General features: G+C 46.4%; 2 protein-coding genes and 1 long non-coding RNA gene across 5 annotated transcripts in view; 2 read left to right on the top strand and 1 right to left on the bottom strand.

Moving 5' to 3' along the window:
- The window catches only part of MAP3K3 (mitogen-activated protein kinase kinase kinase 3), a 71,953-nt gene extending 63,274 nt beyond the window's left edge, over positions 1-8,679 (top strand). Inside the window, exons 14-16 of the mRNA XM_068262133.1 lie at positions 645-774; positions 5,074-5,251; positions 7,853-8,679. Of these exons, the coding sequence (XP_068118234.1) occupies positions 645-774; positions 5,074-5,251; positions 7,853-8,081 (537 nt within the window). The 3' untranslated portion in view covers positions 8,082-8,679. The remainder of the gene's footprint in view (positions 1-644; positions 775-5,073; positions 5,252-7,852) is intronic.
- A 22,601-nt stretch (positions 8,680-31,280) lies between these two features.
- On the bottom strand, positions 31,281-92,241 carry LIMD2 (LIM domain containing 2). 3 transcript variants are annotated; one of them, XM_068264343.1, is made up of 5 exons: positions 92,136-92,241; positions 58,617-58,708; positions 48,972-49,016; positions 45,779-45,918; positions 31,281-32,398 (listed from the first exon to the last, which is right to left on the bottom strand). In XM_068264343.1, the coding sequence occupies exons 2-5, from the start codon at positions 58,656-58,658 to the stop codon at positions 32,236-32,238; spliced, it is 390 nt and encodes a 129-aa protein (XP_068120444.1). In that variant the 5' UTR covers positions 58,659-58,708; positions 92,136-92,241; the 3' UTR covers positions 31,281-32,235. The 3 variants fall into 3 exon arrangements, with proteins under 3 accessions (XP_068120444.1, XP_068120446.1, XP_068120445.1); XM_068264345.1 differs by lacking the exon at positions 92,136-92,241 and adding an exon at positions 91,929-92,031; XM_068264344.1 differs by lacking the exon at positions 92,136-92,241 and adding an exon at positions 64,780-64,875.
- A 27,027-nt stretch (positions 92,242-119,268) lies between these two features.
- Positions 119,269-143,885, top strand: LOC137541954 (uncharacterized). Its single transcript, XR_011025313.1, has 3 exons — positions 119,269-119,415; positions 119,799-119,842; positions 143,835-143,885. It is a non-coding gene; the product is annotated as an uncharacterized lncRNA (long non-coding RNA).
- The last annotated feature ends 294 nt before the right edge of the window (positions 143,886-144,179 follow it).

Below are 144,179 nucleotides of genomic sequence, written 5' to 3'. Positions count from 1 at the left end.
TTTATTTTCGCCTCGGGTGTTCTTTAAAATTAAGCTTGAATGAATGTCTGCTATCCCGACTCATTATTAAAATGCTGCTTTCCTGGCTGTAGTGCATATTCCCTGCCTCTCCTATTTTCTGACCTAAAACAGGTATGCAGCATGTTGTGTTCTGATCCCACTGACTGCATGCTTGTTCCAGGTGTTACTCCGATGTAACTGTAGCTAAACGGGCCCCGCCTGCAGAGATCTGTTGCTGGGTGGGGCGCGGGCCAGGAGATAGGGGGGCCAGGTCTTGTGCTTAATGTAATAATGCAAAAAGTGCACCAGAAGCCTTATACATTACTTGCTCCAGAAAACATATCTCCTCCACTTTCTGGATAGTTAGCAAGTGTAGTGCAGCCAGCCAATCACGATGCTGGGACTGAAACCGCATGGCGATTAGCTGGCTGCACGGCACTTGCTAACTATCCAGGAAGTGGAGGAAATGCGATCACTGGAGCAGGAATTGGATAAAGCCTACACTGCGCTTTCTGCATTATTAGGTTAGGTACAAACCTGTCCTCAGGCCCTTGCTACTACCTGAAACCCCCATCCCCAGGAAATAAAGATGGCAACCCCCATATTTCTCTCAGTAATCTGTAAGCTTCTGTGCCATTTTTTAGGGATCCGTGAAAGATCAGCTGAAAGCCTATGGGGCCTTAACGGAGAATGTTACCCGAAGATACACCCGGCAGATCCTCGAGGGCGTGTCTTACCTGCACAGTAACATGATTGTACACAGAGACATCAAAGGTATTTTGGCTGGCAATTTTATTAATTGTATTACTGACTGATAAGGCAAGTGAGGTATAGTTCGGTGTTAGTTGTGGAGCAAATATACCAACATCAAACGCTGATTCAGGTAATGTACGTGGTTAATTGCAAGCTTACAGAACTGGATCAGAACCGTACCAAAGTGAATATGTATCTTATATATTTAGAATTGTTCCATAGCATTTTTTATATTTGTTTATAAAATTCACCTTAGTGTCCTTTAAACTGGACCTATAATCAAAATTACATCCCTGCTCTAAGAAATTACCTACAAGAACCAATTTCTGCATCAAAAGTTACTGAGAATGTGAGTTAACAGTGTGTTGTTGTTGCCCTGCACATGCCCCCTCCTGCCCCGCACTGATTAGCTGCAGCATTCTGTCTGTCCGCCCTGCACATGGTCCCTCCTGCCCCGTTCTGATTAGCTGCAGCACCGTGTCTGTCTGCACGCACATGCCCCCTCCTGCCCAGCTCTGATTAGCTACAGCACTGTCTGTCCACCCTGCACACGCCCCATCCTGCCCTGCTCTGAATAGCTGAAGCACTGTGTCTGTCCACCCTGCATACGCCCCACTCTGATTAGCTGCAGCACTATGTCTGTCTGCCCTGCACACGCCCCCTCCTGCCCCGCCCTGATTAGCTGCAGCACTGTGTCTGTCTGCCCTGCACACGACCCCTCCTGCCCCGCCCTGATTAGCTGCAGCACTGTGTCTGTCTGCCCTGCACATGCCCCCTCCCACCACGCCCTGATTAGCTGCAGCACTGTCTGTCTGCCCCGCACATGCCCCCTCCTGCCCCACCTTGCTCTGATTAGCTGCAGCACTGTGTCTGTCCTCCCTGCACATGCCCCCTCCTGCCCCGTTCTGAATAGCTGAAGCACTGTTTGTCCGCCCCGCACTCGCCTCCTCCTGCCCCACCTTGCTCTGATTAGCTGAAACACCTTGTCTGTCTGCCCTGCACACGCCCTTTCCTGCTATGCTCTGAATAGCTGTAGTATTGTGTTTGTCCGCCCCCTGCACATGCCCTCTCCTTCCCCGGCTCACTCTGATTGGCCACAATGCTTCTCTGTCTGCCCTGAAAACACCCCCTGCTGCTTTGCTCTGCTGTGATTGGCTGCATTGCTGATCTGATGCGGTGTGCACTCCTGCCTTGTGCAACTTAGCATGCACCACCCACTAGTTAAAAAGTTACTGCAAATTATTTGAATTATACACTAGTTCCATGCAGTGACAGATCCTAGCACTGCTGTTCTGTGAGCTGGGCACTAGGTCAAGGGGAAAATTAGAACCTTGGGTCAATTTGAATTTTCCATAGGGAAGATAATCATTTGCTTCCTGTTGTTCTCATAGGTTTTCAAGAAGACTCCCACAAATACTTTGCAGGAGGGGTGCAATCTCTGGGCCCAACCTATACAGCAATACCAGACATCAGAAATATACATGCTAGATGAAACGCAGCTGCAAATTACCACCTCTGTTGAGGATCTAGCGCAGCCATTCTCAACCCGCATTGGGTATGTGTCGCCGCCCTGCTTCTCCCGTCTCCGCTATAACTGTAATTAGAGCAGGGCTACAAGAAAATGGCTGCTGATGTCCACAAATGTGGACATCGGCAGCCATTTTCTTGTAGTTCGGCTCTTACAGTCAGAGCGGAGGCCGGGAGAGAAGAGTGACGTCAGCACTGGAATGAGTGGAGCTGGTGAGTCAGCGGCCGCCACATGCAGCTGATAGCTTGGAAGAATACAAAGAATTGAAACCGAGAGCCCAATATAGTGTAGTATGTCACGATAAATGGAGTGAGACGTAACAACAACGAGTAATATACTCACAAGTCTGGGTTACCACAAAGGCAACCACTGGATGTGCGGGTGGGGAGAATTATAACCTGACCCCACTCAGGTATTAAGAAGTCGCTCTCTGTAGACAGGAAGAATGGGGATATACCCCTCCACCGAGGGTGGACTAGATCAGTGAAGAATGAGTAATAAACAAAGCTGTATCATTGATACAGCTTTGTGTATCTCCAACACTGATTGCCTGATGAAGCGGGCTCTTGACCCGTGAAACGCGTTGCTTGCGTGGAGATTTTATAATAAATTATATTGTTTATATATAACGATACATTGGCTGGTCATTATATACCTGAGGGTGGTAACCACCAACCCCCCTCCTTTTAAACTGTTAATAAACATTTTTACTCTAATTTGGCGCCTCTGTTATTACTCATTCTTCACATGCAGCTGATGGCTCATACAGCTGGCTACCTATACTTGAGGCACATATGCCTGGCTACCTATACAGGGTCATCCTCCTACACCTGACTTCCTATCCTGGGAGCACTTACGCTTGGCTACCTATACACACCTACACCTGACTTCCTATACTGAGGGCACCTATGCTCTGCTACCTACACTGATGCCCCTACACCTGACTTCCTATACTGGGATCACATAAGCTTGGCTACCTACCTATACTAATGCACCTACACCTGACTTCCTATTCTTGGGGGCACCTATGCTCTGCTACCTACACTGATGCCCCTACACCTGACTTCCTATACTGGGGGCACCTATGCTTAACTACCTATACTGAGGGCACCTACACCTAACTTATACTGGGGGCACCTATGCTTAACTACCTATACTGAGGGCACCTACACCTAACTTCCTATACTGGGGGTACCCATGCCGGGCTGCCTATACTGAGGGCACCTACTCCTGACTTCCTATACTGAGGGCACCTATAGCTGGCTGCCTACACTGAGGGCACCTACACCTCATGTGTCAGGGAGATTTGAGCATTCAGCGTGATATGGCACAACTTCAAAAAGGTTGGGAACAACTGATCTACCAGGTGTACTGAGGTCCCCCAATGCCTCACCCAGAGATCAACATGGCAGATTGGGAATGAAGGCACAGAAAATATCCACAACAAAGGCACTGGCTGCACTTACTGAAAAATTGCAATAAAACATTAGTGGCCACTTCTTTCATTAGCCTTTCCACATGCAGACCCCCATTATGCCATACCTTGCACTGAGGATATGCAGTTCACCTGTAAGTGAGTGTGTAGACCAGTCTTGTCATTTAGGGTGATAAGTATGCTATAAACCAGTGGCTCTGTATACCGGAGCAGTGCTTTTCAGCGCAGGTAGATTTGGGCGCAGCCGGCGCCACTATAGACTGTAATAGGAATTACTTGTATAGCGGCGCTCAGTGAGTAACTTCTGCTCCGTCAGAAGACAGAGCCGAAGTTGCTTTTAAAACCCAATAATTCAGCCTCCAGCAATCGCTGTAAGCCGAATTATATCATTCCCCCACTATCCATGGCGGCCTGGAGGGGGAATAGTAATTAACACGACCCGGACTTCTGCAGAAGCAGGATCAGCCATATACTGGCTGTATCCTGCGCCCAAGTCTACCGGCGCCGATTACATGTGTATGCCTGTATGCTTGCCTGGCTCAGTTCATGATTAGCATGGTCCTGGGCTCTCTTGTGAATTGATGCATTTGAGGCCTTGGTTTTCAGACAAAACTCTTTCCAATCCTTTTCTTGCAATCTCCCACATCCCCCCCAGCATTTTCTTTTTTTCGGCTGTGGAGGGGGAGGTGAGTGATCGTGGTGTGCGGAGCGGAAGGGATTCAATAAAGGCTACGTTGATTCAAATAGCCTCACACTGGACTCCAACCGGTGGAAGTGGTGGCAGGCAGGGAGCACAAATGCGCATGTAGTATTTACATTACATGGTGCAGCAGCAGATATTGGGCCAGAGGTGATCAACGTGTTAGACGGTTTCAACTGAAGGAGCCAACGCTGTGCCTGTTTAGATCCTTAAATGGCGCCCCCCCTAGCGGACATTGGAGCTGAACTGGAAAATGCCAATGTCGGACGCAGGACTGGAAAGGGTTAAGGAGGAAATGCTGCTCTTTATGTCCTATTGGGAACACACTGGACAAGCTTGTGTTTGTATAGGAAGCCCAAAAGCATGTTAGACATGGTCAGTGAGATGCTGATAATTCTGGCTTGCACGAAAATACAATGCAATGCAAGTCAGGCCAATCAGATGCACTTCCTGCCAATATTGATTGGTCCATTTCCAAGCCTTATTAACTTTGCAAGGAAGCTGAAATTGTTGGCATCTCAATATCCATCTCTGCTTGCCGTCGCCCCCATTTGGTGCTGCAGTGCAGTATCGGCCCCGCCCCCTTCTATGTGTCCCTGTATTCCTCCTCCTGTGCTTGCCATGTTCTGCTGATGTGTGACCTTCTCTCCCACACAGGGGCCAACATCCTGCGGGATTCTGCAGGCAACGTCAAGCTAGGAGACTTTGGAGCAAGCAAACGCCTTCAGACCATCTGCATGTCCGGCACGGGAATCCGCTCTATGACCGGCACGCCGTACTGGATGAGCCCCGAAGTCATCAGCGGGGACGGCTATGGCAGGAAAGCGGATGTCTGGTAAATACATGTGCCTGACTGCAGAATATTCATTAGCTCCAATCACACTCACTTCTGCTTCACTAATATACAGATAGTCAATGAGATGCACATGATTCCATTGTGAGAGGAGTTTGCTTGAGATTTGAATGCATCTTGGAATTGGGCCAATCCCAGTTATCAGCACCTTTTTCTGATTGGTCCAGTTTTACTGTATATACTCATGTATAAGCCTAATTTTTCAGCATAAAAAAAGTGCTGAAAAGTTACCCCCTTGGCTTATATGCGAGTCAGTGGAGCAAAACAGATGGTAAAGTAGGTTTTGTTAATGGCAGAGGAGCGTAAGGATTGTGCTTTAGTGATCCTCCTCTTGCCAGTTGGCTTCTTGCTGTTTCCGTTTCCCCTATCGTCTGTAACACGGGGTGCAGAGTGCTCTGCTCAAGACTACCTGTGTCCCTTGGCTTGTGGAGCGGAGTGTGCCAGCAACATGTCAGCGGTGCAATGATCTGGGATTCTTCCTGTGTGGCAATTGCTGTGTCTCATATCTATGACACCATCTAGTGGCATCTTGAGACACAGCTGTATCATGCTTGGGGCACATCTGGCTACTGTGGAGGGGGCTTATACGCGAGTCAATCACTTTTCCCTAGTCTCTGAGGTAAAAGTGGGTACCTCGGCTTATACACGGGTCGGCTTATATGTGAGTATATACGGGTAATTTGCTTACGAGTTGCGATAAAATGTTTATCTTTAAAACACTTGTAAGCTTTTTTATGAACCCCTTGCAGTATGCAGTGGACAAAAATATCCATTGCCAGCACTCTATAAAGGTGGCCACAGATGATACAATTTTTTTACATTTCTTTTCAATTCAAGGATTACAATATGTTTTTTTCTAATTGTTTGCAACATTTAAAAATCTGACCAGTGTACCAGAATAATTTTAAATTTTTCCCTATTTAATGATAAAAATGATTGAAGACTCTGAGAAAATTGCTTGGGTGTATGTATAAAGAAATTGACTATCTTTTCTACACCAATCAATTTTCATAACAATTGATCCTATTGAGGGCCCTTTTCCACTTTTGATGTGCGTTTTTGAAGTGTTTTTCGTTTTTCTGATTGGGAGGTGGTAAGTGTTGTCTTGAAAATAGATACTGGTGGTTAAATCAATACAAAACACAAAACGCATTTCTATGCGTTTTTCATGCGTCACTATACTTGAAACGCAAATGCATCATAATCGCACAGACATGCGTTTGCGTTTTTTTTTAAATCAGAACGCAGCAGTGGAAAAGGCCACCCAAGATTCTTCTTTTAAACAGGCTGCACTTCATAATCAGCAAATGCATGCGTTTTTTGCAAAAACGCAGCTAGTGGAAAAGGGCCCTAAGTCTGTACTGTGTTTAATTTTTTAGACCACAGATGAAATTTGAGTTTGATACCACTTTAACCATGAAGGGAGTTCAAACAAGTTGCACCTAACTTATAAGGGAGCTATAAACTGTCCAGCACTTACCGTATATACTCGCGTATAAGCAGAGGTACCCACTTTTCCCTCAGAAACCAGGAAAAGTGATTGACTTGCGTATAAGCCCCCTCCACAGTAGCCAGATGTGCCCCTAGTACAAGTCAGCCTCCCTCCCCATAGCCAGATGTGCCCCAAGGATGATACAGCTGTGTCTCAAGGTCCCACTAAATGGCATCATAGATATGAGACACAGAGATTGCCACACAGGAAGTATCCCGATCATTGCACTGCGGACACATTTCTTGCACGCTCTGCTCCACAAGCCAGGAGACACAGGCAGTCCTGAGCAACGCACTCTGCACACGATGTAGCAGGGGGTGGCAGGGGGGCACAGACACAGCAGGGAGCCAGTAACAAAACCTGCCAGTAACAAAACCTGCTCCACCATCTGTTCTGCTCCACTGACTGATAAGCCGAGGGGGAAGCTTTTTAGCATATTTTTTTGTGCTGAAAAATTAGGCTTATATGTGAGTATATACAGTATTTTTCTAATAAAAAAATAAAATCCCAGTGGAACAGGGGTACAATGTATTTTCACAAAATTGTGCTTTATTTGACCAGTACACTGCTTCTCATTTAGGTGGAGACCAAAACACATTTTCGTACCATGACAAGGGCAAGTAATTCAAAATAATTGAACAGGGTTGTCCTGTTGAAACAGACAAAAATGCTGCAGTGAAGTTCCACTGTTCCATACTCAAAATGTAGTATGATGGTCTCCCAGTTTATAAAGAAAGCTATAATTATCCAACTTCATAAATATATATTTTTTATGGTAATTTTGACTAAGGTTAACAAACAAAACAAAAACAGTTCTAGTATCTCCAGTATGGTTATTGTGGTTGTAGAGATTACTAGAATTCCTTTATTCTGATGTAGAACTTGAAGCTGGTTTTAGTGCCGTAGAAATAATGTGACTGCAAGTCCTACAGCACAATAAAGGTACTATGGGTTGTTGTTTTTTCAAGGTAAAATGCAGTAGGGATGGGGGTTTGACGCTTGGCTTGTGATATGCTACTGCTTACAACATGGCTTTGCTTACAACTCGCTGGCATTGGTAACTCAACTTCCTGTGCATTCCTGCATTTCAGGAGTTTGGGCTGCACCGTGGTGGAAATGCTGACCGAGAAGCCCCCCTGGGCAGAGTATGAAGCCATGGCCGCCATTTTTAAAATCGCCACCCAGCCCACCAACCCTCAGCTCCCTCCCAACACATCCGAGCAGTGCCGGGACTTTGTGAAGCGGATACTGGTGGAGGCACGGCAAAGGCCGTCCGCCGAGGAGCTGCTCCGTCATCCGTTCGCCCAACTCACTTATTGACTTATGCCAAGTGTTCCCTTTCCTTTCATCAGCTTGGGAACTCTCCAGGTAAACCTTTTGATGCTAAGGGAAGGACGTCCAATCAGGAATGAAGACAATCATCGCCCCACCTGGAGCTGGATCTGGAGCGGGTTCTGGGTCCAGCAGCTGGGTGGATCCTCATCAGTGTTAACAGTATTGGAACAATGTATTGACGGTGAAGAGACCTTGTAGCCGGAGATGCGAGAATGGAATGGCGCATATTGACTCCAACAGGAAGTAGAGCTGTGTCATATCCTCTTCCATGACAGGTGCCTTAATACCTCCTGAGCCAGGGAGCATAAAGACTGTGGCATTGGCCTGATGTTTGGGCTGTCCAGCTGTTCTTCTGATGGCTGGAGATCAGGACTGTAAGTCCCAAGGCTGCACTTCTGTACCAGCGCTCTGCACTACTTTCTGAGTGTTTGTTCAGCACATAAGGGAGATTAGGGCAAACCGTGCCTTATTCAGGAGTGTGCAATCAGCTGTATTTAGTTACAGACCATGCAAAGGCAAGCTTAAAGAGGAGCTGTTAGGTATAGGGTCTCAGAGAAAATAAACACATATATCAGTAGCTAAAGATTGGCTGTACTTACATTACATATGCATTTCACTGTCCACGTTTGGATTTCACAGAATTTGTATATAGTATATGCAGAGATAGATGCTCCTGACAGCTCATGGCAGGCTCCATGTTTGTGAAGCCAAATGTGTCGTCATGTCCTGCCTGCTTCTGATCACAGATAAGCTCGTTCTTGAACAACACGGTGTGCAGTGAATATTAATGAGCCATGTGGCTAGGAACAATAGCTGACTCCTGCAGTGTAGTCTGCCCGGAGATTTATCAGTGCTACGCTCTGGACTGATTACACAAGCTGCTGTACCGTCTCGTTAGCAGCCGAGGGGAGGGCCCCAGAATGCTTTGCAGTTTAGCTGCGGCTTGCGTCTTTATGGGTCTATAACAGACTTTAAGATAAGCACACATCAAAGGTAACTGAAATGTTTATCTTCACTAATGGCTTTTGAGCTTCCTTCTAAACTGTTTAACACAGGAGAATAGAGGTTTAAATTAGCTTCTGCAGCCTGACAGTTACTCTTTAAGGTGTACATGTAGGGGAAAAAGTGCAACATTTAGATACTTATCTCAGTAGAGTGAAGCCTCTGGATGATGCAGAGGCTTCCCCGTCCCCCTCACTAGAGGGAGCAGTCTCTGTGACTGCAGGGGGCCCAGAGTTGGAAGGGGGGGGCGCAACTACTACTTCTGATGAATTGGTACATCCTTCTGATCAGGTGTTTTGTGGCTATACTTGTTATAGGTGTGAAAATCATGATTGCCACATTTGTTTTATGGCCCTTGCAAGATTGGCACCGAGGCTGTGAGGGTCACAAGGGCTTGGCAAGTGAAAGGGTGTAAATACTGGAGAGCCCCCATCAAAGTTTTGCTGGAGGCCCTATGATTTTATAGTTTTGGCCTTGCTTTCACTTCCAGTGATTCATCGCTGGGACCTACCGAACCCCGTTTTCCAGGTCTTGTCGAGTGGTAGGTGCACTTGCACTCCTGTCCATGAGCATGCGCGGTCGCGCTGTGCAAGACACCTTGTGTAGCACGGAGCCGGGACTGCTCGTTCCTGGAAGGGAACGTTGCCGCGCACTTCCAGAGTGTCCCAGCACTGCATCTGTGGTTTGGACAAGATCGTGAAAAGCCTATGAATGAGCCAGAGGCTTTACTCTACCAAGGTAGGTATCTGACTTTTGCTTACAGCAGTTCAGGTTCACTTTACAGGATAAGTGCAATAAAAATAAAGGGAAAAGTTATTAGGAACCCCACCTATGATGTTTTACAAGGCAATGCTTGCTTTTATCTGAGCGGCATCTGATACTGTGACTAGTAAACAGCATCAAAGCATTTCCATTTGTGATATTCAGTATTTTCATGATTTCAAAAAATACTTTAGTACATTTCCTTTTTACTGCTAAACGTAATTAATATAACATTAGTGAACAAAATGCTTTACTTTCTCTTTAAAGAACAAGCGACACCCATGCTAACCTAGAAATAAAAAACACATATATAAGTAGATAAATACTATTTCTACTTACATAACAGATGTATTGTGCTATCCACGTAATGATTCCTGTGAATTTTATAAAGGAAAAGCAGAAAATCCTATTCTAGGCAGTGGCCATCTTGCCAAGCTAATGCTGACATCATATCCTCACTTCTCTCCTCCCTTCTCTTGCTCATTGAGTATTCATTAGCTGCCCTCCTCCCAGAGTCTTCAGACACTCCCACTGAGGTGTATACTAACAACTGCACTGTCTATTTTATTTACACCTCCAATCGCTGAGTCACCTCAGCCTTGCTTGTAAACACAAGTAATCAGAGGGTGTTTCTGATAAGCAGCTAGATGGGGAAATAAATGGAAGAGGAGGAATATATTATAGATAAAAAGAACTCCCAGCATTCAACTCTTTGGCACTGTTTGGCACTAGGGCCAGTGCTCCTAAAGTATGTGATAACTGCAAACCATAACAGCAGAAAAAGTTTTGCAAGTTTTGAATGCAGGATTAGCATCTTTATCACTTAAAGGGGAACTGAAGAGAGAGCTATATGGAGGCTGTTATGTTTATTTCCTTTTAATCAATACCAGTTGCCTGGCAGCCCTGCTGGTCTATTTCTCTGCAGTAGTATCTGAATAAAACCAGAAACAAGCATGCAGCTAGTCTTGTCAGATCAGACTTTAAAGTCTGAACCACTGAAACATCTGATCTGCTGAATGCTTGTTCAGGGGCTATGGTTAATAGTATTAGAGGCAGAGGATCAGCAGGGCTGCCAGGTAACTGGTATTGCTTAAAAGGAAATAAACAGGACAGCCTCCATATCCCTCTCTCTTCAGTTCCCCTTTAATCCACTTAGATTAGTTGCTGTTGAAATTTGATGAAACTCCATTTACCCACTGCTCTGTGCTTAATATGCAGCCTGTAGTCTTATGCTTCATACACACTTGAGATAAAAGTCTTTGGAAAAGGCAAGATCACAGACCAATCTTACCACCCTCTATGTAGTATGAGAGCCATACTCTACACAGTCTATTCTATGGAGCTGCACTCCCCATCAGAAAAAATCTTTGCAAGATGCTGCACACACAGATGCTGTACAGACACAAAAGATCAGTATCTGCAAAAGATCTGTTCCTGCCAAAGATCCATTCCTGCAAAATGCATTCATAGTCTATGAGATCTGCAGATCATCATACACACTTGGTTTAACAGACAATCATCTGCAGATCATCTGCAGATCAGATTCAACAGGGTGGATTTTCACATCTGCAGACGATTGCTTGATCTGCAGATGAATGTCAGTTAAATCATGTGTGTATGATGATCTGCAGATCTCATAGACTATCATTGCAATTTGCAGGAATGGATTTTTGGCAGGAACAGATCTTTTGCAGATACTGATCTTTTGTGTCTGTACAGCATCTGTGTGTGCAGCATCCTGCAAAGATTTTTTTCTGATGTGGAGTTCAGCTCCATAGAAAAGACTGTGTAGAGTATGGCTCTTATACTACATGAAGGGTGGTAAGATTGGTCTGTGATCTTTCATTTTCCAAAGACTGTTATCTCAAGTGTGTATGAAGCATTACCCTGCATTACAAGCACTCCAATCTATTCAGAAATGTTGCTGCTGTAATAAATCTTATCTCATTCAACCTGACTCTATTTTTGCCATCGCCAGCGAGACGGAAGCTTGTGCTCACCCTTCCCACATTCCTGCTCCTCACTGATTGGCTAAGGGCAGTTCAGTGAGCTGCTGAAATCTGATCTTTGCTGTGCTCACTTATTTTTACAAAACAATCTAGTTATGACCGTACAGTTTGTAGGAGAAAAAAAAGTAACAGAGGAAATGACATCAGGATTGGCTTCAGTCAGAGGGAACCTCCTGTGCCAGGAACAGAATTCGTATTATTTACTATACAAAATTCACTTAAATCAAAACATGGCCAGTACAATACATCTGTTATGTTAGTAGAACAAGTATTTATCTACTTATCCGGTATATGTGTGTTGTTTTCCTGGGATAGTATGGCTGACCCTGCTGCTGTAAAGCAAACTTGCCATATGCTGGGATGAGCATCCAGGAGGAATAACATTTGCAAATGATACCCATTTGAAAATGTAGCATCTTTCAGAAGTTATCGGCAACAGAAATTTGAAATGTCCTCTTTATCCAGCTGGCCAGCATGCTTTATGAAAATAAGTCACGAGAGAAGCAGAGACACAGATTATTTTCGAACAAGAGTGTCGTCTTCTAAGTGACTGGACTGTGCCTAACAGAGGCTACATAGCAGGGAATGTAATAACACCTTCAGGCTGGGTGCACACTTAGCAGTGCGGGAAACGTCACGTTTTTATGCATGTGCGTTTGTATTGTGTTTTCCATGCTTTGACGTTTTGCATTTATTTCCGCACATGTGTTTTTGTGGGTTTTGCATTCATTTTTTATGCGTTTTCCATGCATTTTTATGTTTTCTATGCATTTTTCTATTGCGTTTTATGCAAATCACTAGGAAGACAACAGGAAGCGGAAATCTATCAGAAAACATGTCTTTTTTGTTTTTTAAAACAAAGCATACAAAACGCATTACATTGTGTCACCATTGACTTTCATTATGTGTGTTTTTGATGCGTTTTTGTAAAATATGCAACTAAACCAACAATTTTAAAAACTCATACAAAACGCATATGCGTTTTTATGTGGCCCTTTGACTAACATTACAGACAAAAACGCTGCGGTTCCTTAAAGAGAATCTGTATTGTTAAAATCGCACAAAAGTAAACATACCAGTGCGTTAGGGGACATCTCCTATTCCCCTCTGTCACAATTTCGCCGCTCCTCGCCGCATTAAAAGTGGTTAAAAACAGTTTTTTAAAAAGTTTGTTTATAAACAAACAAAATGGCCACCAAAACAGGAAGTAGGTTGATGTACAGTATGTCCACACATAGAAAATACATCCATACACAAGCAGGCTGTATACAGCTTTCTTTTTGAATCTCAAGAGATCATTTGTGTGTTTCTTTCCCCCTGCATCTCTCATGCACTGAAGTTTCAGGCTGCTCTTTTCTTCCTGCAAACAGCTTTGCCCTTGTCTGAATTTCCTCAGTATGTGAAAGCCCAGCCAGCTCAGAGGACGATTTATCCAGCTTGTAAAAGATAAGAGAGAAGAGAGAAGCTGCTCTAATCCTAAATAACACACAGGCAGTGTGCATAGAGGGGCCTGGAAGGGGGAGTTCATAGCAGAACCACAACACTGAAGAACTTGGCAGCCTTCCAGACACAGGCTGACAAGTCTGACAAGGGAAAGATACATTGATTTATTACAGAGACAGTGATAGTATAAAGTGCTGCAGTAAGCCAGAACACATTAGAATAGCTTTTGGAACTTGTAGGATGATAAAAAACAGGATGCAATTTTTGTTACGGAGTCTCTTTAACGCTAGTGTCTCTGCTAAGTGTGTTCCTAGCCTCAGTGTCTATTTCCACTATGGCAGTGGTCGGTGAGGAGGACCCTCCATTGTGTGATGTTGGTGAGGGCTGTTGTTTTCAGAGCAGAGAGACATATAAGGGCAGCCATCTTTATTTCCCTTTGAAAGCTGCCAGTTGCCTGTTTTGTCATGCTGATCCCCCGACTTCAGTAGCGTCAGTCACCCAGCTGGACAAGCATGCAGCCAATGGCGTCAGAGGACTTGGTGTACTGGGTCAGTGATGCAGAATAGTTCAGTATTCCTTGAAAGTATTAACTATTAGTACATGATTGCTTTCCATGTGACCAGACCAAAATCTAAATGATCATTATACATTGTTTTCCCTATATTCTGAACTTTAAACCTCACACTGATGTATGTGTCTCCTCTATGCTTCGTTCTGAAGCCAGTTGCTGCTTTTTGTGCCTTTAAAAAGGCTCAGGTCAGTTCAGGTCAGCATTGCCAATCTCAGCCTCTGATTGTTCTCTTCAGCCTAAATAAACATACTGTCATTAAGTTACATTAGTTATGTTAATTAATAGATAGGTAATATAATCTCTTTCCACCCTGTTTTAAAAGAACAGGCAAATGTTTTTGATTTCATATGGGGAAGCCATCTTTTTAATGGGGGCAGCCATCTTTTTGGATGAAAGGAGGTGACAGGGAGCATGAGACACAGTCCCAACTGTCCTGTGTCCTGATCACACCTCCCAGCTGCACGCGTTAGGCTTCAAATCTCTAATTCAAAATTTTAAAAAACAAATTTGCACCAAAACAGCAGAACATCATCAGAAATCCCATCATGCATCCCATCATGCTTTGCACAGCATCAGGGGAAAAATGCCCGGGCAGTTTTCTTCTGTGCAGCTAAAAATGAGGCTTGGGTAAGAAAACCAAAGTTCTGATGCTGTGAAACTATTAAAGAAACACCAAGCCTTTTCAGTGCTGCTGAGTATATTTTTAGTCTAGAGGTTCATTTTAACCTCTGACGTGCCTGTGACAATCCTTTGAGAAGAAGAGGAGCACACTCCCAACAAAGAGATTGTCTGAGCTCTGCTGAGGTTGTTTAGTTGTATTTTCGGGGGAACATTTTGAAGCTCCAAAACTAAAATAAACTTTTTTTTTTTTTGTACATCTTACATGTACTTTATTTGCATTAAGCAGTGGGTGGAAAGAAATCCAAATGCTTTAATATGGGCCCCTGATCTGCTGCATGCTTGTTCAGAGGCTATGGCTAAACATATTGGAGGCAGAGGATCAGCAGGACAGCCAGGCAACTGGTATTGTTTAAAAGGAATATCCCTCTAGTTACATTTAAACAGCCCAGTAAGTGGCAGTATGTTGGTGCAGGGAGAGGTGAAGGCTTCCTCTGGTTTTGCCGGTTGCAGTCAGTGCAGTGCACTGTTTTTTATATTATCACCGACATGAATCTTTGCACACTTTGGAAATCTGCTATTTGGCGCACTCACTAAACAGCTTCTGGATTCAGTGTTAGCATGCAGCCTCCTGCAGGCCAAGCGGGTTTATTAATGACTTCCTGCAGCTGTTAGGAAAGTAGTGTTACGTTTTCAGCTTCCTGTTTCACAACTCTGTTAGCACAGCATAAGGAGAAGTATAGTATTGCCTATGCCAGTATGTAAACCTGTCCCCGTGACTCCCCAGTGGTGCATGGTTTGCAGGCAGCCTCACCTATGCACAGGTGGGGTAATTAGTGCCTCAGCCAGGTGGATTCCATGTAGCTGAGACACTAATTACCCCACCTGTGCATAGGTGAGGCTGCCTGCAAAACATGCAGCATTGGGGAGGCACAAGGACAGGTTCGAGAAACACTGGACTATGCTTTAGAGGAGTCTAACAGCCACAATCATGATTCATAAAGGCAAATGCATTGTGGGACTTGTAGTTCCTTAAAGGGACTCTGAGCGTAACGGAAACAAACAGCTCAGATGTAAATTTTGTCATGGAGAATCTTTGCACAAGTGCTTTCAGGGCGATTTTGAAAATCGCCAGCGCTTAAAAAAAAAATCTCAAACGCCCCTAGTGTGAACGAGCTCTAAAAGTTTGCCAGCAAACCCGTTGTTTAATAGGTCATTCACTTACTAATAGTGAAGCTCAAGAACTGTGTACAAGTAACAACCTGATATATAAGCTCAGATGTCTGCAGTTTTCATAGTATGTAACCTCAGATTATCTAGTTTTTTTTTAATTTATTTAGGTTTATTTAGGCTTGTTTCAGCTCTGCTTTAAGGCTGCTTACACACAGGGACGTTACAGGCACACGTTAGTGCAGCCTGTAACGCTCCCCCAACGCACAGCAATGTAACACAAGTGGGCTGTTAACACAGCCCACGTTGCGTTACATGTAACGCTGCACGTTCTGCCGAAAGTGCAGCATACCATAGCGTTACAGTGGCTTAAGCCGCGTTAGACTGTTTGCACATGCTCAGTCATGTTGGGGAGGAGCGGAGAGCGGCCAGGCACATGGCTAATTAATATTTACTGCACATTGTGACGTGCAGTGTTTACTTCCTGGTGTGGCCGCTCTGTGCGGCGATTGGCCGGCGGGACCACGTGATGCCGCATGCGTCCAAGAGTACGCATCACGGCATCACGGACGCCAGAGTGAGCTGCACAACGCGGCTTACTCTGACGTCCACATCGAAGAGCACCAGGCCTTGCGTTAGGTGCACGTTATGCGACCTTAACGTAGCACCTAACGCAACGTCTTGGTGTGTAACTAGCCTAAAGCAGACTTTCTCAGAACTTTATCCCTGCTCTAAGGCCTCTTTCACAGTGCGACGTTAAAGTCGCTTGTTAGAAAAAGTTTTAACGTGGACTAACGCACAGCAATACCAAAGCTACGTACACACATACGACAACGATCGTTCGTTGTGAACGACGAACGATCTTTTAATTGATGAAAGAACGACTTAAGCAAAAGTCCTTTTTAAAAGTAACGATCTGATCGTTTGTTAACGAACGATCCGGAACAACGTCACAGTAGAATACAGGAAAATGCGTGTTTTCTGCGACAGGCTCACGTCTAGCCATTATTATATCTTCTGTACAGTGAAGATGTCACATACTGTTCCTGGAAGTGACATCATAGGACGTTCCGCCTGCACGTAACGAACGGTTCAAAACGTATGTTACACTATAAAATTAACGTTACGTATATGACATTACAGTACGAGAACTCATACTGTAGGTATGTAGGTAGAGCATTTAGATAATACAGCGTTGAAAACACATAAAAACAAACAAACACTCTGTCCTCTTTTAGTGTCCATTAAAATTACAATTATGGTATAGTCATGGAGCAATTAACGTTAAATAACGAAAACCACGTGTTGCGCTTACGCATTAAAATGAAAAGTTCAATGGAGATATAATGAAATGCGCATGTGAAGCCTACTACGAACGACCGTTTTCTAACGATGTACTACTTTTGCTAACGATCGTCGTTTAAAAAAATCCACCAAGGCAGATCTTTCGTTTTTAACAATCTAGCTCGTCCATCGTTTGACTTAATGATCGTTGAAGGTTTTTTTTAAACGATCGTCGTTTGAAATGATCGGGGAACGATCGTTTCAAATGACTATAGTCGCATGTGTGTATGCACCTCAAGTCTGTACAACATTCACAGTGCACACGTTGTGTTTGTGTGTAACATGTAGCATTATTAGAAAGTGCTGCATGCTGTGCGTTATACACGTTAATAACTGCGGTGGACTGTTTGCACATGTTGAGTAATGACCTGGAAGCATACTTTTCATTGCCTGTATGCTTACTATATGTGACGATAATGGCGTAGGATTGCGTTGTGACATTTTTGGGACGTTGCGTAGTTAGTTTGAGTTGCGACTTTAACGTCGCATCAAAACACAACGTCCCACTGTGCAAGTAGCCTAAAAGATAAGCAACAGCATAATAACCTTTAAAGAAAAACAATTTGCAGCTTACAGAACTCCTGCAATAAATCTGCAGTGTGCCCATTTCCTGCTTTCATGCAAGCAGAAGGTTAATGTCCTATGTTTACATATAACCCCTGTACAACTGTATCCTACCTTTAACCTGTACATAGGTATATGTACTGTTCATAACTACTAGGCTTGCCTTACACCTAGAGGGGCATCTGCAGGTCCCATCCCACCCCCTCCTTGAGGCCTCATTTGCACGGACCGCTGATAGGCAGTGAAATGCCTCTCAAACTCTCTCAACTGCTCACTGCTGCCTAGTAACTGCTTGTTGCTGCATGATAACTGCCTACTTCTGCCTGATAACTGCTTGCTGAGCACACAGCTCAACAGTTCATGGAAAGGAGGCCTTATTTACCTGGGGCTAAGTACATCTGCATTAGCTTAATTTTCCTGATGTTTCATTTGAGCACAAACGGTCATGCTTTGTTAAACCAGGCATACATGTTTTAATTGCAAATAAAATCCCTAAAATTGCACTTTGTCACTAGCACAGGTCAGAATGGAGGCATATGTTTGCATTATAGGGAGGACTTCACAGGTGTCTTACTGCTCCTGTGATCTAACTGAATCAAACCCTTTCACTTGATGCACATGGGCCAGTATTCACTACCAATTGTTTAACAAATGGTCCAATTGGAATAATTCAGTTGCATGTTGATTGAAAGTTAGTTTTTCTGCAAAACAGTTGGAAACAACTGATGGACAATCATTGTATTGCTCACTAACCAATAGGGATGATCAAAGATAAACAAGTTCTTCTGAGTTGATGCAAATTTATGCAAATGTTTGAAAATTTCAATTTCAAACTGCATACATTTACATAAAAATGTGCATAATTTCAGAAGCATTTGCATCTCATTGATCATCCCTACTAAGCAACAGGGTGACTGTTCCACTCTGCGTTCTAATGGTGTCAATAAGTTTATCATTTACCCTTCACTAGCATTATGGCCTAGTGCACACCAGAGCGGTTCTGCTGCGGTTTGCGATCTGCTTGCGGGTGCGGATACGCTTGGGTAATGTATTTCAATGGGCTGGTGCACACCAGAGCGGGAGGCGTTTTGCAGAAACACATAGGCCTAGTGCACACCAGAGCTGTTCGGCTGTGGTTTGCGATCCGCTTGCAGGTGCGGATCCGCTTGGGTAATGTATTTCAATGGGCTGGTGCACACCAGAGCGGGAGGCGTTTTGCAGAACCGCATACTCCCGGGCTTCTGCAGATTTTGGATTGCGGAGGCATTTCTGCCTCAATGTTAAGTATAGGAAAAACGCAAACCGCTCTGAAAAACTGCACTTCAGAGTGGTTTGCAGGCGTTTTTGTTACAGTAGCTGTTCAGTAACAGCTTTACTGTAACAATATATGAAATCTACCACAACAAAAACGCTTCACAAAACCGCAAAATGCTAGCTGAAACGCTACAGAAAAAGAAGAAAAAGCGTTTCAAAATCTGCTAGCATTTTGCGGATCTGCTATCGGTTTTTGGTGTGCACTAGGCCTATGTGACTTGCCTTTGGCCTAGGCCAGTGATCTGCAAACTTGGCTCTCCAGCTGTCCCACAATGTATTTGCCTTTATGAATCATGACTGTGGCTTTCAGACTCCTGCAATGCATTGTGGGACTTGTAGTTTCTTAACAGCTGGAGAGTAAAGTTTGCAGATCACGGGCCTAGGCTGAATTAAAAAAAAAAGTCAAAATCCAGCCACCAATCGTACTCTTACTAATTTGTCTAGAGGCTAGAGAGTGCTCGATTAAGGTCACTATTTAATTTGCACTTTGTATTGGGGGATGCACTGGGCACACAGGAATGGATTTGGAGTATACTTCTAGGCACCTTGTTGTACTATGTCAGTTGCATACTTTGTCCCAGTCATGGTGAACAGCCGCCATAATGGAAAAGCACCATGTTTCTGGTGTTTGGGAAGCCATAGACCCACGTAGTCATTCACTTCTGCCCTCTATCTCTCCAAATACTACAGAAACCAGCGCTAATTCCAGTTACCTGGCTCATCCACACCTCCAGCTGGTGTGTAAAGCAGGATGGGAATTTATTTTAGATTGGTTGCAGGATATCACAGATAGCACAATTCAAAAATTGTACTGGGTTTTCAAAGAGGGCCAGTCACAAAGAACCCAGCGAGATGAAAGCCCAGTTGTAGACTCTCCAACCTGACGTTCCTCCTAGTTCATCAGTAAATGGGAGCTGAGAGACTGCTTAGACAAATAATTCTGCAATCGCAGGAAAAAGGTGTGCAGGCGAAACTACCGTATTTTTCTTTTGCTATCCCATAACCTGATGTGAGAGAACCTGTACAGAAATAACCTCTGAAGAGAAGTTTTGGAGCGATATAACACAGCGAAGAAAATGGGTAGAACCTGGATGAATTTTGTCTTACCCCAAATGAATGGAACTGACTTTGTTGCCTTTAGCATTCAGAAACCAGCAATCCTATTCCTAGCGCTTGTCTTAAGAAGAAAGCCTCACGTTGCTAGGGGCAACATAGCTAGCTTCCGTACAGGGTTTTGTATGATAGGGGATTGCGAGAGCTTCCAGCGTGGTACAGAGGTCCAGCCTTGCGTGGGACAGAGTTACTGCCACAATGCCACTCCCTGGCAGGGAATGGGGGTTACAAGCTGGTGCAACTGTTAAATGAATATATATTATGTTCCTTCGTGTGGAGGGAACCTGTGCCAAAGGGAATATCCTATTTACTGTATAAATCTCTATAAATATATATATATATATATACTGACTCGGGGCTTGCAGTGCAGAGCCCTCACATTGTATCCAGTTTTTATTTGTTTTTATTTACAATAAATGGTCATTTATATTAATATAAACTTGTTTTGCAATTGTGTGCTTTTCTTTTATGGATTTGTGTTTTTTCTAGCTCTCTCTTGGTCAAAGCAAAGATGTTGGAACTGCAAGTAGGTAGGGAGTGCTTTATTCCATTCCAGCCAATCAGAAAGGCTTTGCAGTTTTCTGAAAGCTTATGGTGTGGTTAGCTGTATGCTGGAATGCAGCAGTTTATACTTTGAGTGCACCATTTCCTCACAAAAAATGATCTCTTGCAAATATTCTGGCGTATAAGACTATTTTTTAAAAGTCAGGGGTCGTCTTATAGGCCGGGTGTCATTGATGGTGGGTGATACGCCCTATCCTGTTACTGCCTCTCAGATCTCGCTGCCGAAGACTGTAGTGAAGCGGCGCAGGCGCACACGTGCGAGATCTGAGAGAGAAGCAGAGAAGGAGGTAAATAGGATACAAGGGTGGGCCAGAAGGGTGAAAGAGGCGTGTTTTATGGGCACAGCGTGATCTATTCTTCCATACCGCTCTGATAAACAGGTAGACAAGGAGAGCTGACCTATCCACTTAGGGAGAGTTGACCAATCCAACCAGTCAATCGCCTATATACTGTTACATATACTGGGTACCACATACAGTACAGCACCAGTATCTGTTCATACATAGCACCAGTATATGATGTTTTTTTTTTATTATTTTTATTTGATGTACGTTGGAAGAGGGGTAGTCTTATACGGCGAGTATATCCCAAACTCTATATTTTAACTGTCAAATTTGGGGGTCGTCTTATACGCCAGAATATACGGTACTTCAAATGACATTCCAAGCTGGCAGTCACATGACCTTTACGTCCACACAAGGAGGCGGGGACATGTATTTAGCAGGAAGTAGGTGGTGAGCAACTGTAAGACTGCAATCTGAAAAAGAGGAAATAGTCTTAAAGTAAACCAGAGACAAACGCTTATAAAAGATTTATACATACCTGGGGCTTCCTCCAGCCCCCTCGATCGCTCCCACAATGTCTTCCTCCACCTCCCAGTCCCGGTAGAAGCCCCGTAAGTTTGGCGAGTCGGGGCGCACTGTGCATGCGAGGCCTGGCCGTGGAGGGGAGACTGGGGGGGGAGGTCGGGGCAGCTGCACTGTACATGTGGCAACTGACCCAGACTGGTTAAACTTGTGGGGCCTCTACCGGGACCAGGAGAAGGTGGAGGAAGACGTTGTGGGAACGATCGATGTGGAGGGGGCTGGAGGAAGCCTCAGGTTATGTATGAATCTTTTATAAGTGTTAGTCTCTGGTACACTTTAAACCTGTATGAATAGTTGCACAGCTACACAATGGTGTTTACATTTAAAGTCCATCTCCAAAGGTATTTCTTATCCACACCAATGAACATTAATGTGGCAACCAAGAAATGGCAAAAAGACTGCACCTTCTGTTATACAGTAATCATATTTAATAATCACTTTATTATCTACAATTCATGAAGTAGAAAGGCATTTAAAAACAAATAGGAGACCTCCTTTGTGTGATAAATACTGTAAATCACAACGAATTGATCACATAAAGCGGTTCTTTACTAATCGGTTTTGTGGTAATGTGCAGAAAATTGTGCATTCTTTTTGCTATTTCTTGCTTGGTACAAGGCCTTGGGCCCACTACACATCGCCAATCGCTGTAGCAAACTCTCAGCCTTTTTGCTCACTTCCTACAGAGATTTGTATGGCCATTGGAAGTGATGTACAATCTGCTGCTGGCGCTTGCAAAGCGCTTCCGATTAGCTTTTTTTTGTGTCCTTCAAAAATAGAGTTCTTCAGTTTAATGGTTAAGCGCTCTTCTCTGCCTGTTCCTTCTTAAACACAGCGAATATGTCATATAATGAAAAAGCCCCCCCTTCGGGGAAAGACTCACCAGACTTCTAGGCCTCCAAGGCCAATGCTCGCATTCGGGGTATTGGCCACCCCGCAGCCTCTCTGGCAGTCCTCTCTCGGCTATTCCCATTCTGTGTAATCAAAAAAACGAATTCCACATCGCGTAAAAGCGTACCAGTTTATTTAAAAAAATGGTTAAAAACAGATCAGTGGTGTATAACCACTCATTGGGTCAAAAAACTTCATAAAAAAAATGAAACATAGCCAGCCCCTTGTTTGACAAGCTACCTGATTCCAGGTACAGGGGTATGCAGAGGTGAGATGCACTAAGCTTGTGACAAGGCGCACGCCTCTGTCATCTAGCGTCCCTCTCCGCAATATCTTACTGGCTAGTGCTCTAAAAGATACCGAGCCTACTGCACACAGACAATCCCGCCGCGTCCAGCGAGCGTCGTGCGCTATGACGTCACTCCGTGGCTCCGCCCAACGTTTCGTTGCCCTAGCAACTCCTCAGGGGCTACGGAGGCACGGAGAATGACGTCCTTTATCCTCTATTGTGCAGGCATTCACCTGCGTTCTATAATCAAGGAGCTTGAGAAAATAATGGATAGAACCTGCGCCGCGGCAAAAAAATGGGCGTGGCAATGACCGGATGAGGGCGGAGCTAACTAACTTAAAGCGAACCCGGGGTGAGGGTTTATTTCCTTTTAAACAATACTAGTTGCCTGGCGGCCCTGCTGATCTATTTGGCTGCAGTAATAAACTGAATTACACCAGCAACAAGCATACAGCTAATCTTCTCAGTTCTGACAATATTGTCAGAAACCCCTGACCTGCTGCATGCTTGTTCAGGGTCTATGGTTGAAAGAATAAGAGGCAGAGGACCAGCACGGCAGCCAGGCAACTGGTATTGCTTAAAAGGAGAGAAATATGGCAGCCTCAATATTATTCTCACCTCAGGTTCCCTTGAAAAGTGCAGCGCAAAGACAGTGGGCCCAAGTTTTGGTGACCCTTTCCCCAGAAAATTTACATAATTGTGCAGGTTTTCTCAAGAAAATACACATATATGCCCATAAAATACGTGCAATCATGTCGGCAGATATGCCCAGAAAATACGTGCAATCAAGTCGGCAGATATGCCCAGAAAATACGTGCAATCAAGTCGGCAGATATGCCCAGAAAATACGTGCAATCAAGTCGGCAGATATGCCCAGAAAATACGTGCAAACAAGTCGGCAGATATGCCCAGAAAATACGTGCAATCATGTCGGCAGATATGCCCAGAAAATACGTGCAATCATGTCGGCAGATTTGCGAAGAAAATACATGCAATCATGTGGCAGACCTGCCCAGAACATACACCTGCTAATATAAATAAAACAAAAACATTTACTCACCTGCAGCAGCAGACCTCCTGTCCCAGCCTCCATCCGGCGCGCAGCTCCCATGGGTGGTTGGGTGGATAGGTAGCCTAGTGGGTGGGTAAGTGGGTGGGTGGGTTGGTAGCCGGGTGGGTAGGTAGCCTGGTGGGTGGGTGGGTAGGTAGCCTGGTGGGTGGGTAACTAGCCCGGTAGGTAGGTAGCCCGGTGGGTGGGTAGGTAGGTAGCCTGGTGGGTGGGTGGGTAGGTAGGTAGCCTGGTGGGTGGGTTGGTAACTAGCCCGGTAGGTAGCCGGGTGGGTGGTTAGGTAGGTAGCCTGGTGGGTGGGTAGGTAGGTAGCCTGGTGGGTGGGTTGGTAGGTAGCCCGGTAGGTAGCCGGGTGGGTGTTTGGGTAGGTAGCCGGGTGGGTGGTTAGGTAGGTAGCCGGGTGGGTAGGTAGGTAGGTAGCCTGGTGGGTGCGTGGGTAGCCGGGTGGGTGGGTAGGTAGCCTGGTGGGTGGGTTGGTAACTAGCCCGGTAGGTAGCCGGGTGGGTAGGTAGGTAGGAAGCCTGGTGGGTGGGTAGCCGGGTGGGTGGGTAGGTAGGTAGCCGGGTGGGTGGTTAGGTAGGTAGCCGGGTGGGTAGGTAGAAAGCCTGGTGGGTGGGTAGGTAGAAAGCCTGGTGGGTGGGTAGGTAGGTAGCCTGGTGGGTGGGTAGGTAGCCTGGTGGGTGGGTTGGTAACTAGCCCGGTAGGTAGCCGGGTGGGTGGTTAGGTAGGTAGCCGGGTGGGTAGGTAGGTAGGTAGCCTGGTGGGTGGGTGGGTAGCCGGGTGGGTGGGTAGGTAGCCTGGTGGGTGGGTTGGTAACTAGCCCGGTAGGTAGCCGGGTGGGTGGGTAGGTAGGTAGGTAGCCGGGTGGGTAGGTAGCCGGGTGGGTGGTTAGGTAGTTGGGTGGGTGGTTAGGTAGGAAGCCTGGTGGGTGGGTAGGTAGCCGGGTGGGTAGGTAGCCGGGTGGGTGGTTAGGTAGTTGGGTGGGTGGTTAGGTAGGAAGCCTGGTGGGTAGGTAGCCGGGTGGGTAGGTAGGTAGGAAGCCTGGTGGGTGGTTAGGTAGTTGGGTGGGTAGGTAGGAAGCCTGGTGGGTGGGTAGGTAGGTAGCCGGGTGGGTAGGTGGTTAGGTAGCCGGGTGGGTAGCTATCCGGGTGGGGGGCCCGACTCCTATCCTCCCTCCCTCACCTCGGGGGGCCCCCTCCCGATATGCGCGGCGGGAGAGCGAGCGGCAAATGCAGGAAGTCTTCAGGGCTCTCCAGGCATCCGCTAGAGGCCCAGCCGCTTAGTCTCCAATATGTCTCCAACTGGAGACATATTGGAGACTAAGCGGCTGGGCCTCTAGCGGATGCCTGGAGAGCCCTGAAGACTTCCTGCATTTGCCGCTCGCTCTCCCGCCGCGCATATCGGGAGGGGGGCCCCCCGAGGTGAGGGAGGGAGGATAGGAGTCGGGGGGCCCCCCGGGGGAATAAAATAATAAAAAAAAAAAAAAATAAAAAAAAAAAAAATACTTAATGGGCCCCTGAAGAAAACGGAACTTCAGGGGCCCTCGTGCGGCTGCACGGCCGTATGTCCGCCACTGCTGCAAACACAATTGCTGTACACATTCAACATATCAGTATCTGCAAAATGCATTCATAGTCTATGATATCTGCAGATCATCATACACACCTTGTTTAACAGACATTCATCTGCAGATCAGATCCACCAGCATGGATCTGCAGATGATTGTCAGATTTGCAGATGAATGTCCGTAAAACAAGGTGTGTATGATGATCTGCAGATATCATAGACTATGAATGCATTTTGCAGGAACGGATCTTTTGCAGGAACAGATCTTTTGCAGACACTGATCTTTTGAAAGTCTACAGTATCTGTGTGCAGCATCTTGCAAAGATTTCTGTCTGATGGGGAGTTCAGCTCAATAGAATAGACTGTGTAGAGTATGTTCTCATACTACACGGAAGGGGGTAAAATTGGTCTGATATCTTTCGTTAACCTTTCAAGTGTGTATGTAGCATTAGTCTGGAGGGCACTTTAACTACCTAACGACCGCATCATGCCAACGGGCGTGACCGCGGCGGCAGCCCCAGGACCGCCTAACACCAATTGGCGTCAAGTCATAGGGCTCTAATTTGCATGTGCGATCGCGCGTACATCTCATGCTGGGGGGGGGGAGGGGCGGAGTTCCGCCCCCTCTTCAGTCTCCGAGTGGCTACTGCCGCTCGGGAGACTGTTAGACGGCGAGATTGCAGTCTATTTGTGCACCGCTGCGATCAGCAGCAGCGCTGCACTGGGGACAGCCGTGTGACACGGCTGTCCCACTGGGGGACAAGAGAGCGATCGGCAGTGATAGGCTGTCTGGGGGAGGGAGGCTGGCAGGGGGAGGCAGAGGAAAAGTTTTGTTTTTTTAAAAAGTGAACAAATATTTATTTAAAAAAAAATAAAAATAAACAACTGGGGGGCGATCAGACCCCATCAACAGAGAGCTCTGTTGGTGGGGGGAAAAGGGGGGGGGGATCACTTATGTGCTGTGTTGTGCGGCCCTGCAGTTGTGCCTTAAAGCTGCAGTGGCCATTTTAGCTAAAATGTGCCTGGTCTTTACGGGGGTTTACCACTGTGGTCCTCAAGTGGTTAAAGGAGGTTCCCTTTTGGAGAGGAGGAATCTTAATCTGTGGAATAAATGTCCTAAGTTAGACACTCCATTGCCCGAAATGGTTTAAAGCAGGGGTCCCCAAACTTTTTCGGTCAAGGGCCGGGTCAACATACTTCAGACTGCTGGGACGCCAGAGTATACATGAAATGATTTAGAAAACAGCACATTGAGTCTAGGTAGTATACACTATAACCTGTTGACAGTGTTGCTTGCAAATTTCAGTCAGTCATTTTCACATCGAAAATGCTACTTTTTATTTCAAGAAATTTTCACGAAAAAAGGGCTTGTATTTTTGCGGTTTTACCGCAAAAATGCCCCAACAATCGATATTTCTACTTACACACAAAAATATTTTTATCGCAACAATTTTCACAGCAAAAACATCGATATTTTTGCTGTGAAAATTTACAATACATATTTTTCCTGAAATTTTCACTCAGAAATTGAATTTAACATTTTTCGCAAAAATTCAAGAAAAAAAGAATATTGGCATTTTCACACAATACCAGGGCATACCATCTGCACTTTCTGTGTGGATGGGTGTTGCCAGCACTGCTATTCTATATGCAGGCTGCAAATACGTATAGATGCGGTCCACTCCATCTTTAAATAATACATTTTGAGAGAGGAAGGGCCAGTGAAAAAGCCTCAGGGGGGCCGCATTCGGCCCGCGGCCCTTAGTTTGAGGACCACTGGTTTCAAGTGTACCCAAGGTGACATGATGATAAACGTGTATGTACAATGCAAAACATTAATAACCAGGCTGTTTCACTTGTTTTATTTTGCTGCCTGAAAGAGTTAATTTCTAGGCATGAAAGTGGCAACCATAAACCTTTTCCTGGCAGAATACAACTTCTGTGGGCAGGGAGAGATAAAATACATGAATTATTGACCCTTTCCTAATTCTGGGACACTTAATAGGCTGCCACTGATTACAGACCGGAAAACTTTCAACCTACTTTGTAAATGTTTATACATACAATACAAATGCTACTGAGCATGTGCAAAGTCATGCAGGTCATAAACACCTGCATTGATGAGGGGGCAGAAAAAGAACTACTTTGGAGTGTTTTACTGATTCTGTGCAAAGGGGCAGCTTACTTAGCAGACGTGTCAGCAGAAGCTATGCACATTATAGCCAAGGGCTCAGCTAATAGGCATTATGGCCCAAGATGTGGGAGGGAAACTTGGCTTCCTTCCTGGCGGTAACCCCGATCGGAGTAAGCTGCGCAGGAGGATTTCTCAGGCCCTGCTGGGCCGATTTGCATAATTTTTTTCTTGCTACACGCAGCTCGCTGCCGCTCCGCGCCGATTCGACGCTACCCGCGGTGCGGCCCCCCCCCCCCAAGACCCCTTGCGCAGCCTGGCCTACCAGCGTCACGCAGCGCTGAGGGGTGGATCAGGACTCCCGATGATGTCATCCCGCCCATCGCCATGGTGACGGGGGAAGCCCTCCAGGAAATTCCGTTCTTTGAACGGGATTTCCTGATCGCAGATCGCCGGAGGCGATCAAAGCGGGTGGGGGGATGCCGCTGCATTTATTTATTGTATTTATAAAGCGCCAACATATTACGCAGCGCTGGACAATAAATAAATGATTAAAAAAATTTTTTTTTTTTTTTAAACTGCTGCGCTGCCCCCTGGCAGTTTTTAATAGATCGCCAGGAGGGTTAAAAACATTGATGTGCCATTACCTTGATGCTCCTCTAGAAAGAACTGACAGTAAGAAAGTTAATCGGGGGAAAAAAAAAATCCTAATATGAAGCATCAGCAGCAAGGTTGCTAACAACCTAAAATAATCAAAAGGTTGTCCTTTCAATAAAGACAACAAAGGAGGTATTCCTGCTCAAAGTAAAAGATAATTCATGAAAGACCCAATGATGGGTCGTGGGAGGGAGACAGAGAAGGTTCTGTTAGCAGTGGGTCCAATCAGTTTTCCCTTCAATTCTGTCTTTTGTCAGACATTGTTATCGCATAGATTTCATTGACACTGGAGGTGATGGATCTATTTAATTTAATGGTAAAAAAAATAAAAAACACATTTAGGCGTTAGTGAATCTTTCCTGTAGGCACCCTTTTTCCAAGATGACAATATTTTTCCACAAACTGACCTGGGATTTTTGCCAAAGGTCACGTCACAATTTAGTTGGGTTCAGTTTATTGTTCTACCCTCTTTGCTAAGTAACATGGGATGGATTTTTCTAGACGTCAGGGTAAGTCTCCTCTGATATCTAGAGGTCACAGCAGAGTATGGGAATGTAGAGACTCAAATAATATAGGTTGCTAAGCTTTGAAGTATGATTGCTCATTAAATCAAGAAAGCTATTATATTATCATATTCAGATTTAGGAATGGCTCTTCCGGATTCCTTTACGACCTGGACTTGTAATGTTGGGCTACTCCAGAGCACATCTGCCGGGCTGCCACATGGCCTAGCTCAACACGTTTATAAAACATAAGCCGAACGTGTTATCGGATGAAAAGCAGGCTTCGTAAGGAAAGTGTTGAAGGCTTCTATCCACCCCAAGGTTTGAGGTTTCTTGCTTTTTATCTCAGTGTTTGTCGCAGAGGTTTACTAGAAAAAAACCTTGAGTAATCCTCTAGCGCAACGATCCCACCTTGGTTATGTTATGCATAGTCAGTGGTGGTGATTTTTTTTTTTTAACCTTTATATGGTTAAAGTTTTTGTGATCACTCTGTTACTCGTTTAGTACTGGGGAGAAGTTCACACGCTAATTCTTTTATAGAAAGGAGGCTTGAGGTTTCCTACATTTAGCAGGAATATGCCCCAAAATATGTAGCCCTCTTTTTTTTTCAAAAATAGATCCCTAGATGTCCCACAATGTTTTATTTTTATTTACGTAGTCTGAGTGCCTTTGGAACTGTACAGTGCCAGTGCGATTGCACAAAGTTTTTTTTTTTCTTGGCTACAGTAACCAGCTCATCTCAGCATACAAATAACAGAAAGCTTCCTAAGGACATTGTCTAGACCACAGGTGTCAAACTCGGGGCAAATGCTGCCCTCCTTGCCATTTTATGTGGGCCCTTGAGAGCTTCCAATGGCCATCATTGTAAGCAGTAAAAGAAAGGCCGCACACTGCCTTGCCAACTAGAGGAACACACTGGGGATGGTATTTCTGATTGAAACATTGTCTGTTTGAGCAGAAATGCAGCAATAAACAATCCATGGCGCACCCCACGGCAAAATCATCATGGGGACCCTTCCTTTGATTCCCCTCCCATCTGGTGAATTGTACACACACCCCTTCCCCTCGTAGCAGACTAATGCAGCAGAGCAGTGTAATACTTACCTGTTCTTGCGCTGAATCGTGTCTCTTCTGTTCTTCTTGGCAGTTGCATGCTCTGTGCTTCCATACCTTCTCCCGATCACATGACATGCCTCAGTAGCCAGAGGTTTGTAGCATAGAATGTGTGGCTGTCAGGAACAGCAGAGGAGACCCGAAGCAGCACTGGGGCAGGTAAATATTAAACTGCTCCACTGTGCTACTCTGCAGAAGAGGGAGGAGCAGCCTCCCCATGGTCGCTATAGTTACGCCACTTAGTTTGAAACAATTTGGCCCATGACTTAAGATAGCCATACAACTAGCCATTCTTATTCAATCGACAAAGCAATCCACTTTATTAGACGATCGACTTCAGTGTGGTTGATTGAAAGTTGGATCGACTAGTGACCCACACACTACTAGCGATATCCTATGTGATTCACCTTCTAATTGATCTGACTGATGTTGTGCCTCCATGCTCTGTATGCAAAAATAATAGAGTCGATTGAACGACATGTGAACAGTGGCCAATTCCTGTGCGATTAGCTGATATCTTCCATCTGGCTTGAATGACTGAGCTGATCAATTCTACATAATATCTGCCACTTTTCAATGATGGGCCATACTGAAACACATCGATTCTCTCTCAATTCGATAAAATAATTGAATGGTCAATCGTAAAGCCAAATCGCTTGATGTATGGCCTCCTTAAGAATAGATTTAGATGTTGGCCCTTTATGTGATTGCGTTTGACACCCCTGCTCTAGACATAGACTAGGAGGTAACTGAATCCCTCCTCCCTTTGAAGAGTATTTACAGTGATGTAAGCCTATTGTCTAGGATGTTTGCGGTGAGATGGACAGTAAGCTGTAGCAGTAGGAAGGGAAAATGAACACCGAGCTGCGTTGAAATAAATAACATACAAATAGGGCAGAGGTGATGTCACTTTTGGCATCACAGACAGGGCCGGATTTGTACTCTTTACCGCCCAAGGCCACTGTCACCAGCCGCCCCCCTTCAGTATAGGTAGTGAGATGACCCCTCCTCCCTTCCCTCCAGCATAGGTAGCCAGATGATCTCTCCCCCTTCCCTCCAGTATAGGTGCCAGATGACTCCTCCTCCTTCCCTCCAGTATAGGTGCCAGATGACTCCTCCTCCTTCCCTCCAGTATAGGTAGCCAGATGACTTCCCCCCCCTTCCCTCCAGTATAGGTAGCCAGATGATTCCTCCCCCCCTTCCCTCTAGTGTTGATAGCAAGACAATCCCTCCTCCCTTTCCCTCCAGTATAGTAGCCAGGTGACTCCCATAATCCCTCCTCCTCCTCTTCCAGTACAGGTAGCCAGCACGCCCTCACACAGCAGCAGCCATCTGTGTCACTCATTTCTCTGCTCGTCTCCAGTGCAGAAGCATAATCTTCCTCACAGTTTCCAATGCTGCCCAAGTCCTGCTGCTTTGGTGCCCTTGGTCCTGTGGTGCCCTAGGCCATGGCCTAAATCCGGCCCTGATCACAGAGGAACAGTAAAGATGGAAACCAACAGAAAGATTTTCTTTTTCCGTATCACATTTCTCCTAAATCTGACAGTGATCACTTAAAAACAACAGGTTAGGTAAGCTCAATAAGTCATTCCTTATTAGGTAAATAATGACCAGTCAACAGGAACATGTGGTCCTAGATAGGCTTTTATTTTACAATCAAGGCTCACAGAGATAAGTCATAGGTTTAAAAACATTTTGTAAACAACGCCCAAAAACCAGTGCAGAGTATTGATGTCCCTGTTGATCAGCAGAGAAGGTGTGCCATCCCCCCGAGCTGACAACGGGATCAGGAATGTTGCGGTTTCCCTTTCTGGTGAAAAGGCAGGAAGTGGTGAGGGTGTCTTTCTATCTTTTTGGATATATGCTGGAGGGAGGTGAACAACATGGGATGCCAATTTCCGAAATGGTGGTGTGATTCTTATCTGAAGTCATAGAAGAGATGAGTATGTCCCCTGAGGTCATAGAGCGGAGAGGAGCAGGATATGGCCGTCTAGTTCAGTTTGTCTTTTCCCTGTAAGAACAAGATGGCCGTCACCACGCTCCCTTCCATTACTGCACCTTTTGGTCTTTTCTGAGGAATGAAATCAGACTTGCGATATATGTGCACAGCTTTACATGTCTGCTAGGCCTGCCCTCCTTGGATCTCGCATAAACCCAAGGCAACAGAACTTGCAACCCATTGTTCAAATGCCCCCAAAACGATAACAGAACTCAGCAGCTGTGGTTAATGGCCATTGCCCCACCTCCCCCCGTCACACTCAGATGCCACATGGGTCTCAAATTTAATAGGCCAGCTTTGCCATTAAAATGTGAGCCTCACAGTTCTGCACACAATCGGCAGAAACGGCCCGTATCAAAGAACAAGTGTGCCCCGCTAAATGAATTCAAGGCCTGGGTGGCGTCTGATTTCTGCAGTTAAACACTCCCACCACTAGGAAGGTCTAACTGTACAAGCTACATGCTATAAAAAAGTGCCAGTATCTGCATTTAAACCCACGCTGAGGCACATGAGGACCTCACCCCAGGTGCATTGTGGGTGAGATACGAATAGCCAGGTGAGCTGCGGGTGGATAAAGCTGCTCAAGGTGCTTTGTCACCGGGAGCGTCCTGTTCCTTGTGGGTCCACAGGTCTTTGTGCGGTCGGCGTCCAAATCCCTCATCGTAGTTCCCTTTGCTCTTGAAGAGCTGCTGGAAGTGAGGCTTACAATAGAACTCGCCGTGGAGGGCAGCATAGGTGCCTAGGCTGCAAGAGAGAAGCACCAATAAGTAACATAGGAATTGTGCTGTAGGACACATTCACAGATTCATATACCGTATAATCTTATTAGAATAAACTCTGGTATAGTATACATTTGGGTATAGTAAACTACCTCTCCTGGTCGCAGCCAATCTCCATTATAAGTCTATGGGAGCAAAGCCTGGTATAGTAAACTCTGATAGAATAAAACTTGTGCTATAGAAAACATGTTTTTTGGCCCCTACAGGATGCTGACTCTGGCTATAGAAAAGAGTAATATGAACAAAACAGGATGCAGTGTTACCACTTCCACTTTGTAATCACCGATAAAAGTATCTTCACAGTCCTCCCATGGGATTGTACGTACTACCGGGTATCTCTTCCCTTGTTAGTGATGATGCTCCTGGTAGTGTGAGGAGCACAGTACAGGCTACCTTCACTTACGGTACAGATCACAGCGTGCCTACTCGCTGCAAAACTAAGGAGAGTGGAGAGGAGAGTGCCAAGTCCCGCCGCGGAAGTATTGGAGCCACTTGCATTACAGATGGGAGCGGCTTATGATTGGCTGCATTTTGAAGAGAGGCTTCACGATTGGTTCGAGTGTGAGCTGAACGTTTTGCAGGACACATGCTGCAAGTCACACCCACGGAGATATCGGAGCCACTCACAGGGAGTGGCTGCCTCTATACAGTGTTGGCTTCAATTTTTAAGGAGCCCTGGATACTGTACTAGCAATTTATCCAGCCTGGCTATGCAGCCCTAAGGTATACTTAAGCTTGTAGTCCACCAAATGTGCAACTGCTTGTACTGCACATCCAATAGGAGGACATTGTCAGTTCTGACAAAATTAGCTGCATGTTTGTTTCTGATGTTATTCAAACACTACTGCAGCCACATAGATCAGAAGGGCTGCCAGGCAACTGGTATAGTTTAAAAGGAAATAAATATAGCCTCCATATTCTTGGCACTTCAGTTGTCCTTTAACCTCTTGCCGACGATCGCCGCTAGGAGACTATGAAGACAGCGAAACCGCCGTCTAAGTACTCCGTACAGCACTGCGATCTGTGTGACACGGCTGTCCCCTCTGTAGCTGCTAAAGCCTATGACAGCCGATCACGCTGATTGGCTGGCGGGGGGAGTAAAAAAAAAAATAGTAACATTTATAAAATAATAAGACATTTTTGCAAAAAATAAAACATCTGGGGGGCGGTCAGACCCCACCAACAGAAAAATGTTGGTGGGGAGAAAAGGGGGGGGGGGGGGGGGGGGGTTAGGAATCACTTGTGTGCCAAGTTGGACGGCCCTGCAGCGAGGCCTAAAGCAGCAGTGGCCTATTTATTAAAAAATGGCCTGGTCTTTAGGGGGGGTTTAACACTGCAGTCCTTAAGTGGTTAAAGCTCCACAGAACTATAGCAGGAGATTCACTTTTAAAGGACCAGATTGCTGCCGCTGAAAGATTAAAAAAGGGTTAGTTTTTTATGGTGTGTTTACCCTCATTGGAGTGGTTACCCTCCTTTTCTGTACCTTTTACCTATTTACAGTAAATATGATTTTATTAGCGTGTTGGTTTTTTTTTTTTCCTCAGGGAAAGCCTGAGATACATTAATATAAGCCAATGGACCTTCAAGCTGCCACTGGTGATGCAACTGGTAAGAAACCCATTATTATTATTATAGTATTAGAGAGAACAGAGTCTCCTATTTTTATTTTCAGTTCTATAGCTTTCTTTTTATAACATTGCATAATTCTCTAATATTTGCAATTTACAAATTTAAAACTATGAAACAGAGCAGAGCTAATGACGCTTTGAATTTCCCTGCAGTAAAATCTTATCTAAAGTTGTCTTTCACTGTTCCTTTGATGTATAAGCACTTCAGAAAACAGCACTGTAGCCAACTTGGAGAGTTCAGAGAAGCTCTTTTGCATAGATAAGTTTCTTAACTCTTCCTGTACTGGAAACAATAGGAGACTCATAACTTTGCAACTAATGTTCTATTTCTTAGCTGTACTACACATACAACCTAACCGTCGCTGCGTCCAGCAGCCAGCTGTCCCTGTTTCCCAGGTTTTTTGTTACTGCGCATGTGTGCAGTAACAGACAGCTGCCTGGGACCAGGTTGCTGGGCGGACGAGCGAGGTGGGCGGGTGCGGGCGCGCGCATGCGCACTGGCGGCTGCGGCCGCCGGAAAAGACCTAGAGCCCGTTTTTAAACGGGCTTGGGTCTACTAGTAGCTTATACTGTGGGTAAATAGACTGCCACTAAAGGGTGATCCTATAAGCCTAGGTCCGTGACAGATCGGATCCATTCGAAATGGATCCGGTTTGTTTTGTTATTTCCCCTCCGTTTTTATGTTTTTTAATAGGTTTTGAGCATACGTTTCCAATCCGTGGAAACCTATGCCTAGGGAGGGGGGCCGCCAAACTGGAGGGTGAAGCAGCCAGGACAGAGGTGACAGCGGTCGGCTGGGACGCCGCCCCCTCCCTCCCTCACCTGGGTCTCCCGTCCCCACTACATGCGCAAAAGTAATTAAAATGTATGTAGGGAACGGGAGCTTACCTTCTTTACTTCCTCCGGTCACTGCATCACTACCTGCAATGCTGCCCTCTATAGTCCGGAGGGCGGCATTGCAGGAAGTGACACAGCGAGCAGAGGAAGTAAAGAAGGTAAGGTATTACTCTTGCGCATGTAGCTGGAGGGGTAGCCCGGACGGTGGACCACTGCCACCCCGTCCTTGCTGCTTCACCTTCCAGCATGGCACCTACCCCCGACCCCCCCACCCCCCCCCCCCCCGGGACACAAAACAAATCCGTCTCGGTGTCCAAAACTGCCTGTATAGAGGGGGATCTGTTATCCTATTGCCTGCCACTACCCCTCCGTGTATCCGCATGCGGTGCGGGAAAATGCAGCACGGATCCATTTTTTGTTTAGGTAAAGACAGCTGCTATTTTTAACATTGCTATCCGTGGCTCCGGTTTTTATCAGGTAAAAACAAAACAGAGCCACGGATACGTTCCCGGACCTAGTGTGAACCTACTCTTAATCTCTATGTAATCTACACAGATCAGACAAACCAGAACTGGCCTAATATTGTGTCGGTCACCTTTTCTGCTAAGAAATTGTCTCTGAGGGCTGGTGCACACCAAAACCCGCTAGCAGATCCGCAAAATGCTAGCAGATTTTGAAACGCTTTTTTTAATTTTTCTATGGCGTTTTGCTAGCGTTTTGCGGATTGCTGCTGCGGTTTTCAGTATAGTAGATTTCATATATTGTTACAGTAAAGCTGTTACTGAACAGCTTCTGTAACAAAAACGCCTGCAAAACCGCTCTGAAGTGCCGTTTTTCAGAGCGGTTTGCGTTTTTCCTATACTTAACATTGAGGCAGAAACGCATCCGCAATCCAAAAAATGCCTCACCCCGGGAGGATTCGTTTCTGCAAAACGCCCCCCGCTCTGGTGTGCACCACCCCATTGAGATACATTGACCAAGCGGATCCGCAGCCGCAAGCGGCTGCAGAAACGCTAAAAAAGCCGCTCGGTGTGCACCAGCCCTGACTCACTGAGGCATGAACTCTACAGAACTCAGAAGCAGAGATGGTCAGTGAGATGCAAATCATTGATCCCTGCCACATAGCCTGTAATTAGTTATCAGACCCTTTAACCACTTCACCACTGAGGGGTTTTACCCCTTGAACACCAGAGCAATTTTCACCTTTCAGCGCTCCTTCCATTAATTCGTCTATAACTTTATTATTACTTATCCCAATGAAATGAACTATATCTTGTTTTTTTCGCCACCAATTAGGCTTTCTTTAGGTGGGACATTATGCCAAGAATTATTTTATTCTAAATGTGTTTTAATGGGAAAATAGGAAAAAAATGTGGGAAAAAATTACTACTTTTCAGTTTTCGGCCATTATAGTTTTTAAATAAAGCATGCTACTGTAATTAAAACCCATGAAATGTATTTAACCATTTGTCCCGGTTATAAAACCATTTAAATTATGTCCCTATCACAATGTTTGGCGACAATATTTTATTTGGAAATAAAGGTGCATTTTTTTCAGTTTTGCATCCATCCCTAATTACAAGCCCGTAGTTTATAAAGTAACAGTGTTATACCCTCTTGACATAAATATTTAAAAAGTTCAGTCCCTAAGGTAACTATTTATGTTTTTTTTTTATTGTATTTTTTTTTTAATTACAAAAACAAAAAAAAAAAAAATTGGGGAGTGTGGGAGGTAATGAGTTATAATGTTTGTTTATGTAAAATGCTTTTAGGGTGTAGTTTACTATTTGGCCACAAGATGGCCACAGTGTTTGTTTACATGCGACCTGTAAGCGTCCTTCCGGACGCTTACAGGAAGCAGTAGGAGGCTGGGAGAATCACTATGATCGCGCTGTTTCTAATAGAAGCAGCGCGATCATTGCGGGGGCTTAGATCAACGAACGGGAATGGATTTTCCCGTTCATTGATCTCCGTGTGAGCAGGCGGCGGCGTGCACGAGCGGCGGGTGCGCGCACGAGCGGCGGGAGCGCAGACAGCGACGGCAACGCGGAAGGTACGGATTTCTCCGTCCCTGGTTTTTTAGGGGGGAAAAAAGGGACGGAGAAATTCGTACCGCGGGGGTTTAAGTGGTTAAAGAGACTCTGTAACAAAAATGTCAGCGTTATTCTTCTATCTTCTATCCTATAAGTTCCTATACCTGTTCTAATGTGGTCTGTCTTACTGCAGCCTTTCCAAGTGGGACAGTGGCTGTATTATCTCTGTTATATAATCTAATCTTCTTTCCTCTGACAGCTTTGTCGGGCTCAGGCAAGAATGTGCAGCTCTGCTTATTATAGGCAGAAGCTATACACACCCTCTCCACTCCTCCTGCAGGCTCTGTATGAGTCACAGACTGAGCTCCTCTCAGCCTATCACATGCCATGTCTTGTTTGTAAACACTGCCTAAAACTGGCAATTACAAGCCAGGATTGCAGCAGGGAGTGGCAAAAACAGCACAGAGGGGCCCAGGAGAACATAATGAATAAAATGGTATGCTTTTTATCGTAAGAATTTTAGAGTACAGATTCTCTTTAACCACTTAAGGACTGCAGTCATAAAACCCCTTAAGGACCAGAGCCTTTTTTTCCATTCAGACCACTGCAGCTTTAACGGTTTATTGCTCGGTCATACAACCTACCACCTAAATAAATTTTACCACCTTTTCCTGTCACTAATACAGCTTCTTTTGGTGCTATTTAATTGCTGCTGCGATTTTTAGTTTTTATTATATTCATCAAAAAAGACATGAATTTTCAAAAAAAAATGATTTTTTTAACTTTCTGTGATAAAATTTGTCAAATAAAGTAAAATTTCTGTATACATTTTTGTCCAAATTTATTGTGCTAGATGTCTTTGATTAAAAAAAAACCATTCAGTGTATATTTATTGGTTTGGGTAAAAGTTATAGCGTTTACAAACTATGGTGCAAAAAGTGAATTTTCCCATTTTGAAGCATCTCCGTCTTTTCTGACCACCTGTCATGTTTCACGAGGTGCTAAAATTCCAGGATAGTATAAATACCCCCCAAATGACCCCATTTTGTAACGAAGACATCCCAAAGTATTTACCGAGAGGCATGGCGAGTTCATAGAAGATTTTATTTTTTGTCACAAGTTAGCGGAAAATGACACTTTGAGACAAAAAAAAAAAAAAAAACAGTTTCCATTTCTGCTAACTTGTGCCAAAAAAAAAAAAAAAATGAAATCTGCCACGGACTCACCATGCCCCTCTCTGAATACCTTGAAGTGTCTACTTTCCAAAATGGGGTCATTTGTGGGGTGTGTTTACTGTCCTGGCATTTTGGCGGGTGCTAAATTGTAAGCACCCCTGTAAAGCCTAAAGGTGCTCATTGGACTTTGGGCCCCTTAGCGCAGTTAGGCTTCTAAAAAGTGCCACACATGTGGTATTGCCGTACTCAGGAGAAGTATTATAATGTGTTTTGGGGTGTATATTTACACATACCCATGCTGGGTGGGAGAAATATCTCTGTAAATGACAATTTTTTGATTTTTTTTTTTACACACAATTGTCCATTTACAGAGAGATTTCTCCCACCCAGCATGGGTATGTGTAAAAATACACCACAAAACACATTATACTACTTCTCCTGAGTATGGCGATACCACATGTGTGGCACTTTTTTGCACCCTAGCTGCGCTAAGGGGCCCAACATCCTATGAGTACCTTTAGGATTTCACAGGTCATTTTGAGGCATTTGGTTTCTAGACTACTAGTCCTCACGGTTTAGGGCCCCTAAAATGCCAGGGCAGTATAGGAACCCCACAAGTGACCCCATTTTAGAAAGAAGACACCCCAAGGTATTCCATAAGTAGTATGGTGAGTTTATAGAAGATTTTATTTTTTGTCACAAGTTAGCGGAAATTTTTTTTTTTTTTCACAAAGTGTCATTTTCCACTAACTTGTGACAAAAAAATAAAAACTTCTATGAACTCACCATACTACTAACTGAATACCTTGGGGTGTCTTCTTTCTAAAATGGGGTCACTCGTGGGGTTCCAACACTGCCCTGGCATTTTAGGGGCCCTAAACGTGAGGAGTAGTCTGGAAATCAAATGCCTCAAAATGACCTGTGAATAGGACGTTGGGCCCCTTAGCGCACCTAGACTGCAAGAAAGTGTCACACATGTGGTATCGCCGTACTCAGGAGAAGTAGTATAATGTGTTTTGGGGTGCATTTTTACACATACCCATGCTGGGTGGGAGAAATATCTCTGTAAATAGACAATTGTGTGTAAAAAAATCAAAAAATTGTCATTTACAGAGATATTTCTCCCACCCAGCATGGGTATGTGTAAAAATACACCACAAAACACATTATACTACTTCTCCTGAGTACGGCGATACCACATGTGACACTTTTTTGCAGCCTAGGTGCGCTAAGGGGCCCATTCACAGGTCATTTTGAAGCATTTGGTTTGTAGACTACTCCTGACGGTTTAGGGCCCCTAAAATGCCAGGGCAGTAGAGGAACCCCACAAGTGACCCCATTTTAGAAAGAAGACACCCCAAGGTATTCCGTTAGGAGTATGGTGAGTTCATAGAAGATTTTATTTTTGTCACAAGTTAGTGGAAAATGACACTTTGTGAAAAAAACAAATCAATTTTCCGCTAACTTTTGACAAAAAATAAAATCTTCTATGAACTAGTCATACACCTAACGGAATACCTTGGGGTGTCTTTTCTAAAATGGGGTCACTTGTGGGGTTCCTATACTGCACTGACATTTTAGGGGCCCAAAACCGTGAGGAGTAGTCTGGAAACCAAATGCCTCAAGATGACTGTTCAGGGGTATAAGCATCTGCAAATTTTGATGACAGGTAGTCTATGAGGGGGCGAATTTTGTGGAACCGTTCATATGCAGGGTGGCCTCTTAGAAGACAGGTTGTATTGGGCCTGATCTGATGGATAGGAGTGCTGGGGGGGGGGTGACAGGAGGTGATTGATGGGTGTCTCAAGGTGTGATTAGAGGGGGGAATAGATGCAAGCAATGCACTGGCGAGGTGATCAGGGCTGGGGTCTGAGAGCGTTCTGAGGGTGTGGGCGGGTGATTGGGTGCCCTAGGGGCAGATAGGGGTCTGATCTGATGGGTAGCAGTGACAGGGGGTGATTGATGGGTAGAACAGATGTAAACAATGCACTTGGGAGGTGATCTGACGGCGGGTTTGCGGGCGATCTGATTGTGTGGGTGGGTGATCAGATTGCCCATAAGGGGCAGGTTAGGGGGTGATTGATAGGTGATCAGTGGGTTATTACAGTGAAGAACAGATGTAAATAATGCACTGGCGAATTGATAAGGGGGGGTCTGAGGGCAATCTGAGCGTGTGGGCGGTTGATTGGGTGCCCGCAAGGGGCAGATTAGGGTCTAATCTGATGGGTAACAGTGACAGGTGGTGATAGGGGGTGATTGATGGGTAATTAGTGGGTGTTTAGAGGAGAGAACAGATGTAAACAATGCACTTGGGAGATGATCTGATGGCGGGTTTGCGGGTGATCTGATGGTGTGGGTGGGTGATCAGATTGCCCGCAAGGGGCAGGTTAGGGGCTGATTGATGGGTGGCAGTGACAGGGGGTGATTGATGGGTGATTGACAGGTGATCATACAGTACACAGGGGGGGGGGGGGGGATCAGGAGCCCCCAGGGTGCAGTTAGGGACCTAATAAAAAAAAATAGCGTTGACAGATAGTGACAGGGAGTGATTGATGGGTGATTAGGGGAGCGATTGGGTGCAAACAGTGGTCTGGGGGGTGGGCAGGGGGGTGGTCTCAGGGGTGCTGTGGGCGATCAGAGGGAAGGGGGGGCAGGATCAGTGTGCTTGGGTGCAGACTAGGGTGGCTGCAGCCTGCCCTGGTGGTCCCTCGGACACTAGGACGACCAGGGAAGGAGGCAGCCTGTATAATACACTTTGTATACATTACAAAGTGTATTATACACTTTGTATGCGGCGATCGTGGGGTTAACAACCCGCCGGCGCTTCCGAACGGCCGGCGGGTTGTCGTCGCAGGTGGGCGGAGCCTATTGCCGGCGGATGTGCGCGCATCAGTGCGCGCGATCCCCGGCCAGGAAGAGACCCAGGATCCGACGCCAATGTGCGTTACGTGGTCCTGGGGCTGCCACTTTGCCGCCGCCATTCTATAGTGGGCGGTCGGCAAGTGGTTAAGTCTGAATGGAGTGAAACGGTCATTCTGAGCCCTGAAACCCTTATGCTGGGAATACACTGTTCGTTTTTGAGCCAGATAGATGGCTCGATAGATAATTTCCGACATGTCTGATCTCCCGTTCAACTGCTCGATTTGTGATAGAAATGATTGGAAAAAGATTTTAAAAACCGAGCGGAATGTAAGAGAATCGACTGCAGAATCGAGTGGTGAAACGATCGAACAGGGGAATCGAGCAGCAGAAACGAATCGTGTATTCCCAGCATTAGAGTGATAGAAATAATAGGAGGAACACAGCCCCTGGTCATCTCTCTGCTGGGCATTGTACATACAACTTCATCTCAGGTCACATGTCAGTTCAGGTACCCTTCCAGATTTTCAGCCATTTGTGGTAAAGCAGCTGTTATGTGTGATTGGACCAAGTAGGATAGCCTTCACTCCCCATGCACATCAATAAGCCTCGGGTACCCATGACCCCTGCTGCCATTTTGTTGGTTATCCTTCCTTGGGCTACAATAAGTAGGCACTAACCACTGCAAACTCGGAAGATCCCACAAGACCCACAGTGTTGGAGAAGGTGTGAAACAGTCTTCTAACCATCACAAATTAGCCCATGTGGGTGTTTTTAAGAAGAGTCCATACATTTGCCATTTTTTCCTGCTTCTAATGCATCAACTTTAAAAGGAAAACTAAAGTGACATGTGACATGATGAGATAGACGTGCGTATGTACAGTGCCAAGGTCACAAATAAATATATTGTGATGCTTTTTTCCTTTCTCTGCCTGAAAGGGTTAATAGTCTACTAGGCAACTGACTAAGAAACAAAAAGTGCCTCGGGAGTACTTACCTCGGGAGGGGGAAACCTCTGGATCAAATCGAGGCTTCCCCCTCCGGAGGCAAGTACCCCCCAGGGGCAGTTTTTTGTGCTACAGGCTTTCTTTAAACATAACATAACTATGGGATATCTAAAAGTCATTTTTTTTTTTTTTTTGGGAGTAGGAGGATAGATACAATTGTTTATCACTTCACTTTGTTTTCACTTAAATATCACTTTAAGAGCTGCTCACTTGCTGCCTTAGGGCTGGTTCAGACGGACGCTTGCAGAGCGTTTACCGCCAGCGTTCAGGGCTTGGCGTTAAACGCTTCCATTCAAGTGAATGGGAGCGTTTGTACCAAGCTTTTACGCGCGTTTACACAAACGCGGCGTTCGGGTCCCGATTTTCACTGGCATTCAAGGAGCCCTGGAAGCTACATGTAGCTTCCAGGGGCGGTTAACCGCGATGGCTAATGACCCCCTAGGGGAAGAAAAAACGCGACGCAACGCAAACGCTGCTGAAAGCCCGAACGCATTGCCACCGCAACGCCAATGAACGCGACGCCTCCAAACGTCCGTGTGAACCAGCCCTTATGTATCCCACTCATGTCAGGTGCATAAGTACTGAGATAATCAGAGATATTCACCTATCAGTGGTCTTAGACTAAGTTCATACCATGTCTGGTTCCAAATGTGGACAGTTATCTTGGATCTGATATTGTGGTGTCCATTGTACCGGACAGGTCATAGATACTATACTATCTATGACATGTTTGTGTGGTGTTTGGAAAAGTTATGCAAGATGGTATTTCGGGTACCACTACCACAATAAACAGACTCGGGTAACATAGGATCCATCGACATGTCAGACTATCGTGGAAACCAGTCCGCTTTAAGCACTAATCTAAACCAATCCCTAAAAGGACCCCAAGGTAAGAGACATATGGAGGCTGCCATATTCATTTCCTTTTCAAAAATGCCAGTTGCCTGGCCAGCCTGCTGATCTTTCTATTTAGTAGTGTATGAATCACACACCTGAAACAAGCATGCAGCTAATCTTGTCAAAAACATCTGATCTGCATGCTTGTTCAGGGTCTATGGCTGAAAGTATTACAGACAGTGGATCAGCAGGTCAGCCAGGCAATGTGCATTGTCTAAAAAGAAATAAACATGTAATTCTCCATATGTCTCTCTTTAAAGAGAGTCTGAAGAGAGAATAAATCTCACTCCAGACCTCATAGATAGCAGGGGCACGTGTGCCCCTGCTAAACCGCCGCTATCCCGCGGCTTAACGGGGTCCCTGATCCCCCAAATCCCCTCCGTAATGCGGGGGAGCGCTTCCTGGTTGGGGCAGGGCTAACCGCCGCAGCCCTGCCCCACGCGCTTCTGTCAGCGCGTATCTCCGCCTCTCCCCCGCCCCTCTCAGTCTTCCTTCACTGAGAGGGGCGGGGGAGAGGCGGAGATCCGCCGCTGATAGACGCGACTGAAGGCAGGGCTGCAGCCGTTAGCCCTGCCTCCAGGAGCGACCAAGTCTGCGACCAAGTGTCGCAGTGGGGGGTTTGGGGGTGAAGGGACGACCGTTTAGCGGCGCTATTGCGGCGGTTTAGCAGGGGCACACGTGCCCCTGCTAACTATGAGCTCTGAAGCGAGATTTATTCTCGCTTCAGAGTCTCTTTAACCTCCTTAGCGGTAACCCCGTGCTGGACACGGGGTAAGCCGCCGGAGGGTGCCGCTCAGGCCCTGCTGGGCCGATTTACATAATTTTCTTTTTTGCTACACGCAGCTAGCACTTTGCTAGCTGCGTGTGCATGACGATCGCCGCAGCTACCCGCCGATTCGCCGCTATCCGCGCCGCACCCCCCCCCCCCCCCGACCCCTTTCGCCGCCTGGCCAATCTGTGCCAGGCAGCGCCGAGGGGTGGATCGGAATGCCCGCTGACGTCACGACGTCGGTTACGTCATCGTGATCGTCGCCATGGCGACGGGGAAGCCCATACAGGGAATCCCGTTTAGAACGGGATTCCCTGCAGGGTAAAAGCGCCGGCGGCGATCGGAGGGGTGGGAGGGATAGCGGAGGGAGGGGGGGAGCACGTAGCTAGCGCTAGGCTAGCTACATGCTTTAAAAAAAAAAAAAAAAAAAATTTAAAAAGTGCTGCGCTGCCCCCTGGCGGATTTATTGTACCGCCAGGGAGGTTAATGTTATACCTGATATGGTTCTGAAAATTACATGAAGCAATCTAATTTGACTATGAAGTGTCACATTATTTCAGATAAAAATTATAATAGCACCAACCTCCTCATTACTGAAAATATGACACATTTTCTTAAAAGGAAAAAACATTTTGTCCACATCAAAGCTTGAGGTGGCACCAACCCGAGGAAGTCATTTTAACACCACAAAATGCATTGTTGCACGCTCTCAAGCAATTTTGTGTCTAACCAGCCGCTGTTCTCTCTGAGGTAAGCTACTCCTTACACACTTTTTATAGTTTTGATAATTTGATCCTTTGTGGGTGCATTTAGCAGATCCAATTTATTTTTTAAAGGGAATCTAAAGTGAAAAGGAAATGTTGTCAACCATATTTATTTTCTTTTAAATAATTCCAGTTGCCTGGCAGCCCTGCTGATCTCTGGCTGCAGTAGTGTATGGATCACACACAGTCACACTTCAGTCAGAAATATTTATCTGCATGCTTGTTGTTCTGGTATTGTTTAAAGGGACACCGCCCACCTCTCATGAGCATGCCTTTAAGCCAGATGACTTCCAACAAAGTCGTGCTATGACCCCTCTGGAGGAGCCTCTTGCAATGGCCATGCGTGTCACTTCCTCTTCCTGCTTCATTCAGTGATGCACTTCTCTAACAGAGAAGACATGGGTGACCCGGAAGTCATAACATAGCCAAGGTGGCAGCCGCGATTTTTAAATTGAAATCGAATGAAAACTATTTAGTATAGAATGGTGATTAAGGCATCAAACGAAAGAGTAGAGCACAAGCTACAGAAAGGTATGTATCTTTAAAGCGGATCCGAGATGAAAAACTAACTATAACAAGTAACTTGTCTGTATATCTTATCTAAAGTTTACACAGCAAATCTAGCTGCAAACAGCTTCAAAAGAATGATTATTTATTCCTGTGATACAATGGTAGCAGCCATGTTGTTTGTAAACATTACACACAGGCAAGCTTATCAGCATCTCCAGCACTCAGCCTGTGAAAAAAACCTAATCCCCCTCCTCCTTTGCCTCTGAAATCTTTGGCTAGTAATACCTCCCCCTCCTCCTGCCCAGACTGAGCTCCCATGAGCACTTGCTACTGTCTGAAAATGCCAAGGCTCTCTGAAAAGCTGTGGGCGAGGCTTGTTTAGTTTATAGGGAATTAAAGAGTATTAAAACAAGTATTTGGCTTGAGGAATGCCCTATAAACAATAGGAAAGGAACACAATTATGCAATGAGTAAAAGTTCATCTCGGATCCACTTTAAGTACTTTGCAGTACTGGTCGGAGACTTAAAGGCATACCCATGAGAGGTACTCGGAGTCCCTTTAAAAGGAAAAAAAAATGTCAGCCTCCATATCTCTATCACCGCACGTGTAAAACCAAGCAAGCACATGCATCTTTAGGAGAACTTTACACACTATCCAGTTTCCACTTTTATTCATATATTGTAAAGAAATGATTGCACAGAAAGAATTACAGCCATTCCTTCTCCTCTCTTCATAACATGTATATGCCTATTTCTGACAGCAGGGGGTGCTGCTGAGGTGGTAAAATTGTGTAGTAAAGAAACCGGTGGACCTCAGTCGCTTTAGGCCTATTGCAATCAATGATACTGATGCTGCTGATACTCACCTCAGCTTGGTACTGCAGTGCTTGCAGCAGAAGCATCTGTTGTGGAAGATATGTTTGTCTGCGACCAGTCTCTCCATAGGGTACACAGTCGTCTGACAGGAGGAGCAGAGCTCCTTCACCGGAGGCTTCACGCTGAAGGACTGTGGAGAAATAACGGTTGTGTTACTGTGATATAGATGTGTGAATCCACATATACAAAGCAGAGATCACTACTGAACTATCTCCAGTCTTTTCACTGTGGTTTACGCCACATTTGTTAAAGGACAACTGAACTGAAACTGAGAGGGATATGGAGGCTGCCATATTTATTTTACATAATACATTGAAATTAATGCTTAGGTTGCACTTTCTGATAGCTATAAGTATAAATTATTGCAAATGGTTGCAAAATATTATAAAGTTGCAAAAAATGTCACCACACCAGATGCAGGAGGTCACCATGGGCCTGTGGGGTACATATTTTACATGTAGGGGTACCGGGCGGGGATCTGTCAGTCATCCTTAAATCAAATGCCGATCAAGCCAATTCGAGCAAATTCTGTCCAGCATGCAGGGTCGATGTCGGCTGAAAATATATCGAAATGGTGATTGGGTGCCCACAGTATGCTATCGATCTCTGCCAGATTTGATCATTATGATGGAATCGGCCAGATATGGATTCCTCAAGTGGAGTAATGTAATCAGTGTGAAGGATTTCTCCTTAGAGCAGTGCTCACAGTTTTCAATGTTTCTCTGTCTAGCTGCTTTTCTCCTGGCCATTGCACAATGCTAGAAATGCTGATAGAAAATGGATGGAATTCTACAAATCTCATCGGTGGCCGCACCTGCTGTGTACACAGGAGGAGGAGACAAGTGCAGCAAATTTAGAAGCAGGAAACATAATGCAAAGGTAAGAAAGATAATGCTGTGGTTTCTGTAGACAAGCAAGGCAAAAGTACTTTATTGATGCTGTATATGTATTTCCAAATGTATTAAAGCCTTGTTGTAGGGCCTTAGTAGTCACAAGGTAGGGGAAGGGGCCTTGGAATAGGGAGGAGGGCTGATGATGCTCCTGAGAACTGCTGATCATTTTCCCATACAGTTTGCATTGAAGTTAATCTTTGATTATGTACAGTTGTGTTTAAAATTATTCAACCCCCACTGAAATTGAGTGTTTTGGCCAGTTTGACATTGATTTTGATCATTTCAGTCATCTTGTTTACAATTAAATCAAAGAGGCACTTGTAAGTCAGTCAAACTGGCCAAAACACTAAATTTCAGTGGGGATTGAATAATTTTGAACACAACTGTATATTATTTCACTATGAGGGTTGCTTAGGAAATGTCCATTGAGCGCTACTGGAATGGAGCAAATTTAACTAGATGCCACGTCAGTGAATACATCACAACAGTAACATGAGCATAGCTCAATTCTGGAGTAGAATAAAAAAAAAAAAATAACGTAATGTTTATAACAGAGATAGTGGTCATTAGTGTGGTTGGTGGAATCCGGGTTTCCGATAATGCCGCGCACAGCAGTTTAGCACCAAGCGGAGGCAGTCATGAAGCCGAGTTCCACGGCGCGTCACATTACGCCGATGTTTCCTCCTAAGCTGGAAGGAGGAAGCATCGAAGTCACATGAAGTGCGATGTGCAATGCAATTCTGTGACTCTCGCTGCTCGTGATGGTACGGAGCTGCTGTGCACGGCAATATCAGAATCCCAGATTCCACCAACACCACTAGTGGTTACATTATCTCTTTGCTTCAATGTCCAGCTCCTAAACCTCCACCTCACCCAATATTTAGGTATAGTTGGTAAAGGGGCACAATGCCAGTATCCCATGACACAGAGCCATCAATCCCCTCCTTGTGACCCTGTGGAAGAGATTAGAGGGGCGCCAATGTAAATTCATGAATTACAAAGGTATTTGGGAAGGTTTGGGTTGTATTGTGTAAGTGCAGTTCACACAGTACATGCAATCAAGACAAGACAAATAACATATCATGCTTTTCTCCTGGCGGACTCAAAGTGCCAGAGCTGCAGCCACTAGGGTGTGCTCTATAGGCAGTAGCAGTGTTAGGGAAACTTGCCTAAGGTCTCCTACTGAATAGGTGCTGGCTTACTGAACAGGCAGAGCCGAGAGTCGAACCCAGGTCTCCTGTGTACTAGAGCCCTTAACCATTACACCATCCAGCCACCAATCAAGATGGCCAGTGATCTGCTAATACTTCTGACGTGCATGCAAATAGAATGCAAGGTGCATGCAGTTAGGTTCAGAAATCAGCAGGTAGTACAAGTCTACTTATGGCTAGCTGCATCCATGTGTATCAGTTTGCATTTAATTTATTTAGATTAGGATTTAGTGCATAGTTTTGCCTCTGATTTGTATTCACAGGTATGCATTTAAGTTTCTGGGGGTGTTGCACACCTCTTCAGTTTCAGCCTGATTAGAAGCGCTGCCAATCCTTTCCTTGTTCTTCACAAAATGTGTAGACCATTTATGGCTAGCAGCCTCATGTTCATACTATGTTTTAACGGTTAGCTAGTGGTCAGGTAACTAGCGGTTAGGTCTCTGCTGTGAGGGCACGGAAGAGTATCTAGTACCTAACAATCTGTGCGCAAACTGTTTTGGAAGCCAACAACCTTCTTGCTGCATCTGTTTTGAATGCAAGTTGTGTAATATGCCCGTGTACTGTGCACTGCGCATCTATGCATCTGGTCAGCTCAGGTGCAGCCTGTATTTGGAAGCGCTACCAATGTCTCCTGTAGTACATTTGATTGGCCCAGTGATAAGCTGCGTACAATTGGCATAACATTTGTACACAAGCTGAAATCCTTAGTATATCACTGGCCATCTGTACTGTGCCGTGAGTGGGGTATGTCTCCAGGCCATTATTGTTTCTGTAGTCACGATTCAAACCTTGAAAGCCACCTAAAGTAGACCTGAAAGTCCAAACTATGCTGCTGCCACATAAGAAGCTCGGGAGATGCAAATACCAGCCTCCATAACATGGTGGAGTTAGTTAGGTTGAAAAAGACAAACATTCAATGAGTTCCACCAGAAAATATGGTACAACACTAGACTGCACCCTCACAAATCTCAGCTGATCACCTCAGAGGAAGGTGATTAATATAATGCATACATGGTCTGCTTATTGTTGCAAGCAGCCACACAAGGCAGATGGAGTACAATAGGGGCATCCGGACTCACCTTTGACCTTTGAACCACACTTGCTCCGGGGTTACAGGCAGAATCCTGCAAGATGAACAGAACACACAGCAGTTATTAGATAATGGGTACACTACGTCCTTCCTGTTTCCTGTGCACTTCCCCCCAGTGAGGAGCCTCTCGGCCTTGTCTGCCTTTTCTTCCTTAAAGCGGAGTTCAACCAACTAAATTCCAGCCACAACATTCTGCATGTCAGCTGGAGCAGTATTTATCAAAGATCCCCTTTACTTTGCCGGTATTTTATCACATGACCTCAGACTTCCTCTTCAAAAGCCTCTGACTCTCTCTAGGCATATATAGGCTTTTAACTAGGAATCAAAACTTTAACTTTCACTTGAAACCTTTGTTACAATCACAAACTATTCTGTTTGTCATTAGAAATTTTCCTTGGTAAATTCTGGGATGTGATTGAAATGTTCTCTATACCGCACGGGTTCGGCCACAATTGATGCACATTCAGGTTTTATTGCGTAAATGCGTTTGTGATTTCTGACAGTTAAAAGCTTACAGTGGGAGATAGCTAGAAACTTGAATGGCATCATGATTGCTATGAAAATTTCTTGCAAACACAGGAAAAATTCTGCATGCATGGCATGTGCTGAAGGAAAATCAGAATATACCAGTGGGTCAGTAAATGACAGGGCATCACATTTTAAACATGGAAGACATTACTTGCTATAATGGAGGTCAGTGATGTTTGAATAAAGCATCTATCTGCCACTTTATCTACCCAATTCACTTTAAGAAGTAGCAGCTGGCAACTGTTGCACAAGTCAGAGGGCTGAATTAATCTGCTTTCTCTTCGGTAAAGTGACAGTATGGGCTGGTGCACACCGAGCGGCTTTTTCAGCGTTTCTGCAGCCGCTTGCGGCTGCGGATACGCTTGGTCAATGTATCTCAATGGGGTGTTTCACACCAGAGCGGGAGGCGTTTTGCAGAAACGCATACTCCCGGCAGGGCCGGATTTAAGGCAAGGCCACATAGGCCATGGCCTAGGGCACCACAAGATCAAGGGCGGATGGGCAGGAAGCTATATTGGGGGAAAGGGTCCCCTGGCTACCTATACTGGATGGAGGAGGGGGTCATCAGGCTATGTACAGTATATGGAAGGGGTGAGGGTCATCTGGCTTCTTATACTAGCTGGAGGGGTCATCTGGCTACCTAAACTGAAGGGGGCGGCTACTGACAGTGGCCTTGGGCGGTAAAACGTACAAATCCGGCCCTGACTCCCGGGGTGAGGCATTTTTTGGATTGCGGATGCGTTTCTGCCTCAATGTTAAGTATAGGAAAAACGCAAACCGCTCTGAAAAACGGCAGTTCAGAGCGGTTTTGCCGACGTTTTTGTTACAGAAGATTTTCAGTAACAGCTTTACTGTAACAATACATGAAATCTACTACACCAAAACCGCTACACAAAACCGCAAAATGCTAGCTGAAACGCTACAGAAAAAGAAAAAGCGTTTCAAAATCTGCTAGCATTTTGCGGATCTGCTAGCGGTTTTTGGTGTGCACCAGGCCTATAGCAGCTTCTGGTCATTTCCTCCATTCAAATGAATGGAGCTTCTGATTGGAGCTTTAGGGTAATCCACATTTATGCCAGAAACTCACTAGGAGCGATTTCTAATTGCTAGTGATTTGAAAAAAGCTCTTGCTAATGCAATGCTATGGAGGATTTAAAAAAAAATCACATCGCTCAAGTGGGATGACACCCATAGCATTACATTAGCAAGAGTTTTCAAATCACAGTGCTCAGAAAATTGCTCCTAGTGGGATTTTGGTCTAAAACAAACATGAAGGGAGTTTGATACCTGCCTAAGAAGATGAAAAGCTCTTGACGCTAATATAGCAAAGTGGAGTATTTGTACAATAAATGTTATTTTTTGATATAAATAACGAATCCCTGTCTGTTTGATCTTGAGGGAGTTAAAGGGACTCAGAGCAGTGCCTGTGGGTATGCCTTTAAGCATACTCACAACTAATTAATTATATCCTCACACCTACCGGCATGATGTTTGTAATTATATCCCCCTGGGTTCCTTGTATTTCATTGCATTGCACTGAATGGAGCTGCCGACACTGGGGAAAGTGTCATCCTGCATAATACAATGCTGAATAAAGAATCCAAGATGGCGGCCGCGATTTCAATCGCAAAAATAACAAAAACTAAAAGGCTTAGGGTGGCGGTTTATATATCATTGGAAAGAGGAGAAAGAGCTTCAAAAATGGTATGCATCTTTCCATAGTTACTGCACTGCTCGGAGTCCCTTTGTAATGATCTGCTCTGCTGTCTGCACAGGCAGACAGCTTTTTGACCATGTTTCAGGTCTGAGTGCTGCAGGTCCCTGGAAAAGAGACCTGTCTTCACTCTGCAAGTTGCAGAGCTGCTGTTCTGGAGAGGAATTTGCATCCACTTGTCATGCAAATTGCTTAGCTGCTTCCTTTGATGGCTTGCAGTATAAATACCATTTCCTCCCAGAATTCCCTGCTGGTCATGATGGTTTATTCCTGCTAACTTACCTGGAGTCTCAGCCCTTTGATTACGGTTTGCTAATATTGCTATCTTAGAGTAGTTCCTTGGGAATGCCCCAGCATTCCTGTTAGCATAGTCAGGTTGTTTGTTACCTGTATTGCTTTGTACTGTCTATCTGTTGCGATTGTCTTGTCACCAGCGGCGATCGACAGGAAATCGTTCTGTCTGTTTGGATCGCGTTCGCCCTAGCGGTAGAGGCGGTGGTTTCTTCTGTATTCTGCCTTAGGAGTGTAGCCAGAGCAGCGGTTGCTACTGGTTGCTCCATCTGTCTGTCTGTTTGGATCGCATTCGCCCTAGCGGTAGAGGTGGTGGTTCCTTCTGTATTCTGCCTTAGGAGTGTGGCCAGAGCAGCGGTTGCTACTGGCTGCTCCATCAGTCTGTCTGTCTGGAACGAACGCTTGCTGTAGTCTCGCTGAGGTAACAGTTTAGCAAGCGTTCGCGTTCTCTTTTGTTTTCGTGTTTCTGTGGTTAGTCAGGGTTGGTACGCTTTGTCGCTATTGCGCTTCTCGTGTGGCGACCGTGCCGCACACATGCGCTTTGTCGCTATTGTGCTTAACGTGTGGTGACCGCGTGTAGTTAGTCCTGTCTGCACCTATGTGTTGGATTACAGTTTATCAGTTCTGTCTTTATTCTGTTCCTTTGCTCTGTCTTACTCAGTCTTGTGTCGCTTATAGCAATCGCCATTCGTGCGATTGCGTTCCCACTTGGTCTTCGCTGTTGTGTGTTCACAGTCGCCGGGTGGCGACTAGATTGTTGGACACGCATACATTCTGTCCCTGTGTTCACTCTCTCTCTCTCTCTCTCTCTCTCTCTAAAGGCCATCTTGCCCTGTATTGTTTCGCCTCGTACAATTCCCATCTGGCATCTGTGGTAGTGCAGAGGGTTATTCCTCTGCACTCCACAGCTCCATCTGCCGGTGGGAATTTCCCTCTACAGGTGCATTGCGCCCAAAGCTGGGTTCTGTTATTTTATACGCTTGTGGAAAATTTCCGCAGTGTCAGCGCGCATCTTGTGCGCTGACCACGGAAATAATTCCCCAATCGTTACACCCTTTAAGTCCACCGCCTCCCCCTTTTAAACGGTTTTTAGACGCGTTTATCCTATTTTGGCGCCTCTGTTTAAAGAAATTCTTGACACTATAGAGCAGCCTTTCACAACATTTTTACCCGAATCCTGAAAATACTTTTTGGATCTTAAGGAACCCCTGCAAGTAATTTTTGTACTCAATCTCAATGATCTCATCTCAATGAACCCCTGAATTTATTTTGCAGGAAGCATGGTCTTTAAAAGTTGGTGTGGCTGTTTGTCACTATGCGTACGTTAAAAATGGGCGTCGGAAAAAAAGGGCGCAGGGTTTTAAACGATAAGCATGAATAACGTTAAAAAAAAAGAGCTATATTTCGTTTAAAAATAATTTTTTATAAGATTATAAATCAATAATGTGTATGAAATCGGCATTTGTAAAAACGTTAATCTTCCCTGTTTAAAAAGTGAAATGTATAATAACGTTTTATAAAAGATTAATAAGAATTTTACTAAAACTATACCTAACCCTACTCTCACACAGAACCCTCCCTGTACCTACCCCTAACCCCTAGATCCCCCTGGTGGTGCCTAAACCTAAGACCCCCCTGGTTGTGCCTAAACCTAAGACCCCTCTGTGATAAGCATTAATAACGTTTTAAAAAATATTGTGCTGTTTTTCGTTTAAAAATAATGTTTAAAAAATAAATCATTAACCTATTTTGATTCCTGGACGTAGTTTCTACGTCCAGGAACCATGCGCGCTACCGCACGCTCCCGCGGCCGATCGCGCGCGTGCACGCGCACTCCCGGCCGCGGATTCGGTAGTCAGGGAAACAATGTATCGGACTATGGTGCCCGATCATTGATTCCCCCCCCCCCCCCCCCCTGCTGAAAAAGCGACAGCTTCTCTCGGAAGCTGCGCCTTTTCTGGCCGTTCCCTTCCCGATGCGTCACTGTAAGCGTATGTTACGCTTAGAGTGACGTCATGTAAACAAACTCATGGCCGCCATCTTGTGGCCAAAAAGTAATATTACACCTGTAAAAAAAAAAAATTAAAATTAACACACATTTACATTATAAATCTATTGTTTACCTCCCACCCTCTCAAAACTACCCAAATAAATAAGGGTCTAAACTTTTTAAATATCAATGTAAAGATGAAATAATTCTATATTTTTTTTATTTTAAAAACTTGTAAATAGTGATAGATGCAAAACGGAAAAAATGCACCTTTATTTCCAAATAAAATATTGTCGCCATACATTGTGATAGGGACATAATTTTAACAGTGTAATAACCGGGACATATGGGCAACTACAATACGTGAGTTTTAATTATGGAGGCATGTATTATTTTAAAACTATAATGGCTGAAAACTGAGAAATAATGAATTTTTTCCGTTTTTTCTTATTCTTCCTGTTAAAATGCATTTACAGTAAAGTGGCTCTTAGCAAAATGTACCCCCCAAAGAAAGCCTAATTGGTGGCGGAAAAAACAAGATATAGATCAGTGCATTGTGATAAGTAGTGATAAAGTTATAGGCTAATGAATGGGAGGTGAACATTTCTCACGTGAAAACGACGGAACCTGAATGGGTTAAATAATGTGTAATCATGAGAAGCAGTTATAAAACATTAAAAGTCTCCGGGCGCCGCTTGTAAAACGTTATTTTTCTCCGGCGCCCTTTTTTCCTGTTTGGCGCCCATTAAACGATATTTATTATGGGAGTGAATGGCAGCGCCCTTTTTGTCCACCTGCCTCATGCGCCCAAATTTAGGGTTTCCTGTCACTACCCCCTATTAGCGTGCCCTTCATTATGTCTTCTGTGCTCATTATTATTCTGACCCCCAATTCAGTGCTTCTTCTCACAGTACCCCCTACTATAGTGTGCTCTCTATCATAATCCCCCGCCCCCCAAACGATGGGGAAAAATGTCAAGGAACCCCTGCAGAGTAACCAAGGAATTCTTGGGTTCCAGGGAACCCTGGTTGAGAGAGCCTGCTATAGAGTCTTCCTATTCCTCTGGGCTGACCATCATTCCTGCACTGTGCCCAGTTAAACATACTCATCTTCTAGTGTTTAGTTAGTCTTCTAGTGCCCCCAAGTACTTCTGAAGACAAGTCCATCCATACTGCGCATGAGCGAGCCCGGGCTCACGCATGTGCAATACAGATGTACTCTTCTTCAGAAGGTTGGTTAGGGAGGTAACCAAACACCCGATTGACAATCTGTCAGAGCTCCAGAGATCCTCTGTGGAGAGAGGAGAACCTTCCAGAAGGACAACCGTCTGGACCATGTCCTTCCGAAGGCTCCCAGAAAACTACCAAAGTGCTATTTGGCCTAGGAGGTCGAGGTTTGACAGAGCACTGCACAGAAGCGACGGGAGGCACTGAGGAATGGGAAGGCTCTACAGTATTCAGAGCCTTCCCTGTTCATATTTCATCTCACTGACCATCCCTGCGGATCAACACTGATTTATAAATAAGCCAGAGTGCAGATAGTATTCAGGTCAACAATCAAACCACACAGCCACAACGGCATATGCTGCAAATCCCTAATAACAACAACACTATGGAAGTGTATTAGGGATTGTAAACCCCTTCAAATACACCGCTTACCCCATACGTGCTAATGGATGAAACCAACCCTTGCCTGTTCTGACCCAACATCACTGCTCTGCCCACACATTCTCTGAGCCATGTCTTGCAATGCTGCTGTGTTTATGAGAACTCATTCTCTGTATGGATTTATCACCAGTTCATTTTGTACGTTAAGCAATACATAGCGTAGTATGGATACAGAGGCGCCAAAAGGATAAAAGTATCTAAAAAGTTTAAAACATGAGGAGGCAGTGGTGGACTTCCCTCCTCCAAGCAGACACAAAAATTGCCAGTTTGTCAAATACAACAAGTTTATTTACATACTCCGGGGGACAATGCAACGCGTTTCGCAGGTTTGATCCCACTTCATCAGGCAATAACAACGGAGCAATAGCATATGTGGTCAGTAGAAGAGCCAGACACCTCTGTGCCAGGCACCTGACCACATATGCTATTGCTCTGTTATTGTCTAATGAAGCAGGATCAAACCTGCGAAACGCGTTGTATTTTCCCCTGGAGTATGTAAATAAACTTCTTGTATTTGATAAACACATTGGCAATTTTTGTGTCTGCTTAGAGTTGGTAAGTCCACCACTGCCTCCTCAGGTTTTAAACTTTTTAGATACTTTTATCCTTTTGGCGCATCTGTATTCATACTACGCTATATTAACTCCACCCCTGGTAGAGGAGTGTTACCCCCTTTTTTCCTCATCTACGGAGAGCGTCTTCTTAATCCTGAGTGGGGTCGGGTCTAATCGCCCCCACCTGCCTATACAGTGGTTGCCTTTGAGGTAACCCTGCTTTGTGAGTATAGCTTATTACTCGATCATACTTCATTTCAACTACTAGTACATACTACACTATATTTGGCTCTTGGTGTCCTTACTCTGTGTTAAAGGGACTCCAAGCACATCTCATGGGCATGCCTTTAAGCCAGACGACTTCCAACAAAGTCGTGCTATGACCCCTCTGGAGGAGCCTCTTGCAATGGCCATGCGTGTCACTTCCTTTTCCTGCTCCATTAGTGATGCACTTCTCTAACAGAGAAGACAGGGGTGACCCAGAACTTCTAACATAGCAAAGATGGCAGCTGCGATTTTTAAATTGAAATCGAACGAAAACTGTTTGGTGTAGAACGGCGATTCAGGCACCAAATGAAAGAGGAGAGCACAGGCTACAGAAAGGTATGCATCTTTAAGTACTTTGCAGTACTGGTCGGAGTCTTAAAGGCATACCCATGAGAGGTCCTCAGAGTCCCTTTAAGCAATACATGTACCTTACTGGCTCTCTCAATATCCTCACTACTCAGATATGAAATAGTCAGAACGGAGCTTGGTGGGTAAAGCATCCAGTCTTCTCTGTAAGCACAGATCACGTGACCTCATCCACCTCCTACTTCTGCTGAGAGTTGGCTGGTGCACACCAGAGCGGTTCTGGAGCATTTTTTAAAACGCTTGCAGGGGGAAAACCGCTTAGCTAATGAAAGTGAATGGGATGGTGCACACCAGAGCGGTTTGTTTTTTTTCCACAAAAGCAAACTCGGGGGCTGCAGCATTTTTTTAGATTTCTGGAGGCGTTTCTGCCTCAATGTTAAAGTATAGGAAAGTGGAAAATCGCTCTGAAAATCGCCAGATCAGAGCGGTTTTCCAGGCGTTTTTGTTACAGAAGCTGTTCAGTAACGGCTTTACTGTAACAATATTTGTAATCTGCTACACAAAAATGCTCCAAAAAACGCTAGGCATGTTTAGAAAACCTCTCTAAACATGCCTAGAATCGCTCTGAAATCTGCTCCAAAAACCTGTAGCGGTTTGCGGATCTGGTAGAGGCTTTTGGTGTGCACTGGGCCAGTATAAGGGTCCTTCCACACTGTGCATGTTGCATTGCAATATTATCGCAATAGTGACAAGGCGTTGCACCGTACGTTACATGCGACGTGCAACCATACAATACAATGCAAGTATGCCTCACTGCCACTGTAAACATACGTTGTCTGGTAAAGGCACAGCAGGTGCGTTATTCCAACGGAACCCGCCGCACTCTATGTGATCATACCATACCACAGAAATATCACACGGGGAAACGAGCTAAGAAAGGCACAATGCACAGAGGTATGCGAACCCAGCATGAACATACCTCTGTGCTTACTTTACCTGGTTTTGCCTCGGGTCAGGTGTGCTTAAAGGATTCTTGTGCTGGCAGAGGAGGGTTTAAGGCCCATTCACACTTAAAAGCACCAAACGGAGCTACCATTTTGCGCAGGTGATTTTACCACGATTAGCACAGTAAAATGATTGTATACTTCCGCGATTCCCAATGATCGTGGTCAGCGCTTGTGTAAGCACTGTACCGTGATGGCTCGAGAATCGCAGCAAAATGATGCAGGGAACATGTTTTGCGATTGCCGTTAATCGCGGAATGCCCATGATCGGCGAGAATCGCGGCAGTGAGATCACTGTAATTCAGTTTAAAAGAAAAAGAACACGCTAGCACTTCGGCGATAAGGGGGAATCACCTGCTAACCGCTGTAGTAAGAACGGGCCCTTAGGGCTCAAACCCACTAGCAGCCTTTTCTAAGCACTTGTGATTTGAAAAAGTTCTTGCTAATGCATTGCTATGGGGGATTTTTATAAAATCACATCACTCAAGTGGGATCACACCCCATAGTATTACATTAGCAAGAGCTTTTCAAATCACAAAGCGCTCAGAGAAGCACTCCTAGTGAGTTCCAGGCCTTATCCTGGGCATACACGGCGTCGAGGGGAGGATTATCAATCGAGCTTGATGGCTCGATTGATAATATCCGACGTGTCTGATCACCGCAGGGATCGATTCCGCACTCGATCCCCGCAGGCAGACAATAGTCGGCGAATCGAGTGGGTGATGAGAAGCGCCGGCGGGGACGAGCGGGAATCGATCCAAGCGGACGAGCGGGGACGCGGCGGGGGTCGATCCGGCGGCTAATCGGCTGCCGGATCAACCCGTGTATGTCCAGCATTAGAGGCCGAGTAAGCCATTCAGCATGTAACTCTTCTGCCTGCCAGCTGCTCACCCTAAAGATCCAGTGTGTCTGAATAGCTAGACTTCAGTAACAGCAGGACAGTGCCTCTGTTATTGTTTATGGGCTGCAAAAGAAGACATGGATCACAAGCAAATACAGTAATTATGTTTTACCCAAATTTCTCATCTACTCCCGCTTTTTGTTTCCTTTAATCTTATCTAATCTGCAAACGAGGCCAAGGTCTGTGTGCATCCATTTGTTATACAAGCTGCACTTTTTGTTATGTGTAAACTTTATGAGGAGGGCAGGGCATTCCCTAATAGGCAATAAACCATGCCTGGACAGTGCGGTCATTGTGAGCAGCATTTTCCAGAACTCTGAGTTTCCACTTCTGCAGAGATTGAGAGCCATGACCCAGCAGCAGCAGCAGCAGCAGCAGACGGGTAGGGGACTTATTACCGGGCCATACTTACATGCCCTGTAGCCGTTGTGGTTGGGATTTTAGCTTGAAACATCTCTGGCCGAATCGCTGCTCCTGGATGGTCCAAGTTTATTTAATTCTCATCTGTTGGGAGAAGAGAGGATGGAATGATTAGTGACCTGCTCAAACTTCAGCTAAAGTTTTGGTTTGTCCTCTGACTTTTACTTAAAGCATACACGAGGTGACATGATGAAGTAAATGTGTATCTATAGTACACAAATAGCTATGCTTTGTTCCTTTTTTGTTTCTCTGCCTGAAAGAGTTAAACATCAGGCCAGGCATACAAGGAATCCTACTATAACCCTCATTGATAAGGAATAACAGCCATAAAACACTTTCTTAGAAGAAAATGGCTCAGAAGAGCAGGAAAGAGATAAAAAGGGTTAATAGTTTGTAGATTTTAGCTCTGGCATACTTCAATGAATGTGTCATTGAGCTGAGACAATAAAAAAGTAATTTAAATATAAAATAAAATTGTGGGATATCTAAAAAAGATCATTTTTTAGAAATAGGAGGATAGATACAATTGTTAATCTCATCAGTTGATTTTCACCTCATGTGTCCTTTAAGCAATGTCGGGCTGAACTGCGCATAGCAGCTGAAGATGTGCCACAGCTGGTGTTGGGTACCCGTATGTCAGCTTCTGTGCACTCGGAAGGGCGTGAAGGGTTACAGCTTGTGAAAGTCACCTCTGTAATTTCCTGTCACCGTGTGGCTTCAGCTCTTTCCTGCAGCATTGCTACATCACTGAACGCTGTAACTGGTATCAGTGTGTTATCTCACACACACCCAGCTAGCTTTCTTCTATTAAAGGGGAACTGAAGTAAGAGGTATACAGAGGCTGCCATATTTATTTCCTTTTAATCAATACCAGTTGCCTGGCAGCCCTGCTGGTCTATTTCTCTGCAGTAGTATCTGAATAACACCAGAAACAAGCATGCAGCTAGTCTTGTCAGATCTGACTTTAACCTGCTGGGCGGTCTGGACGAGCTCAGCTCGTCCAGTACCGCCGGAGCCTGCCGCTCAGGCCCTGCTGGGCCGATTTGGCTGAAATAAAAAGCAGCACACGCAGCCGGCACTTTGCCAGCCGCGTGTGCTGCCTGATCGCCGCCGCTCTGCGGCGATCCGCCGCGAGCAGCGGCGAAAGAGGGTCCCCCCAGCCGCCTGAGCCCAGCGTAGCCGGAACAAAAAGTTCCGGCCAGCGCTAAGGGCTGGATCAGAGGCGGCTGACGTCAGGACGTCGGCTGACGTCGATGACGTCACTCCGCTCGTCGCTATGGCGACGATGTAAGCAAAACAAGGAAGGCCGCTCATTGCGGCCTTCCTTTTTTATTCTGGGCGCCGGAGGCGATCGGAAGAACGCCTCCGGAGCGCCCTCTAGTGGGCTTTCATGCAGCCAACTTTCAGTTGGCTGCATGAAATAGTTTTTTTTTTATTAAAAAAAAACCCTCCCGCAGCCTGCCTGGCGATCTTAATAGAACGCCAGGCAGGTTAAAGCCTGAAACTCCTGATCTGCTGCATGCTTGTTCAGGGGCTATGGCTAATAGTATTAGAGGCAGAGGATCAGCAGGACTGCCAGGCAACTGGTATTGCTTTAAAGGAAATAAACATGGCAGCCTCCATATACCTCTCTCTTCAGTTCCCCTTTAATCTTGTACATTTGTATCAGACCACAATTAAGTAAAGGGGTCCATACACTGGTCGATTTCAGCCATCGATAGATCAGAAATCGATTCTTTCTAATTTATTGATCGATTTGCGGCCGATTTCTATCGATTTGATCTGACAGGATGGAAGATCTAGGTCGCCTGCTGCTGGCAGCAGATCGATGCCCCATAGAGTTGCATTGGATCTAATGGTCCAATAATGCATTTAGATCGATTTCCAATAGATTTCATTCTGAAATCTATCAGAAATCTGTTCCTGGTGTGTGGCACACATCAGTTAGATTCCTGTCAGATTCTACTTGACAGAAATCTATCTGATGCTCGAATCTGCCTATAAGTGTATGGGCCACCTTAAGGGCCTGTTCAGACTATGCGCGTTCCTAGCTGTTTTCAGGGAACGTGTCTGGGTACCAAAAACGCATAGAAACGGCTCCTAATGCTTTTGAATGGGCTAGTTCACATGTATGCGTATGAGACGCATACGTTTCTCATCCGCATTGCTGCATGCAGTTCTGTGCGTCACGCATAGAAACGGACGCAATGAAAGTCTATGGACGTGTATCAAAAACGCGTACTATTGCGTTTTTAGCGTACGTTTTCCTCTGCGGTTCCCATAATTCTTTTTTCCCCCCTGGGTCAGGTGTTTGTGCAAAACGCAATAGAAAACGCATTCGAACGCAAGAAAAACGCATGCGTTTTTCAACTTGCGTTTCTTTGAATTTATACGCGTTCTACAAACGCTGACAGTCTGAACAGGCCCTAAGGCAGGAGCCGTAAAATCATTGAAAGGAACAGTCTAGTGGCTGACTGTCTGCGGTGGAGTGAAAGCTGGTGCAGAGATTACTCACTAGGCTTTGGGATCAGGGACAAGAGAATATACAAATGAGATGCATAGAAACCCATGTTATCTGTGGTGGGAATCCAACCCTCAGGCATCCTAACAGCTAATCCATCATCTCAGTGACAAGCCTGTACATGCTGCCTGCCCGGGGTCACTGTCACCTGTCTGGCGAAACCTGCTTCCCTCACTGGCCTGGACACAACACATCCAGACATGCTCCATGTGGAATCTGTACACAGCCATTTACACACACACACACACACACACATCTGTACGTAGCCATTGCATCTCCTGTCTGTCACTCACTCACCACAATGTCTGAACTAACTGGGAGAACCAATGAGCTTCAGTCGTAACAAAAATGTAACTCTACTCATGAGCTTAGTGTCTCATGCCACCATTTCTCTAATCCCATCCTACACATTTATACGTAGGTCCTTGTCTTGAGAATTGGGCCCATTGTGAATACTAACTCAATACAAACTTTTTTTTTCTTTTTATCTATCAGTGTTTATTTTTTTTTACATCTTCCCAGATGTTTGAACCTCTGCTTCCCTGTAAATAGACAGGTAGATTACTTTTCACATTAAGAAAAATACTGAACTAAATTCTATGTTTGTAACCCTAAATGTGCCTCAAAATCACAGATCACGGCATCTGGACAGCAACCAAGGCAGGAGTCGCCACTTCCAATGAAAAATAAACACCGCACACAGGCAGGAGCGACCAGGGTGAAGTGGTGGACAACTTTCCCCATACTGCCTGTGCGCGTGCGGTGTTTATTTACATTGGAAGTGGCGACTCCTGGCTTGGTTGTTGTCCAGATGCTGTTCCATTTGTTTCCCCTTTTACATTCCAGATGGATATTCCTGGTTTAGTTTTGGTCCAGATGTCGTTCCCATCTTGTGCTGTGTATATAGTGCAGATGTACACAATGGTTTGTGAAGGCCTAAAAAAGGGTCTACTCGAAACAAGTCAACGTTGTCATCTCTCTAAAAAAAATTGATCTTGCCATTTTGCACATTTTTAGGGATGTGTCTAAAGATGAACCTTTTTGAAGAAGATTTGGGAACCAATTTTTCCACTTTTTTGATACATTAAATATTTATGCTCATCTTTATAAAAATAGAAAATAAGGGAAAAAAAAAAAAAAGTGTGTGTGTCCGTCCATCCGTCCGTCCGTCCGCCCTGCAGCAGCGATCAGAGCCCACCAACAGAAAGCTCTGTTGGTGGGCTGAAAAGGGGTCATTGATTTACTAAAATGTAGATGTGTAATTTGTAAAAAGATATTTGTAAAAAATAGCCTGGTCACTCAGGGGAGGGGTGGGGGGGTAAGCCTACGGTCCTTAAGAGGTTAAAGAGGAACTGTAGTGAATATAACACAATGAATAAAATTGATTAGTGTTAATAATATTCATTAATAGATTAGTCAGTGTCTGCCCATTGTAAAATCTCTCCTCTCCGATTTACATTCTGGAATGTATCACTGGTGGTGACCTCTTTAGTTCTGCCAGATGATCTGTACGGAGCGCTAGTTACTGAGCGTTCCATGCACAGAGGGAGAGATATTGCTTGGCAGTTGTAAAAAGCCGTCATTTCCCACAATGCAACGAGGTTCACTGACAGCGGTCAGGACCTTGGTCATGACATCACACTGTGGGAGGGGTTTCACTGCAATATCAGCCATACAGACCCCTACAGCTACTGATTGGGATGAATTTCAATCCTTGGTTAAAGTTCCTCTTTAGCTAATTAGAGGAAAGCCTCCGGATAGTCCATGAGCTTCCCATGTCCTATTCAACCCCACCATTGTGAGATATGTTCTCCTGGCCAGGATCCCCAGGAATACTGCCCCACCTGTGAGGTACGCTCTGGACTATCCAGAGGCCGCCAGCTAGCCAACTTTTTGTTTCCTGGACTCTACCCTAGCCCACACTATAGCAGCCTGTACTCAGACATCACCAGAAGGTATATCACAGGTGATCCAGCACACCTGAGCCTCTATCACACAGGCAGCTGAAGGTGGTGTATTCACTGCCTGTCAGTTACTCCCATGCACTGGCTGGGAGCTTGCCAGCACTTGGCATGGGCAATGGAGAGGAGATCACCGCACGGAGTCACATCGGAGGACAGCCATGCTCTCTTGCAACGTGAGTTATCCATTTTTGCTGCTAGGTTGCCGTACTGCATGTCAATTCATGGGAATTACAAACATTCAGCGCATTATATTGCAGCCAGAAGGTGCCTCGTGGCTGACAGATGGGAGGCTGAACTGCCCAACAAGTGCAAAGCTCAGCTGTCCATGTGAAAGAGGCCTTTACACTGTCTGCTAGAAGATGGTAAAATATCATAGGCTTTACTAGGGTCATAATGGAAAACGGGAGGGTCGCTGGAAGCCAGGTCAGTAAAATTTGCAAATGTGTGAATGCAGTTTCATGCATTCACCCTTAATGAGAACTAACCAATCAGATTTCACACTAGTCTCCTTTATGGGACCCTGAAGGAAACCTCATAGGGCGCAGTTCTCCAATCACAGCACCCTCTACAGCACAAAGCGTTGTGATTGGCCAGATAGCGTGGGCATTGTTTACTGCAACGTATCCAAAACCCAGCAGTCCAAGAAGGTGCTGTCCACTAGGCTTGAACGAATTGAGCAATTTCTGTTCAAAATCATGATTTCAATTTGATTCACGATTTCCTTCAAATCAAGCTCTGTTCCCCCTCTGTGCCCCCTTTGTCTATCTCTCTGTCCCCTTTGTGTCTCCCTTTGTCTGTGTCTCTCTTTGTCCCCTCTGTGTCTCTCTCTCTCTCTCTGTGCCTCTCTGCCCCCTCTGTGCTTGCTCTGTCTATCTCCGTGCCCCCATGCTGGACATACCTTACAGCAAGAGTCCAGCGATGCCCATCTATTCACTTCTCCTCCTGCAGGCTCAGATGCACGGCATACCTCCTGTATGTCATGTGACATGCAGGAACCAGGAAGTATGCCGTGCACAAGAGCCGATAGAGGACGGACAGCGTTGGACTCGTGCGGAAGGTATGTCCAATGCTGCCGATGCTGCGGGCTACACGCGACAGGACTTGGGGGAAGTTTGAAGCCGCTTCTCCAAACTTCCCCCACTGCGCAAATGACGTCATTGTAGAAATTACCACTTTGACGATTCCAAAATCATGATCTTGCTGATCGCGATTTCGGTTTAAGTTCGATTTATCTTACAGGCCTACTGTCTACCCAATCATGTTAGTGGAATTTCCCTATGAGGTTTCCTGCTGGCCCCCCTAAAGTAGACTAGCGCCCATTCCCTCCTATGAACATCATTCTATGCGTTCACAGATATGTATAATTTTTGCCGGGTTCACACGTTGTAGATGTCACCAGCCATGAGTGCACAGCTAGCTCGCTCATTAGACAAGATCTGATCACGCAGATGGCATCCAGCCTTCCTAATGACAGCCTGATAAAAATAACCTGTGGTGATGAGTAGCGATTCGCGTGCTCATCCTTTTCGCAATACTGTGCCACCCATCTGCTGCAGGAAGAAGGCAGCGGGGAGCAGAGAGCAATAGGAAAGGCAAGGGATAGCAGAGCAGAAGCTGCAGCAGGGAGGAAGCAGAGGAGACACAAACATGAAAGGAGAGAAGGAACTCACTGCTATAGAAGGTCCCAGCTGCAGCCTTCTCGGCACTGATGCTCTGGACAGACTTTCAGCCCTCTGCAGCCCTCAGTCTATAGCCCTCCTCCCCCCTGGGGCACACACAGGATGTAAGCATCAGACATAAGACAACTTCCTGGAACTGCACACTGTGCTCACTATCACTGAAAACAATCTACAGACCGCAGAGAAAAATAACACGGTTCATACATTCGCTGCTTTGAATGAAAACTTATGTTCGGATTGTGCTATGAACGCATTACATGGTAACTGATCAGCTGCCAGATGAAATAAAGTAGTGAAGGGAAATTCAGGAAAGAACCACTGTAGAAATGTATATACTTCTTTGTGTCCCATCATCGATATACCTATTGTGTATGTAGGATGCGATTGTATCCACCACCAGAACGGGGACTCCTGAATTTATGGCCCCTGTCACTGGCTCAGGGTCTTACCTACAGGTCGGTGGCTATGTGGAACCAACGATCTGATTTTGGGGGGAGGGGGGGGGGGGTGAGTAGCGGTTCCCTTAACCCTTGGCCATTTCAAGTATAGGCCCGAGGGAAGACTGGATATAAAATCAGCCAGTCTCTTTAGGTCACCACCGCGCCATGAAATATTACTTGTGCACTTTTGGTCCGTTTAAAAAAGGACCAATGGTGGGGGGGGGGGGGGGGGGGAAAGAGACCTGGAAGAACATTTAAGCACTACGCCGCCCAGGTACAGTATATCTACGCCCCTTTTAACTTCATTCCCCCGCCGCTACCGCCGCTGTCCTCGCTCCTGCTCACTTGTGCTCCCACACGCCATTCGCTCGCCCGGAGATCAATGAAAGGGAAAAAACGTTCTCGTTCGTTGATCTAAGCCCCCCAGCAATGATCGGCTGCTTTTATGAGAAGCTGCGCGATCATTGTGAAAAAAAAAAGTTTCCCAGCCTCACTGCACTTCCTGTAAGCATACTTCCTACGCTTTCACAACGCATTCACAAAAACTTACTGTGGCCATCTTGTGGCCAAATAGTAAAACTACAGTCAAAAGCATTTTTCATATAAAAATACATTCTTTTACATTATAAATTAACTCATTAACTCCCACACTCCCCAATTGTTACCAATTTTTTTGTAATAAAAAAAAAACAACAACAAAAAAAACAAAAAACAAATAGTTACTCTTTAAATAATTATATCAAGAGGGTATAACACTGTTACTTTATAAACTGCGGGCTTGTAATTAGGGATAGACGCTAAATTTGCAAATAAAATATTGTCGCCAAACATTGTGATAGAGACATAATTTAAACAGTGTAATAACCAGGACAAATGGACAAATAAGTTACATGGATTTTAATTACAGTACATGCATTATTTAAAAACTATAATGGCCGAAAACTGAAAAATAATGATTTTTTTTCCCAAAGGTTTTCCTATTTTACCATTAAAACACATTTAGAATAAAATAATTCTTGGCATAATGTCCCACCTAAAGAAAGCCTAAATGGTGGCGAAAAAACAATATATAGTTCATTTCATTGTGATAAGTAATGATAAAGTTATAGGCGAATGAATAGAAGTAGAGCTGAAAGGTGAAAATTGTTTGAATGCTGAAAGGGTAAAACCCCTCAGTGGTGAAGTGGTTAAAATGCCTTTGCCAGGCCTCCCTATAGTACAGTGTTCCAGCAGTATAAGCAACCTCAGCAATAACCCATTTGAATTGAAATGTTTTAATCAAAGTTAAGTTTTACCTGGCCGATGGGGCATTTTAAGTGTGTGAATCTCGTGAATTGTGAGCATACGCCTATAATGTCTCAATAACAGGACTTTTATTAATCATAACATTGATTTGTCTGCAGCCAGCTATGGAATAATTATTATGACAGTAGAGTCTCTGTTATCCGGCACTGACGGGCTGATGCCAGAGCAGTGTGCTTTCTGGTTGCTTAAGACTCAATGTTAAACATACAGTAATTGAATGTATATTAACCTTGGGGGAGTCATGGACCATTCTTTAAAGTGTACTTGTAGGAGAAAAGTGCCCATACCTCAGGAGGGGGAAGGCTCTGGATTCTAAAGAGTCTTCCCCCCCTTTCTCCTAAGTAGAGGTAATCCAGTGCTGGCACCCCCAAACAATATGCAGGCACAGTAGCGGCTGCAGCACACGGCAATATTTGCGCCTGCGCTCCTGTGCAGGTGCAGTACCAGCTTCCCCATTGGGCGCCACCAGAAATAGCCAAGCCTGATTGGGTACACTCTACTGTGCAGGCGCCATTTCTGCCAGAGCCCGGGGGGAAGCTGGTACTGCACCTGCGCAGAAGTAAATATTGCCATGTGCTGTTTGGGAGGAGCCAGCACTGGAACAAGAAGGCACAGAAGGACGGGGAAAGTCTCATTATGATCCAGAGGCTCCCCCTCCTAAGGTAAGTACCCCCCAGGGGCACTTTTTTTCCTTACAGGTTTTCTTTAAGCACAGCAGAGCTCACAAACAGCCTAAGAAGTTGGCCTTCACCACTGTGACCACTGCCGATGATTTGTGCTGGTTGGTTGAGACTGCTGGTTGGAGTTCCTGATAACCAGGACTCTACTGTATTGTGTCTTTACATATTGCTGACATATTCTGCAGGGCTTAGCTCACTGCTGAGCAGCCTGTTGTCTTGTATGGAGAGGACAAAGACGAGCGGGAGGTGACCTGCTGTAAGGACATCAACAGAATAAATAGCAGCTGGGCATTATTAATCCAACATGGTGGATCAGTAGCGTCATCAACCATATTGTGGCGCCTCTGTACTCTTGCTAGATTTTTCATTCTAAACAGCCACAAAGCATTGTCTCAAGTGTTCAAAATATAGCATGGTTCAAAACAGGAAGGTTTGCAATGACAGTATCCTGCTTGTTACTGACATATTGTTATCATTGCAGTTTAGGGTGGAAGAACATTGAAGGGCCTCAAGCTGAAATAAATCATAACGAATACAGTGGCTATAGGAGACGGTGCTACACACGGGCCTGAGGATTAGACCCGATCCCCTTGGCTGAATCCTTGTCATGATGGGTGGCTGATGTGTCAATCAACTGGGTGTCTGGATGGTGAGACAAGGTCTACAACAACTACAAGAGGTGTAGATGATCGGGTCGGAGGCAGCAAAAGAATTCCAGTTGGCCAACAAGCTCAGCACGATGAAGTTGCCATCATAGCGTTTGTAAAGGAAGCTGATGATTGAAGTCTCAGCATCATGACGAGGGCCCTGCTCAATACCAGCAACAGCCTCGCTGCTTCATGAAAGTAACAGCTGGGTAAGAAAGTCCAGCTAACAGCTTCACGAGATATTCTTGGAGACTTGCTGAAGCCACTCAAGCAACAGAATACATGGTTGACCTGAAAGAGGATTCCTACCCTGAAGTGATGGCGCTCTCTTCTACAGCTACTTCATTCGTGGGAGAAGGCTTGTTTGGAGGACGTTGGGTCCTGCCATGGAATGATCCATGTAGCTCAGCGTCTGTAGTGGCTATACACTCAGACATGCTATATGATCCAACAAAACATGTGTATAGCACTTTTCTCCCAAAGCGCATAAGCTTGTCTCAGATCAGTACATAGTAGTGCGTACAGGGGGGGGGGGGGGGGGGAACGTATGTGATCATAAATGCCATACCAAACAGGTGGATTTTCAGTTTTGATTTAAACGTGTCTAGGGTTGGAACTGTCTTGATGAAGTTTGGCAAGGCATTCCACAGGGTAGGGGCAGCATGACAAAGCTCTGGCTCCAAAGGTGTTTAGTTGAACTCTGGGAGTGGTCAAGTTATTTGATCCTTTTGATATGAGGTTGTGGGAGGTGTCACGCAGTTACAGCAATAATTATACTTTGACCAATTGCCAGTCTTCTTGACTAAAAAGCATTAATTACTACCATACATCAAGAATCCGCTGCGGTAGCATGTCTCTAAGCCCCGCCTGGTAATCTTGGTAACGTCACAGACTTTAATGGTAATTGTGGCTCTAGGGGGTCTTGAGTATAATTTAGATACAGGATTTCTAGTCGGTAGGAGATTATGTGCAGGAAGGGACAGGTGGTGTTGAGCATAGAGTAGTAGGAGAGTTGATTTATGAGTAGCTAGGGGACCATTAGCGGTGGATGTAAGGTTAGTGTGACAAGTAGGTTGGGAAAAGGCCTATTTCCACTGGTGTGCCGCGGTCATATCCAAATCTGAGGCACCACCTGTCAGGAATATAGCAGCTAGTTATGAGGCTGATGATGTAAGGAATACAGGAGTATATTTCTATCATTTTTCTAATCTGCTGTGTATTATGTCAAAGGTGTAGATATGCCAGGCTAGCTTCATGGACTGTTCATGTGATTGTGTGTGTGGGTCAATCGACCTACATTTGCATTGAATTCCTCTGGAAGCAGGGGGCTGGGACATTAGCATACAGTTCCTCTGGAAAGCCAGAAAACAGGTAATTAGGAAACGCTTAATCAGACAGTTGCTTTGAAGTCTATACAGGTGGTCCGACCCTGTTGTCTGAATACTGTCGCAGAGGTGTATGGTGCTTGGAAGCAATTGTCACCTGGACTGGCTGCAGTATACTTTGAAGCAGATCACACCAGCCTGAGCCAGGACTTTACACATGACATCCTGCTGCAATGTGAAAGCCTTAATCAATTGTCACCTTTAACCTGGGGAAATCAGATGTTAAGGAAGTCTTTTGTTGTGTGTGTGCTATAATACACTTTTCACATGTGGATGTTAGATCTCTGGGAATCAAATTATGCCTGAGGATGTAATTAAAAACTAGTTCCCCCCGTCCAAACAGGCTTGCAGCCTCAAGGCAAATATTCCATTATAAAAGCAGGGGACAGATACCTAAAATCAGTCTACTCCTGACGGTAGCTGGAGCCGGACTCCCGGTCTAAGCTAAGTTGGCTCCTGCTCCAATCAGAACGGTGTCCGTCCACAGAACCCAAGTCCAAGATTCGTCTTGGTCCCTGTTATTTTGGTAAGGAAATCGCTTGTGTGTATATCTTTGTAAACTCTTAATTTTGTAACTTTTTATTTTGTTTTTTGTAATCTTTTGTATATATTATGTTCTGCATTGTTCCATGTTTTCCTGGAATATTAAATCATTATTTAAATAAGTTTGACTTCTGCTGTACTAAACCAACGCTCATAGCCTAGAAGACACTGAAGTGCAACTGTGTATAAATCCATGCCTAATTGTACGTTTGAGTAACCCTACCGTATGAGATTGTAATTGCATTGTGAGTGGGGGCGTTTGTCATACGTTGGCCTAAAGCGCGCAGCTGACCCAACTTACGAAAACGCCAGTGCGAGTAGCTCGACAGCAGAGTAGCCAACAGTATCGTTCGGAACGACTGTTAGTGATTTTGCTTCACTACAGTGTAAGATTGCAATTGTGCGTGTGTGGGTGGCGTTCCCGTATTCGGCCTAAAGTGCAAAGCTGACCCGAATACGAAAACGCGGATTGCGTGCTGAGCACTCGACAGCCGAGTGGACGTGTCTAGCAAACCGCTAGTGGTGGCAGTAAGGAGCTGTTGAGGGGTCACAGCTGTGTTTGTAGCTCAAATAAGGCTGCTCCCCGCTTGATCTGGTCAAACCCGCAGTCGGGAACCGTATACGCAGGTGTGCCGCGGGCCGGTTCCTGACACCACCCGTGCTGTTGCAAAGCTGCAGACGAATCCCTATAGCCGTGCCAGGGGTGGGCCGATGCAGCGACACACTTTGGATGTTACGTGAGGAGAACAAAGCTCTTAGCCTTACACTGGCAAAATCAATCAGCCTGGCTGATCGCTGAGGACGAGGCATGGCGCACGCTGTACACACGATTCTCAGCAGAGGTGGTCTTAATCAGCTGCCTCGGCCGAGTTTCATCAGGCATGTGTACAAAGCTTAACTCTCAGTAAAGAAGATGGGAGGAGACAGGAGACTCTGAACAAAGACATGAGGGAGGGATTCACTGGAGGTCTGTTTCCAGGATCATTCCTATGAAGGTGGATCCAATCTAATGACGTTAGGCCTGTGATCCTACTAAAAAGAGAGAGGGGATTAAAGTAGAGATGATCAATGAGATGCAAATCATTTCGAGTTGATGCAGCATTATGCAAATCTTGTATACAAATGTATGCATTTTAAAATTGTACCAATGAAATCCTTGTTGAGGTGAAATTCGACTTGTCCATTTTCAAGCTGCATAAATTTGCATATTCCTACGTCAACTCGAAATTATTTGCATCTCATTGACAATCCCTAGCTGAGAGGCCAGGGAACGCCTCTATTTGTCTTTTATATAAGCTGCTCTGTGAAAACTGGTCCATTACCTAGTACTGCTTGTGCTGTTTACTATGCCACGTTTATTGTGTCATGTTATGCTACAAGGTTTGTATTGCTAATAATATTAAGTAAGAAGTGTGTCAACTTCCAAGAAGCAGCATGTGTTGGGCACTATCCCCTTGTGAGCAAAGTTACGCTTCTGCTGGTTTGCAACCATTACGAAGAGGAAGTGATGTGGGTTAGCGGGTAAATAAACAGCTCGCTCCAAACACTGCTACTGGACTTTAATTTGGGGCATGGGCCCTGTACAGCCCAGCAAGCTATGCTGCTCCTTCACAAATGCGCCCTGTGGTCAGGTGCCTTTCACATTCGCTACCACAGCAGCTGCTCATGGCACTTTGAATAGTCATGTGCACCGCAGTGTTCTCCCCAGAATTTCTAACCAGCCGGGTGGCATGAAAAAGTAGCCGGGTGGGGAAGTAAGGTCACGTTGGGTGGAGTTGGAGGGTGATGCTGGGTGCCACTACTAGGTAGGGAGGGGCAGGGTGGATAGTGTTGGGTGCTACTTGGTAGGGACGAGTGTAGGTGGATCATGCTGGGTGCTTTCGAATGAGGAAGTGGGTAAGGAGGAATCACACTGGGAACTACTGATGGGGAGTTACACTGGATGATTTTGCATGCACACAAGCTTGTTGCTTGTCTATGTGCTAAACAGCATGTACTACAGAGGGGGGGGGGGGGGGGGGAGACAAAGGACTGGGAAAGAAAAAACAAGGAGGAAAGTGTGTGAGAGACAAAAGTAAATGTGTGAGAGGAAGAGACAGACTAAGGGCCCGTTTCCACTAGGGCGGTTTCGCCGGCGATTCGGCAGAGTTTCCCCGCACATCATTCGCACTGGGAAACTCTGCCATAGGGGATGACGGCGCCGCGGCGGAATCGCTTGCGGGAGCGATTCGCCCGGAACCCCCCCCGCAGATTTCGCCACGGAGGCTGCGAATCCCATAGCCGTGCATGTCACGGCTCATGGGATTCGCCTGCGATCCCGCCCACCGGCTCAGTGCGGTGTGCGTCTGCGAGACGCACGCCGCACTAGTGGAAACGGGCCCTTAAGGTAGAAGAAAAAAAATATGTATACCAGTGTGGAAAAGAAAGGAGGGGGGGGAGGCAATAACAAAAAAAAACAATGTGTGGGTCAGAGAGGAGAGGATTGCAGCACTAGCATCTAAATATGAATGTAATACAAGAATGCAGCACTCTCACAGCTCTTGTAACTTGCACAGCACACTGCAGGAGGTCTGCAGACAGGTTTACATCAATGCAACATCTCCGAGCAGAGCAGTTGGGGGAAGGACAGCAATATAGTAGTTGTAAAAATGTCTGTCTCCTCTCCTCCCAGCAAAGTGCATCTGAAAGGGGGGCATGCCATAGAGGTGACGCTACACCAGGCACAGCAGCAGAGGCAGCTAATGGCTATCAGTCACCACCTTACCAGGGATTAACCCCCTTGGCGGTATGAAAAATACCGCCAGGGGGAAGCGCAACAGTTTTTTTTAAATTTTTTTTTTTTTATCATGTAGCGAGCCGAGGGCTCGCTACATGATAGCCGCTGCTCAGCGGCATCCCCCCAGCCCCGCCGATCGCCTCCGGCGATAGGCGATCAGGAAATCCCGTTCAAAGAACGGGATTTCCTGGAGGGCTTCCCCCGTCACCATGGCGACGGGGCGGGATGACGTCAGCGACGTCGGGACGTCATTGGGAGACCCGATCCACCCCTCGGCGCTGCCTGGCACTGATTGGCCAGGCAGCGCTCGGGGTCTGGGGGGCCGCGCACCGGATAGCGGCGATCGGGCGCGCGGCGGCGGCGATCGGGGTGCTGGCGCAGCTAGCAAAGTGCTAGCTGCGTCCAGCAAAAAAAAAATTAAGTAAATCGGCCCAGCAGGGCCTGAGCGGCACCCTCCGGCGGCTTACCCCGTGTCACACACGGGGTTACCGCTAAGGAGGTTAACAGATAACCATCTGCCCTGCAATGCTGTCTCCCCGGCATGAGCGAGCGCTGCTCCACACTCTTCCCTGTGCTCTGATTTCTGACCTGCGAGGCTGGAGGTGAGGCTGGAACACATTCTGGGAACTTTGCTTCCATGTGAAGACTGGCTGGAGGAGGAGAGCCCGTGGTCTGCACTAGTCACGCAGATCGGGATTCACTAGCTAGTAGCTACAGCTCCTTTGAAGTTCCCGCAGTGCCTGTAACTTCAGTTACCAGACTCTCCCCGCCCCTCTACATCACGGAGATGCAGGAGCTGAGAGGAGAGCAGAGATAGTGTTAAGGTGCCCATACACTCGTCAGATTGGCAGCAGATAGATAAGAAATGCATCTGATGATCTATCTGATGCGTTTTTAGAACATTTTTTACCAGGATAGAATTCCAATAGATTTCAGTTTGAAATCTATTGAAATTCGATCTGATGGCATTTTTTTGCCATCAGATTTCCATTAAGGCCAATGCAAACTGATAAGCAATCTCATCAGATCGACCTAAATTTTCCACCCTGCAAGTTCGATGGAAATCCATCGAAATCGATCGAAATCGGCCGTCGATCGGTCGATTGGCCAACCGATTTGCAATCGATCGATCGATCGGGATCGATCGGTCGGCCAGAAAATCGGCTGAGTGTATGGGCTGCTTTAGTGACAGCGGCTGGATCCAATAACACAGCCGCTGCTCACTGCATTGAATGTGGAGGAAGAACATCTGATGCACGCTGTAACCACAGGCGGGCGGGAAGCTGAGACCAGCCGGGCGCTCCGCCCGGGTAATAGGCTCTGGGGAGAACACTGCACCTAGTTCTAAAATGTAACTTCATGTCTGAAAATTTCTAGGTCTTAGTTACATCCACAGAAAAAAAAAATGGGAGGTATCTTTAAAGGGGAACTTCAGCCTAAACAAACCTACTGTCATTAAGTTACATTAATTACAATAGATAGGTAATATAATCTCTTACCCACCCTGTTTTAAAAGAACAGGCAAAGGTTTGTGATTTCATGGGGGCAGCCATCTTTTTGGTTGAAAGGAGGCGATAGGGAGCATGAGACACAGTTCCAACTGTCCTGTGTCCTGATCACCCCTCCCAGCAGCGCGTGCTAGGCTTCAAATCTCAAATTCAAGATGAAAATAAATAAATAAATAATTGTGCCAAAACAGCAGAACGAGAACAACAACAACAACATCAGAAATCCTATGCAGGAGAACATTTTGGCGCAAAAGGATAAAAGGAAGCTAAATGAGCTTAAAAACCAAAATTCTTGGTAAATCGAGGAGGTAGTGGTGGACTTACTTCTCCTCCAAGTAGACACACAACGACTGTAGCAAAGACAGTCAATATATTTTATTTATGAACTCCAAATATGCAATGCATTTCGCAGGTTTGATCCCGCTTCATCAGGCAATAACAACGGAGCAATAGCATATGTGGTCAGTAGAAGAGCCAGGCACCGCTGTACCCCTGCGCGCGTCCTCCGGCGCAAGCCGCTCCGGCGTGTAACACAAACTGGGGGGGGGGGGGGGGGCTGGTATGCCGATGCCGACAGCAAGCACCCGCCCTGGCCTGCCTGACCAGCGCTGTTACAGGGGACACTTGTATGCCACGGCTCCTGCAATTTATCATGGTTGGCCATCTCTCCCCCACGCAACCAGCATCCTGCTGGACAGGAAAACAACTGATAAGGGTAAGGGAATGCTGCCTTATGTACTATGCCTGCCTAATCAATTATGTTAATTCTTTTAACTAGCATCCTGTCCACTTGGAAGTGGAAGGAGACAAGTCTCAGGGTTGCTGTCCTGAGACGTCCTGGAAATATTGACTGTCTTTACTACAGTCGTTGTGTGTCTACTTGGAGGAGGTAAGCCCACCACTACCTCCTCTATTTACCAAGAATTTGGTTTTTAAGCTCATTTAGCTTCCTTTTATCCTCTTGGCGCCTCTGTTCTCCTGCATAATATTGAGTACACCCTGGGTGGAGGGTTGAACCCCCTTTTTCTCATCTACAGAAAGCGACTTCTTATTCCTGAGTGGGGTCAGGAAAATCTCCTCACCTGCCTTTACAGTGGTTGCCTAATGGTAACCCTGGTTTGTGAGTATTAATATTTACTCTATCTAGTAACCATTTACCAGTACATATTACACTATTGGGGCTCTTGGTGTTCCCTGTTTTTAACATCAAAAATCCCATCATGCTTTGACACAACATCAGGGGAAAAATGCCCGGGCAGTTTTCTTCTGTGCAGCTAAAAATGAGGCTTGGGTAAGAAAAACAAAAAGTTCTGATGCTGTGAAACTGTTAAAGAAATACCAAGCCTTTTCAGTGCCGCTGAGTAGATTTTTAGTCTGGAGGTTCACTTTAAAGGCAAACAAGTATGCCCTTAGGTACATCAGTTATTGGGCTGGGCTGGGCAAAGGAAGCACCGGCCTCTGAATGCAGAGCCCTGAGGACGCGCATGTGTCCCCCAAGTGCCTTTCCTCACCTGGCTATATGCAAAGCTCTGTTGAGTGTCTCATCTCTAGGACTCCCTCTAGCTGTGTACCACAGGCTGAATGATCCCAATGGCGACGACAGGGGAGTAACAGATATATGCAGGTTCCGATCTGCATATGGGAGGGAGGCTACCAAATACTGGGGCTCACCTGGCTATCTATGCTAAGTTAGGGGGCTACATATCTGGCTACCCCTGGGCCGGAAGGAGAATGACTTGGGGAAGCTCATAGAACAGTCAGGAGACAGCTAATTTTGGTGCAGCGCTCTGCCGATGATTTGGGCGCCACCACAGGCCGTAATGTAGCTGTTACTGTGGCGCTCAGTGACTAATTTGGGCACCAGGAAAAGCTCAAGTTAGCAAAAAAAAAAAAAAAAGTAATTTGGCCATCTGAAATAGCCAGCGCCCAAATTATATGTCTTCCTGAGTTGCTACAACCCTGTAATGGAAAAGTATTTCGCGCGGGCAGGTGTTTGGTTGAGCAGGAGCAGCAGACTTTTGGCCTTACCCTGAGCCCAAATTTGCTTGCGCTACTTTTGTGTCAGCATGTCCAGCACCAGTATTTCTGTGAAGACAGGTTCTCTTTGAGTGTTGCACATTGTCTGAGCTGTCGCTGATGCATGTTGTGCAGCGGGCCAGCCTGGAGCAAATAATCATCCTGGGTGTCAGTGAGATAACCGGGGGGCTCCCAGCTGCTGTGTCAGTGGCATTATGAACACAGCAATTAATGCCGTCTCTGGTGACTGTATTCTAGCAGCAGTGAGCGGGCGAGTGTACTGCCTGGCGTTCTACTGACTCACTGCTCTGCTCTGTGTAACAGGAAATGCAGCAGAATGAGTGACCCCCCCCCCCCTCCTCTCTCTCCCACTGCCTCTGCCAGATATTTCTGTACAACCTCAGCTTGTCCACATATGTTCCCTATTTAGACGCTATAAGTCATCTTTTTCTGCGACTGCCGGACCCCTCTACGAGAAAAATGCATTTTGCCAACAGAGATTTAAAGGGTCACTCCAACTGACACCGGTGCTCCAGCGAAATGGCCAATATCAGGCACCTGCAAACTTGGCCCTCCAGCTGTTAAGGAACTACAAGTCCCACAATACACTGCAGGAGTCTGACAGCCACAGTCATGACTCATAAAGGCAAATGCATTGTGGGACTTGTAGTTCCGTAACAGCTGGAGGGCTGAGTTTGCCCATGCCTGGCCTATATTGTCAAACCAACACTCATTACAGTGACTTAACTGTGTCCTACTCTCACACTAACCTTTCCTTGTCTTTAGCATAACACTAACACCCCCCCCCCCTTCTCTAGTTCCTAACACTAAACTACAAACACAGAACACTTATATCGTGCTTTTCTCCTGGAGGACTCAAAGCGCCAGAGCTGCAGCCACTAGGATGCGCTCTATAGGCAGTAGCAGCGTTAGGGAGACTTGCCTAAGGTGTCCTACTGAATAGGTGCTGGCTTACTGAACAGGCAGAGGCGAGATTCGAACCCCGGTCTCCTGTGTCTGAGGCAGAGCCCTTAACCAGTACACCATCCACCATCCAGTCCTAATACCCCCTCTTAGTTCCTAACACTAACCCTACCCCCCTCCGAATGCCTAAAACTAATCTACCCCTTCTAGTGCCTAACACTAACCCCCTCCAAATATCCAACACTATCCCCCTTCCTAATTCCTAACACTAACCCCCTTCCTAATGCCTAACACTAACCCCCTTCCTAATGCCTAACACTAACCCCCTTCCTAATGCCTAACACTAACCCCCTTCCTAATGCCTAACACTAACTGGAGATGGAGCCCAAATTACTATAAAAAACAGCATAATTCAGCTGCCAGCTATTACACATTTCCTCAGAGTCCATTCACAGCCTGGAGGGGGAATAGTAATGAATGTCGCTGGGACTTTTTCAGGAGCAGTGTGAGCTGTTTTTCGGCTTTGCCCTGCTACCCTCTGTCGCATAGCCAGAAATGTTGGAGCACCAGTACTTAACAACCCTTTACTTTATGCGCAAAGCACTTAAGAGCATTGAAGCCCTTTTTGGATGCTGTGGACTGATGAGCCAGGAACTACAGAATATACAGATCTCAGCAGCTCAGAGGTATATAATGTGTGACACAGCCTTTTTCAGCGAATGTATCTCAGGTTTCTAAACTAATGGAAGTAATGGCTAATAAGTGTTGCAAGCACTGCTGCTTAGTGATCTGCATCGACCCATTCAAAATTCAGCTTGGCTCGAAAAACAATCATATATGGCTTTTGATGCATGGCTGTAAATTTGGAAGACATTGAATGATCACCTGATGCCTGCAGTGTTCGGCAGAAGCTGGCGAGTGTATACACCCCACAATTGCAGGGCTCCTGCTTCTGTATAGCACTATCCATGGGGCTCCTGGCCGCTTGGAGTGGATCACGGCAGCGGTATGTGTGCAGAGTGCATACACTGGCCATTCCTTCTGTTGCTATGGAGAGGAGAGTAGAGCCAATAGCATAAAAGAGCGGTACTGAGTGGGAGGGGTAAAGAGCACAGCAATGGCCTTGTCTGGCACTCAGATGGAAAAATCCGTGAGTTTGGATCTCTCTCCCATAAATTGGAGGGGGAATTGTGGGCCGCCATACGCACACTAGATTCTCGGCATAGGCGGCTGGTCAGAACCATCTAGTTCAGGCATGTGCAAATTTGGCCCTCCAGCTGTTAAGGCAATGCATTTGCCTTTATGAGTCATGACTGTGGCTGTCAGACTCCTGCAATGCATTGTGGGACGTGTAGTTCCTCAACAGCTGGAGGGCCAAGTTTGCCCATGCCTGATCTAGTTAGTGTGGGCAGAAGGCTTTAGAAGTTCTACATCCCCCACACTTCCCAGTCACACTGATATTCGTCTGAGCAGAATCTCCAGGGCTTGCAGACACAGCAATGTGGCGGGTTTCTTTGTTTAGTCAGATCTGTAATGTGACAGGTTCTCGTTAAGTACAAGTGTTACGTTTTTTGCGGTCGATAGATGCTTTTGATTGATAAATTCCGTCATATCCGATATTACCTTTGATTGCTTTACCGCTCGATTTCTCATAGAAGTGACTGGAAATTGATAAGAAAAGATTAAAGAATCAAGTAGAAAAACAAATCGAAAATCGATTGAACAGGAAATTGACTGAAAAAAACCGCATTGTGTGTACCAGGCATAAGGTTTCCATAGACACAATAGGAAAGTTGCATATTAGGACTATTTTCATATCAGAAATTTTGGGGCCCCTCACACATCATCAGGCCTGGGCCCCCCCCTTTCTGGGCCCACCCGCTGGTTGCTGTACCACCTGGAATGCGGTGTTGGAATGCGGTGTCCTGGTTAGTGAGCCACAGGCCCGCAGCCAGCACATGCGGCCCTTCCAGCGCTTTGGGGGATCCCAGGGCCCCCAGAAGCCCTGGGCCCCTTACTGCAGTGTCAGTTGTCTCCCCCCCCCCCCCCCCCCCCTGATGGCTGCCCTGTGAGGAACATTCACAGATCCATTTGCAAAAGTTTCAAGAGATTATCAAAACAGAATATATTTATAATGCCAAGCAGTTGGCATGTGGATATTTCGCCAGTAAACAGATGACTTTCCATCCAGCCTACTTCTGCTTTTAATTAGCAGGAGACAGGGATTCCAGTCATGTGACGTCAGGCTGATAAGGAGCAGAGCCAAATTTTGTTACAGCCACAGCCTGGCACCAGTCAGTGAAAAAAATGAGAAATATTACAGTTTAAAGAGACCCTGTAGTTGATATAAATATACTATATCCTGAAAAAGACACATTTACTGAAAGTACTGTTGCGCTTTCTCACTCTGTTAGATTTCTTCTTTTAATCCTGTCAGCTAAAAAAAAAAAAAAAAAAAAAATTGAAATTTGACCAGGAGCTGGAGCTCTGTCTTATGTCTCTGCCAACTCCCTCCTCATTCCCTCCATTCTGAGTCATGCTGTCTGTTCTGGTATATGTAGAGACAAGACAGCTGCTCTGTGTGTGCAGGGATTTCCTTGGAGCCTGAGGAAAAGCAGAGCAGTGTACACACAAGGACAAACAGCATGACTCATCAGGAAGGAGTTAACAGTGATCTGCAAACTTGGCTATCCAGCTGTTAAGGAACTACAAGTCCCACAATGCATTTGCCTTTATGAATCATGACTGTGGCTGTCAGGCTGTCAGACTCCTGCAATGCATTGTGGGACTTGTAGTTCCTTAACAGCTGGAGAGCCAAGTTTGCAGATCACTGAGTTAGCATATCTGCTACAACTGGGCTAGGCTACAGAGACAGAGGGACCACAGGGTCACGCTACACACAATGAGAGACCACAGGGTCACGCTACACACAATGAGAGACCACAGGGTCACGCTACACACAATGAGAGACCACAGGGTCACGCTACACACAATGAGAGACCACAGGGTCACGCTACACACAATGAGAGACCACAGGGTCACGCTACACACAATGAGAGACCACAGGGTCACGCTACACACAATGAGAGACCACAGGGTCACGCTACACACAATGAGAGACCACAGGGTCACGCTACACACAATGAGAGACCACAGGGTCACGCTACACACAATGAGAGACCACAGGGTCACGCTACACACAATGAGAGACCACAGGGTCACGCTACACACAATGAGAGACCACAGGGTCACGCTACACACAATGAGAGACCACAGGGTCACGCTACACACAATGAGAGACCACAGGGTCACGCTACACACAATGAGAGACCACAGGGTCACGCTACACACAATGAGAGGCCACAGGGTCACGCTACACACAATGAGAGACCACAGGGTCACGCTACACACAATGAGAGGCCACAGGGTCACGCTACACACAATGAGAGGCCACAGGGTCACGCTACACACAATGAGAGGCCACAGGGTCCCGCTACACAGAATGAGAGACCACAGGGTCACGCTACACAGAATGAGAGACTACAGGGTCACGCTACACAGAATGAGAGGCCACAGGGTCACGCTACACAGAATGAGAGACCACAGGGTCACGCTACACAGAATGAGAGACCACAGGATCACGCTACACAGAACGAGAGACTACAGGGTCACGCTACACAGAATGAGAGACTACAGGGTCATGCTACACAAAATGAGAGACTACATGGCCATGCTATACAGACTGAGTGACCACTGGTTCGTGTTACATAGGTCAATTGACCATTGTGCCATATTACAGAGATTGAGTGACCAAAGAACCAGGTTACTGAGGTCGAGGTACCACGGGGTGACATTACACAGACAGAATGACCACAGGGCTATGCTACAGAGACAGACCACAGGGCCATGTTACAGAGACTAAGTGACCACAGGGCAATGCTATACAGACATAGTGACCACATTGTTACAAAGGTTGACAGACTGACTTCACAGAGTAGATACTAAACATGTTCCCATGTGACCCACAACTTAACTGCTACTTTCCTGTAGCTATCATGTGATCTCTGTTATCACTTTCACAGGGAACACTAAAGAACTCATTGCTGGGTCAGGTTCACTCGCTCATTCTGTTTCATAGCTCTGCACACCATGTTCCACCTCTGTGCCAGCAACAGGTTTGTGTGAAATTGGAGAAGGAAGGAGAAGGCCTAATAGAGCTACTTTGTGTATGGGCCCCATAGCTGCTGCTACGGCAGCACTGACTATTGCCATGCACATGATCTAAGTATTAAGACAACCAACCTCACCATCTGATACCCTAGGATCTAACAGCAGACTGTTCCTGTACAGTTCCTGTATCACACTAAACCCTGCTACTGTCACAGCAAAGACCTGTCACAACATCCAGACAGAGACTGTTTTAGCCTTGCCACAGCCAAATTTCAGTCAAGCCACTAGCTACAGCTGCAATATCCCAGAAGTCAGTCATGTGCTTTAAAAAAACCTCACAGCTGCCATCTAACTGTTTTCTCGGTTTAATGTCAGTGGAATGTTCTCCTAAAAATGTCATCCTGGCTTATGGATTGGACGGAATTTTTCCTCTCCTTAGCTGACTAATTGTTTTCCAGTCTTTAATTCTTCAGAGCCGCCTGTTTAATTGCGTAATATGCAGAACAAACTTTTATATTGTACACAGCAGAATCCCGCTTTCTTACTAGCGTCCTCACCAATCACCACCCACCTTCATGAACCTGGACACACTGGAGAGGAACATGTAGAAGTCCTCCCCTGACAACCTACATACAGTATATCTAATGCTCACCAATCACCACCCGCCTTCATGAACCTGGACACACTGGAGAGGAACATGTAGAAGTCCTCCCCTGACAACCTACATACAGTATATCTAATGCTCACCAATCACCACCCGCCTTCATGAACCTGGACACACTGGAGAGGAACATGTAGAAGTCATCCCCTGACAACCTACATACAATATATCTAATGCCCACCAATCACCACCCACCTTCATGAACCTGCACACACTGAAGAGGAACATGTAGAAGTCCTCCCCTGACAACCTACATACAGTATATCTAATGCCCACCAATCACCACCCACCTTCATGAACCTGGACACACTGGAGAGGAACATGTAGAAGTCCTCCCCTGACAACCTACATACAGTATATCTAATGCCCACCAATCACCACCCACCTTCATGAACCTGGACACACTGAAGAGGAACATGTAGAAGTCCTCCCCTGACAACCTACATACAGTATATCTAATGCCCACCAATCACCACCCACCTTCATGAACCTGGACACACTGGAGAGGAACATGTAGAAGTCCTCCCCTGACAACCTACATACAATATATCTAATGCCCACCAATCACCACCCACCTTCATGAACCTGGACACACTGGAGAGGAACATGTAGAAGTCCTCCCCTGACAACCTACTGTATATATCTAATGAGGCTGCCTTGAGGCAGAAGCTGCTAAGGTGTTCCTCCCAAGAGACTCTGTAGAGAAATCGACTGCCTTAGATAAACAATACGCTGCACTGCAATGGGCAATGCAGCTTCGATTCTTGTTTTCATTTGCCTTTGTTTTGTTGTTCGTTCACACAGAAGAATTGTAACACCTCTTGACAGTAAATAGAACTGTGCTCCTAGATTTCATGTTCTATAAATGCCAGGGGTGGGACCGTGGAACTAAAAACGCACCTCTGCCCATTAGCATGAACCCCCTGGGAGAAAAGTGGTAGACAATTATTGTTGTTATGTTTCATGAACATCCAGTGTTCATTGTGTTTCTGTACTTTCACTACTGTACACTCTGAACATTTCTGGAGGCCAAATAGACTTGCAGACATTTGAGGCCTACCGCAGTCACTTATTTTAAAGTGGACCTGAACTCTTGCACAGAACAGAAGGAAAACATAGAGAAATGCACCCTGTATGTATATACAGAGTTTAGCTTGTCGAACTCCCCCTCATCTGTGACTAATCACCACTGTATTTTGATCTCTCAGCATTTGTCAGCTCAGGAATTTCCTCTGCCACAGCAGAACACCTAATTTGTAAACACACAATGTTAACATATCTGCTTCCACGAAAGCAGGAAGTAGACACTTTGCAGATTTATTGCAGGTTCTGTATCGGCTGTAACAAAGAAATGTTTTTCTTTAAAGGTTATTATGCTGTTGTGTATTTTTTAGAGCAGAGAGGAAGTTCTGAGTTCAGGTTATTGCAATCCGCTGGCAAGATATATGCTGCTTAAAGGGGAACTTCAGCCTAAACAAACATACTGTCATCAAGTAACATTAGCTATGTTAATTAGAATAGATTGGTAATTTAATCTCTTACCCACCCTGTTTTAAAAGAACAGGCAAATGTTTGTGATTCATGGGGGCTGCCATCTTTGTCATGGGGGCAGCCATCTTTTTGGTTGAAAGGAGGTGACAGGGAGCATGAGACACAGTTCCAACTCTCCTGTGTCCTGATTACCCCTCCCAGCTGCACACACTAGGCTTCAAATGTCAAATTCAAAATGTAAAAAAAATTGCACCAAAACAGCAGAACGAGAACAAAATCAGAAATCCCATCATGCTTTTCACAGCATCAGGGAAAAAAGCCCGGGCAGTTTTCTTCTGTGCAGCTAAAAATGAGGCTTGTATAAGAGAAAAAAAAGTTCTGATGCTTTGAAACTGTTAAAGCCTTTTCAGTGCTGCTGAGTAGCTTTTTAGTCCGGAGGTTCACTTTAATCACATGTACCTCGAAGAGGACTTGGTACTTGAGGTCTGGTGTGTGTTGGGTGCTCCCAAGCTTTGTACACTCACTAGATGGTGCAGGATGACCTCTGCCAAGGATCTAGCTTCTAGCATGTGTATAGTTTTCCCTGAACCCCCGGAAATGTAAGGCAATGGAAAGTTAGAGAGAGAGTGTCTGCGTCTCAGCTGTGGAACTACTGCCTAGGCCTACAAACTCGTGTTGAAGTTATATATTTGCGGTGCATCTAATCCTCAAAATGCGTGTTCAATTTGATTTACTTTGTACAACTCCATGGAATAGGTTGGTGCTTTGTAAATCAATAATAATAACATTGTTTTAATAACCTGGTATATTTTCCTATTCTGGCACACGTGTCTGTCTACGCCTCACTGAGGATGTATACCCAATCCCTTGCTTTATGCCATTACTCGCTACACTGCCTTGGGATTCATGGAATCAGATGCTCTGGTCTCCACACACTACTTCATCCTTGACACTCTGTTCTTGGACAACCTACTCCTTGGGTTAGATAGCACCCCAAGGTTGCCCGGTGCAGTGTCCCTTGTACTGAGCACACACCTATAGTACCTGTTTCTGGTAGGTCCTCAGATCAATGTGAGCTCAGGATACCCTACATGGGGCAATCTCCAGAGTATGCTGCTCATCAGAGGACCACCAATGGGTAACAATGCCTCTGCTGTTAACAGTCAGGCAGAAGTACTGCCTACTGCACTTTTATACTTCTGAGTATTTCCCACCAGATCCGTCTCTGGGACTCAGCAATGTCTGTTCCGGAGAAACACACACACATACACACTCCAATACCTTTTACAGTGACATGCTACTTTGTCTTTCAGGATATAAACAAACGTGTCAAAAGACATGAAACTGAATGGGCCTTACATGAATATTTGTACAATATACAGAGACAAATAGAGGGTTCACTAAGCTAATCCCTTTAAGTCATACATATCAAACTCTGGGCCAAATCTGGCCCTCAGAGCCATTAAATTTAGCCCTCAAGTGATTTCCCCACTTTGCATTATGTTTGGCCCACTCTAGACCAGTAGGGAAGCTATATTTTAGGCGAAGCCCTAGATCACCAGAGAAGCCATATGGGGGAGGTAGAGGAAATGCACTAAACACTAAGGAAGTGTATAGGGGAGGGTGGGGGCCTCTAGACACCAGGGAACTGTATAGGGGTTGGAGGGGGGGGGGAGGGCATTAGACACCTGGGAACTTTATAAGGGAGGTAGGTGGCCACTAGACATTGAGGTTGGCCCTCAACTTGGTCCCAGTGTACAGTTTCGGCCCATTTTGTATTTCAGTTTGACCCCCTTTTAACCTCCCTGGCGGTACGCAGTTTCTGAGGCTGCGTCCGCGGGAGGGATTTTTTAAATGAAAGTTGTTGTAGCATTTGTAGTTAGTCCCCCTGCACCCTTCTGATCCCCCGATCGCCGCCGCTATACTTTACCTAGCCGCGATCCTGCCAGAGCCGCAGCCTCCCCAATGAGCTTCAGTCGTCGCCATGGCGACGATCGGACATGACGTCATGCGCAATCCTGATCCTCCTCATAGCGGAGCCTGGAGCTGATTGGAGAGGCTGCGCCATTGCTGGGGGGGTTACGTATACCGGCGGCAATCAGAAGAGAGCGGAGGGACTTGGGGGACAATAGTAGCTAGCAAAGTGCTAGCTACAAATGCTACAACAACCTTTCTTCAAAAAATCCCTCCCGGGGCAGAGAAATCCTCTGCAGTGGCTACCCAGAGTGTAGCTCGGGGTTACCGCCAGGGAGGTTAAGTGATTCAAACATTACAAACCTACTGTAATGTAAATTACACAATTGCTGTTCCTATAGTGTACAACAATAGGCATCACTGTGGCTAATGGGTGAACACTTGTCTTGCAGCACTAAAGTCCCAGGTTCCTATTCTGACCAGGACACTATCTGCATGGGGTTTGTACATTATCTCTGTGTGTTTGTGCTTTTCCTCCAACCTCTCAGAAGCATATTGGTTGGTTAATTGACTTTGCCTATGATAAGGATTAGATTGTGAGCTCCTCAGAGTACAGTGGCGATATGACTATGTACATTGTAATGTGCTGCAGAAGATGTCAGTGCTATATAAATACATAATATAATAATATGGTAGGGCACGACTATGATAGGGATTAGACTGTGAGCTCCTCTGAGGACAGTCAGTGACATGACTATGTACAATGTAATGTGCTGCAGAAGATGTCACTGCTATATAAATACATAATAATATGTCCAGGGTTGGAGCTGTCTTGATTGGTTGTGGCACGGCATTCCAGAGGGTAGGGGCAGCATGACAGAAAGCTCTGGCTCCAAAGGTTATTGGTTGGACTCTAGGGGTGGTCTAGTGATTAGATTCTTTTGATCTGAGGTTGCATTTTGTACTATCTGCACTTGGAGTAGGTCTTTGCATAAAGGGCATTGCAATAGTCTATCCGTGATGTGATGAAGACGTGAACAAGGGTTGGAAGATCTTCTAAACTGTACAGTGGTCCCCAACCCTGTCCTCAAGGCCCACCAACAGTACATGTTTTGCAGAAAACCACACACTATCATAGGTGGAATAATTAGGGCCCGTTTCCACTATTGCGGTGCGGATTTGCCGCATATCACCGCTGATGAAATCGCATGCGGATGCGATTCCGCATGCGGATTTTGCCGCGATTTCGCATAGGCAGGGTATATGCGATTTTAACCATGTCACTGCCTGTGTCAATTTACATTACTTTCAATGCGAAATCGCGGGAAAAAACACATGCAAAAAAACGCATGCGATTTCCCTATTAAATACATTGTCTGCGATTTGCCTGCATTCCACACGCAGGCGAATTCTGCAGGGTCTACCGTGCAGAAAAATCCTGCACACAAAAACGCAAATGAAAACTGACAAGTGGAAACAGTCCCATCCACTTGTATTGCTTATGCGAATCCGCATGCGTTGTCTGCATGCCGATTCGCGCTAGTGGAAACGGGCCCTTAGTGTTGCAGCAGAGCTGATTAACTTCCTCTGTGGATTTCTACAAACCATGAGGAATGAAGTGCTTCATTTTTGCACTATTCCTTAGGTTTAGGTGAAAAAAAAGGAATGTTTCACCACAGCTGAGATATGATTCCTGAAGTTTAATTCCCCATTAATCAGTAAACCTGAGCTGCGCACTTTGTTGGACTGTGGATGTGACAGGACATTACTGTTACTATGATGGTGATTAGACTGTGACATGACTATGTACTCTGTAATTTGCTGCTGAGGATGTCAGCACTGGTGTAGCAATAGGGGATACAGAGCCTGCGACCACACTAGTGCCCCAGAACCAGAGCAGCCCACTAGGGCGGAGCAGTGCTTTTCAGCGCTGCTAGATTTGGGCGCAGCCAGCGCCACCATAGACTATTATAGGAATCACATCTATAGCGGCGCTCAGTGAGTAACGTCGGCGCCGTCAGAAGACGGAGCCAAAGTAGCTTAAACTTTTTTCACTACACAGCTGAATCGCAAATCGCTAGTGATTTTTAAATTGCTAGGATTGTTACTTTATCATAGAAATCATGAGAAGTATTTTCCACTGTAGTGATAGATTTGGAAATCGCAATCGCTTTCTGAAGCGATTTTCAAACTGATAATGCAATGCAAAAAAAAATAATAAAAAAAAATAAAAAAAAATTGCATAACAGAATTAAACGAAAATTGCTGGCGTTTGTGATTGCGAATTATATCATTCCCCACTATCCACGTGGACCTGGAGGGGGAATAGTATTTAACATGGCCGGGACTTGTGCAGAAGCAGGATCAGCCATATACCGGCAAGTCTCCCGGCGCCGATTTCAAATGTATGCCGCTAGGGGCCCTCCCTCAATCGCAGTATTAGCTCTTCAATGGTGCTCTGCTGGTAATGATCACTTCTATATTTGCTTTCAATAGTGGTAATCATTAACAAGCAGTTCCCCTTCTCTGCTTACCCCTCTCATATAGGGTAGAGATCCTTGGAGGGTTTTTTTGTGCCATATTTTTAAGAATGTTTTGTGGGCCCAATGAAAGGGCTCGTTTCCACTAGTGCGTCTGCGAGACGTGCGCCGGCACTGAGCGGGTGGGCGGGATCGCAGGCGAATCCCATGAACCGTGCCATGCACGGCTATGGGAATCGCAGCCTCCCAAGTGAATTCTGTGGGGGGTTCCGGTCGAATCGCTAGGGCAAGCAATTCGGCCGGCTGCGCCATTCTCCTTTATGGCAGAGTTTCCCCGTGCGATTCATGTGCGGGGAAACTCTGCAGAATCGCAGCGGTTTCCGCCCTAGTGAAAATGGGCCCTAAAAGTTGCACTGGGGCTCAAAGCTCCTTAGCTACAACACCACTTGTGTCAGTTCTGTATACCGGTAAATACATAATATTAATAATAATGCCCAATAGAGCTGATGGAACATCCCCACCACATACAGCAGAAGTGGTTTACAGAGACTGGAACTAATGGTTATATAGGCAGACTGCCACAACCAAATCCTTTATTAACCACTTGAGGACCGCAGAGTCAAGGCTCATACACACATCAGACCATAGTCTTTTGAAAGTGAAAGATCACAGACCAATTTTACCCCCTTCCATGTAGTATGAGAGCCATACCTACACAGTCTATTCTATGGAGCTGAACTCCCCATCAGACAGAAATCTTTGCACGATGCTGCACACACAGATGCTGTAGACATTCACCAGATCTGTTCCTGCAAAAGATCCGTTCCTGCAAAATGCATTCATAGTCTATGAGATCTGCAGATCATCATACACACCTTGTTTAACTGACATTCATCTGCAGATCAGATCCACCAGGATGGATTTTCAGATCTGCAGCAGATTGTCTGATCTACAGATGAATGTCAGTTAAACAAGGTGTGTATGATGATCTGCAGATCTCATAGACTATGAATGTGATTTGCAGGAACCGATCTTTTGCAGGAACAGATCTTTTGCAGATACTGATCTTTTGTGTCTGTACAGCATCTGTGTGTGCAGCATCTTGCAAAGATTTTTTTCTGATGGGGAGTTCAGCTCCATAGAAAAGACTGTGTAGGTATGGCTCTCATACTACATGGAAGCGTGTAAAATTAGTATGTGATCTTTCATTTTCAAAAGACTTTGGTTTGATGTGTGTATGTGGCCTTAAACCCCTCTAGTGACCAGATAAAAACAAGGAACAAAGAGCCCCAATAGTGTAATATGTACTGGTAAATGGTTACTAGATAGAGTAAATATTAATACTCACAAACCAGGGTTACCATTAGGCAACCACTGTAAAGGCAGGTGGGGAGATTTTCCTGACCCCACTCAGGAATAATAAGTCGCTCTCTGTAGATGAGAAAAAGGGGGTTCAACCCTCCACCCAGGGTGGACTCAATATTATGCAGGAGAACAGAGGCACCAAAAGGATAAAAGGAAGCTAAATGAGCTTAAAAACCAAATTTTTGGTGGTACTTATCCGTTAGCCGGGCGCATCCGGCAGGTGGCGCTGTTGTTGCTAATTTCAATCACAAAACTGTGAATGTAAACGCCGGATGCGCCCGGCTAAACTGTATGTAATGCGCCCGGCTAACTGAATGTAAACACCGTAGGTGGTATCAATATGTATATCAAAGAAGAGAGTTAATTAAATGACAAGCCGGCGGCAATGTGACAGATCAAGCCGCAGGCTTGCTTCGTGTCTCGCTCTCCTCCGCCCTTGCCCTCTCTCGTATAGAGCCCTGGGGAGGGGACTCGTGTCCCCCCAGAGTCGTTCGTCGCAATAAAACAAGCAGGATTCCCTGCCGCGACGAACGACTCTGGGGGGACACGAGTCCCCCCCCTCCCCATGGCTCTATACGAGAGAGGGCAAGGGGGGAGGAGAGCGAGACACGAAGCAAGCCGGCGGCTTGATCTGTCACATTGCCGCCTGCTTATTTGTCATTTAATTAACTCTTCTTTAATATACATATTGATACCACCTACGGCGTTTACATTCAGTATTGCCGGGCGCATTACATACAGTTTAGCCGGGCGCATCCGGCATTTACATTCACAGTTTTGTGATTGAAATTAGCAACAACAGCGCCACCTGGCGGATGCGCCTGGCTAACGGATAAGTACCTTTTTGGTAAATAGAGGAGGCTAGTGGTGGACTTGCCTCCTCCAAGTAGACACACAACGACTGTAGTAAAGACAGTCAATATATTTGCAAATATATTATGCAACGCGTTTCGCAGGTTTGATCCCGCTTCATCAGGCAATAACAACGGAGCAATAGCATATGTGGCCAGTAGAAGAGCCAGGCACCCCCTAGTGACTAGGCCAGTTTTAGTAAAATAGGCCACTGCAGCTTTAAGGCACAGCTGCAGGGCCGTACAACACAGCACACAAGTGATTTCCCCCCCTCCCCCATTTTTCTCCTCACCAACAGTGCTCTCTGTTGGTGGGGTCTGATCACTCCCCAGATGTTTGGGTTTTTTTTTTATAATAAATGTTTTTTTTTTTATTATCTCCCCTCCCACCCTCCCTCTCTCCCCGTAGCTGGCCAATCATGGTGATCGGCTGTCACAGACTCCTGCCTATGAGAGCCGATCGCTCTCTAATGTCCCAGGGGGAAGCCATGTCACGCGGCTGTCCCCAGTACAGCGCTGCTGCTGATCGCAGCGCTGTACTACCCTATTAGACGGCGTATTCGCCGACTAAATCTCCCGAGCGGCGATCGCCGATCGCCACTCGGAGACTGAAGGCGGGGCGCAGCTTCTCCCCCCGAGCAGGAGATGCGCGCGCAGTGTGCACGCGATCTCCTGCTAGCCCCATAGACGGTCGTTCACGCCAATCAGCGTGGAGCGGTTCTGGGGCTGCCGCACTGCTCACGCCAATTAGCGTGGAGCAGTCGACAAAGTAGTTAAATGACTAGTCAAGCCTGACTGCTTTTCCCTGAGGCAATGCTACTTTGTGTTTTGTGTAAACCTGCCTCAAAACGATGCAAATGTATGTACACCCAACCAAGACATACAACTGAAAAGGAGCTTAGTGTGTTCCATGCTGCTTCTCAGTACATCCTCCAGCCTAGCCTCTCCTCCATGGCCAGACATTGCCTGTGATATTCAGAGGAGACATTATTATCAGGTCCAGCTGGCCATGAAATGCTAATCAGGGAGCCGTGTATAAGCCAATGACTGAGGCTCTGGGGAGCAGAGAAACTTGCAGTGATCCTTATTTATGGCAAATTAGAGGCTGTCTGGGCCATAGGATTGCATGAGGAGGAACAATGCTGTGCATATAAGGCTGAAAGGAGTGCTGTGTCCTGCTTTGCATGCTGAGGAATTGTTTTGCATGTGGTGCTATAGGCTATACAGGGATAGTATGCTATGGGATATATGGGAACGATTTACTATGGGATATATGGGAACGATTTACTATAGGCTTTATGGTGTTGATATGCTATATAGGAATGAATGGCTATATCAGGATATATGGGGATAGTATGCTATAGGATATTTGAGAACAATATTCTATAGGATATATGGGGGCAATTTGTTTAGAATATATGGGGTTGATATGCTATATGAGGATGAAATGCTATGCAGTGTTCCCCAACTCTGTCCTCAAAGCCCTCCAACAGTACATGTTTTGCAGAAAACCACAAACATGCACAGGTGAGGTAATTAGCCTCTCAGCAGAGCAGATTAACTACCTCTATGGATTTCCACCAAACATGCACTGTTGGTGGGCCTTGGACAGGATTGGGGAACACTGTTTATAGGATATATGGTGATAGCATGCTATAGGATACATGGGGTGATTTGCTATATAGGGATGATCATGTGCTATAAATGGGGGGGGGGGGGGGGGGGGGGGAGATATTTTATAGGATATATGAAGGAATAATATGCTGTATAGGCTATATGAAGATAAGAGGCATATGCCATATGCTATAGAATGATCTATGTGGTGAATTGCTATAGGATATATGAAGTTGATATACTATATAGGGATAATAAGCTATATAGTTTATATGGGAATAACAGAACTGCCATCTAGCTGCTAATAAATCAGCCACGTTGCCAATGTTATCTCTAGAAATAATAATAGCATGATTTCTCAGCAATGGACCTGGGATGATGCTCGCAATAAGCCGGCTTATTTAATGAAGCAAAGTGCCTCGTCCAATCAGATTTGCCGTCAGCCAGCGGAAGGGGGATATCAGGCTGGTTGCTGTAGGTTACCGCACTTCTCATAGGAGGAAGCCGGGTGTGCACCGCTATGCCATTGTCCTCCTGCAATGGATGCTGTGTGTAATGGGAGCAGCCCGGCTCTTACCTCATTCCTGGTCTCCGTGTGTGTGCGATGCCGCTTCCTCTTCGGCTCGCTTTCTCTGTTTCACAAGCCTGGTCCCTTTGTGTGGCTGCTTCATGCAACAGCCTCCCCCCTCCCTCTTCCTCTCCTCCCTTATTATCTGTCTCCCTCCATCCCTCCCCCATGCCTTGTCTCACTGCTCCTTCTCTTCTCCCACTGGAATCTTTTCTCTCCTCCAGCTGTCCCATGTGTGCTCTCCTGTGTCCTGTCCCAGATGTCTCCTGATCTAAAGAGTCAGCTTCTGGGGCTTTATTCCACAAAAACTGCTCTAACTCGTGGCAGCCAATCAGAATTCTGCTTTTATTCACCTGACAATACAGAACTGAAGAGATGGCATGGAAATAATCTGTTTTAGGAAGCAGTATTGAACTTTGTTAAATCGCCTCAAGAGGACCGCTTGGAGCTCAGTGATGCGAAGGCCACCTCTAGAATTTGCATTGTTGCGCCACCAACTTTTCAGTGCATGGCCAGCACAGTGGTTTTTTTTTCAGCGTTCGCTCGGTTTTCAGAGTTGAGGTGCAGCTCTTGAGAAGAAATACAGAGCTGAACCTGTGCACTAAAAAGGTGGTCTTCACACCCCAATCTCCCCCCCCCCCCCCCCTTCCTTGCAGCAGTTTTTATAACCTAGATATGGAGTACTGGGGAAAAAAACACAAAGACAACGTAAGCCCAAATAGTGCAGTACGTCACAGGTGGATGAATGTATGGCAAAAAGGTGTTCAACAATGGAATACTCACAAAGGTGGGTTGCATGAGAGGCAACCGACCACTTCCTGCACTCCTGGAGGCGGCCGCTCTCTTGAAAGATCTCATACACTCTAAACCCTGTGAAGTGGTGGAATTCCACGTTGGGTTAGGTGTGTGCAAATTCCCTCACTAAAAAGCAGGGGGAGTAAGGTACAACAGGAGGTGAAGAGGCACCCAATGGATGTATAAAGCACTTTAAAATCACTTTAAAGTGTTTTATACATCCATTGGGCGCCTTTTCACTTCCCTTTATAACCTAGAGCCAGTTCACATGGATATTGGACCTTCATTAATCATGGCATATGTCACTCAAGTGCTGTCCATTCAAATGGACAGCACTTTTTAAACGTTTGTTCCGCTGCTACCGCAAACTATGTGCTCAGTTGTTCCCAGTTTTATCCTGGACGCTACATGTAGTGTCCAGGATCGGCTAAGTGCAGTGCTTCCGAGTTCCCCCTGCAGGCGTCAAAATGTGACGCATTTACCAAACGACAGGCACCAATGCCAAACTCTTTTGTGCTCGCTTGCAAATAAGCATTTATCATCTTCTAAACATGGCTGTCTGAACTGGCCCTTAGTAAGGCCTGTTTCTTGTGGGCAGCTACTCCGGAGCACCCACCATGTGCTGGGAAGCGCTCTGCATGGGCAATTGGGAAGCAGCGTCTCATGGAGGCAGTAGCCACATCCTATGTGGCATTAGCCATTTCTTCGTCATTCTGACACACATAAGGTAATAGACGCTGCCATTTTTCTGCATGTTATTGCAACAGGAATGAGCTCAGAGGCTGAACTGTGCACCAAGCGTGCAAGCATTCCTAAAGCCTGTTCTGGCTCTCGTTCTTCTGACTGCCAAGCCACCGCCAGGGTGAAGATGCTAGTGTGAATAAAACCCAGTCTATAAAGTGCTGAGGGAAGTTTTAGGACTATAACTAGGGGAGGACAGGGAGGTAACTACATGGGAGCAGCCCCTGCAACTGCAGGGGACCCAGAGCTTTGAGGGGGCTCCAACTATTAACCTTTCTTTCCTTCACGCGCTCCATGTGGTTTCCAGCGTACACGTAGGCACGTGTGGCTTCACATACCTGCCACTGTTACTCCGTCAACCATGTGGGGCGCCAGTATGGACCAATGCTGCACCTGGAGACACTCCCTCCTGGAGCCACTCCCCCCCCCCCCCCCCCCTTTATAAAAGGCAGGCAGCATCAGGCATTGGACTCACTCGTGTGCCTGCAGTAATTAGAGAAGGGAGAGCTGCTGCAGACTCTCATAGGGAAAGCTTAGTTAGGCTCTTGTAGGCTTGTTAGCTTGCTCCTGGCTGATTGTTATTGCTAAAAAAGCACCTCTCAACAGCTCTTTTGAGGGCTAATCTTGTGAGTGTGTGTGTGTGTGTGTGTGTGTGTGTGTGTGTGTGTGTGTCAGGCAACTGCAGATTTGTAATCCCATCCCAATCACTGCACCTGTTCACTGTTCAGTGCACTTACCTACCTACCTACCTACGTGAGCACACACATTAATGCCACCAGTCATTGCACCTGTTCACGGCGGTACCTGTGTGTGTGACAGGTGCACATTTGTAATACCCTTCACTGCATATACCTACCTGTTGTGTTCAGTGCACCCACCTACCTACGTGAGCGCACGCAGTGTGATATACCACTCCGTGCATACCTGTTAACTGCACCTGTGTGACAACACATTGTATTAGTCAAGTCAGTGCATATTTTTCACTTGAATGGATGGCAGACTTGCCCTCCATAACAGATTCTCGTTAAAGGATTTAAAGTTGATTCATCTCATATATAAGAGGGCCTTGAAAGTCCTCCTGTATTGTTATTTTTGGTCACTACCTCGGGACGTGCATGCCATGCCTGCTGCCTTCCTTGGATGTGTGGTAGCCGTTCCTGCTCCTTTGCCCATAGCATGCCTGCTGCCTTCCTTGGATGTGTGGTGGTGGTAGCCGTTTCTTAGGCTCCCACTCCGGACCGGAATGGAACCAGGATTCCCCGGCCATTACCCGTGGTCACCATGGTACAGAGAAAGTGCCATTGAAAGTTTCACACAGTTGAATGAATGGCAAACTTGCCCTCCATAATACATTCTTGCCAAATGCTTTCGATTTGGTTTGTCTTGCGCTGGGTCAAGGGTCATTCTGACCACAGATGCCTGGTCTGCAAAGCACGGTCAGGGCAGGTACATTACTTCTACAGCAAATGGGTCCTTACTTGGATGTGTGGTGGTGGTAGCCGGTTCTCAGGCTCCCACTCTGGACCGGAATCGAACCCTGATTCCCCGGCCATTACCCGTGGTCACAATGGCAGACTTGCCATTTGTACATTTTAGAATCACAGAAGCTATTTTATACATCTCTTCCTTGGGGAAAGGATTTGAGAATTTGATGATAGTCAACTTAGCACAATACAGGCCATCAAGAAACCATTAGGAGAGTCACCTTTGGTCCTGTTCCAATGAGAGGGTGGCATTGCTGGCTGGTTAGTGTACTGGTTAAGGGCTTGAATCTTGACTCTCTCTGTTCAGTAAGCCAGCACTTATTCAGTAATGAGACCTTGAGCAAGTGTCCCTAACACTGCTACTGCCTATTGAGCACATCCTAGTGCAGGGGTCTCAGACTCGCGGCCCGCGGGCCATTTGCGGCCCTCGATACAATATTTTGTGGCCCTCGCCAGCAAAAGTTTCTTTATAGTTCGCTTCAGTGCTCCCAAGTAATCCGCCGCATCCCCGCCACTAAACGAGGGCTGCAGGGCCCCCAAATCGCCCGGGGGGAAATCCGCCGGCATTTCCTGGAAGGGGCAGAGCTTTCATTTTCAGCTCTGCCCCTCCTGACGTCAATCGCCACACGGATCGCCGCCTCTCCCCGCCCCTCTCTGTGAAGGAGGAGTGAGAGGGGCGGGCAGAGGCGGCGATGCGACGGGATTGTGAAATTCGTTATGCGGCCTAGCCTCATCCTGACTTTGCCTCCTGCGGCCCCCCAGGTAAATTGAGTTTGAGACCCCTGTCCTAGTGGCTGCAGCTCTGGTGCTTTAAGTCCGCCAGGAGAAAAGTGCAATATATAAATGTTCTGTGTCTTGTCCTGCAAGTAATCCTTATCTGTGAGTGCTAAGCGCGTCTTCTGTTCCTTAATGAACTCCTCTTTATATCTGTGAACAGAGCTTCATGTGTCCAAACTCTACAGCCACCCCAAAGTCATCTCTTACAAAGCCACATTCAGAGCAGACAATGGGCTACGGGTGGTTATCTCATTTATGACTTCTGGTGAGTAGTTTCTCGGTTTACTGTGGTCTGAATAATGCCTGCTGAGTGGATGATTGCCGAGGCTCCCATCCACAACATTGCTGCTCTTTGCATTGTTTCATTGTGTACATCTGTTAGTGAGAGAATAGCAGAGTTCTGGCTTGCGTGACGGGTCACTCTGTCCTGAAGTGATGTCAGGTGATGATGGTGGTCATGTGCTGGATGATGGATGATGTTAGGTGATGAGGGGGAGTCATGTGCTGGACTTTCATATCTCTCTGGTGCTGGAGCTTCAGGATGTCTCTGCTGTAGTGCTGCTGTTAGATGTTTAGTAGTGATGGGTCGTTCGCGAACGAGCCGGCTCTAAGAGCCGGCTCTTTGAAGTGAATCAGAGGAGCCGATGCTCACTCTGAGAAGAGCCGATGCCTCAGCCGCCCCTTTTAGCTCTGCTTTGCTCCGTAATAAAGGGCACTGAGGCATTCTGGGAGATGTAGTCCTCCTCTTGCAGCTTGTAGGAGTGTTTGGGGCGGAGCAGAGCAGTAGCAGGAGGGATTGCATCAGTCAGAGAAGTAGTCTGGAGTTGGCATGGAGACGGGGGCGGGGCTTTTAATCCAATTCTGAGTGGTGTCTAGTGATATTTAATTCAGAGCCGTAAGAGCCGGCTCTTTAATGGGAGCCGATTCAGAAGAGCCGAGATTCCCATCACTAATGTTTAGTGTTCCTGGTCGTCTTCTGACAGGCATGACTGCCACAACATGACAGGATGAAGTGTGTGTGTGTGTGGGGGGGGGGGGGGGGTTGTCTTACCCCTAAAGCTGCTGGTGGTGGTTTATACTTTAAGATAAGTTGACAATCTTTCCTTTTAATAGTGTATTAATATTTAGCTATACTTAGCTAATAACTTGGCAATAGCACAGTGCTTAAAGGGATATATCTAGCAGATAAAAAATAAAAAGTGTATCTCACCTGGGCTGCTTCAAGCCCCTAGAAGCCGTTAGGTCCCACGCTGCAGTTCTGCTCTTCCCTCCAAAAGATAGCAACACGCAGCCAGGTCGGGATCTTCTGCGCATGCACTAATGCAGCCCTGGTGATTGCGCTTCCGTCGCCGGCACCACTCTGCCTAATGACTTCTACAGGCTAGAAGAAGCCCAGGGTGAGTTTTTATTTTTTTTTTTTTAATTTGCCAGATGTATCATTTAAAGCAGGGGTCCCCAACCTTTTTCAGCCCGGGCACTGCTATCCAGACCAAACATTTCTCTGGGAGGAGGGGGGTGGTAGCCAGGTATAGGTGCCCCCTGTATAGGGTATCTATGTATAGTTGCCCCAGTATGGTGAGTAGAGTAGTCTCCTAGACCTGTCACAGTCTCGCGTCCTGTGGCTGCTGTGAAAAGGGAGGAAGCAGGAAAGCGGCTGCCTGTAGCGGCGATGTATATTGCAAGTACCAGGGGAACCGCTCTCCTGCTTCCTCCCTCTTCACAGCAGCCCCGGGACACGCTGCAAAGGTACGTGTGGCGGCCCACCAACTCCGAGTTGGCAAAAAACGAAACTAGCTGGCGGCGGGGAACCAGAGGAGCCGTGAGTGACTGCGAGGGCACAGGATGGCTGCAGGGGGCTGGTAGAAGGTTCACTTTGATTAAAAAAAAAAAAAAAAAATTCCTTCTAAAGACAGTGGGCTCTGTTCATAAAACTTTACCGCAAGTTTTCCGCTCAAAACAACGGACTTTCCCGACCATTTAGCAAAGTGGGCATTCATAAAAGCTGTTCCCGCATGAAAATCTACAATCCCCCAGCAGAGCGAGAAATTTCCGCCTTCTGCAGTGTTTTTCTAGATTTATCTAGAAAAAAGTAACAAAAAGTCCATCCATAAAGATTAGATGAAGCGGTATGTGGACGGGAAATACCGCTTCCTCTGATGTAGCGAGAAGCCTGCGGATTACATACAAGTGAATGGGACAGACCTCCCAGAGAGAGCAGCGCACGGAGGGACTCTGCCGGCTTAAGTGTTTCCGCATGCCTTCCGACAGCTTACCGCCAGCCTTCAGCGGGAGATCTCCGCACTTGCATCGCAGCTGGCAACATTTATGAATGCCCACCCAGAAGTCTAAAATACCGCTGCGGTATTTTCCCTCCGAGTTTTTTCGCCACAAATTTTTTATGAATAGAGCCCAGTGAGTTGTGTTTTCAGCAATTTTGAGGCAATTCTGCTCATTTCACATGGCTCTTTTGTTGCAAGGATTAAGGCTAGGTCCACACTTGTCCGTGTAAGATCAGATTTTTTTTATTTATTTATTTATTTTCTCTCCGTTTTCAGAGATAAAAACAGAGCTTACGTGTGATTTACAGCCTATGTTTCCAGTCCGTGGAAACGTCCCCAGCCCTGGCCGTGGGTGGGGGGCCGCCATGCTGGAGGGGGTAGCAGCCAGGACGGGTCCCCCCTTCCCCCGCTTCCCATCCAGCTAGTTTCATTAATTAAAATCAATTTAAAGCAATGTATAAAAGGCAAGTGGGAACTTACTTCCTTGCGCCACTTCCTGCAATGCCGCCCAATGAAGTACAGAGGGCAGCATTATAGGAAGTGACGCGGCGAATGGTGGAACGCAAGGAAGTAAGTTCCCCACTCACTGCTTGCCTTTTATACATTATACATCGCTTTAAATTGATTTTAATAACACTAGCTGTAGGGGGAGCGGGAAGGGGGGACCCAGGTGAGGGGGAGGGCTAATCCCCTCCCCGTCGCTGCAACCCCCGTCCTGGCTGCTGCCCCCTTCAGCATGGCGACCTCCCTCCCCAGCCACCCACAGGCGGGGCTGGGACACAGAAAACTGATCCGTTTTTGTGTCCAAAGACGCCTGTGTAGAGGGGGATCCGTTTTACCAGTTCTTTCACTACCCCTCCGTGTATCCGGGGTCCGTGAATGCAGACAGATCAGTTTGTTTTTTGTTTTGTTTTTTTAAAGGGAAGGTTCAGGGAAACGTTTAAAAAAATAAAAATCCATATCCACTTACCTAGGGCTTCCTCCAGCCCGTGGCAGGCAGGAGGTGCCCTAGCCGCTCCAGAGGCTTCCGGTCGTCTTCGGTGGCCGACCCGACCTGGCCAGGCCGGCTGCCAGGTCGGGCTCTTCTGCGCTCCAAGGACGGGCTCTTCTGCGTCCCACGCGGGCGCGCTGACGTCATCGGACGTCCTCCGGGCTTTACTGCGCAGGCGCAGAACTACTGCGCCTGCGCAGTACAGCCCGGAGGAGGTCCGATGACGTCAGCGCGCCCGCGTGGGACGCAGAAGAGCCCGTCCTTGGAGCGCAGAAGAGCCCGACCTGGCAGCCGGCCTGGCCAGGTCGGGTCGGCCACCGAAGACGACCGGAAGCCTCTGGAGCGGCGGCGAGGGCACCTCCTGCCTGCCATGGGCTGGAGGAAGCCCCAGGTAAGTGGATATGGATTTTTATTTTTTTAAACGTTTCCCTGAACCTTCCCTTTAAGACAGCTGCTATTTTTAATATTGGTATCCGTCTTCCGGTTTATATCTGGACTAAAAAAATGGGACCACGGATACCTTTTTTAGCACAAATGTGAACCTACTCTAAGCTGGTGTTGCCATGGAAATAGTAAACTGTTTGTGGGTGTATCTGCTGCACATTTTTCATTTTTGCATCCTTTCTTTCAGCAGTGATTGCTTCATTCTTCCAGTTATGGGGGTATTTATTTTGCCAAATGTCTGTTCTCAGCCCAGGTTCAGTCGTAGTCTTGGTTATCCAGCAGAGCCTGGACAAGGTCCTCCAGCACCCAAGGCTGAAACACCAAAGTGCGCCCCTCCATCCCTCCCACCCCAGCTGTCCCACACTGATTGCTATTAGACTAAGAGGTGCCACAGGGCCCCCAACACCTTAATCTCTAGTTATCTGGCTTGCAGTCACTGACATGTATCCCTTTTTCTTTTTTCTCTCTGCATCAAACACAATAGGGAAATGATAGCTGAGTGAGTTGTGCTCCCCCTCCTACACTGCACCCTGAGGCTGGAGCCTCTCTTGCCTCGGCCCTGTTATCCAGCACCAATTAAGATCGGCAGATGCCAGATAAGTGTGCATTCTGGTTGAGTCTCCAGCAATGTTAAAAGTAGGCCCAGCTAATACAGTACTATACCCCACTCTATATAGATACCATGAACTCTGTATTAAAGGGAATCTGTAATAATAAAAAATGCTTCTGGGGGCTACTCAGAGGGAGAAGCTTCTGGATCCTAATGAGGCTTCCCCCGTCCTCCTGTGTAGCCCCGGTCCAGTGCTGACTCCCTCCTGAAATTTGTTGGCGGATGCACCAAGGCGCAGTAGAGCCTGCAGGACATGGCAATATTTACCTTAAACTAGAGCAGGTGCAGTACCAGCTTCCCCCTCAGGCTCCAGCGGAAATAGCCGAGCCTGATCAGTTCCGCTGTACTGTGCAGGAGTCTCGCACCTGTGCAGTAGAGTAGACCCGATCAGGCTCTACTATTTCTGCCAGAGCCTGAGGGGGAAGCTGGCACTGCGCCTGTGCTGGATCACAAAGGTAAGTTTTGCCGTCTGCTGCTGTCCAGGGGTCCCCGCACTGGATCCCTGCTACACAGGGGGGAAGCCTCAACAGGATCCCCAGGCTTCCCCCTCCTGAGGTAAACTTTTTTTTTTTTATTTTTTTTTATTACAGATTCCCTTTAAATGTTAATACAGTAAGTGAATGTATATTAACCTTGGGAAGCTGTGGAACCCAGAGCCCACAGACAGCCTTAAGGTGGCCACACACGATACAATAAAATGATCCGATTTTTACGGTAATTCGATAAAAACGATCGGACCTCCCGAAAAAGTTTTTTTTTTTTAATACAACTAAAAAAACCGATCGGATTTCCCGTTTTCTTCGATCCGGAATGCCAGATATTTTTCTTCATTCTTTCTAAAGATTGTATGGTGTGTGTTTGTCAGTTTATTAATATATACACCCTAGCAATTTTCTCAGTTTCCAATCATTTTTATCATAATTGGGGAAAAATGTAACATACGTGTGTGTGGTACATTGGTCATATTTTTGAAATGTTACAATCAGTCAGAAAAATTGATTGCAATTCTTAAATTAAAAAAAATGTATGGTGTGTGGCCACCTCAAGGCTCTGATCCCAATTACGCGGTGGAAGGGACCTGTTTTGTCCATTCTACACTCCACAGTGAACAGCTCCTATTTTATGAATAGGAGCCGTTAACACTTTTAGCTATAAAATGCCCCCCCCCCCCCCCCCCCCAAAAAAAAAAAAAAACACATATGTAACTAGATAAATACTTGCTCTACTTACATAATAGATGTATTGATGTATTGTAGTGTCAACGTTTTGATTTATGTGTGTTGTTCATTGTAAAATTAGATGACTCCTGTTGATGGCAGGGGCCATCTTGTGTGCTCTGGAGGGATCCCCCCCCCATACTGTTTCTGTGCACAGCGGGGAGGAATAAATGCAGCAGCCACAGACTCACCTGTTAATGGAACCAAAGCCCTGCTGGTCCCATCTATTCTCTGCACTCTGCAGAAGATTACTGCAGTGCCTGGAACCATTATTCTGGGAGTCTGTGTGCGCCGCCTTTATCCTTCCCAATGGTCAGCACAGGGAAGAGGGGGGAATGCGTAGCGGGAGATGCGGCAGGCGGGTGGAGAAGGGGGCGGACATGCCACTGGAGGAGGGGGGCAGAGGACAGTGACAGGAGACAGCCACTGGCCCCTCTCCATGCGCTTAACAGCGGCTGTGACCACCGCAGACAAGGGGAGACCAGGAGGCCAATTGCAGCGCAGAGAGGTGAGTGACAGAGGCTTCAGCCAATCAGGCTGATTCAGCATGCCTTGTCACTTTTTTCTTTTGCGTCTGCGTACGTTAATAGAGCCTGGGGGCATGGGGAGGAAAAACCTATTAGGGAAAAAAGTAGTTAGCTAGGCATAGGTAGGAGACCCAGTATAGGTAGGTAGGCATAGATAGAAGTCCCAGTATAGGTAGATAGGCATAGGTAGGTGCCCCAGTAGTTAGCTAGGCATAGGTAGGAGTCCCAGTATAGGTAGGTAGGCATAGGTAGAAGTCCTAGTATAGGTAGGTAGGCATAAGTAGGTGTCCCCATATAGGTAAGTAGGTAACCCAGTAGTTAAGTAGGCATAGGTAGGTGTCCCTGTATAGATAGTTAGGCAGGGCCTGGCTGGCACAGTAATAACAATTACCAAGTTCCAGCTGCAACAGACAGGGCTGTATAATGCAGTGTCAGTGGGCAACACGAAAAAAAAAACACATCAGGAGAACATTAGCTCTCAAAAGAGGGGTGCTATTTTAGCAATAACAATCAGCCAGGAGCAAGCTAACAAGCCTAGAAGAGCCTAACTAATCATTCCCTATGAGAGTCTGCCAGCAGCTATCCCTTCACTAAGTAATGCAGGCACACGAGTGAGTGTAAAACACAGGGCTGCCTGCCTTATATAAGAGGGGGAGTGGCTCCAGGAGAGAGTGTAGCCTAATTGGCTACAATGTGCTTGCTGACAGTGATGTAGAGGGTCAAATTTGACCCTAATGGCGCACTATGGCGCACTATGGGGCAAATCAAACTTCCGCAAAAGTTCGCGTTCGCTGGCGACCGCGAACCACCGAAAGTTCGCCTGGAACCGTTTGCATGCTAACTGTTTTTGTATGGAAAAACATTCCCCGTCATATTTGCGACGTTCCACAGATGCACGCTGCACTGCCGCCAACAAATAAAAAACATTTTTGCTTCGCCCGTTGACTTGCATTCATTCTTTCACCGCAGAAGTCACAGGGAAATGCACTGTTGAATTTGCAACGGGTCAGCGGCGCATCAGAAGCTTCTGGCGCAACACGACACGGTTAGTGTACTAGGTCCAATACACTTGGGAATTTATGTGCCACATGATATACAAACCTTTTTTTTTTTTTTCTTTTCTTATAATTATAACACAAACCTCTCATTGGAAAGAAATTGGCCATAGGCACTGTTAATTGCGGTTTATAAATATAAGTAAATATAAATTCTATGTTTGAAACAAAACTTGTTTAATGAAACAACTTTATTAAAATCCATAACTATCAGCAGGGCTGGATTTACCATAAGGCACTGTAGGCGTGTCCAGTGAAAAATGGCGCCGGTTAAATAATGGCGCATGCGTCTGCCGATATTTGTTTAAAATGATTTATCGTTTTAAAGGTTAAAGAGAGAAGTTAGTGAAAAATGACACTTTGTGAAAAAAAACAATAAAAATCAATTTCCGCTAACTTTTGACAAAAAATAAAATCTTCTATGAACTAGTCATACACCTAACAGAATACCTTTGGGTGTCTTTTTTTCTAAAATGGGGTCACTTTGTGGGGTTCCTATACTGCCCTGGCATTTTACTGGCCCAAAACCGTGAGTAGTCTGGAAACCAAATGTCTCAAAATGACTGTTCAGGGGTATAAGCATCTGAAAATTTTGATGACAGGTGGTCTATGAGGGGGCGAATTTTGTGGAACCGGTCATAAGCAGGGTGGCCTTTTAGATGACAGGTTGTATTGGGCCTGATCTGATGGATAGGAGTGCTAGGGGGTGACAGGAGGTGATTGATGGGTGTCTCAGGGGGTGGTTAGAGGGGAAAATAGATGCAATCAATGCACTGGGGAGGTGATCGGAAGGGGGTCTGAGGGGGATCTGAGGGTTTGGCCGAGTGATCAGGAGCCCACGCGGGGCAAATTAGGGCCTGATCTGATGGGTAGGTGTGCTAGGGGGTGACAGGAGGTGATTGATAGGTGTCTCAAGGTGTGATTAGAGGGGGGAATAGATGCAAGCAATGCACTGGTGAGATGATCAGGGCTGGGGTCTGAGGGCGTTCTGAGGGTGTGGGCGGGTGATTGAGTGCCCTAGGGGCAGATAGGGGTCTAATCTGATGGATAGCAGTGACAGGGGGTGATTGATGGGTAATTAGTGGGTGTTTAGAGGAGACAATAGATGTAAACACTGCACTTGGGAGGTGATCTGATGTCGGATCTGCGGGCGATCTATTGGTGTGGGTGGGTGATCAGATTGCCCGCAAGGGGCAGGTTAGGGGCTGATTGATGGGTGGCAGTGACAGGGGGTGATTGATGGGTGGCAGTGACAGGGGGTGATTGATGGGTGATCAGTGGGTTATTACAGGGAAGGACAGATGTAAATAATGCCATGGCGAATTGATAAGGGGGGTGTCTGAGGGCAATCTGAGCGTGTAGGCAGGTGATTGGGTGCCCGCAAGGGGCAGATTAGGGTCTGATCTGATGGGTAACAGTGATAGGGGGTGATTGATGGGTAATTAGTGGGTGTTTAGAGGAGAGAATAGATGTAAACACTGCGCTTGGGTGGTGATCTGATGTCGGATCTGCGGGCGATCTATTGGTGTGGGTGGGTGATCAGATTGCCCGCAAGGGGGAGGTTAGGGGCTGATTGATGGGTGACAGTGACAGGGGGTGATTGATGGGTGATTGTCAGGTGATTGACAGGTGATCAGGGGGATAGATGCATACAGTACATGGGGGGGGGGGGGGTCTGGGGAAAATCTGAGGGGTGGGGGGGGGGGTGATCAGGTGGGGGCAGGGGGGGGGGATAAAAAAAAATAGCGTTGACAGATAGTGACAGGGAGTGATTAATGGGTGATTAGGGGGGGGTGATTGGGTGTAAACATGGGTCTGGGGGGTGGGCAGGGGGGGGTCTGAGGGGTGCTGTGGGCGATCAGGGGGCAGGGGGGGAGAAATCAGTGTGCTTGGTGCAGACTAGGGTGGCTGCAGCCTGCCCTGGTGGTCCCTCGGACACTGGGACCACCAGGGCAGGAGGCAGCCTGTATAATACACTTTGTAAACATTACAAAGTGTATTATACACTTTGTATGCGGCGATCGTCGGGTTAACATCCCGCCGGCGCTTCCGTATGGCCAGCGGGATGTTGCGGCGGGTGAACGGAGACAGGCGCCGGCGGAGGATCGCGTCACGGATGACGCGATCGCTCCGCCCATGCCCCTACAAGGACCGCCGCCATTTGTCAATACGGCGGTCCTTGCGGGGTCCACTTCCCGGCCGCCATTTGTCAATACGGCGGTCGGGAAGTGGTTAAAGGAATGAAAACCAAAGTTCCACTTACCTGGGGCTTCCTCCAGCCCGGGGCAGCCGTCCTGTGCCCCCGTCGCAGCTCCTACGTCTCCCGGTCCTCTTCGCCAGGTCGGGTTCCGAGTCCGCCTCTTCTGCGCTCCACAGCGCGGGTCACGTGGTCTGGCGGACGTCATCTGGACGCTACTGCGCAGGCGCAGAACTACTGGGCCTGCGCAGTAGCGTCCAGATGACGTCGGCCGGACCACGTGACCTGCACGGTGAAGCACAGAGGAGGCCGACCCGGAACCTGACCTGGCGAGGTCGGCTCCGCCGGCGAAGAGGACCGGGAGAGGGAGACATAGGAGCTGCGGCGGGGGCACAGGACTGCTGCCCCGGGCTGGAGGAAGCCCCAGGTAAGTGGAACTTTGTTTGTTTGATTGATTTTTGTGCGGATCATTCCTTTAAGAAGAACAATGGGAACAAGAGGAAATATTTTTTTTTTTTTTTTGGGAAAAAGACCTTATACTTTTTGAGAAAATCGATTTTTAAAATTTCCAAGAAAAAAAGTTACATTTAAATGCAGTAAATGACAGTTCTTAGTGAAACAATTCCCGACGACTTTAGCAGTTAATAGCAAAGCCACCTTACATCCTAGCGACACCAAATTTTCAGGATATGTAAAAAAAGAGTGCGAAACAATATTTTTAAATTTAAATTTTTCTTGTTTATAGTGTGGGAAATTAAAAAAATGGCGTGGGGTTCCCCCTACAGAGCCTCGTCAAACCCTTGTCCCCATGCAGGCTGGGATAGTCAGAAAGCGGAGCCCAGGCCGACTGGGGCTTCGCACTCTGAGCATGGTCCATGGTATGGGAGGGGGGCTCCAGGGGGAGGGGCGGCCAAGCCCCCCCCCACAGAGCCCTTGTCCAATCCATGGACAAGGGGCTCTTCCCCACCTCAGGTGCCCAGGAGGAGGTGGGGGTAACGACTCCCCTGGGGGGAGTTTCATGGTGGCATCTGGGAGTTCCCTGTAAGATGGGGCCCCCCAGATGCCCACCCCCCTCCCAGGAGAGATGAGTATAGGGGTGCAAAGTACCCCTTACCTATTTCCACAAAGGGCTAAATGAAATAAAAACACAACCACGAGAAAAGTCCTTTAAACCGCCGCCCGGGTACAGTATATTTACGCTTCTTTGGACTTCAGTTCCCCGCCCAGAGTGTAGATATACACCCCCCCCCCCGCCGCTGTCGGCACTCCCGCGCTTGTGCACACGCTCGCCCGGAGATAAATGAACGGGTAAAACCAGCCCCCCAGCAATGATCTGCTGCTTCTATGAGAAGCAGCTTGATCATTGTGAGAAAAAAAACAGTTTCCCAGCCTCCCTGAACTTCCTGCAAGCGTACTTCCTATGCTTGCAGGACGCATTTACAAAAAATTACTGTGGCCATCTTGGCCAAGAAGCAAAACTACACCCAAAAACATTCTTCATATACAAATACATTTTACACTATAAATTAACTCTAACTCCCACACTCCCCAATTGTTGCCAATTTTTTTTTTTTTTTTTTTTTTTGTAATAAAAAAATTAAAAATTACAATAAAAAAAAAACATAAATAGTTACCTTAGGGACTGAAATCTTTTAATATCAAGAGGGTAGAACACTGTTACTTTATAGAGTATGGGCTTGTAATTAGGGATGGACGCAAAACTGAAAAAAATGCACCTTTATTTGCAAATAAAATATTGGCGCCAAACATTGTGATAGGGACATAATTTAAACAGTGTAATAACCGGGACAAATGGGCAAATAAGTTACATGGATTTTAATTACAGTAGCATGCATTATTTAAAAACTATAATGGCCGAAAAGTGAAAAATAATTTTTCCCCCACATTTTTTCCTATTTTCACATTAAAACACATTTAGAATAAAATAATTTTTGGCATAGTGTCCCACCTAAAGAAAGCCTATTTGGTGTAAAAAAAACAAGATATAGTTCATTTCATTGCGATAAGTAATGATAAAGTTATAGATAGATGAATGAATGGAAGGAGCGCTAAAAGGTGAAAATTGCTCGATTGCTGAAAGGGTAAGATCCCTCAGTATTCTTAATTAACCAGAAATACTTACCTGTACCTTAAAAAAAAAGTTCCCACGACAAAATTCGCGGGAAATGGTGCCACGCCAATATCCTCTAATCTTGCGATATTCTTAAGTTGATTGAAGATCTCCGCCGGCCACCACCACACACGCCGCAGCTCTCCGCTATACTAAGTATAGCTGAGAGCGCATCCGCCTATGCGGACGCTATACCTCCGGTTCCCGCTGCCCTCCCTGCCCTCCACACCTGTCACCCACACCCATGCTGCCACCCAGTGCACCCATGGCAGGACAAAAAAGCAGGCTTTAAAACGATAACGCTCACAAGGTCTGCGCCAATTTTTAACGTTTAAAATGATAAATATCGTTTGATAATGAAAGTGAATGTGGCGCAATTTTTATCACGTCGGAGCTGTGCGCCATTTTTCACTGCTCCGACTGTGGGCACTTGCCTACAGGTGCCTGATGGAGGGGCGGCTCACTCCCCTCCCCAGCGCCTCCCTCCCTCCCTATGCTGAGTACCGAGCAGAGCGTAAATAAGAGTTTGCTCACCCAGCTCTCATCATTCCACTGATGAGATTTCTCTTCAGTCAGGGGCACCTCTAGCTACTTAATACTGAGGGTACATCTGGCTACTTAATGCTAAGGGGCATCTGCAGCTACTTATGACTGGTAAAGGAGTAGTGACAGCTGGGCCAGCCAGCACACTTGCGGTACGGTGCGGTGGGGGTTTGTGGGTTCCTGGAGGGTGCAATCTAGGGTGCCAGGACATCTGTGCCTATAGGCTCCTGTGATGTAAATCTGGCCCTGACTATCAGTCTCCAGACTGAATTTACACAAATCAGTTAGGCAGGGGTCACACTTGTCTTTCAGTTTCTACACTTTGCAGAAAACTAAAAGACAAGTGTGACCCCTGCCTTACAGCAGCTAATGTAATTTATAGAGAAAACTGACAAATTGCGCAAGATGTCAGTTTTTTTTCTGCATGCGAAATCTGCATTAAAGTGTGACCTTGCTTATTGATTAACATGAGTTCTCAGTTGAAGTCAGTTTTTCTGTGCAGAAAACGCGTACGAAAGCCGGTAAGTGTGACCTCTGCCTTAAACAATTAGCAACCCACCATCGTGGGTGACTTTAACTGATAATATAGTCAATAAGCCTCTGACATTCATAGTCCAAGAAAATTCTGCAATTTACCACTTAAGGACCGCAATGTTAAACCCCCTAAAGACCAGGGCATTTTTCATTAAATTGGCCACTGCAGCTTTAAGGCCAAGCTGAGCTGCAGGGCCACATGACACAGCACACAAGTGATTTCCCCCCCTCCCCCCCCCCCCTTCCTTTTCTCCCCACCAACAGAGCTCTCGGTTGGTGGGGTCTGATCGCCCCCCCCCCCTCCCTCCAGATGTTTTGTGTTTTTGTAATAAAAAATGTTTGTTTGTTCCACTGTTGTACGCCCCCCTCTCTCCGCTGGCCAATCCCCGTGACCAGCTGTTAGCTTCAGCCTATGACAGCCGATCACCTCTGTGCCTCTGGAGGGGACAGCCGTTTCACACAGCTGTCCCCAGTACAGCACTGCTGTAGATCGCAGCGCTGTACGGGTAATTAGATGCCGGTTTCGCCGTCTAACAGTCTCCCGAGCGGCTCGAAGACTGAAGTGAAGCTCCGCTCCGCCCACCAAGCAGGAGATGCATGCGCAGCCTGCGCGGGATCTCCTGAAAAACAGAGCCCCAGGACTGTACGCTCGATCGGCATTAGGTGGTCCTGGGGCTGCCGCCCGCGGCCACGCCCGTCGGCGTGGCGCGGTCAGGAGGTAGTTAAGGGAGGGTGGGAGAGGGATCCCAGCTCACCTGACAGAGTGAAATCTTTGACAAGTAACACCTGAGATGTGAGGGGATCTCCGAGCCCATTGGCTGCCAGGAATCCCACTCCCTCTGACAGCTGCCAATCAAAGGTGAGTGATTCTACAAATCTGCACAGGAAAGGCAGCCTCAGTTATCCTTCCCTAGTGAGCTCCAGGACATCCTTGAAAGAAATAGAGAACACAAGCAGTACCACAGAAACAACACATAAACTAGCCAATAAAGTATTTACAGTATGTGTATATGTCCAGCTACAAAATTCTCAAGAGGCCTGCATTCAGTGCTTTCACTCCGGCCTTACATCCTTTTCTGTTGGGTTACCCTGCATGCAGAAAGGGTAATGCAAAGAAAAAAGTGCCCAAGTGTAAAATGGGCCTTAAAGAAAACTGAGATCTCTAAACCTTTTTTTTTTATACATTTTCTTGCAACTGTAAGTATACCCATAATTTCTTGCAACCGTCCTGGCAACAGTAGGCTATCTTGCATGAGAAGAATGGCAGCTAGGATCAGGCGAATAACTATGAGCAAATAGATGAGTTCATTTACAAAAACTGTAGAAGTTTCCATAGCGACCAGTTGGTATTTTGCATTGCAGATGCAGTGAGGTATGTGATTGATTGCGATCGGTAACGTTTTTGCCCTAGATTCCATTCTCCCATTCCACAAAGCAGTTTTCCAACCTTCCAATGAGTTGATGTAAAGCAATTCGGGTGTGTATTCTGTAAAGCCTTGCAGAAAATGCTACTGTTCAAAAATGCATCTGGGAGCTAATTTTCCCTGTGGTTTTCCAATTGAAAACCATTGTTTTACTGCTGGGCAAATGGCAAACCAGAACTGTGGGCGTCAGAGGTGGTGTGGAAGTTGGGGGTGCCGCCATAGGTGCCCATACAAATATTGTTTATGGGTGGAGATTTGGGCTGCGGAGGAGCACTGGCAAATTGCGGCTACAAATAACGTGCCCAAATTTCCACCCATAAACGATATTTGCATGGGTGTCTATGGCAGCACCCAAACGTCTGTAGTGCCTCCGGCTTTTCAATTTTTTGTAGTGGGTTTGCAGCAGGGGTGTGGTGTTAAGGTTAGGCATCAGGAAGGGGGTTTGCACGGGACCGGGTGGGGGAGCGGTGGGTGGATAAGGTTAGTCATCAGGAAGGGGGTTTGCACGGGGGTGGGTGGGGGAGAGGGGGGGGGCAGATAAGGTTAGGCATCAGGAAGTGGGGCTTCCTCCAGCCCGGGGCAGCCGTCCTGTGCCCCCGCCGCAGCTCCGGTGGCTCCCGGTCCTCTTCTCCGGCGGAGCCGACCTCGCCAGGTCGGGCTCTGGGTTGGCCTCTTCTGCGTTCCACCGCAGGGGTCACGTGGTCCGGCTGACGTCATCTGGCCGCTACTGCGCAGACGCAGAGCTACTGGGCCTTCGCAGTAGTGTCCAGATGCCGTCGGCAGGACCATGTGACCCGCGCCGTGGAGTGCAGAAGAGGCCGACCCGGAGCCCGACCTGGCGAGGTCGGCTCCGTCGGTGAAGAGGACCGGGAGCCGCCGGAGCTGCGGCGGGGGCACAGGACGGCTGCCCCAGGCTGGAGGAAGCCCCAGGTAAGTGGAACTATTTTTTTTTTCCGCGGATCATTCCTTTAAAGAGTAACTGTTAGCCCCAAAAATCAAATTTAAATCTCTATTGCAATGTTTTAATTACTTTGTAAGGGAGCCAAAAAGGCAATGCTGAAGTTAAAAAGCAATCTAATTTTTTTACTGTGTAGCCTTTTCCCCAAGCTCCTAAGGAGGACACAAAGCCGCATAACAGATACTGCAGAGCATGCCCATGTCTGCCCCCCCCCCCCCCCAGGACCAGGTGCCGATGTCTGTCCGCTCCCCCCCCAACCCCCCCCCCCCCAAGAGCCGATGTCTGTCCAACCCCCCAGGACCAGGTGCCGATATCTTCTCACCCCAAAAAGCTGACACGGAGAGAGAGCGGGAGCGGAGTACATCTACACACTTCCAGCGCCGCCACCGCAGAGCAGCCGCCGCCGAGTCACATGTGAGAGAATCACGAGCAGGAGAGAGAGAGATGCACGGCGGCGGCTGCTCAGCGGTGGCGGCGCTGGAAGTGTGTAGATGTATGCTCCGCTCCCACTCTCTCTCCGTGTCAGCTTTTTGGGGTGAGAAGATATCGGCACCTGGTCCTGGGGGGTCGGACAGACATCGGCTCTTGGGGGGGGGGGGGGGGGAGCGGACAGACATCGGCACCTGGTCCTGGGGGGGGGGAGAGGGGGTCGGGCAGACATCGGCACCTGGTCCTGGGGGGGTAGAGGGGGGTCGGGCAGACATGGGCATGCTCTGCATGCTCTGCAGTATCTGTTATGCGGCTTTGCGTCCTCCTTAGGAGCTTGGGGAAAAGGCTACACAGTAAAAAAATTAGATTGCTTTTTAACTTCAGCAATGCCTTTTTGGCTCCCTTACAAAGTAATTAAAACTTTGCAATAGAGATTTGAATTTGATTTTTGGGGCTAACAGTTACTCTTTAAACATTTTCCCGCCAAAGGCCCATTGTCGAACTCCACCCCCCCCCCCCCCCCCAACATGTGCTCTCACCCTCCCCTGGTCGTTTTGTGCTCACCCCATCCTGTGTACTTCACTGGCCCTGAGCTCCTCCCATTCTGTGCAGTGCTTTCAGGGGAGAGAACAGCAGAGGATGGGGGAAGCACAGGGCCAGAACTACACAGCTTCCTCTTATGGAAGCAGGGCAGCCAAGGACTGGGGTACTGCTGTGGTTTACATGTTTGGCAATTAAACTGCCTTAATGTACCAGGCCGCTGCCCACCCCTTGCATCTTGGTGCCCTAGGCCATGGCCTTTGTGGGCTTGCTTCAAATCCGGCCATGGGTGTTCTAAGGTTATGGGTAAGGGGGGGGGGGGGTGTTTAGGCATTGGAGGGGGGGGGGTTCTGTGTGAGAGAGTAGGGTTAGGTTTAGCTGTATTAAAATATCGGTACCATTTTCAGATATTTTGTTATTGAAAATGACCACTATAAAATAGTAGAATATCTGTAAATTTCCCTGCACCCAATTTCCCTTCTGCCTTTATTTCAGAAGTTCAGCCAAGGAGCATGGATCAGGATTGGTGCTGAGACGGCCTCACCACACACTGTATCTCCCCAGCATCTGCCATAAATAGAAATATCATTGCTAAATGGACTGACCCTTTAATTCCATTAACCCAATGAATATCAAGCCTGCTGTGCTGCCTCTAGCCACTGGGCAGTGAGGCATCCATGTCTAACTATGATCAGAATCATTTCCTGCTGGCTGCTTTATGCACAGAACGGGCAGACACACAATGGATTGGTTTCCATGACGATTGTGTGGATGCTCTGATTCTCCATGACCAGTTACCATGGAGACCAGGGGAGGTGCAGCCTGGACAGGTATACGGGTGATGAGGTGGAATGAGGTCAAAGGTTTAGAGGAAATACAAGTGGGGGAATGATGAATGGGAGAAATGTGTGTTACAATTTATCCATGCATAGAAGTAATGAGGATCTGGGGCTTTTTCAGATGCAGAGGCATTGCACAGTCCAGCATGCTCACTTCACTGAAGTTTTACTACAGCAAGAGGGATACAGGATGCCTAAAGGAGGAAGTTAAAGGACACCTGAACTGAGAGAGGCAGTCGAGATTTGAGCAAGCACTCCGTCAGGCTGGGTGGATGATGTGGTGGTATAGGCAATGCCACCCTGTTATCGATTCTCAGAAGATAGCAGCACACCAGTTTTAGCAGGTAATAGCACTCTTTATTGTGCTCAGCTTCCACAGCATACTGACCATTGTTTTGGGGCCACGCATGGTCCCCTTTTATCAGGACCCCATTTATGAACACTGCATGCCTTGATAAAGGGGGACCCTGCGCAACCCCCGAAACAACTGTTGGCATGTTGTTGAAGCTGAGCACAATAAAGCGTGCTATTTCCTTCTAAAACTTGTGTGCTGATATCTTCTGAGAATGAACTGAGAGGGATATGGTATGGAGGCTGCCATATTTATTTCCTTTTAAGCAATACCAGTTGCCTGGCTGTCCTGCTCATCCTCTGCCTCTAATACTTTTAGCCATAGACCCTGAACAAGCATGCAGCAGATCAGGTGTTTCTGACAATATTGTCAGATCTGACAAGATTAGCTGCATGCTTGTGTGTAATTCAGATGCTACTGCAGCCAAGTGGATAATTAGGACTGTTAGACTGGTATTGTTTAAAAGGAAATTAATTAATATGGCAGCCTCCATCTACTACCCTTTAAGGGCTGGTTCTGCTAGCGACCAGAAAAGCATTTGGCAACCCTCAGTGACGCTTCCTGTCATTTAAAGGGCAACTGACGCAAGAGGAATATGGAGGCTGACATATTTATTTCCTTTTTAACAATGCACATTGCCTGACTGTCTTGCTGATCCTCTGCCTCTAATACTTTTAACCATAGACCCTGAACAAGCATGCAGCAAATCTGATGTTTCTGACATTATTGTCAGATCGGATAAGATTAGCTGCATGCTTGTTTCTGGTGTGATTCAGACACTTCAGCAGCCAAATAGATCAGCAGGGCTGCCAGGCAATTGTTTAAAAGGAAATAAATATGGCAGCCTCCATACTCTTCTCACTTCAGTTCCTCTTTAAGAGAAATGTTGCATTCTGACCCGCACAGGTAAACATGGAAGCGAAGCGGCTAGCCATGGCATCCAGGCTTCTACTAGACAATGGTAAATGATGAGATCAAGTGCAATTTTTTTTTTAAAGGATTGCACCAACAGCTGTCCATTCATTTGAATGGATAGCGCATAAAGGGCTTGATTCACAAAGCGGTGCTAACTGTTAGCACGCCTGTGAAAACCCCCTTAGCACGTCTAAACGAGTTTTCGCGCATAAAACTTTACGCGCGCAAAACTTTATGTGCGTAAAACTTTACGTGCACACTGAACAGAGCGCAGGGCCTATGGGACTTAGCGAGCATAAAACTTTGCGCGCGTAAAACTTTGCGCGCGCAAAGTTAGCGCGCGATCTGATTGAGAAATCCGGTGCTAACTTACTTAGCACCCTGGTTAGCACGTCTAAAGACTTTAGACGTGCTAAGTAGGTTAGCACCGCTTTGTGAATCAAGCCCAAAGTGTACCAGAGACGACCTGCAAAAGAAAATGTATACATACCTGGGGCTTCCTCCAGGCTCATGTGGGCTGATCATTCCTTCCGCGTGCTCCTCCGCTGTCTCCATTTCTCTGCTACGGGTCACGGTAAGTGAATGAGTCAGTCAGCGCAGTCAAGCCGAACGTGCTCCCTGTTGCGCTCCCGTGGCTGGTAGAGTTCTGCGTCTGCGCGGTGGCTACGGGAGCAGGGTGGAGCGTGCGCTTGTGGCCGGCCTCGCATATACACTGAGCTCTGACTCGCTTACCTTACCAGGACTAATAGCTGAGAATGGAAGCAGTGAAGGAGGATGCCGACGGGCAGATCAGCCCACATGAGGCTGGAGGAAGCCTCAGGTATGCAGGGGCGTAGCAATAGGGGGTGCAGAGGTAGCGACCACATTTGGGCCAGAGGGCCTCGAGGGTCCCTCCCTCAACTGCAGTATTAGCTCTCTATTGGTCCTGTGCTCATAATAATCACTTCTATAGATACTTTGAATAGTAGTAATCAGTAACAGTTCCCAATCCCCTTCTTGTACCTCTGACACAGTAGCTGCCATTGGCAGGTTTTGGTTAGCTGTATCAATTGTTATGTATAGAGTGCTTAGGGGGCCCCAATGTAAAACTTGCATCGGGGCCTACAGCTCCTTAGCTACGCCACTACAGGTATGTATACATTTTCTCTTGCAGGTTGTCTCTGGTTTCCTTTAACTGCTCTGCGACCACCTAATACCGATGGGTGGTCGCAGAGTGGCTCCCCCAGGACTGTCTAACGCCGATTGCATCAGGTCCTAAAGGTGGGGATTAGCGGGGAATGTGTGAGCTCATGCACGCGCGTTCCCTGAAGAAGCGCAGAGCAGGGATCAGTGAACAGCCTACCAGCCATGATTGGAGCTGGCAGGCTGTTGGGGAAAAAAATCTGCAATCTAGCGCAGTGCTTTACAGGGGACAGCTTTGTCACTTAGCACATGGGACACATGGAGTGGCTCACAGTCTGATCCTATGAGAGGTGATCGTAATCATGGATCTCAGGGGGAGGGAGGAAATTAAAGAAAAATCGGTTTATTTATAACCCAAAAAAATTGATAAAAAAATACATGTCACATGAGCAATCAGATACCACCAACAAAATGCTCTGTTGCTGGGAAGAAAAGGGTGTAAAATTCATTTGGGTGCTAAGTTGTATGAATGCGCAATAAATCGTCAAAGCTGCACTGTGCAGAATTATTAAAAATAGCCTGGTCACTAAGGGGGTGTAAGCTTGTGGTCCTCAAGAGGTTAAATAGCGAGCACCACAATTGTCATTTAATGCTGGTTCAGCGCCCATCTGGACTTGCAGCAAACTAAAGCTGCTGTTCATTGCAAACACATTTCAGGGATATCAAAGACTAAAAAAGTGTTATTAACCACTTGAGGACCACAGTCTTTTCGCCCCATAAGGACCAGAGCCTTTTTCTCCATTCAGACCACTGCAGCTTTCACGGTTTATTGCTCAGTCATACAACCTACCACCTAAATGAATTTTACCTCCTTTTCTTGTCACTAATACAGCTTTCTTTTGGTGCTATTTGATTGCTGCTGCGATTTTTAGTTTTTATTATATTCATCAAAAAAGACATGAATTTTGTCAAAGATTTTTTAAACTTTCTGTGCTGACATTTTTCAAATAAAGTAAAATTTCTGTATACATTTTTGTCCAAATTCATTCTGCTACATGTCTTTGATAAAAAAAAACAACAACCATTCAGTGTATATTTATTGGTTTGGGTAAAAGTTATAGCGTTTACAAACTATGGTGCCAAAAGTGAATTTTCCCATTTTGAAGCATCTCCGACTTTTCTGACCACCTGTCATGTTTCATGAGGTGCTAAAATTCCTGGATAGTATAAATACCCCCCAAATGACCCCATTTTGGAAAGAAGACATCCCAAAGTATTCACTGAGAGGCATGGTGAGTTCATAGAAGATTTTATTTTTTGTCACAAGTTAGCGGAAAATGACACTTTGTGACAAAAAAAAATAGTTTCCATTTCTTCTAACTTGCGACAAAAAAAAAAAATGAAATCTGCCACGGACTCACCATGCTCCTCTCTGAATACCTTGAAGTGTCTACTTTCCAAAATGGGGTCTTTTGTGGAGTGTGTTTACTGTCCTGGCATTTTGGAGGTGCCTAATTGTAAGCACCCCTGTAAAGCCTAAAGGTGCTCCATTGGACTTTGGGCCCCTTAGCGCAGTTAGGCTGCAATAAAGTGCCACACATGTGGTATTGCCGTACTCAGGAGAAGTAGTATAATGTGTTTTGGGGTGTATTTTTACACATACCCATGCTGGGTGGGAGACATATCTCTGTAAATGACATTTTTTTTTTTTTTTTAATTATTTTTTTTACACACAATTGTCCATTTACAGAGATATTTCTCCCACTGAGCATGGGTATGTGTAAAAATACACCCCAAAACACATTATACTACTTCTCCTGAGTACGGCGATACCACGTGACACTTTTTTGCACCCTAACTGCGCTAAGGGGCCCAAAGTCCAATGAGTACCTTTAGGATTTCACAGGTCATTTTGAGGCATTTGTTTTCTAGACTACTCCTCACGGTTTAGGGCCCCTAAAATGCCAGGGCAGTATAGGAACCCCAATAATGACCCCATTTTAGAAAGAAGACACCCCAAGGTATTACGTTAGGAGTATGGTGAGTTTAAAGAAGGGTTTTTTTTTTTTGTCACAAGTTAGTGGAAATTGATTTTAATTGTTTTTTTTTTTTCACAAAGTGTCATTTTCCGCTAACTTGTGACAAAAAAATAAAATCTTCTATGAACTCACCATACTCCTAACGGAATACCTTTGGGTGTCTTCTTTCTAAAATGGGGTCACTTGTGGGGTTCCTATACTGCCCTGGCATTTTACGGGCCCAAAACCGTGAGTAGTCTGGAAACCAAATGTCTCAAAATGACTGTTCAGGGGTATAAGCATCTGAAAATTTTGATGACAGGTGGTCTATGAGGGGGCGAAGTTTGTGGAACCGGTCATAAGCAGGGTGGCCTTTTAGATGACAGGTTGTATTGGGCCTGATCTGATGGATAGGAGTGCTAGGGGGGTGACAGGAGGTGATTGATGGGTGTCTCAGGGGGTGGTTAGAGGGGAAAATAGATGCAATCAATTCACTGGGGAGGTGATCGGGAGGGGGTCTGAGGGGGATCTGAGGGTTTGACCGAGTGATCAGGAGCCCACACGGGGCAAATTAGGGCCTGATCTGATGGGTAGGTGTGCTAGGGGGTGACAGGAGGTGATTGATGGGTGTCTCAAGGTGTGATTAGAGGGGGGAATAGATGCAAGCAATGCACTGTCGCGGTGATCAGGGCTGGGGTCTGAGGGCATTCTGAGGGTGTGGTCGGGTGATTGGGTGCCCTAGGGGCAGATAGGGGTCTAATCTGATGGGTAGCAGTGACAGGTGGTGACAGGGAGTGATTGATGGGTAATTAGTGGGTGTTTAGAGGAGAGAACAGATGTAAACAATGCACTTGGGAGGTGTTCTGACGGCGGGTCTACAGGCGATCTGATGATGCGGGTGGGTGATCAGATTGCCCGCAAGGGGCAGGTTAGGGGCTGATTGATGGGTGGCAGTGACAGGGGGTGAGTGACAGGTGATCAGTGGGTCATTACAGGGGGGATAGATGCATACAGTACACAGGAGGGGGGTCTGGGGAGAATCTGAGGGGTGGGGGGGGGGGTGATCAGGAGCACCCAGGGGGCAGTTTAGGGCTTTAAAAAAATAGTGTTGACAGATAGTGACAGGGAGTGATTGATGGGTGATTAGGGGGGTGATTGGGTGCAAACAGTGGTCTGGGGGGTGGGCGGGGGGGGGGGGGGTCTGAGGGGTGCTGTGGGCGATCGGGGCAGGGGGGGGAGATCAGTGTGCTTGGGTGCAGACTAGGGTGGCTACAGCCTGCCCTGGTGGTCCCTCGGACACTGGGACCACCAGGGCAGGAGGCAGCCTGTATAATACACTTTGTATACATTACAAAGTGTATTATACACTTTGTATGCGGCGATCCGGGTGCTAGCAACCCGCCGGCGCTTCCGAACGGCCGCCGGGTTACAGCGCGAGGGGGGCGGAGCCAGGCGCCGGTGGCTGATCGCGTCACGAATGACGCGATCGCGCCGTACAAGGACCGCCGCCTCTGTGCATGCGGCGGTCCTTGCGGGATCCACTTGCATACATTACAAAGTGTATTATACACTTTGTAGCGGCGATCGCGCAGCTAGTAACCCGCTGTCGCTTCCGAACGGCCGGCGGGTTACAGCACGAGGGAGGTGGAGCCTGTCGCCAGCGGCTGATCGCGTCACGAATGACGCAATCACCGCATAACCACGCCCGCCACCGCCGATGGGCGTACTGCGGTCGTTTGGGCCTAGCCCTTGCCGCCGCCCATCGGCTGGGGGCGGTCCTCAAGTGGTTAAACTGACATGATAACTGTATGGGTAATAAAAAGTAGGAAAAACATTTTATTAAATATTTGCTTTTGTGCACAAGTAATATTGTCGGTTTACAAATTAAAAGTTCCCATAGTACAGTTTATCTGCTCTGAAAGCTGCCATTGCAGTGCATTGCTGCTGTGGAAAAATCCAAAGTTCTATACTATTCCAAATAGTCCAAGCTGTTCTAAAGCATCCTAAATACCCTGATTAATTGGGAACAGCTGTTTTAATCACTTCAACAGGTGAAAAACAGCAGCTTTCTGCAGTTGGTTTGTGGACAGTCATGGCTACGACAAAGGAGCTCAGTGAAGACCTGCTGCTATGCATTGTGGCTGCTCACAGGTCAGGATGGGCTACAAGGTAATTTCTAAATGTTTTCCAGTTCCAGTGGCTACAGTGCAAAGTATTATTAAAAATACAAGATGTTCTGCATTGTGGAAAATCTCACAGGACGTGGTTGGAAGCCAAAAGTGACACCTGTGCTGACAGGGATAGTGAGAGAGGTGATCAAGAAAGAATCCAAGGATCACCACCAAGGCCATCCTGGCTTTACACCAGGTAACGAGTTAGTTTGTAAATGTAAAATGTATTATACATGCATTCATATTCTAAGATGATTTTTACTTACATTAATAATAGGAGCCACAAGCAAGGAGTGAAATGTGCTGGTTAATGCCAATCAAAAGCAATTTCTGACCTGTCCTTATCCTGCCTTCCATTAGATCTATCCTCTGACTATAGATGGCCCCACACATTACAATGTAACATTCCATTTTCCTATTTCTTTGATTAAAAAAAACAGTCCATTATATAGAGTGCATTGAATCCTTTTTTTTTCCCTATCGATTGCAACATTTTATCAAATGTCCCATTTAAAAAAAAATATATAAATCATCTGTGGTGAAAAATTCTGATCATTTTGTAAATGTCTTGATTTATAGACCCAAGCAATGGGGAGAAAATTGAACATGCATGCGATACATTGGTAAGATATATTTTTAAAGTTAAAATCTATTGGAAAAATAATTTGTAGTTCTTGAATGGTATCCTATGTGGCCACCTTATAAAAACCCCGTGAGTTCCACTTGCAGGACCCCGGCATGCAGTCCTTGCTGTATTCAGTCCCCAGCAGCTTACAGCGCCTTGCATAAGTGATGCGATGTGTTGCAATGCACAATATCATCACAACGCAATGAAATTATATTACTATGGGGCTATCACACGGTGCAGCAGGTTCAGCTGGGATAACATGCTGCTTGCAGTGCATTCACAGGATAATGCTTGCCTACAGTGGCAGTGAGGAATGCTTTCATTGTACTGGAAGCCACACTGTATGGTGGTAACGTACCCATAAGGCATGATGCGACTTTTGGCTACGATGCATTGTAATTGCATAAGATGGCATGACCACATGCTGTGCATAGTGTGCAAGGAGCCTACTTGTCTGCCGCTCTCAGAATGATGATCTCTGCTCCTCTGCACTTGCATCGGCCCCAACAGCATACATTTGAAATGGCCATGGCCAAATTTCAGCACAGGGTGAAGCCGAAAGACAGTTCACCCTGCTGGAGGCAAACTCCTGGGTGGCGCTAATGCTGTTCCCCCTCCCAATTGTCGTAACTTTGGGAACATGTAATTGGCGCACCCGCTTGTCAGCGCCTGAATCGCTTTTTTTTTTTTTCTAATCTGAGTTCTGATTATCGCCGATGCGCAAATTAGTCACCGTGCCGATATAGCCGTAATTCTCATTACGCCTTTGGCGCCACACCAAGCGTTGCACCAAAATAAGCTGATTCGCCACAACAGTCTAGTAAGCTGTTGTCACCTGCGGGTACCCCTGTATAGCCTCCGTGTATATAATCGCTATTCGCAGGCTACCAGTGCCCTGCACCCACCACTCCACTGCTGCCCACCAGGACTGGTATGTGCACCTTTCTTTGTGTCATCACACAGGCTCATGTATTTGCAATACATTACTATATGCATACACCAGATATTTGCAGTACCGAATTTTTCCTTATTGTCTCTTCCCATTACTGAATCTGAAGTCTGTTGGTCAGAGCATGCAAATTATGGGTTCTATATGAGCCAATTTAGCCTGGTGGATACCCCTCCATTTGTTCAGCATTGCCAGTGCCTTGTCTCACCTGGCACCTGCACATTTTTCTTTTTTTTCTTTTTTTGTGCAAGGGGGGGGGGGTTAATTTGGTTTGAAGATATTGTGTCCATGACTGAGGGCTGATCGTTTAGGGAGCGATTCAAACCGCTAGCAATTGCCCTAAACGCTCAGCTGATAATGGATGGGCCAAATTCCACTGGAGCAACTGCGATAACCAAATCGCAAAACGCAGGACATGCAGCATTTTTCGCGTTTAGCGTTAGCGATGAGGATTAGCGTTTCTGCAATGTAATATATATAAATGCTGCAGTAATCGCTCATCAAAACCTACACAGAGCGATTTTGCTAGCGTTTGGAAGTTACTGCACACTGTAACAAAATTAAAATCAATTGAAATCACCAATCAGAATTAAAATGCTAATCGCTACCCAACCGCTGGCAAATTGAATACACTTTTTAAAATCGCTCCAGAAAACGCTCATGAAATCGCTTGCAAACCGCTCATACAAAACGCTAGCGAGTGCGATTAGCGATAGCGTTTTGTAGTGGGTTCCAGGCCTTATGATGTTTGTAGGGGATTAGAAGTGAAGGAGCGGGCGGGAACTTGGAAAAGGGCTTGCGAGCCACAACTAGCGTTTTTAAAGGTCGATACACAAAGAAAATGTGATGATGATGGGTTCTCTACGGTAGAGTCTGTTTTCTGAGAATCTGTTGACCTCACCCACCCCTAGGGGGCCTCACTGATTTGTGTAAGCAGCATATGATGGCTGTGTAATAACATGGAACATGAGGTCATCTCTCCCCAAAGAATACATGATCACACTGTATCAGCTCAGCTGGAAAGTATGTCAGAGCAAGCAGTGACCATCTGTATGAAGACGCGCTGTGCACAAACGCAGCATGCACTGATCAGTAACAGTCACTTCCTCATTTACTGTGAACTTGTCACAGTGACAGCAGAGGTGTTGGAGCTTGCAGTTACACTGACCACATAGGGGGACACATGGCTGTCCCTGTGACCCCCTATATGGTCAGTGTTATAATTGCTGTTCCCATGTCATCTGCCTGTGTTCCCCCTATGTGGTCAGTACAATGATCGGTTGTTCCTCCTACGTGGTCAGTGTATTGTAGTAAATGCATTTTTGTGAACTCCTCGGCCATCATAGTAATCTTGGCTGCATTATTACTGACGGTATCAGTAGGGACAATCCAGGGGTTGCCACCATTCCCTCTGAATCTGCACAATGTATGCACTCTTTTGCATACGGTATGCTGGACAGCAATGCTAGTTGTCCTTCCATATGTATATGAAATACGTGTGTACTAAAGTAGAGGGTTGCTAATCAATGCAGAGAGACTGTTTGTTTTGCAAGCAGAGATCAGCACACACTTCTGCTAGTTAAGGCCCAGTGCACACCGAGTGGAACCGCCGGCCGCATTAGCCTGTTAATCCGCTTGGCTAATGTATTTGAATGGGCTGGTGCACACCGGCAGTTTGAGGTTTTTAGCAAACTGCAAACTTGCCTCCTGCTGCACGTTTGTGGTTTGCTAAAAACCTCAAACCGCCGGTGTGCACCAGCCCATTCAAATAAAATAGCCAAGCGGATTAACAGGCGGATGCGGCCGGCGGATCACATCCAAATCCGCTCGGTGTGTACTGCGCCAAATATCTGAATCCCGCACCCAGCGTTTTGTGGATCTGCTAGCGGTTTTGGTGTGCACTGGGCCTAACGGTCAGTATAGAAACAGGGCATCATCTCATACTATACATACTGGAAATTACATACCTGTATTTTAAAAGTTAGTAACCTCCCCATTTAGTGGCACATAATCTCAAGCTACTCTCAGCCACTTCACAGAGTGCATTTAACAATTCATGTCCCTAACTGACCATTGACTGTCCATGACCTAATATTAGTTTTATATCCCGGATGGTCACTGAGATGCAAATAATTTTGAGTTGATGGAGCATTATGCAAATGTATGCAGCTTGAACATAAACCTATTAAATCCTGTTGAGGTAAAATTTGATTGATCCATTTTCAAGCTGCATAAATTTGCATACAAAAATTTGCATAGTCCTGCATCAACTTGAAATTATTTGCATCTAATGGACCATTCCTAATCCCAACCAGGGATGGGTTTACAAGTAGTTTACTACTCGAATTCGTAACTCAAATGAAGTCTAATGACTTCACGTGTGACTGCGGGATGGGGGGTGGTTAATTTACCCAGAAGCCTTCGGGATGTCTGCATTCCATTATGCGTCATTGGCGTTGCATGACTCACTACCGTGCTTCCTCGGAAGGAGGAAGTACGGAAGTGAGTGGTGGAAAGCGACTTTCATTACGCCAATGACGCGTAATGAAACGCAGTCATCCCTAAAGACTTATGTGTAAGTTGACTGCCCCTCATCCCGCAGTCACACCTGAAGTCATTAGACTTCATTTAACCCCTTCCTCTCCGCCTAACGCTGATAGGCGTCGGGAAGGTGGCAGCCCCAGGGCCGCGTAATGCCGAGAGGCTTCATGAGCAGTGGGCGGAGATTAGCGGGGATGCATGCCCGCTTGAGTGACAGAACTCCACTACTTCATCAGCCTACCATCAGCGATCGCCACTAGCAGACAGAAGCAAAACCACCATTTATTTACATTGTACAGCGCTGCGATCTACTGCAGCGCTGTACCGGGGATAGCAATGCCTCTCGGCCGTCCCCTGGAGAGGCTCCGATCGCGATCCCCTCTCATAGGCTGATGGCTATAAGAGTGGATCGCCCTGCTTGGCTGATGAGGGGAAGGAGGGAGGGGGGAATACAAATAATAAAAAATGGCAATATGATTCGAGTCCCCCAACAGAAATCTGTGTTGGTGGGCAGAAAAGCGTGGGGGAGGATGGTTGGGATTCTTGCATGTGCTAAGTTGTACGGCTCTGCAGCAAGCTATCAAAGCTGCAGAGCACTTAACCACTTAATGACAACCAGACTTATAAAAACGTCCTGCTAGAGTCTCTAAATGGTTTTTATAAGTCAAGCAGTGCTGCTGCCGCTGTACACGTGAGGTTAGTGAGAAGAAAAAAAAACATAGAAAAAATACACCTTTATTGTACACCACTTTGTATTGATCTTTCACGTGGAATTCCAATAAAATTGATTCAAGTTTGTGGCAGTAATGTGACAAAATGTGGAAAACTTCAAGGGGGGCCCAATACTTTTGCAAACCACTCTATATGCCTTAATTTTAAGTGTTATCTCGCTAATACTCTAAATGTGAAAATTTGGATGTGTACTCAATCACTCAACAATGGCTGAACGGATTTGAATGAAATTTGGCACACACAGTAAAATACCAGGAATAACATATAGGATACTTTTTATCCCTATAACCAAAAAGTGGGCGGAGACAAATACAAATTTCACTGGGAAAATGTAAAATTCAGCCATTCTTACCCTGTTAATGGTAGGGTTCTCAAACTTTGCATAGTTGGTCGCTGGGTGACTGGGATTACTGTTCAGAAAAGTGGGAAGAGCCTATAAAAGCCAATCAAAATTCACCTATTGATTTTGAAAGGGATTATTTAATTGCTGCCATTCTTGCACTGGTAATGGCACAGGCCTCAAACCTGGTACAGTTGGTCATTGGGTGACTGGGGTTCAAATTCAGAAAAGGGGGTGGAGCCACAATCAGCCAGTCAGATTTGTTTCATTTCAATGCAAATTATTGATGCCAAGGAGCGCAAAGCTCACAAACTTGATCATTGAGTAATTGCATGTTAGGGTTAGGAAAAGCGGGCGGAGCCAAAACCAGCCAAATACATACCCGGGCAACGCCGGGCCATCAACTAGTTAACAAATAAATCTGATGATAGATAGGACCATTGTGGTTTGAATGATAAAATAATTTTTTTTTCTTATCAATTTCTTGTGATATGCATGATTTGGGGTGTGGCTGGGCATGGCTAGAGGTGTGGAAGGGGTGTGCCTTAGAGTGTCCCTCTTAACTCGAAAAGCTGGAAGGTATGCATGTGTGTAGTTCAGCCGCAGAAAAGGATTAAGATGGAATGGGGAAGCGAACGAGTTAGGAAGCAAACTTTTTGATCCGGAAAAGAATAAATAAAATGTATTTAAATATATATATATATACATATAAAAAGCGAACGCAATCGCTACACAAAGCTGCTTTGTGAGCGTTTGCGGTTTTCCTATACCTTCCATTGAGGCAAAATCGCCTCAAAAATGGCCCATGCAGCCCTTTGCTGAGCAGAACGCGGACAGAAAGCTCCAATCTGAACTACACCATAGAGAAGCATGGTGTAGCCACTTTCAGGGCGTTTTAGAAAAAACATCTGCGCTTAAATTTGGCCAAAAAATGCTCTAGTGTGAACGAGCCCTTAACGATGATAGCTTGTGGCAAGCAGGTGAATGGACATACGTAAGGCCTCTTCCATGGATTGTTGAGCTGTGTGCTCAGCAAGCGGTTACCAGGCAGCAGTGAACAGCAGCTACCAGGCAGCAGTGCCAGTGAGTAGTTACCAGGCAGCAACAAGAAGTTACCAGGCAGCAGTGAGTAGTTGTGAGGCATACAGTCAAAAGTGGCGCCGGGGAAAAAATGGCGCACGGTTGCGATCGATAATGCATCTAAAACGCTATTTAGCGTTTTAATGTTATTTTGCTTAAAACTTACTTTTTTCAGTGCCTGCCTTAGTTTACACCATGCCCCTTCAGCGCTGGAAATCTATGCCCCCGTCCCCGCGCGGCAGTGGCAATTAAAACCACAGCGCGAGCCGTCACCTGTTCATCCAGAGCACTTTGTGTCCTCCATCCCGTGGCTTCTTCTTGCTTGTATTGTCGCTGGCTTCCTCTTACTGTGGCACAGTAAGAGGAAGCCAGCGATCATACAAAGCAGGAAGAAGCCACGGGACGGAGGACACAAAGTGCCCTGGATGAACAGGTGACGGCTCACGCTGTGGTTTTAATTGCCACTGCCGCGCGGGGACGGGGGCATAGATTTCCAGCGGGCAGCAAAACGGTAAATACCATTCACAGTCACGTTCTATGGCAGCCGTGGCCATGCGCCGAAAGGTTGCATTTGAAAACGGTAAATACCATTTACCGTTATTTCCTATGGTGCGCCGGAAAGTGACTTCAGCACTGTGCGCCATTTTTTCCTGTTCCGGTTGTGAGAGCTTGAAAGGCATTTCACTGCCCATCAACAGTCCATGGAAAAGAGACCTAAGGCTTGTACGAAGCATCAGCAGAAAATGGTCACAGTACAGACACTGACAGTTCCTTAAAAGCCAACCTGAGCAGATTAAGCAGTACAGCGGATTTGCTATTAGTTGCCATAAAGCTATGCTAAGCATTGCTGCCCTTGTAAGGGGCTCTCACCTCCCTTCACAGATATGCTTTGCACAAGCCTTACGTATGTCCATTCACCTGCTTACCACAAGCTATCATCGTCTGTTATGTGTGGACAATTGAGCCCACTAGCTTATTACAGGCTTGTCAATTGGACAATTTACATTGTATGTATGGGGATCCCAGTTGATGTATGTTTATAGATGTGGGCGTGGCACAGCCGGCTGCGCTTGATATTCCATCTGGTGTGCGCTTTCATGATTTTTTTTTTAATGGTTTTATACCTGGTTGTTAGTGTGCAGGGCCGATTTTTAATTAATTACCATATTTTACGGACTAGAAGACGCTCCTGACCATAAGACGCACCCAGGTTTAGAGGACAAAAAACAAGGGAAAACCTATATACTAAACCTGGTGCATCCATGGTGAAAGGGCATCTTGTGGAATATTCCCCCCTTTGTACCTCTTGTGTCTCCCTGTCCCCATTTGTCCACCTCTGTCCTCCTCTATATGCCTCTTTGTGTCCCCCTTGTGTCCTCTTCTGCATGGGCACAGCACAGGTAGTCCCCAACATTGCAGCAGGTTAAAGGCTCGTATTGGGAGGGCTTCACAAGCCCCCCCCCCCCCCCCCACCCACCTCTGGGGGAGAAAAAGTGATTCTTATAGTCCAGTAATTCTCCTTTTTATTACTGTATTTTTGAAGTGCAATTACCCTTGAGCTCCAGGAATTTTTTTTTTTACATACAACTGCATAGGTTTGCCCTGTGCATGATCCAGTTCTGTTCAGCCTTCCTTGTGAAAGAGGTCTAACACTGCTTACTTGTGTGCCTATTTCTCTCAGCCTGCCACATCTCTGTCTCTCGTGCATACATAACTATGACAGTAAGTGGCAGGCACAGAAGTTACAAGAGCAGAGAAAAACCTTCAGTCTTTCATACAAAACTAGCATCTGGGTTTGCACTGGAAAAATACCGGACTCCGACAGAACTTGCTTCCTAAATCTACCCCCCAGTGTTTTGGTTACATGTATGCATGTTTTGCACTGCTGTAGTTGGTGATTTACAAACAATCTTGTAAAAGAGAGATCACAATGTGTGTACCTATGCCCACATCCGCTCCCCCCCCCCCCCCCCGCATGCCCCCTTCCATGTCTCACTTCCCCATAACACACAGCCTTGTGCCTGCCCTGCAGACACCCTGTAAGCATTTCTCAAAAGCAGAACTGCAACTATTGCAGCTGTTTATTATTCGTGTATTTATTCAATGTTTTAAAGAGTTTTTAATAGAGGCATTACATAAAAGTATCCCTCCAAGTTATAGAATACGGGCAGCATGGTTGCGTAGTGGATGGCACTTTTGCCTTGCAGCGCTGGGTCCCAGGTTCAAATCCCATCCAGGTCACTATCTGCATGGAGTTGTATATTGTATGATCTCCCTGTGTCTGTGTGGGTTTCCTCCTGGCATTCTGGTTTTCTCCCATACCCCCAAAACCTACAGATAACTTAACTTTAAAGTAACCCTAGATTACGCTACATGCACAACACGATACATACATAGACATAGGACTATGGTAGAGATTAGATTGTGAGCCCCTCTGAGGGGCAGTTAAGTGACAAGACAATGTACTCTGTACAGGGCTGTGGAAGTGATCAGCCTATATACCGTATATACTCGAATACAAGTCAACCGTCTTAAAGAGGAACTTCAGCCTAAACAAACATACTGTCATTGATTTAGTTACATTAGTTATGTTAATTAAAATAGATAGGTAATACTAATCTCTTACCCACACTGTTTTAAAAGAACAGGCAAATGTTTGATTTCATGAGGGCAGCCATCTTTTTGGTTGAAAGGAGGTGACAGGGAGCATGAGACACAGTTCCAACTGTCCTGTGTGCTGCCCCTCCCAGTTGCTAGGCAACGTGAATAACATAGGAAATCCCATCATGCTTTGCACAGCATCAGGAAAAAAAAGCCCGGGCAGTTTTCTTTGATGGGTGGAGCTTAGCTAAAAATGTAGCTAAAAATGAGGCTTGGGGGAGAAAAACAAAGTTCTGATGCTGTGAAACTGTTAAAGAAACACCAAGCCTTTTCAGTTCTGCTGAGTAGATTTTTAGCCCGGAGGTTCATTTTAAAGCAGTTTAAAACCCGGACATAATATTCAGTAAAAACATGTTTTCCTATTTTTTTATATGCCATACGGTTATCATATTTGCATTTATGCATAAGTATTAATATTCATGTATAAGTTATAGCTTCCCAAAAGTACAGTTTTTTGCTTTGTGAGCTGACTTTGCATTTTATTAATAACTGCTTTTATTCATTCATTCAGGCAGACAAGCTTTGACTCTCTCTCTGTGTCCTCCAGCTCCTGCTCAGTCAGAGAATGTGTCACACTCCACACTTGATACATTTAAGTAAACACAAGATAACATTGTTTAACTTTCGGATGCGGCAGGGAAGCTGGCAGGGAAGCTTCTAAAGCCTGTGTTTAACCCTTTGAATGATGTTCTAGTAAAAAAAAAAATGCTGGTTGTATGTAATATGCTGTGAATAATCTATTAGAGCAAAGAAGAAATTCTGGGCTATATTCCGCTTTAAGCTTGAATTTTTTTATTGACTCAAGTATAATTCTACCCAGCAAAGTTAATGGCTGCACTTGGGGCCAGGAGGGATTAATGACTGAACTGCATACAGTATTGCAGCCAATACCTCCTCCAGGCCCCCAAGTGCTGCAATTATTCACTCCCTTTTATGCAGCCTATTATTTTCCCCCTGCACCTTTCGTTGTTAATTGTTGAGGCCAGGACTTTCAGACCACTTGGGTAAATTGCTGGTAATGGGAATGTCACTAATAGTACACACATTACTCAGTGTGCTCAGTGTTGCCCATGACTTGTGTATAAGTTGACTCCTATACTTTTATGAAGTGAATCAGACATACATTTCTAGACTTATACTCGAGTATATACAGTAAATAATAATAATGTTGCACTTAATTTTCAAACACATTTCGTCCCTAACTTAGGGCCCTTTTCCACTATCAGCATTTTGCAATTAGATTCTGTTTGCAGCAGTAGGGATGATCAGAAGAGGCGATTCCGATATCGCGGTAATTCTGCCTTCCGCTATAACGTAATTCCACTACTGCTACATTCCGTCGGATTCCCGTGGTATTCCGCGGAATTCCACATTCCGGCAGAACAATTTCCACAATGTTAAAGGGAACCTAATGGATGTTTCCTTTTATACAAATACCAGTTCCCTGGCAGTCCTGCTGATAACTTTGGCTTTAGTGGTGGCTGAATCACAATCCTGATTACAATTTTTGTTTGGAGCAGCAGGAGTTGTTGTAGGCCATGGGACCTAGAGGTGGTTTCACGGCAGTCATCACAATTTTTGTTTGGAGCAGCAGGAGAAGTTGTAGGCCTAAAGTATAGGGCTAGGATAGAATATAAGGTCGGACAGCTGCAAAAGCTGCATTTTTTATTATCTTAAAAAGCAAAAATATGCAATGATAGTGATAGGCAGCAGAGTTTGAGAGGGAGACCATTTGAGGCTTGAAAAACAGCAACATTTTTTGTCTGTCTAATCTTTATCACGAGTCAGTGATCCATAACTCGTTCATTTTAATGAACATTAGTGTGTCCACATTGTCTGTGGACAGACGGGTCCATTGGTCGGTGATCACCCCACCTGCAGCACTAAATACTCGTTCAGAAAGAACACTGGTGGCGGGGCATGCAAGAACCTCCAATGTATACTGAGCGAGTTCAGGCCAGGTATCCAGTTGTTTTGTCCAATATTCCATGGGGTCATCATTACTCTCCATATTGTCTGGAGCACTGGCCAATACCAAGTAATTATTCACCATACGGGCAAGCCGCTGGCGGTGACTACTTTGCCCGCTGGTGGTGCTGCTGCTGCAAGGAGTATCTGGCATTGGCTGATAAAATTCCTTCAACATACTCAGCAGTTTCACAGATTAGCTATTGGTGCTGCTGCTGGGAGTGGGACCATCAAACCTTTGCTGAGTATGATGAGGCTTGGTAGCTTGGGCCCAGGATACAGGTTCAGGAAACGCATCTTCTACCCAACGATGAAGGGCATCCCGGATGTGGCTCATCCTGGCGTCTGCTTGGGAAGGGTGTATGAACTGCCGCATTTTCACCTTGCATCGGGGATCTAAGATGGTGGCCACCCACATGTTGAGCCTTGATTTTAAAGTTTTAATCTGGGGGTCGTTACAGAGGCACTGGAGCATATGCGTATCCATAGGGAAGAGCTGTCTGCCATTAATCACCTCTTCCTGGCTGTCAGAACTATTTTCATGCTCCAGCTCCACATCAGAATCTTCTTCCCACCCCCGGACAATGGGCTCTTCCGCTTCCACAAGCTCTGCCTCCTCATCCAGGACTTGAGCATGCTCACTCACTCCCCCACTTGACTGACCACTGTTCAGTAGGACTTCCTCTCCCTATCCGAGCACTTTGTCAAGAGCCTTGTCCAGCATGAAGACAATAGGGAGCACTTCTGATACGCTGCAGTGCTCCTCACTGACCAATTTTGTTGCCTGCTCAAACGGCTCCAAGACTTTACACACCTGTCCAATCAGCTGCCACTGGTCCCCAGTAATGTAGTCCAGTGGCCCTGTTCTGGAGGAAGATGTCTGAGACAGGTATAGCCTGACCACCCATTCGCTGCTCCCACAACCTCTCCAGCATGTGGAGGGTGGAGTTCCACCGCATCGGACAATCAGAAATAAGCCTGTGCTGCGGCAGGCTATGGCAGCGCTGCAGCAGTTTCAAGGCCGCGGTGGCGGTTGCTGAGCGACGGATGTGGGCTGACGCCTTTCGTGCTGAGGCCACAGCATCCTTCAACCCATCAAAAGTGCGTAAGAACTTCTGGACTACAAGGTTGAAGACGTGGGCCCAGCAAGGTGAGTGAGTGTAGCCACCTTCAGAAATAGTGGCCAGCATGTTGGCACCATTATCAGACACCACTGCACCTGTCTCGGTTTTCGGGGGAAAAGCCACTGCCGAATCTGATCCTGTAAGGCTGCAAGGATTACAGATCCGGTTAGCCTGTTCTCGTCCATGGATTCAAGTTTCAGCACTGCTTGGCATCGATGGTGCTGCAGACCAGTGTAGGAGCGGGACCACTTGCTGGGAAACTCAGCAACAGCGGACTGGCCTTGGACAGAACAGGTAGCAGAGGGAAGTAGAACAGGCCTCCCCTTCATTAGAGATGGCCCAAACTGTTCGCCGGGGAACGGTTCCCGGCGAACTTCCGGGGGTTCGTGATCGCGGAGAACCACAAACTTTTGAATTTATTTCAGCTGCGGATGCGGGTCGGGTAGCGAGTTGCGGGTGCAGGTAGGGTTGCAGGTAGCGGTCTGCGGGTGCGGGTCGCGGGTAGTGAGGAGGGAAAGATGTGCTAGAAGGAGAGGCAGCTGGGACAGTGGCAGGGAGGAGGGGCCAGAACCCCCCTCCCTCACCTGGGTCTCCTCCAGCTCTCTCCCCCTCCAGAATAGCGGCGGCGCTGCAGGCGGGCAGAGGATTACTCACCTTCTAACTTCCGCGTTCCAAGCGCTGGAATGCAGCATCCCCATTGAAGTTCGGTTCGCCCCCATAATGCACCATTGGGTCAACTTTGAACCTCTATATCACAGTCAGCAGGCACATTGTAGCCAATCAGGCTACACTCCCTCCTGGAGCCACTCCCTCCCTAATAAAAGTCAGGCATCGCCGGCCATTTTACTCACTCGTGTGCCTGCAGTAAATCGAGAATGGACTGCTGCTGCAGACTTTCATAGGGAAAGATTAATTAGGCTCTTGTAGGCGTCTTAGCTTGCTCCTTGCTGATTCTTATTGCTAAAATAGCACCCCACAACAGCTCTTTTGAGAGCTAATCTTGTTCTTGTGATCTCTTTTTTTTATTTTTTTCTGTGTGTGTGTGTCCCACTAACACTTGTGTTGCATAGACGGCCGTGATAATGCATACTGTGTGTGTGCCACTGCCAGACCCAGCACATTCAGTGACTACCTGTGTGTGTGTGTGACAGGTGCACATTGTAATACCCATTACTACATATTAGAGTTCTGCGCGGTTCCACTTTTTCATACCCGCACCCGACCCGCTTTCTGGTAAATTTGATACCCGCAACCCGACCCGCACCCACAGAACCTCTACCCGCACCCGACCCGCAGGCCCGCTACCCGCTTTTTTTACATTTTCTTCTAAAGTGAACATTTGCATAGTTGCCCCCAGTGTAGCCAGCCTAGTTGCCCCCAGTGTAGCCAGCCTAGTTGCCCCCAGTGTAGCCAGCCTAGTTGCCCCCAGTGTAACCAGCCTAGTTGCTAAAGGAGAGGCAGTTGGGACAGCGGCAGGGAGGGGGGCCAGAACCCCCCTCCCTCACCTGGGTCCCCTCCTTCAGCTCTCTCCCCCTCTAGAATAGCGGCGGCAAGGCGGGCAGGTGGAGGATTACTCCTAACTTCCGCGTTCCTAGCGCTGGAATGCAGCGTCCCCTCGTCACAGGTCTCCGCCTTCAATGCTGCCCACTGTGCTTCCGCCAATCAGGTAGCACAGTGGGCGGCATTGAAGGCAGAGATCTGTGACAATGGGGATGCTGCATTCCAGCGCTTGGAACGCGGAAGTTAGAAGGTGAGTAATCCTCCGCCCACCTGCAGCGCCGCCGCTATTCTGGAGGGGGAGAGAGCTGAAGGAGGGGACCCAGGTGAGGGAGGGGGGTTCTGGCCCCTCCTCCCTGCCACTGTCCCAGCTGCCTCTCCTTCTAGCACTTCTTTCCCTCCTCACTACCCGCGACCCGCACCCGCAGACCGCTACCTGCAACCCTACCTGCATCCGCAACTCGCTACCCGACCCGCATCCGCAGCTGAAATCAATTCGGGTACCCGAACCCGACCCGCATTTAGGATTACCCGCGGGTACCCGACACGCTGTAGTCCTCTACTGCATATACCTACCTACCTGTTGTTCACAGTGCACCCACCCACCTACCTACGTGAGTTGAGCGCATGCAGTGTCACTGTGCCTGTCTGCTACCTGTCTGTGTGGGACAGGTGCACATTATAATACCCATTACTGCATATACCTACTTACCTGTTGTTCACAGTGCACCCACCCACCTACCTACGTGAGTTGAGCACACACAGTGTCACTGTGCCTGTTCGGTACCTGTCTTTGTGTGACAGGTGCACATTGTAATACCCATTACTGCATATACCTACCTGTTGTGTTCAGTGCACCCACCTACCTACGTGAGTGCACGCAGTGTGATATACCACTCCGTGCATACCTGTTAACTGCACCTGTGTGACTGCACATTGTATTAGTCAAGTAAGTGCATACCTTTCACTTCATCCCTCCCCCCCCCCCGATATGGATACAACGGACAAAACAGGCAGAGGTAGAGGCAGACCCAGAGGAAGGCCACCCGGCAGGTCTGTGCGAGGTCGTGCTGATGTGATTTTGTGCGGCCCTGGCCCAAAGTACAGTGCTCAGAAGAAGGCACGTCCCATCAACTCCCAAGATTGTCAGGATGCGGTTGACTATTTAACCTCCCTGGCGGTAAATTAAATCCGCCAGGGAGGCAGCGCAGCACTTTTTATTTATTTATTTATTTTTTTAAATCATGTAGCTAGCCTAGCGCTAGCTACATGATAGCCGCTGAGCAGCGGCATCCCCCCACCCCCTCTGATCACCTCCGGTGATCAGGCCCATCAGGATATCCTGCTCTGAATGGGATTTTCTTTAGGGCTTCCCCCGTCGCCATGGCGGTGGGCGCGATGATGTCATCGACGGTGTGACGTCAGAGGGAGTCCCGATCCACCCCTCAGCGCTGCCTGGCACTGATTGGCCAGGCAGCGCCCGGGGGGCACCCTCTAACGTGGCGGGTAACGGCGGAGCGGCGGCGATCGTAGGTAGCATGCAGCTAGCAAAGTGCTAGCGGCGTGTATAAAAAAGTTATGCAAATCGGCCCAGCGGGGCCTGAGAAATCCTCCGCAGCGGCTTACCCCGTGTCCAGCACGGGGTTACCGATAAGGAGGTTAACACAGAACACCTCATCTTCCGCAGCCACCAGCGCTACTACAAGCACCACATCCATTGCATTTGACACTTCGCAGGAGTTAATTGGTGGGGAATTAACTGATTCACAGCCATTATTGTTACAACAAGATGAAGGCGCTAAGCAAGTTACACCACCTCATATGTCTGAGTTAGGCAGCGACACTATGGACGTAATGTGTGAGGAGGAGGAGGAGGATGAAGTACCTGCTATTGGTGCAGTTTTGGAGGCAAGCGAAGCTGGGCAGGATGATTATGATGATACGGATCCCACATGGGTTTCTAATAGACAAGATGACAAAGGGGACAGTTCAGAAGGGGACACAATATGTTTGGATCTGGCGCACAGATCATTCACTTCATTAGTAAACCTCACCAATGTGAGGGAAGGCAGGACCAATACTAATCGATCAACAAAAATACTTGAGGACCGCCACTCATCTACCAATGCTTACTTTATTTATCACTCAGTCAAGATCACAACAGTATCCCTCTAATATCCCCCCACCTATTAAAACCTCCCAAAAACCACGCTGGAAGAACAAGGAGCGCTCCTGGTCACACCCATACTCATACACCCACATTCATCCAACAAGGATTGATCAATCCGATTCCTAGATGAACTGAGGCTTTAATAGGTGGGGTGATATTAGAGGGATACTGTTGTGATCTTGACTGAGTGATAAATAAAGTAAGCATTGGTAGATGAGTGGCGGTCCTCAAGTATTTTTGCAGTTCAGAAGGGGAGTCAGAGAGAAGTAGGAGGAGACTAGTTCCTGAAAGAAGCAGGGAGAGCTCGTCATCAGAAACAGCTGGTGGCAGTGTCTGGCACCCTGTATCACCACCTATGTACAGCCAGCCAACATGCTCTTCAACGTCAGCTAGGAGTGGCAGGAAATTGCTGCTGCTCTCGCTCCATTGTTTTGGGGCCAAAAAGTTTATTGGGGAAGGGGTATGAGCGACAGAACCAAAGTAAAATAAATCCACCTAACTTGAACTAAAAAACAGATAAGAAAATAAGGGGGTGAAATAAAGAAAATAAATCCTAAAGAAAACAAAAAACAAAAACAAAACAAAAAAAATGAACTTAGAAAACAACTTGCACTACACTCAACTAATCAATAACCTAACTCTCTCATTCTGTCAAACACTAATGCTACGTACACACATGCGACAACGATCGTTCGTTGAGGACGACGAACGAACTTTTAATTGATGAAAGAACGACCTAAGTAAAGTTAGTTTTAAAAGGTGTGTAACGATCTGATCGTTAGAACGAACGTTACATCACGTAAAGCAACTATTGCGCCTGCGCATAAAAATGAGAAGTTTCATGGAGAAATTGTGATATGCGCATGTCAAGCCTAGTACGAACGACCGTTTCCAACGATGTACTACTTTTGCAAACGATCGTCGTTGGTTAAAATCCGCCGAGACAGAACTTTTTTGGAGCAATTTGGCTCGTTCGTCGTTTGCCTTAATAGTCGTTGGTTCGTTTTTTGTAACGTTCGTCGTTGGTAAAGATCGGGGAACGATCGTTACAAACGACTATAGTCGCATGTGTGTACGCACCTTTAGCCTGCGGCCTGGCTGGCTTTCTCTAACCCTCTCCACACAGCAACTACTAGTACAATACACTACAATCTATCACTCAAACTAACAAATTACTGTCACTCTCTCACAAATACACCTAGCTACTACTCCTAATGGCTCACGCTCAGGATGCATACACACATCAGACCATAGTCTTTGGAAAATGAAAGATCACAGACCAATTTTACCCCCTTCCATGTAGTATGAGAGCCATACTGTACACAGTCTTTTCTATGGAGCTGAACTCCCCATCAGATAGAAATCTTTGCAAGATGCTGCACACAAAGATGCTGTAGACATTCAAAAGATCTGTTCTTGCCAAAGGTCTGTTCCTGCAAAAGATCCGTTCCTGCAAAATGCATTCACAGTCTATGATATCTGCAGATCATCATACACACCTTGTTTAACGGACATTCATCTGCAGATCACATCCAGCAGGATGGATTTTCAGATCTGCAGATGATTGTCTGATCTGCAGTTGAATGTCAGTTAAACAAGGTGTGTATGGTGATCTTCAGATCTCCTAGACTATGAATGCAATTTGCAGGAACGGATCTTTGGCAGGAACAGATCTTTTGCAGATACTGATCTTTTGTGTCTGTACAGCATCTGTGTGTGCAGCATCTTGCAAAGATTTTTTTCTGATGGGGAGTTCAGCTCCATAGAAAAGATTGTGAAGTTATGGCTCTCATACTACATGGAAGGGGGTAAAATTGGTCTGCGATCTTTCATTTTCAAAAGACTATGGTCTGATGTGTGTATGTGGCCTTTCTGGATTACGTTCTGATTTCAGTAATTTCAGAAACCATTGTATGTCTTATTGTGAAGTTAGGCCTAAGGGCTCGTTTCCACTGTTGCGACGCGATTTCGCCGGCATTCCGACGCTTGTAAAAACGCATGCGGATGCGTTTCCGCATGCGTTTTTACCCGCGATTTCGCGTGCGATTTCGCATGGCAGGGTGCCATGCGAAATTAACCATGACACTGCCAGGGCAAAATAACATTGAAAAAGGTGCGAAATCGCGGGTAAAAACGCATGTAACAAACGCATGCGTTTTTACTATTAAATACATTAGCGGCGATTCGCACGGATTCCCGACGCAGGCGAATTCTGTGGGTCCCGTCGTGCAGATTTGGCCCGCCGCCAAATCGCTCCCGCACGCCGCACATGTGGAAACAGCCCCGGCCACTTCAGTGTAACAAGCGAATCCGCATCTCGTCGCCGCATGCGGATTCGCTATGGTGGAAACGAGCCCTAAATCTTCAGGTACTGAGGCACAAAGGATCAATCTCATCAAAACTTTGCTACAAGGTGATTCACAAACCTGGGCCTATGGTCTGGATTCCGGTCATGAGGCTCTCACCCCTGTAGAAAGTTTCTTTAATGAGATGGCTACTATTTATGCAGATCCAGACATTTCTGCCATTGCAGCTCGTAAGTTAAGCGATCTGCGGCAGGGACGTCACACAGCCGAAGAATATGCTGCGGAGTTCAGAAAGTGGTCAGTTTCTGTTAAGTGGGGTGGGGTAGCACTCCTAGACCAGTTCTTCTGATTTTGTTAACGATGCGTTAATTAGCCACCCAGAACTGAAAACTTTAGGGGAGGCCATTTCTTTGGCAATTTGTGCAGACAGACGGATCAGACACCATCGGCAGGGAAAGGCATATTTAACTGCTGTTAATCCTTGTAAAACTGTCAGCTCTTCGGCCACGTCCGTCGAAGAGCCTATGCAGCTGGGTTTTTCAAAACTCTCTCCAGAAGAAAACAGGAAGGTCTATGTATGTATTGTGGGGGTAAGGGTCATTTTGCGCAGTCTTGTTCTGAAAAGAGAGTGCCGGAAAACTCCAGCGCCTAGGTGAGGTTGGGGAACTTCACTTGGGCGAGCAGTCTCTTCCCCTAAAAATAAAGAAAGTATTACTTCCAGCTACTTTATATTGGAATGAGAAACCTTTTCATTCTCAGGCCTTCATTGACTCTGGGGCAGCTGGAAATGTCATTGATTCCGAAACTGCTGCTGATTTAAGTATTGCGGCTATGCCTTTACAAAACAAGCTGTATGTCACCGCCATCGATGACACACCTTTACAGATCAAACATCCTATTTCAATCACTCCTGAGATTACATTGCAGGTGAGGGCTATACATATTGAAAAAATCCAGTTTTATATACTTAAAATGCCCTCTACTCCGATAGTATTGGGTTTGCCTTGGTTACAGTTCCATAATCCTTGCATTGACTGGTCCTCAGGACAATTGATTAGCTGGTCACCTCAGTGTCAGGGAATCTGTTTGAGGAATATACCACTGCTAGCTGTGGGAGTGGAACAGATCCAAATACCATCCCCATATCGAGAATTGTCTGATTTTTTTCATCCCAGTCAGCGGACAAATTACCTCCACACAGACCATAGGACTGCCCAATTGACTTACTGCCTGGTACCATGCCCCCGCGAGGTCACCTTTATAACCTGACTGGTCCCGAGAAAATTTCTATGAAAGTGTACATAAAGGAGAATCTGGAGAAAGGGTTTATTCGACCTTCTACTTCTCCAGCCGGAGCCGGATTCTTCTTTGTGGAGAAAAAAGATGGGGGTTTACGTCCCTGTATCGATTATAGGGGACTTAATAAGATCACCATAAAAAAATCAACACCCCCTACCACTTACTGATGATCTTTTTTTCTCAAGTGTCAGGTGCTAGAATTTTTTCTAAACTGGATTTGAGGGGTGCTTACAATCTGATTAGGATATGTCAAGGGGATGAGTGGAAGACAGCATTCAACACTCAAGACGTGCATTATAAATATCTTGTGATGCCTGTCGGTCTTTGCAATGCACCGGCTGTCTTCCAAGATTTTGTTAATGACATGTTCAGAAATGTGTTAGGAAAATTTGTGGTGATCTATTTAGATGACATTTTGATCTATTCAAGTAACCTGTCGGAACACAGTCAGCATGTAAAATTTGTTTTACAAATACTGAGGGAGAACTCTTTATTTGCTATGTTGGAGAAATGTCTGAGGTCACCCAGGTACCTTTTTTAGGGTATATAATTTCAGATACTGGGTTATTCATGGACCAGAAAAAACTCTCAGCATTTTTAGACTGGCCACAACCCAAGGGACTCAAGGCTATTCAGAGATTTTTAGGCTTCGCTAATTACTACCGCAAGTTCATCAGAAACTTCTCCACCATGGTTGCCCCTATTACTGATCTGACTAAGAAAGATGCAGATCCTGTGCATTGGTCACCTCAGGCTTGTAAAGCATTCTCTGATCTGAAATCTGAATTTTGTTCTGCTCCCATTCTTACACATCCTGATGTGGGGTTACCATTTTTTGTTGAGGTAGATGCCTCTGAGGTTGGAGTGGGAGCAGTTGTCACAATGCTCTGGTCGGCCTGAATGCTTGCACCCTTGTGCATTTAAAAAAAAAAAAAAATTAATCAGCTGAGCGTAACTACGACATAGGCAACAGGGAGTTACCAGCGGTAAAAATGGACTTTGAAGAATGGAGGCACTGGTTGGAGGGGGCACTACATCCTGTTGCAGTCTATACAGATCATAAGAACTTACAATATATTGAGGGAGCTAAGAGACTTAACCCAAGACAGGCCCGCTGGGCCATGTTCTTTTCCCGGTTCAATTTTATCATTACATATAAACCTGGGCCCAAAAATGTAAAAGCTGATGCCTTGTCCTTGTGCTTTGAAGTTGAAACTTCTCCCTCTGTAACCCCTGAAATCATTCTTCCTGCACGTTGTATCTTGGCAGCACTGAACACTCAGGAATTTCCTGACCTGAGTGTTTCATTTCAACCTTTTCAGCAAGATAGTCAACATTGGGAGGTTTCTCTGACGGACTATGTACCTCTTCATCTCCGCCTTCAGACACTTCAACTCTTCCATGAATCCAAATTAGCCGGTCACCCAGCTCAGACAAAGATATTGGAACTCTTGTCTTGTCACATTTGGTAGCCTTCATTAAGCAAAGATTGTAAAGCTTTTGTGGCCGCTTGTGCCACTTGTGCCAGAAACAAGGTCTCTTGGGCTGCCTTCGAGGTCATCTGATGCCTTTACCCATTCTATCTAAACCATGGACCCACTTATCCATGGATTTTATAGTGGATTTGCCCCATCTGGTGGTAAAAGGGTGATCTGGGTAATCATTGACCGTTTTAGTAAAATGGCGCACTTTGTACCCCTGTCTGGATTACCTTCTGCTAAAGAGTTAGCAAAATTATTTATCATTCATGTATTCCAGTTGCATGGAATACCAGAGAATGTGGTGTCTGATCGGGGGGTTCAGTTTGTCTCCCGTTTTTGTCGTGCTTTCAGTGCCCTTTTGGGTTTCACTTTGTCCTGTTCATCAGGTTTTCACCCAGAGACCAATGGACAAACTGAAAGAACCAACCAAACATTAGAGCAATATCTTCGGTGTTTTGTCTCTGACTGTCAAGAGTCATGGTTGGAGTTTTTGCAGAATTTGCTTTTAATAATCTTCCTAGTACCTCCACAAAAATGTCTCCATTCATGATTGTCTCTGGCCAGAACCCTCGGTTCACTTGCTTCTCTAAGTCACCTTCTCCTTTTCCAGAATTGGAGGAGTGGAATTCTCACTTTCAGAAAATCTGGGCCCAGGTTCAACAAAATTTACAGGATTCTGTGAACCGTCAGAAATTATATGCTGACACTAAACGTTTACCTGAATTCAAATTTACTCCTGAAGATCTTGTTTTGGTCTCTACTCATAATATTCCCCTGCGCCAACACTCTGCTTAGTTAGGACCAAGATTTATTGGTCCGTATCCCAATCAAGAGAAAATAAATAATGTTGTTTATCGGGTAATGTTGCCCCCATCTATTAAGGGAGTTAAGTCGTTTCACTCCTAAAACCGGCAGCTAACATACTCACCTCTGTTAGATCCACCTCCTCCCATTGAAATTGATGGGGAAACTGAGTATGAAGTCAAAAGAATTCTCGATTCTCGAAAGATCCGTAATTCCTTACAATATTTGGTAGACTGGGAGGGATATGGTCCTGAGGAGAGATGCTGGGTCCCTGCTCATCAAGTCAATGCAGATCAGTTGGTGCAAGAATTTAATTTAGAAAATCCTGATAGACCGCGTAGTGAGTGTCTGGAGACCACTCCTCAGAGGGGGGTTTAATGTAACAAACTCACCTGATGACAGCGGGTCCTGCGATGTCCATCATGGCATCTCCTGTGGGACTCACCAGAGCCGGGACAAGGTCCTCCAGCACCCGAGGCTGAGACACCAAAGTGCGCCCCTCCATCCCTCCCACCCGCGCTGTCACATACTGATTGCTATTAGACTAAAAGGTGCCCCAGGGCCCCCAAACTCCCCAACACCTTAATCTCTAGTTATCTGGCTTGCAGTCACTGCTATGCATCCCCTTTTCTTATTTCTTTCTGCTTCAAACACAATAGGGGAGTGATAGCTGAGTTAGGTGTGCGCCCCCTCCTACACTGCGCCCTGAGGCTGGAGCCTCTCTCGCCTCTGCCTCGGCCCTGGGACTCGCTCATCCGTGCGGGCTGCTGCGCCGTCCTCAGCTGTCGGCATCCCCAGTGTCCCTCTGGGGGAAGTAGGTCCGCTCGTGTGCGCCGATCTGACAGAAGCACACGCGCGAGTCAGAGCGGCCTTTATAGGCCAAGGAGGCGGATCTAGGTGATGTCACCAGCTGACGTCACCCGAGGGAGTGAATGGGAGAATCACTGTCTAGGTATATAAGGCCTGGAGCTTCAGTTGCTCACTGGCCTTGATATTAATCAGTTCGCTGGTTCTTGGCCTAGCTAGCTACTCTTGAGCTACATTTATATATTGTGTAGACGCATATATGTACTCTAGTTAGACAGTCGTTCTTGTGTTCTTATTCATAGCTGTAATTTGTATTTATTCATAATATCCTCCTGATATTATTGAAATACCATCTCATTCTATATTTGTGTACCGACCTCTTGCCTGATCTTGACCTTGCTCTAGTCTACTCCTTCTGTACGATTGTCATCTGATTTACGTTACCGACTCGGCCTGTCCCTGATTTTGCTACTGTTTAATCCTTGCAATACGACTGACATCTGATACACGTGTACAGGGCCGGATTACCGACCAGGCAACAAAAGCAGTCGCTTGGGGCCCCCCCATTCAGAGTCAAAGGGGCCCCATCAGCACATAAACCAGCCCTCGCCATCCTGTCAGCGGTGGTTGGATGGTATAATGGTAAAAGTGACTCTGAGCAGTGCAGTAACTATGGAAAGATGCATATCATTTTAAAGCTCTCTCTTTCTCCTCTTTCCAATGATATATAAACCGCCACCCTATGCCTTTTAGTTTTCGCTATTTTCGCGATCGAAATCGCGCCCACAGGACGACTTTTCTCCAAAGTCGGCAGCTCGATTCAGCACAATGCAATGAAATATAAGGAACCCAGGGGGATATAATTACAAACATCATGCTGGTAGGTGTGAGGATGTAATTAATTAGTTGTGGGTATGCTTAAAGGCATACCCACAGGCACTGCTCGGAGTCCCTTTAAGAGCTCTGCCTCTGACACAGGAGACCAGGGTTCGAATCTCGGCTCTGCCTGTTCATTAAGCCAGCACCTATTCAGTAGGAGACCTTAGGCAAATCTCTCCAACACTGCTACTGCCTATAGGGCGCGTCCTAGTGGCTGCAAATCTGGCGCTTTGAGTCCACCAGGAGAAAAGCGCAATATAAATGTTATTAGTCTTGTCAAATGATGCCGTGCGCTGCTGATTGTCTACTGTGCGCTCTGCCGCTGCCCACTCTGCCCTCCCTTCCCACAGAGAACCACAGCTGCAGCAAGAATGATAGCAGCAGATGGCAAACGCTCACTCACCTATCCATGATCCAAGCGATAGAGATCCCGTCATCTGGAACCCATCTGTCTCTTCTACAGTGCAGCCGCTCGCTCTGAACTTCCTGATTCTCAGATCAGACAGGAAGTAGGAAGTAGTATTAGTAGTAGTAACAGAGCGGCAGCACTCTAGAGGAGACAGATGGGCTCTGGCTGACGGGACCTCTATTGCTTGGATCGCAATAGGTGAATGTGAGTCATCTGGTGCTGTCATTCTCCCCCGCTGCGGCTGACTTCTCTGCTGGACTATCGTATTCACTGGGATGGAGGCTGCATGGTGGCTGTCTAGTTTGGGAGGAAATCGGTTGTTCGGTGGTGGGGGTGGTTATGTAATTCTGTCTGGGGAACGGCTTCCGGTTTGGCGGTGTCCAGAGCTTTCTGCTATTGCCAGGCTGGAGATGCAGGGGGAAAGTGCTGCTGCTGTAATATCTGGCGCCCTCTTCACAGGGGTGCCCCAGCCCCTGAGTGCAAATGTCCCAGCCATTCATCTCTCACTCTGCATTTTGCTGCTGCTATTCCCTGCATTGTGCACCCACAGAGGAAAGCGGGCTGTTGCCCATAGCAACCAGTAGCTCGGCTGCCCCGGTGTGTGCGGCATGTTGCTGTGCAGCTGCATCTTCTGATTGTATTACGACATGATGGGGGGCCCAAATCAGTTACTTTGCTTAGGGCCCCGTTTAGCCTTAATCCAGCTCTGCACGTGTATGACCCTGCTCGAACTGATTACGATTTAGCATTACGACTTTGTACCTCAACATTATTTACTTGTGCACAAGTACTGACTGGTCTAGACCTTGTATTACTGTTATTCTATATTATCTGTGTCTGATCTCGTCACACACCAGCGTGATATGTGTACAATAAAGCAGCTTCTGATTTTAATCAGCATATGGAAAAGTTATTTTACTTATTTACATTTAATTTACAGGGTCAAAGGGATCCCTGTTTGACACACAGCTTTTAGGAAACACCCATAAGTGCCATTTCTGAATAAAATGAATTGTATGTTTGTCTGAAAAGGTGAGTTTTGATGGTATACTTAATGGTTTTAAGCGTTGTACAGTGTCAGGAGTGATGGATGTATTTTGGAAGAGAATTCCAGAGCGGGAGAAGCTTGTGAGAAGTCTTGTATGCTTCAATGCGAGGAAGTGATTCTAGAGAAGGTCAGAAAAAGGTAGTATGGAGAGTGGAGTCTAGGGTGGTATGTGAGACTAGTAAAACGATGTAAGGGGAAAGATTGGAGATCTTTGTGGATTTGAGTTCAATTGAGGTA

This window comes from Hyperolius riggenbachi, chromosome 12 (genome assembly GCF_040937935.1).
Source record: "Hyperolius riggenbachi isolate aHypRig1 chromosome 12, aHypRig1.pri, whole genome shotgun sequence".
Classification (NCBI taxonomy): Eukaryota; Metazoa; Chordata; class Amphibia; order Anura; family Hyperoliidae; genus Hyperolius; species Hyperolius riggenbachi.
This window is presented reverse-complemented; position numbering and strand designations above follow the sequence as displayed.

What these genes read in the sequence shown, in the direction of transcription:
- LIMD2 (XM_068264343.1), bottom strand. Translation starts at nt 58,658, where the DNA reads ATGTTTCAAGCTAAAATCCCAACCACAACGGCTACAGGGCAT. An exon ending in CCACAACGGCTACAGGGCAT is followed by an intron (nt 49,017 to 58,616) that starts GTAAGTATGGCC and finishes TTCATCTTGCAG; the next exon opens with GATTCTGCCTGTAACCCCGG. An exon ending in GTGTGGTTCAAAGGTCAAAG is followed by an intron (nt 45,919 to 48,971) that starts GTGAGTCCGGAT and finishes ATTTCTCCACAG; the next exon opens with TCCTTCAGCGTGAAGCCTCC.